This window comes from Pipra filicauda, unplaced genomic scaffold (assembly GCF_003945595.2).
Source record: "Pipra filicauda isolate LSUMZ 115617 unplaced genomic scaffold, ASM394559v2 scaffold24_size8852520_pilon, whole genome shotgun sequence".
Taxonomy (NCBI): Eukaryota; Metazoa; Chordata; class Aves; order Passeriformes; family Pipridae; genus Pipra; species Pipra filicauda.
Genome location: NW_024104365.1, coordinates 3614993 through 3759171, shown reverse-complemented (window position 1 = coordinate 3759171; position 144179 = coordinate 3614993). Strand labels below are relative to the sequence as shown.

Sequence of the window (144179 nt, the reverse complement as noted above, 5' to 3'; positions counted from 1 at the left end):
ATGCATTTTTATCTTTAAGCATATACTTGAGTCCTAAATTTAAGCGTTGTCCTAAGTAGCATCTTATTGTTTTTTCCATCCACGGGAATAAACATGTCCTGCATATCCACAACAAATACAAAGGCAGTGCAACTCCCCCCCCAACCAGTGTGAGCTTGTCAAGCAAACCCACTGAATACCAAAAGAAAGAAAGACCTTCCTTCTAGTGCAGTAAGACTCTGGGTTAAGGACAACATTAGAAATTAAGATTTTGGGTCTTGAACTGAGAGACTTTTTATTTTTCAATGAATTGAGTAAAAAACAGCAGCAGCCACCAGAAACAGTCTTGGCTCTAACTGAAGTGAAATTTGAATGTAAATGGTCCTCCTCCAGAACCAAAGGGGTTGAATCCTTGCCACGTGTTCCAGTTCCTGTGGAAAGGGTTGCTGCCACCCTGCTGACTCTCTGCATCCAGTGGGTCCTCTCCTGCATCAAACTTCCGTCTCATTTCTGGAGGAAAGAAAGCCAAGATGGAATTATGGCACAGTAATAACAGGGTTTCCCTGGAATACTTCAGGTGCTGTTATAATGTAAATGCAATTTGCAATAGCACTCGAGGCAGGAGACTCCCGTATCCTTGAAGTAAGCATATCCAGAGTTACTCGACCCTAGAAATCTCTGCAAGATGATATCCCAAAAAGAGATCTTTGAAATAATAATTTTTGACTTTTAACAAAAATCACTGAAACACTGAAATAAATAATTCCAGGTTTACATCTGACTTCATATGACATACTGGATGCAAGTATTAGTGCACTACTTTCTCAAGAGAGATAAGGGGAGAAAGGGAAAAAGAGGGAAGCTGTAATGCCTGTTATGACTTACACTTGCTGTGTTTTTAACTTACTGTAAAAAAGTAATTAAAAAATGAAGTCACTGCATCATTACCTGGGTCAGTGAGGACTTCTTTAGCAGCTGCTATATCAATAAATTTTTTCTCTGCTTTCTTCTTTTCTTCCTCACTCTGGAAGTTATCAGGATGCCACTGGGATGCCAGCTTTCTGTAAGCTTTTATGATTTCTTGCTTTCGAGCATTTCTGGATGGATAAAATTATAACTAACTTAATTCTCTAAATCACATGTCACACTAGTGAATCTACAGGTTAATTTTAAACACTGAGACAGTAATTAAGGGCATTAGGAAAATTATGAGTTAGTTAACCTTCTGCAAATGGCACTGAAGATTCTTTATGCAAAACGAAGCAGGTTTCAACTTCAAACAAAGATTACTCACTCTTTTACTTCACCACCCATTAACTTTCCTTGGAAATATGCTACTGCCAGATACTATGCAGAACAGAGTTCCCAGTCTGAAGAATTTGCAATCATAACAAAAAGCAAAAAAAGCAGAGATCAAATTAGTTCACGACTGGAAGGATGACCAATACTAGTTCAGAACTGGACATTTGTTTGCTCCTCATTAGAAAGGAAGTTGTTGGTTTCTCAAGGTTAATGGCAGAAGTATTTTTGATACCTTTCAGTTAGTCCTTCCAAACTCTTCCAATCTATCACACTATCTGCCACAATTTTATTTTTTGTCGCTTTCAGTAATTCTTGCCAGTCCTCATTTCTTTCCCAATTCATTCATCTACTAAGAATTTCCTACTGAATTATTTATTTTCCCTCTCACCAATGCTGTTTTTCCATTCCTTCTACAGGAATTGTAAATAGGTGCTACTTACAAGTTGAACACTACTAAATTAGTACAACAGAAAAGTGAAGGTAGCAAGATAAAGGAACAGCAGAACAAATTCAAGTGATCAGTCCCATCTGCGCTGGTTTAAACAACCAACTTTCACATCATCATCTCTGGAATTAATATCTCACCTTTTTACTCCCAGGATTTTATAGTAATCCCTCTTCTGTGATTGCTTCAGCATTCTCTGGGCACGTTCTAGCCCCTCCCGAATCTGCTGGTCATTCTCACTGTTGGCTTGAGCAGTCTCATAGTCTTTAATAGCTTTTATAAAAAAAGCAAATGAAAGAAGATTACACAACTCTACAAACTTCAATTTAAAAAACTCAACCACTCCACAAAATTGAAGCTTTGCTATTACCATATACAAACAGCAAAACTTTCATTTCAACTTGACATGTTTGAGTTTTTCTCCCTAAATTAGAAAACCTTGGAGTAGAGGAAATTCACTTTCACATATAAATTAGGTAATTTTCTTTCTTTAGGTTCAATTACACTGGTGGGAAATGAGGGAGAAGGGAGGTTACCAGACACCAGACTCCGGTCACAACACTCTTGATGTTGCAACAGGAATAACATAACAAGTATCTAGGCCTGGGAGGAGGAAAAAGAGACCAAGAAGTAAGATTCAGCAACTAGTATGTGAAGAGCCCACTGCACGATGTTAGTCCCACATTGCTGTTCAGCTGAAGGATGCACTACCCAGAGTCTTTAAGTTAATATTCATTCTTCTCCCCCAGTCTGCACTCTATCAACACGACAGAAAGTCTCTTCTCTTTAATGACAGTAAAGACAAATTTCAGACTACCAATAAGTTCATACTGTTAGTGAAAGGCAAATATTGGCTTTTTACACCTCTGCATACATAGTACGCAGACAGTTATATTTTAAGGGTTTTTTTTTCCAAAGGCATACTCTCACTCTATTTCAAGAGTTGCATTTCTCAGGAACGAAAGCAAGAGAGATGCTGTAATGTAATTTGTAAAACATTCAAGGTCTACACTATTTTTTTTAAGTAAACTCTATTATTATTGTAAGTGGTAACTGAATGCTTAAGACACAAAGTTTATATATTCTTTGATATCAAAATTTATCAAGGGAAGTAACTATCTAAGTCTTTAATGAGACTGCTCTTCTTTCGCTGTTATAATCCTCAAGGTCTCATTTGCAGATCCCAATCTCCTAGGTTTCTCAAGTTAGATAAAGTACTTGCATCAGATTATTTCCAAGCAGATGCTATTTCTCAGCAGGTGTTACATTTGTTTTTCACTGTTTCTGAGCAAGACAGCAGGAAGTGCTAATGAATTTGTACTACCCAGACATCTGATACTACTGTAATCTTGTCTTAGTTATTGGAAAAAAAAAATTCCAAAAGGTATTGCCAGTGCCCCAACAATTTCATAGGCTATTACAAGCCAAACAAAATTTCTATTCATTTTCTCATCACTGGACACTCATTTTCTGCTTGAACAAAGCATTTTGGCTTCTGCTGATATTTTTAATAATTTGTCCAGTCATTAAAAAACCAGAACAAAAACCCCAAGAGTGTGAACTAATGTGTGCGCCCAATATATGCTGTTGAAAGCAATAAAAATAATGAAAATGCAGGGATTTCATTATGCTGCTTTACTGCTCCAATAATTTTAAGCACCAGTGTACTTAATCTGCTTCATATGGTACTGTGGAAGGTCCCACCACAACGTCCTGCCAAATGCAGATCAGACTGCTCAGCTTCACTGAGCGCCACATCACCGACAGCACGCGCCACTGTGGGAAAACAATCTGCTCCAGGGATCAACTATTTGCCATGACAGTATTAAATTTCTCTTCTTTTTTTTAAATCGACTTCCTTATTTAAAGACTGCGAGCATTAAGCACATGGGAAGGTAGGTTTTTCAGTGCTGCACACTGCAGAGTGAAAGTGCCCAGCAAGTACATTTTACACTTTCACACTCCAGTGCAGGAATTTTCCTCTTTCAGAGAGCTAATTGCTCTTCTCACTTGAGCGGTGAGGGTTGGAAGCAGGTGGAGCAGGATGGCAGCTTCCTGATGACAAGAAGTTCGATATGAAACTAGCAGACTTATTACTAATTCACGGTATGTCAAGTGAGATATATTAATCAATTCTTTTGAGCCACTATTTCTAAAAGCACTAGTACCTCCAAACCAACAGAAGAGTCACTGCTGCTGCTTACTGGCCTGCTATTCCAGAAAGCATCCTTTCTTCTTTTCATCCTGTTCCGCGACATAAAAGGAACAACTAGTTTCCAGTGTCACTTTCAATTTAAATACTTCAGTCAAATCTAACTCTCCTTCTTTCAATACAAGACTCTTCACAACCTCTCAAAAGGTAATCACACCGTAACTCTAGACAACTTTGCTGGCTTTGGAATCTTGCCTGCATTTTTAAAAGAGATCGAGATCAATTCTGCATGTGCATTAATGGCCAAGTTATCAAACATGAGTAACTGCAGACAACCTACACCCATGCCAAGACTGTTAGAGAAATAAAAGAACCAGTTACACTCTTACTGAAACCTCTAAAGTAGTAGTGGGGGGGAAATAAAAAAATAAATTAAAAAATTAAAAATTAAAAAAAAAAAAAGAAAAAAATTAGTATATCTTGATCAATTTTGAAACAGCAAGGCAGCTTTTTTCCTTCAACAAAACTTGTGCTTTAGACAGATAGACTTCTGTACTTATGAGGTATGCCAGAAAGGGAGTCATTACACATCTGTTGCTGTAGACAAACCCTGGATCTCATGTGATTATAAAGTAATTAAAACCATTTGATTAACTCAGCTATACATACCAAAGTGCATCTTGAACATTTAGCAATAATCGCCTTCAAAGTTCTGAATTACAAGTACTTTGAAATTTCCTATCTTTAACATGAAAATAGCTGCCTCTAGCTTGAAAATTTTTTGAGGGAAGAATAAGAATCAGTATGCCCCTTTAAATATGAGATTACAATTTTAATTGCTCTACTGTTCTCTCTAGCAAAGAGGAATCAGTGATCATTTTACAGCAGTTAAAACTGAAGGATAAATGAAGACACCTTCAGGCAGACTAACGTTAATGGGCTGTAATACTGTTGATGGAGGCTCTGCTGGAAGGCAGAGCGGAACTACAACCACCTCACTACTGTCAAGGGCAGGAGGAAGGCATGGGACATGCTAAAGAACAGGGATCTGACAAAGCACAGTTCCACTCTAGCATGGTGGTTCACTTGGAATGAGGCTAGGCCAAGCTCAGCAGGCACCAGCTCTCCCAGATCCCAGGTATGTCCTCTCTCTGTTTCCTTATATCCTAAAATATGGAGGCATTTGCTACAGCACAAGACCAAACTGGCTCCCTGCATTTATGCAGAACCTATAAAACTTTTCTTTCCTCTAATTTGCAAGAGTTGAGTCAGCACCCCTGGAGGTTTTTAAAAGACATGTATATGTGGCACTAGGAAACATGGTGCAGTGGTGGACTTGGCAGTGCTGGGTTACTGGACTTGATAATCCTAGAAGTTGTTTCTATGACTCTGTGTAATAGTATGCATTTTACAAAAAGTCTGTATGGAAAATGCAGCCTCAGGAATAGAGTCAGTTTACTGCTTTCAGCAGCACTACAGAGATCTGCAGAGGTGAAGCAATGGCCATTAACTTCCTCTGCCCACAACACATGCCAGGGAATAGAACAGTATTATTTTCATGCTGCCATCTCAAGACGTTAAAATTGTGGTCCTAAAAAGGATTTACATCAACCGAACTATAATTACCTTTTACCTCTAAACACATTTGTCTGACATTGCTGATTATATAAAACATGTTTAAGTAGATTAAGCTGTACAGTCTCACAGAACATCCTGAACATGGTCCATTATTGTAAAGACAACTATGCCATAGATAATACAAGTGCATTCCACTTACACTAATCAAGACAAAATTACCACCAGATATTTTTGTAAATCTGCAACTACCAGTGCTAATTAAAGATGACAACATAGTGTAGAATCAAAGTGCATGTTAAAAAAAAAACCTTTAAAACACTGAGTGCATTTTAAACGTCCACAAAAAAGTATGTGTCAACTGCATACAACTGTACCTTCTTCATACAGGTCTTCCAGCAAATAAGCTTCTGCTCTGTCTTTCAGAGCATTCACGTTGGTTGGTTCCAGTTGCAGAACTTCTGTACAAAGTTTTATGGCTTCTGTAGACTGTTGATTCTAGAAGAAAGTAAAACAAAACTCACATAGTTGTGGGGGGTTTGTTTGCTGTTTGTTTGTCTTAAAGAAATTTACAGAGGGAGAATAATCAGAATTACCTTTGATAAGCAGTGACAGATTCTTTCTTTGGCACGAGTAGCATAAACTGGGACTTCTGGCTCAGTTTTCATTACAGATTCGTATTTACTGATAGCATCTTCATATCTGTTTAAATCATAAAGCAAAATATCATGAAATGTGATCACTATCTCAGGGTGTTGCAATTTATTTACAAATCTTGAAATTCACAGATTTTCACATCCTCCTAGCAATGTACCTTAACTTTAATAGCCTTAAAGATGAGGTGTAAGACAATAGTATGAAGAAAATTTGCAGCCATTTCAAGAATTACATCCCCATTCCCTTTTCTGTGCTATGAGACAGAAGAGCTGGCACCAGCCCTGGCAGGCTTTTGCAGAAGACAGTAACTACCATCCCTCACCACGCACAGACAACAGTCTCTAGATGTGCCTCCTGTCCAACAAGCCACTCTACACCTAAAAATAAGCATCTCCCTCTCCAATATCTGAGATGGACCAAGTCTGGAGTCTTACTGCAAGCACTGTACTACCTGCACACTACAAAAGGTACCACCTATTCCATAGCTACAAAAAAGCTCTTTATGCCAGCTTGAATTAGGCAGTTGTTTTCTCCTTTTCTTCTTCACAAGTCACACAGTAAAATGGTTTTTTGCTGCAAAGGTCTCAAAGATGCTAAAAGTTGCATGGTTTGAGCAAGAAATGGATTAGAACATTTACCTAAAAAGGCAAGAGAGCGATTGAACCCATGGGTTGCTATACAAGCTAGAGAAATTCAAGCTCTCAGAAGATTCCCTGAAACAGGACTGATACTGGATTAAGTGAAGAGAGTCCAAACAGACTGACAGCTTAATCAAATTGGCCTCAGTTGTGCTTATTCACGTTCCTGATGTATTTCATTTTAAAACACCACCTTGACAATGTCTAATGATTTGTGAGAGCTCCTTACAGTTGGATGTCATGCGCTTGAGAACATGAAAAACTGAAGTAAAGCAAGAAGTAGAAGAATACAGAAGCATGAAAAAAAAAAAAGCCCATCAGTCAGATCCATTTTTGCTATCAAGGCACTGCAGAGTTATTAGGGAGTTTTAGTCTAGAGATGTGGTCCTTTAATCACAGAATAGCTGAGATTGGAAGGGACTTCTGGAAGTCATCTGGTCCAACCCCACTGCTCACGCAGGGCCACCTACAGCAGGCTGCCCAGGATGTCCAAACAGCTTTTTAATAACTCCAAAACGGGGAGACTCTACAATCTCCCTGGGCAACCTGCACGACTGCAAATGAGGGGGTAGTAGAAAGCATTTCACTATGTTAAAAGGGAATTTCTTGTTTCAGTTTGCACCCATTGGCCTGATTCTGATACAGGGCATCACTGATCAGAGCCTGGCTCTGCCCTCTTTGCACCCTCCCTTCAGGTATTTTGATGAGATGACCCTGTAGCAGAAAAGGCTCAAACAGTCCCAGTCATCTCAGCCTTTCCTTGCAGTCCCTCCATCATTTTAGTGGGATTTTGTTGGACTTTCTCAGTAGTTTCATCTCTCTGGCACTCCAGGTGTGGCCCCATCAGTTCTGAGTAATAATATATGAGAGCTGAAAACTATTATCCCTATCTTGGTCTTACTACCTGCTGCAGAAAGAAGTTCAGTATGCAAAGAGAAGACAGTGGCATCGGAAGGAATCAGAACAGGATTGTCGCTATGCGAGTCAATATTTATTTTAATTGTAATTTGAGAGCTGTGCTCAGTTATCCACTTCAACTGACAGATGCAAAAAGCATCACTTAATCAGCTCCTCAATCAATAAGTTCGTGCCTCCATAGTAATTTTTTTTCCTTTTTTTTTTTTTTAAATATAGGAGTGAATACTTACCTGCCTTCTCTGATGAATTCCTCTGCTGACTCAATCTGCTTATTGAGTTTCTTTACTTGCTTATAGAGAGAGAAACACTGCTTATGATCTTGGTCCAGTTTCAGACACTCCCGGACTTCACTTTTCACAGGGAGGTAAAGAGAAGGTAAAAAAAAAATAAAATACGTCACCACATACTATGAAATTTTAACTAGAGACACAATGCAACATATACAAGCTGTCCACGACAACAGCTGACTTCTTTACACAATCTCTCTCCTCATCCAAAAAATTACTTTAAAGTGAAACATCAACGAAAAGTCTTCCAGAACATAGAGGGTTATTTGTCTGGTTTGGGTTTTAATTATTCTCTGTTGCCAAATATGCAAAAGATTAAGTGTTACATGTGATACATGGAATCCCAGCCAAGCCTGAGCCTGACTTTTCATTGTGAAGACTGCTCTTTAATAAGATTCTGATTAGGGCAGATACCTCTCCAAATTGTCAAATGTTTAAAAAAAAGTACAGTCATCACCGAACAACCACAGTGTTATTTTCAGAAAGAGATCACAAAATCTGATTTTGTTCCTAAGGACACACACAAAAAAATCTCAGTATTTGAAAATCACTAGGCCTGTAAAGGTAAGAAAAAGAAACCCAGAGAAGGCCAAGGACAAAAGTAAGCATCCAGCGAGTCCAAGAGCTACTGAACTCTTAGTATATCTTATGATGCAAAAAAAATAAAATAAAGGTATTAGATAAGAATGAAGGAACTCTTCATTATTATCCCTTCAATTCTGTTTCCATTACATTCTTCAACAGTGCTCTTAACTGTACTTTTAAAAATCAAAAATCTATTCTTGAAATCACTATGCAAAGTGATGTCCAGCTACCAAAACTCACCACAGAAGTGACCTATGAGCTCCCAAGACTAAGTATACTCTAGAAAGGGGATGTGTAATGCAAATCAATTGCCCAGCTATAAAATGAATTTTTGCCATTACAATCCATCACATGCAGTTTCCATCAATTAGCCAAGAAAAGAAAATCAGGCTTTTTCAGTTCTCTTCATCTCTTATTGAAGACATTCTGTGGCAGAAACCATACTGGAAGGAGTCTGGAGATGAAGGTAGCGCATCTGAGATTATGATTGCCACAGAAACCACTCCTGGGCAAACAGGAGGATTACACCATCTGTCCAGCCAGGCACAGAGTAAAAACCCAACAGTTCAGATTGGGCAAGGGCAGTTATCTGCCAGATTGACAAGGGACATATGGGAGTAAGACCTTAAACATAACTCAATATGAATAAAAGAGTAGGACATTATCAAAAAGTCATCCAAAATGCTGGACACTGTCTGCAGGAATGAAAGATCAACAGCTCAGGACCCCTGGCTCTTCATAGCTGGGTGCTCCTGGATTTTTTATTTATTCTTAAGTCTGTAACCTTAATGCATACATTTTGGTTTGCATTGTAAACTTCACTTGAATAGAGGTTCAAGGTTAAAAAAAAGGCTCCACCAAGGCAAGTTTAGAGTAGCACTTCCATCTAGGACGGAGAAATACAATGAAGACAGTACTTGCAAGCAACTCCGATGGACATGCACTCTGGCTTCTACTTTAGCAAAGAAGATGCCTGGAACCATCGATGGCTGGTCTGCCAAGCATAAACATGGTGTCTTCACTGCCTGTTCTTAGCTTCTAGAAAGGAGCTTCCTTTGTCAGATCCAGACCACAGCTGCTACTACATCCAAAACTCACACAATACAGATATTTCATGGTTTATCATGACCTATATAATTACATTTTCTGACAATTGTAATTATTACAGCGAACAGTAAAATTACCTGAGTGATAATTCATGGTCCCCCAGCTGATAATATATTCTGCTGATTTTGTAGAAGGCTTCAGTATTATCATTCTTTAATTTGGCAGCAGCTTTCAAGTCACTAATAGCTTTGCTTGGTTCCCCTTCCTTTATATAACACTCTGCTCGAAGTTCCCGTAGCTCTGCATCCCAAACACAAACCTTAAGAAATCAAAATTAAAGTTTGGTTTTGGTCCATAACACTTCACTTCTTTTCCTCCCCAAAACAAAAATCCCATTTAATTTCACTTTGCCAACTGCAATAGCATAAGGTTCAAGCTGCATGCAGAGATCAAGAAATTAGCATCTCTGCTTCCTGGTGGATGCTGTGATGCACCTGCCCAAATAGAAAACAAAGGCCTGCAAATTTTGTAAATGATTCAATGAGCTCATGCAGGGAGATGAATTAAATCTACTGGCACCACTTAAACTAGGACAGTCTGTTGAGCCTCCAGGAAAGGATATCGGAATCATAAATTATTATATCTTCCCAAAAGAAAAGAGGTAATGAACAGCAAGGACCAAGCTGTCAGTTGTCCTCTAGGAAGAAGCCCATGGGTAAGATGCAGATCCACAAAATTTGACCTTAGTGTTCGGATTTTAAAAATACAGAAAGGTAATAATGTAACAGTAGGGAAAAAATAATTACTCAAAAGGAACTGCCCACCAAAATTTGGTTTAGAGAACTAATTCTGTGTCTTATCAGTTGTTTGTAAACTATCATTTCAGGAGGAGGCTTTTCTGCTTTTCCCCATTCCCCACCCATAGACAAATTCCCACACTTTAGCAGTTTCTTCACCAAAAGCTCCAATGTTTGAAATTCCAAGTTAACAATGCTAATTTGTATGTGAAAAGTCATAGCAGTTAACTGTTTTTTAATGTATATTTCTATATGACACACAAAATGCCCACACCACTGAGTTATTTACACATACACTATCAGACTACTTATACTAATACATTCAACAAATAGAGATACCTAAGGAACAAAACTGAGCTAGCTATAAACATTTTTAACTTTGTGGGGGTTTTTTAGATCTTTTGTTACTTTATTTTCTCAAGACAAAAACTGTCAGAATATTGGCAATGAAAATCAAGATGAAAAAACCTACACCTCCTGTATTTGGCAAAACTTCATTGATTTCAGAACAAATTTTTTCCCAGCTTCCCCAAACACCAAACTGTGGGAAAACAGGAAAGTATAACCAATAAAGCTATCTATAACAGAAGTTTGGCTGAAGTTGCATCTTTAACCCAAACTACAAAACTATTATTTTGACTTTTTTTGCAGCTAGCGCTCAGCCTTCTCCACTCCCTAACTTCCTTATGGAGCCACAGTGCTCAGCAAAACTAAACCAGTTACACCAAGTGTTTTCACATCAGTGAAGAAGCTATTAAACAAAAACACACAGATGTCAGAGAGAAGCTCTTACTTTCCTTTCTCAGGACAATTTTACTTAACACTTACTGCCAAGATTTCATCAAGAAGAGAAATAGCAGCTTCATAATCCTCTTGCTGGTAAGCAGATAGTGCTTGTGAATGCAGGCGCTGCAGCTCATCAGATTTTGTCAGCTGAGTCTGGGCTTCTTTTTCCTCATTATTGCTAGGATTGGATTTGAGCTGCAAACGTTAACAAAGAGAGAGACTGAAACGCTTGTTCAAGGATCTCTTTGTCCCATTAACAGTCATATCATGGAGAACTGACTAAAGCTGCAAATAAAGCAAAATTAGTTTCAAAATTCCACTGGAAGTGTTCCTACCTCTAAACTTGAGAAAAAAGGAAGACATTCTGAGCTCCAATACAAGATGTCAGAAGTTAAAGAAATCCAGTTCCTCTCCCTCACCACGTTTGATCATTTACCACTGGACACACCACACGCAACAGTCGCTGCCCCTTCATCACCCACTGAAGTTGAGGACCTCTCGAATGTAGCCTAATTCACCTCTCTGCAGACAGTTATTAAACACTGGATTCCTCAGCGTCAGCAGACAGTATAATCACATGGCATAAACTGCATCTCTCACTTTAAGCACAAAACATATTTATAAATTCATGACAGAAACAAATGAAACATGTCTCAGATAATATTACTGTAAAGCTATGTTTCTTGACATTTTCCCCCCAAAGAGTGGCTACAACAGCAAGTTAAGAGGCTACAGCTGGGAGAAAGCCTCAGCTGGGATCAGCTGAGTGTTTATGCACCTTTCTTCTAGCTTTAAACAAGTCTAAAATTTTGTCTACAAGGACTCTCAATTCTCAAACCCCTCTCTCTGAGCAAGCAGAAGGGGTTATGTGGTATTTGTCTTCATTTGTTTAAACAGTTTTAAATTTTCAAAGAAAAAAAAAAACAATCTCACAGGCAACTTTGGTGTCACCCAGGAAGATAAATATGGGCCAGAAGGAATCTCAGCCATTCTTTTTGCAAAGCCAGGAAGTAATTTGTAGGATTAGTGTAGCTTGAACAAAGCACTGCTTCATACTTATTGCTGATCAGAACGACTTCCAAAGTTTTAAAAGGGACAGATCAGCATGACTTCATTTTTTTGTTGTTTGTTTTAAACTCAAAACTTGCACTATCTTGCATTCTATACACAGAATGTTGTCTAAAGTGACTGAGTCCTCAAAGACATCCACTACTTTTTTTCTTTCCTCATTTATCTCAAAGTGGCCTCTTCCCTTTTTTTCACCAGTAAGTTCTTGAAACACTCATATTTTGTGCTTATGTCTCTAATGTAATTCAACTTCAGCCCTCAGAAGTCCTTTAACATAACTTCCCCTGGTTCTAACATTTAAGTATATGAAAGGAAAGAGCCTAAATGCAACATCAAAAGCATGCACAGCTCACACACTTTGTCTTCAATTCTTCATTTTAAGTCTTTTTGAACCTTAGGTAGTTGATTTTTGCCAGGTAAAATGAAACAAGTTGTACTTAGACCCAAAAGTTCTCCTTTATTCCCTACACTGTCCTTCAGCAAGAGAAGATGAATTTGATCAAAGAGTTTTCTTCTTTGTAAGCTGATTCCTAATACAAGTCTCAAAGAGGCTTTTCTTCTGGTTAGAACTCTGCTTTTAAACCCTTGATGCTATGCATCCACTTTCACCCCAAAATCTAGAGGTTGTAGTAGAGGCAAATTTCTGCACCTGTAATTTTAAAAGTACCAAGTCTACAAAATTCTCTGAAGTTGTGAGCTCTTCAGTTCCAGCTGACTTGTTTGATTTCTCCCTCAATTTCTCAGCATTTTCTTCTTAAAAATTAAGAGCTTTTGCTATGGATGAGCTTTACACTTCCATTTAAACTTATCTCACAATACCATTGCACATCTTAGACACACAGTATGTTTCATGTAACTTATTTGGAGAAAAGGTCAGTGGAATATGAAAAGCAATGTTACAATCATGCAGACAAGTCCAATAGTAATAAAGACCATTTGAGTGAAACATCCTAGATAATTCTAGGTAGTACAAAATGTCCAGTTAACAAAGAAAGGAAAATTTTTCAGGCTATCATTCAAACTAAAGCCAACAAGCATTCGTGTCTTTCTGCACTATGATCACAGGACTGTCACATCACTACCAATAATGAATCACATTTCAATCTCCTTTTTCTGTGAAATAGTAAGTTTGGGGGTAACAAATCAGAACAACTGCTTGCACTAAGTGTGCTAGATGCCCAAGAAAGGAGCTAAGTATTGAGAAAACTCTTCAGATGAATTTAATACAGGTCTAAGGCAAACCTAACACTCCTCTGCATGCTTCACCAGCAGCCTGAAAGCACAAAGCCAGTGGCTGTGCTCTGCTCAGCTCTGCAGGACAAGCACACTGCTACCACTGAGCTGTTCTCAGCACAGTATCCTTTGCTCTCTTCGAGGTTTACTACATTTAGGTTACAACACTAAAGTAGCTGCAGTTTAACTTGCAGCAACAAGAACTAGCCGTGTGTTAACATCAGCTTTCCTTCACTCTACTCCCCCCCGCCAACCCTGTGCCTAATTCCTTTACAGAAAACAAAGAACACAGGAACGGCTTTGTTACTGTAAGTAATTGTCTATCACAGATTTACTGCTATATGTGCTGCTTTATTTTATAGCCTTACCTCAGTACAGGGGAGAAACAAACCCTAGCGTAAGCAAAACCCCACTTTCCCCCCTCCAAGTAAGCAAGACTGAAGGTAAGAAAATCATCATTCTCACTCAATTTATCAAGTTGAGTGTTAACAGCATTTGCATGTGTTTTTCTCTGTTACTCTCAGTGATGAAATTAGCTTCTTCCAGAATTTTCCCTCAAGTATTGACTCAAAACTTTGCAACATTACCTTGCTGCACCCAGGACAGTAGGAAAAGGTATTAGAAGTTCAGTTCATGAAACCCAGTATTTAATTTTTTTTTTTTTTGCAAGATCATTATCCTTTTGCAAGATCCTCTCTAAGGATCATTTCTACTCCAAGTAGACAGTCTTGCACTTGCAGTTAAATATCAAGATTTAAAAGTTTTCTGATGGGAAAAGCATTTTAACAAGCTAAACAATTCACGCTGGTTGGTTTTCAAGAAGCAACATAACACCCCCACCACACCAAACCTGTCATCCCTTATTGTATTTCCCAAGTCCATCAATGACCTTTCTAACCACACAGAGGTTGCACCAGCACACACAAGGCAACATAAAAATACAACGCAGCACTACTTCAGAAAAATGTTGTTAATAGAAGGACATTGACATAGCCAAACCAGTATATCAGCAGTGACAAAACACTGAAGCAAGACCAATGCTAAACTACCCAGGATCCATCTGCACTTTGTGTGTTGGATGCTGCTATCCTGAAGATGCCATATGCCTGTTTGAATTAATTAGCATATCACAATGTGTTGCACATACATATATCTTACCATTATGCTTTCTGGATCAGCAATATGCTTTTAATTTAACAAGGCTTTACAGCACTGTCTGTTAGCATGCTAAAAAAAGGATCCCCAAACACAGAACACTTAAACTGGAAATCACTTGGAACAAGTAACTGCTGCTTATGAAGTTTGCTAAGAACCCTTTGCTTCAGGATGTTTTTTTCAGAAGCATAGGGAAAAGTTACAAAACATGGCTAAGCAAATTCAGTGGTTTACCATAACCTCTCCTGCTTTCCAGCTACATAGTCCTACAACTTCCTTTGCAATGGCCCATTAACGATACAGGGAAAAGCTGGGGACTTTGTACAAGAACTCTAACGAAGAAGAGTTACAGCCACTTTGAGGGGAAAAAAACCAAAACCATAACCTCAAAAACCATACTCTCAAAGAGCACAGATTAAAGATATACAGGCAGTTCATCTTATAAACAGAAACTGTCAACTCAAAAAACTTCAACACTGTTGTTTGAAAAAAAAATTATTTTTACAACTCCCAAATGTTACAGACACTCTGTTCCTATACCTTGCTTACAGTGGTCCAGTGCCACTAACACAGACATATCTCTACACTTCTAAAGCTGTTTTATGTTCTTGCTTTTCAAACCTAAATACACAGACCATGAAATCAAATAATCTTGTGAAAAACATTGAGGGGAACTGAAGGAACCTCCATGGTTTGTATCTAAGATCAAGACATCACACACTCATAGTGCACAAAGGAAAGCCCTGCACTAATACCATATTAAGTAACACAGCTATAATGATAGACAGAAGGAAAAAAATGCAAGGATAACTTAAATACCTTTTATTCTTTAACCAGGAAGCTACAGATAATCACAGTACCACAGAGGGATATATTTGGGAACATCTAATGTTTCTCTAACCACTTTGACATGGTTAAGAGAGCTGCGAATACCCAACCCAAATTTGCCTAGCAACTTAAATCAGGTTACCTTACAGTGCCCTAGGATGGTCTCTCCCACCTACATCCAAAACAGTATTATTACACATACCAACCAACTATGGAAAACAATTGTCCAGTGTATTTTGCCAGAGTCAAGGGCTTCTCTAGACTAGAATGCAATTTGCAGATGTACCGAGCTCAGTCACTTGGTCTTGGCTGACATCTAGTGGAGCTGGAAGAAGTGCCTTCAGTTTCCAGCTCTGAAGTGACTGTTCTTCTAAGGCAGATAGAATTGCTTATTTAGGACACCTCAATATACAGTATTTATTGCAACAAACTGCAACTACGAATGTTACAGTCAGTCTTAACAAAGACTAGAATTTAAAAGAGATAGTCCTTTCCACACTTTCCAATAGACTAGACAGAAGTTCTATTCTACTTTTGTTCATTCTACAGAATTCAGCAACTCAAAGGTTTGTCATTTTCTCTAGAACACAAGCAGTCACAGACAACACATAGGGTTGCCAGGATTTGCATCGCTTTTGTCACCTTTCCAGAAGGCCTTCCATCAATCAAAGCACGCCAATATTCCTTTTATTTTCAGTAAAAATCACATTTTTACAGATAAACTAAACATTCCAGGGCTTTAATTGCTTGACATGACTGCTGATGTGCCCACAGATCTGTCCTATTGACTTCTATTACTCAGAAACTACTAACTGAACCAGAAAGAACTTGATATTAAACCATATGAACACTCAACAAAGTTACAGTAGAGAAACAAACACTATTCATACAGCATGAGCACAGCTTTCTAAAAATCACTGAAGGAGTTCTACTTAATCCTTTTTTCAAGTGTAAAATGTGGTCTGTGTAAAGAATTCCATCAGCTTGGTGCATTTGTTCGGCAAAAGGAGAGGTTTCTAGAAATGCAGTACTGCTTAATATGAGAAGGCATGTCTGAATCTCACCCTCTATCCAAACCTCATGATTAAACTCAGCCAACAGGAAGGACAGAGTAGGGGATAAAAAAGACAATCTAAAAATAACGCATGAAGGCTGGAGTCTCAAGCGGCTCTGCTCCCAAAAAGGAATACTGCATCTTTTCCAGTCAGGCATTCCCACTGCCTGCTCTCACACTGGCACTGCATCACAAGACAGCCAGTACTGACACAACATAGAGGGCAGGAGTATACAGAGAAACCACTCTGCTTAGCAATCATTTAAGTTTAAAGAAGTTTAGGGTGCTCACCATGAAACTTTTTCCATATACTATGAAACTTTATAGAAACCATTTGAGGATATGATTTTTTTTCTTTTCACTAGGATAGTTTTACTATTACACGTAAAGAATAGTTTTGATGATTTTTTTAAGCTCTACACAAAACCACTGGTCCTACAAGCTGAGAAAGTTTACCTGTCATCCTCCCCTCCATTTAGATGGGCTGAATGTTTCTTGCTTTTTCTCTCCCTCAAAAATAACTGCATCTCCTAAACTGCTGAGATCCCTTTTAAGGAGTGTAACTCAAAGAGAAGGGATAGGAATTAAAAAAAGCTTTTCAGTGTCTCCACTGGGATTCGAAAGATTTCTGGAATATGCTAGGAGAAAACAGCATTTTAAGGATGGTTCATTATATCAGTCACCTTGCAATTTTGGTAGGTACAGAAAGCAACACTGGGACACTTACTCTTAATGCAAGCATCCTACAGGGAACTACAAACCATATCACTCCTACACGTCTGTCCTTGAGTAGTCCAAGTAAAATTAGTCTTCTTAGATTCCACACTCTGACCCGGTTTCTCCAGTTCAAGAGTGGGGAATATTTTAAAATCTGATCTACTTTTCCCTTTAAGTCAACACCTGATCCAAACAATCTCTTGTGTGAAATCATGTAAGAGATAACAGATCCACTGTTATTCAAGGGTATACAATCTACTTCAAAGGTGGATGGCATTACCAGGAGAAAGCCCATCCCATCTACACAACTACTGCCTCAGGAAAGAAAAATTACAACTGAAGGTAAAAACTCTCACATTTAACACCTTGCAGTTCTTTTCTGTGAGCATATGACATTCTCAGGATCACCTATTCTGGGTGACATCCTGAAACTCTACACATTACAGAAAGTAGGTTGTTTTCCTTCAAATTAAGCCTTTCCTTTCAGTGAGGAGGATGGATAGAGTAAAAGATTGTTTCAGTTTTTAAATACAGCATTTCCACCCAATCTTTCCATGACACTCATCTTCTGCAAACTCAAACATATGACCAGGCTGCTGCATTCCTACTGAGTTACACTTGACTGCAGATTTAGACCCCATGCACTACTAATGTGGGATGGCCCAAGTACATCTCCAATTTACCTCCAGATTTGGACACCAAAGTTTGCTGATGAGCTACATGCTCACCCAGAATGAGAGCATTCTAATTAGCTGATAACCAGCCAACAAAGTGAGAGGCTAGAGGGCTGTTGAGATCCTGACCTACATTTACTCAGTTAAGAAGCAGAATCATACACTGCATGCTCTGTTCACATGTAAAACACACTATTTTAGGTGGCCAAGTCTACAACTAAACTCTAGCTTGAGATCCCACTGGCATTTTTTTGCATCATATCTTTTAGTAGCAGATGGAACTTTCATTTCAAGGTACAACTTACTCCTTTCAGCTTTTGACCACTGACTTAAAATAAGACCCCTATTGCTCTTGGTAGAAAAGAGAGGGTCTGGATTCAAGTCTTGAAATCATTTAGAAAGCTATTCAATACCTAACACCTTCTTCCTTCTCTCTTCCCCTCTCATTTACAAAAAACAAAACCCAAAGGACCACAGAATATTGATACACTTCACAGCATTGTGACTAATTTCCTCTCCTCTTGAGATTAAATGCAATTTCATATTTCTATGGAAACATACTGACAGTATACCACATATTTTAGAGATGCAGAGAACTGATAGAATAAGCAGTCTGACTATCTGAAAAATTTAGAAGAAAACAAGGGAAACCTTTCAAAGAAATAGGTATTCTTCTTAAAAGATTCAAGGTATGTAGTGTAATCTCATCTCCTCCTCATATGAATAAATTAAACTATTACAAATGATTACTTTAATATTGGCTCATTTTTCTTGAATATACTGTACTTAACTGAGAATTGTGCTCTTCAAAAGAGACCACTTGCCAGTTCTCTAAGTACACGGGCAATACTGTTCACAGAACAAAGGAAGCTGGAAGTAAGATTTAGAACCAATATGGTGTCTTCTTAAGCCAGCTTCTGAGAAGAAACTCTGTTCCACTTCAGATTTAAAGCCTGAGGACTGAAATTATTTGACTGACCAAAGGCAGCAATCTAAATTTTTGCAGCTAGTTTGGCAAAAGGGAAAGATACTTGGCAGTTGACTGAAGAAACAATTCCACACTCAGCATTAAGCAATATTTCACAGAACAGGAACTGCAAAGAGATACACACACACACACACAAATTCACAATTGCTACTGCGGCAACTGTGTCCTCAGTTACTCAGAGCTGAACGACACTCTCCCACATTTGCAATCAGCAGGGCTGCACTGCTATCAGACCACACACTCCTAAGAAACTCACAGGGGAAGCAGCAGCAGCCGGAGGAGCCATTGCTACATAAATTTCAGAATAAGCTACTGCAGCTCTGCTACAAACACAGACTGCCTCCTGCAAGAGCCACTCCTCCCAACTGTCCTGTAGAGTATATGGGATAACCACTCCGGTTTGTCATCCACGCTCACTAATAGGATTTCCATTAAACATCTGCAATCTGCAACACACAACTACTCTCTCCACCACACTCTTCAAGGAAAGTTAACATGATGGCACTAGTTACACCTGCAAATTCTATTTATTTTGGCATAAGAGACAGCTGTTCAAACTAGAAACTCTTGAAGAATAAGCAAGAATAAGAATGAATCTTATTTATACTCATATTTACATGAATTTTATGCAATAGAGAGGAAATCAAGCTTCACATTCTCTAAGGACCTTTCTTCTGGGGTTAGATCAGTTTACTTTTGCAGTGTAGGGCTAAAAAACATCCATCGAAACAATAAACAGCCCAAGTGAGTTTTAGGTGGATAATATCCAACTGTGTATATGAAAACTTTGGGCACTTCCTGATCATGGAGAGTAAGTATTGTCAACACATTCATGAAAGATGGAGAACTCATCTGCAGATTAGAAGCCAGACAGAAGCATGCCACTGAAATTCACTGATTTAACAGCTCAGTGACTAAATTAAAAGCCCACAATTCTTCTGCAATGAGTGAAAAGAGATAGGAACCTTTAAAGGTTGATCCATGTGATTTCCCTAGTGATTTCCCAGGGAGATGACAATATAGTGATGTAAACCGGAGTTCAATTACATACTTCAAGTCCCATATCACTTATTTCTTTATGAATGAAGATTGCTCCCTAGTACAGCTGTCATCAAGCAGAGATCACGAAGAGTCAAGTACACACAAAGATGACTTTTCAAAGTGCTACATTGTTTCAGGCAACACTCGATTTCATCCTCATCACTATACTGCAACTTTACTGGTCATTTATTCATACCAGGTAGCTTAGCTACCGCTTTAAAGAGCAGGAAAGACAAATCCAGGCATGCATACCATATATACCATAGAGCATCAGAGCTGAGATATGACCTTGGCTCAGAACCCAACCTCGAAAGCAGTGATGTAGTTCAACTTAGGTTTCCAGCTTACCACGTTTTTAAAGTCATCCTCTGCTTCATCAAATTTTCCTTGCTTAAGCAGTAAGTGTCCTCTCTGTAATCTTGCCTGAAATGAAACATCAGATAATTTCTTTTGATTTACAAACAGGAATTCAGCAAAGTATGAACACAAGTTTGAAAGTTGTGAAACTTCAGTTTCCTTCAGCAGGAAAAAAGAAGTTTGATTTTAGTACAGCTAACAAGCTGAAATAGAGATCACAACACCCATTCTTTGTCTTCTACGTTTAACAATATTCTTATAAGGCCTCTTTAATGGTAAAGTATTGTTCTGCACCAGAGCAATACTCTGGTTTTGAGGGACAAAAAGCAGTCACAGTTTTTATGAGCACCTGCAACCCACGGAAAGAACTCATTTGAAGAGTTGCACAAACAACAGTGAATGTTGACTTTACATCACTTTCCTGATTATAACTGCTTACAGATTAAGAAAATAGCATAAATAATAAACAATAAATAATTACCACATTTAATTCTTCCACTAAATTCAGAATAATAGAAACAATGTGAAAAGACAAGTTATTTATTTATAAGGCTTTGATTTATGATAGAATCTTTTCTTACAACAATGAATTTAACATTTGCTTCTTCATTGTAAACTATACAGGACATGCCACTGCCCATGGAAAAGGCAGATGATAGAATCAGATGGAGAGGACTCCAGCATCACTCTCCAAGTAGTGAGGCAGCCTCCATACACAGTATGCACAAGTGAGAAAGGGGTAAGGTAATCAGAACCTGCAACAATCCCATGGGAAGGCAGTGAGATTAGGACAGTTCCTGTGGAGAAGAGATCTCTCAAATCAAATGCTGATTAAGACAGAGAAAAAAGAGAAATATGTGTGCTCTCTTCTCCCTGCCCCAGATGGCACAGCCTTGGTGACAAAAAGAAGAATAACCACAAGTTAGAAAAGGGAAGAGTTTAGCAAAAATCCATGAAGAACATGTACTTAATAAAACTACTAGTTGTTCAAATAACTGGCTAGACTGTACTCAGCATAGCTGCAAATTAAAGCACATACATCACTATTATTTTATCCTACTTAAAGCTTTCAGAGTGTATTCTCTATTCCTGTTGAGCAAAATCTGACAAAAACCCCAACCTTCTTTGAAGCAGTTTTTTTTTTTACACTTGATTCATCTTCAATTCCAGTAATACTTACTGATGTGAAATCCTGCTTTAATTCAACCACTTTACTTAAATCACGAATTGCAGCTTTAGATTTGCCCATGGCTAAGTACACAGTGGCTCTTCTGTAATAAGCAATGTAGTTATCAGAGTCTCCTTCTGCAAATGAACAAACAATAATCAGAATACTATCTTAAAGCAACTGAAACCTCATGTACAGCGAAATTGTAATAACTAAAAATATATTAACTTACTTTTAAGCCACTGGAAACAAAGGTATTCATTAAGACACAGCATTTGTAACATTATCTAAGCAGTATTTTCTATGCAGTTTGATAATGTAACAATAAAGATTACAGAAACACAGTAAATGCCACATAACTGAGAGCACTGGAGGTTAAATATGTACATGTTTCTTTAGTTTTGCACAGAACAGCCACTACATACTAACCCTTCACCTCCAGCTGTAGGCCTACATGTGAAAGCATGTTAATTCATCATTTTCCAGCCCAGTCCTTGATCACCAAATAGGATGCAAGAAAATAATCCTAAAATGACGAGTACGTTAGTCCAATGCCATCACAGACACAAACTCTTTATATCATCCACTGAAATAGCAGCAACTTCTTTCTCGAATAATAAAATGGGCACCAACACCCCCTCTCATCAGCAGACAAATGCATGTGTTATCAAAGCCTAAAGGCTAACTGCAGGGCCCATACACTCTGTGTTGTCTTCTGGCCAAAATTCCAAGATCCAGCAATTTTAACTCTCTCTAGGGTAGCACATACACATATACCTGTACAGGAGGCAAACCTCAGTCTCTGAAACCAAGAACAATTTTCTTAACATTCTTCTGTATGCAAGTATTTCAAACAAACAGGTAACAGTTACTGTAGGCTCTCAAGGAAAAGTAACTTAAACCACCCAACCAACCATATGCAGTAAAAGACAGGAAACTTTTTACTGTACTATTAAAAACATAATAATCAATCCAGAATTTGTGGACAAGAACATCCATATGAAGCATTTTTCTTCCTCCCTTCATCTGAGGTTAAGTTGAATTTTCAAATAAATGAAAGAAATAGCATTGCCAAAAATCGTATGGTTAGCAACCGAGTTTCATAGCTGGCCATCTCCATTACCAAACCACTAGTTCAGTTCTCACTGGAAAAGATATCTGCACTCTTGCTCTACAATGTCTTGGCTGTGGAAATGCTAATCTCCAGGGTTCAAGTTTAATAACTCCCACACTGCATGCCACCTTGCCAGGATTATGGGCATCAAACAAATTCACATACATCTCTGTAGGCTACAACTACAAATCAACAATTGAAATTAAGGAACTTTATTAATACACAAAGATGAAAGATAGGAAAAAGCTAACAGAGAAAAGCACCAGATAGTCAGATAGTTTTGCCTCAGTACCCCAGAAACAGCAATGAACAGCAACTGACACCCAGAGAAAAGTTATAAGCCATCAATTTGATGGGATTAAAGAAAGAGTTGCAAATTCAACTGAAGAGAGATAATATGGACAGTAGCTTTCTTCTATTTTAGAAGTTTGCAAAAAACAAAAACAGGCTGGCTGAGGCAAGACAAAGAGATCTATTTACCTCACAGCCTGCAATCCCGTAGTACAGATAAAAAAGAATTCATGCCTCCTCTACAAGCACAGTTGGCAAATCATGCTTACAATCTTTTCAAAGAGGCAAAACACAAAGAAGTAGTAGTCTGATGAAAATTAGGCAATCAGGCTCAAATTAGCATCCAACTAAGAATCCCATCAAGGTCACAACTGAAGTGGTTACACCATAGTTCTACAAGCTGCTCAAGCACAGTTGGCAAAGCAGAGGGTTTCACCTGCAGGCACCTCACTGTTCATCCCACCTCATACCACTGCTGCCTCTGTACCACCACCAGCAACTGCACGGCCACAGCCTCAACTGGACTTCTCACCAAATCCAAGTTAAATCTTCCCAACCAATAGTAAAGGAGTAAGTAAACCACGCTGTAATGCAGATCTCACAGAAATCCTTTGGCAGCAACACACAAACAAAAGGAGTAATAGAATGCCTCTTGGTGGAATGGGGAGCTTCCACAACACAGAAAAAAAGGAAGTTGTCCCCTCCACTCCCTTATATAAAGGAAGTTGATCTTGGAGAACGCAAAGAAATTACTTCTGATATTTCATTTACATCTCACTACTGGACCAAGGCATAAATAGAAAAGTATCAACAGTATGACCCATCAATGTATAACATCTTAGCAACGTTCTTTTCATGGAGGAAACTATGCACTTGTACACATTATAACAAAGTCCAATAACTTTAAAAAAAACCACCATGCAATTAAGAAATTGTGGTGTTAATGGACTCAGCTCTTTACTGGTGCTGTCTCTGTGCTTCAATTAAAGGATTTTAATCAGCAAAGTTGTGTTAAAATTCTTAAAACCAAACATTTAACTCCTCAATTTGTTGAAAAGGCAGAACACCAAACAAGAACTAACTCAACTAGTTAAGTACAATGGAGGGACAATTTTGCTCTATACTAGACATTCAGTATCTCAAACTTGTAGCACCAGTTTCACTGAGGTATCACACACTTCAAGATTTAATTAAGAAAAAATAAAAAGGGAGAAAGACTATTCTAAACATCAATTTTTTTACAGCCTTGGATAGAAGTCAGCCTTTCAAAGACATACTTTGAAAAATGTCATAAATATAAAACCTCATCTTGATGGCATTAGATACACAGGGAATACCTCATTAAAAGATATCAGAATCAATTATAATTCCTTTCATACAGCTCACTTGCAGAACAGCAGTGACTTCGTGTTTATGTATGATGTAGTTAATTTTTCTTTTATCAAAACCAAATATTCTACTGCATCTCTGTTGGCTCCTGTCCAAACTGCTGCATAAGGGTGCCCCAATTTCTATGACTCATGGAATGCAATTTGTAAGAAAGCAGGATACTTAATGAAGCAAAAAAACCCACCCAAAGGTATTTCAGTGCAAGAGTCATTCCCTGAGATACATACCTATAGCTGCATGAAAGTGAGATAAAGCATCTGCTAGCTGTCCTGCAGCCAATAATTTCTTTCCCATTTCAAGTTGTTTTTCTACTTCTGCGTTTATTCCACACTCAGCTCCTTAAAGAAAAACAAAAAGATCAAGGTTTGGAATGACCAGTTTGATTATACCAAACAAATACAGTGATAAAACATCTAACAACATGTTATTGAAATAGAGGCAGAAGTCATATCTTCCTGTACTTTTGATTATCTGAGAGGTCTTTTCCAAACTAATTGATTGTGTGGTTCTGTAAAGCAACCTGCAGCCTAATAAGCTCATAGCATGTCCAAACAAGGATGTGTCAAACTAGATAAAACATCATAAAGCACCACATTGTGACAAGTCACCAAATATGCATTTCTACTCCTGTCTATATATTCAGTAATACACTTTTGCACATCAAGATTTTTACATCAACTACAAATACAGTTTGACCAACTGCATTTCTGTGTTGGCTTTCAACCTCAGAGGAACCTGGAAAAGTACTCATAACACACAGAGAACAAATATACAAAGGCTAAGTTAAATTTCATGACCGTGATGTTAAATCAGTACTTAACCGAGAACTGTTAGCTACTTAAGAGACCGGCTTCTCACCTATTGCACTTTTGTCTCATCTTCATAGCTCGCACTTCCAGAGCGAAGTTTTGACAAAAATAATTAAAAATTCTCACTCCTTTTTCATTTAACCAGTAGCACGAAAATCATACTAAGGTGGTAATTCTTTGAAGTGCCAGTTTCAGTTTAAACCTAATAAATTGCTGCTGCTCAATCAACAGCAAGAGACTACTGTTGAGAGGAAATGAGCAGCTGAGTGCAGGTCCATACTGTACATACATCAATTCAGCAACAGCTTTTTCATTGGTCCTGCTTCCAGCAGTCTTCAGATGAGGGCAGAATTTCACTACAAATTACCTACCAGTTTGTGACTATTAAAACTTTTACACTACGAGTAGTTTCCTTTTCCTAATGCCTAAATTTAAGCAAGGGAATACACTGGAATCCTGAATAAGCATATTACATTAAAAACCAGCGATTTATAATTTATTTCACTCAGGTTTTGTATTGAGCTAATTCAGATAGGCATTTGAATTAATTTTAAATATGAAAATGCAGTCACACTTGGAAGCTGTTTCTCACAGGTTGAATAAAAGCATTATACTACACTGATATCCAAATTTCTCACACTGAAAGGTAATTAAACAACAAAGTATTTGTAATGAAAAAACAGTAATTTCTGATCACCAAGTCATCAAGATTTTAGACCCAGAGTTCACAACACCTGGGATCTTAATTTAGTTTTCTTTCCCACTCCTTAATACAGTTTCATAATTCCTTTAATTCCATAAGAAAATCATGGAGCTGTCTATACTAAAGTGAATAAAATACCCCACATATCCACTAGACAAAGCTTTGTCTGCTAAGAGATTGATAATAATTCAGCAAACTGGACTCAAGGGCTTCAGATAAATTATTTGTTTTAGAACAATAACAGCAAACAAATTCCTTTTTTTAATTAATGGAAACTACTTTATGAAATAAGCCCCAAATTTCCAGTGAATACTTTTTTGTTTAAGTAGATGACATTAAAATAACAATTATTTGTCATATAGACAATTTGAGGATCTTATTAAATGACATATTTTAAAATAAATTCTAGGTATGTATAGCTCTGAATACAATACAAATAGCTCCACTGATAATGGACAGTAATTTTTTTTTCACACACAGTATCTATTTCCAGGAAGTTTTTATATAAACATCCAATTTTTAGAAGAAAAGGACATTCTTCCTTGCCCATTTTGCTGCTTCTCTAGGTTTGATCAGCAAGTAGTCCAGTGTCCTCTAAAATGATAAAAGCAAGCATTGGAGAAAAAAATCAACACAACAAAAAAACTCAAAACAGTTTCAAGCATCTGAAGGAGTGTCCTTGTTTCCCATTTAGTCACACCAGGATAGCTCCAAGAATATATTTTTCCACAATCAGCTGCACCTACACAATTTGGTGTCTTTCAAACACATTATGTTCAGTACAGTTAGACAGTTACATAATCCTTTAGGCAGGAGAGATGTCTTTTTCTGTGAGAATACCGAGGACAATTAATAAAAGAAATGGGATGGGTGACCACAGTGGCAAACAAGTAAACAATAAAAGCAGGAGCAACATAAATAAAGAAGGCAAATTGTGAAGGACTGTAGGTTCCCTGCAGAACAAGACTAATTATACTTGACATACATTAAACCTTGGCACTGCAAATAGCTGAACATCATAAACTGATGTGTGAATCTCCAGAAGCAACCTGTACCATCAGCCTAATCATGATGTGTGATATGTACTGTAACTACTCAGGAACACTGTACGCTGACCTGATAGTTGGGCTGCTTATTCACAGAAATCTATTGCTTATTCGTTGTCTGGCTGTAGGCAAACAACTGCTCTAACTAAACCAGCCCACAACAGACATCTGAAAACTGATAACATAAGCACAGGAGTCCAAGGACTCAGATTCTGTGCAACTATTTGGGTACCTATTCACTGTGTGGTCTAGGAATGAGCCTAAAAACTACAGTTCAGTCAGAGCAAAAAAACCAAACCCACCCCACAGAGCTTTTTCCAACAGATACACAGTCATTGGTGAGCTGGATACCAAGGGCCCAGCTGAAGAAGCTCTGTATGCTCCAGCAAGAAACTAAATTTACACAACAGATATGCAAGCATAATATTTATTTTTAAAACTTCCAAATATTTTAATTTGTATATGATTTCTAAAGCCTGACTAATTGTTATCTATTCACCAAGGGCCTCAGATGACCACACACAGGAGCCCCAGCTGTCAAATCAAGTCAGATATTCTGGATAAATTCAGGGTCTGTAGTCCTGGTACTGATGCAAGAGTGAAAGAGTCAAAAAAAAAAACCAAAAAACCACAAGCACCAAAACACCCAATCAAACACAACCCCCCAAACTATTCCCAGATAATTGGTACCAGCCCTGACAATTCATGGGACAACAGTTAGAAGGCACAGGGAACATAAGCAGGTGCAGGTAATCTGCTTTTCCAGATAAATGCACTCACTTCAAACAAATTGTAACTTCCTGGTAGGATTTCTGTTTTATTAGAATAATTGGTGCTAATATGTAGGTACCTAAGTATACAAACTTCAACCATATCCTCATATAATCGGTCACATCCGCAGTGTAAAAAACTCAAGGAAGCCCTAAAACCCGAGAAGAGTTTCAAGATGCTACATTTATCTACACACTCCTCTTTTCCCTCGTCCATAAAATTTCTGCCTTTTTTTTTAAATCTCGTTCCTAAGCTGAGTAACAAGACTATGAAAATAAATAGAATTAATTCCTACTCTGTAACAGAAAGAGTTGTTTCAAAGGCAAAGAAGAAGCGCATACGTCACTAATCTTAACTACACTCATCTAAAACTTTTTTTCTTACATAGAGGAGCTTAATGATTGTCTCATCTTGTCTTTTGCAAAGTTTTTTGATCAGAATGACCCTGTGTTTAGCACAACTGGTCTTAAGTTCGCTGTTATTTTTAAACAGGTTTAGGCTTTAATTTATGTATGTCTGCAAGCATAGCTTTCAAGCACAACACTGAACAAAGTAAGATATGGACAAGCAACCACAGTTTCAGAAGCAATACTTCTGAGGTTCACAGAGTCTCAGAGTATCCAGTTGAGCCACTGTAACTTCCATCCATAAAGTTTTTATTCCTTCTGTTTGCAAAGCAAGTCGGTAAATATAGCTGAGAGTGGCAAACAAAAAGCCCCGCCCCCAAGTAGCCTTTGCTATTTGGAGCGAGTTAAAAAAAAAAGCTCCCAAACTCAGGGCTGAAACACACAGTGGGGGAGGAAAAGAAACACTTGATGCTTGTGGTCCAACAGTAAGGAACTGAGCTCTATATACTCAGAGCCCATTTATTCTTCCCCATATTACGTTTCCTTTCGTCTACTGCCAGGAAGGAGAGGGCGAAAATGAACAACACTCCTCTGTCCTCCTTAGCAGCCTCTTTTTGTTGTGATTAGTGTGGACAAACAGCCTCAAAGAATGGATCTTCCCAAGAGAGGATCTGCTTCAAATCCAGCACAAGTCCGGGTATTTGAACAGGTGGAACTCAGGGAGTACAACAGCGACCAAGTATTCAAAAACACAATCGCAAGTACACAATCACCAAGTATTCAAAAACCTTTTTGGTGCATTTTCCAGCCAGATATAAATAGACATAATTGTAAGATACAAAGTTAATACAGAATGATTCTACCACAGATTCATGACTCAGATGACACAAGGCAGACTTCTATTATAAAGACATTAAGATACAAATTCAGATGTGAATATGAACTCATCTTTGAGATCGAAGATGAGTAATATTGGGGGGGGGGAATCTAGATACTTAAATAATGTAAGCCCCCCTCCCCTAAGTTCTCTAACTACACATTCTGGAAAAATGAACTCATGAACTAAGAGGGTAGTTTAGTAAATAAGATCCAGAATCACCACTTCTCATTCTGTTACTGAAGTCTACATCTTTATTAACTGAAGTTAAGAAAATGTCCCCCAAATTAGGCAATGTGACTTTATAAGTCCAAATAGCCATTAAATCACATACTTGAAATAGGCTGGCAACTCTAAACAAAAGAATCCTAGCAGGAGCACCACTGTCAAAATCTCAGGGGGAAAAGAAAAGTATACTTTGACAAAAGTTATTGCTTGTCTTCTAACACCACTAGAATGCATATTAAAAAAAAGGCAATTTGACACCACAGTATGTAGTCTTATAAGACAGAGTATCTGCCACAGTATGTTCCTGTTGCCACCCAGTCAGCTGAACTGTTCTTTAATTTGGTGTATCAACTGAATTTTTAATGTTAGCCTTCAGCCCACAGACTTATTCTGACTATTGACACCTTCACTTCCACTTCATCTGCCACTGGCAGTTAAAGAACGTCCCTCAGGTGAAACTCTGACAACAAACACTATTGTATAACCGAGTTAGAAATTTAACAGAAACCTGTGAAAAAATTCTGGCTACACAGGTGTTGCTGACAGTGTACTCTGAAAGTAAACAACCCGCACAAAGTGCAGATAAGCTGAACCTCAAATACTAATGGTGAGAGGGGGAAAAAAAAATAAAGGAACAACAGAAACCATAACAACAAAACACAATCAGGAACAAATGCAACACAACTGTCAGAAGCTTCAGCGAATCTGTATGTGTGGCACTAATACCGGCTGTGGCCGAGGAGGGCCACTGGAAAAACCTCTGAACTTGGGAACTACACGAAATCCATACCGGAGTGAGACATTCACGGACAGCACGGAACGGCCGATGCTGTCCCTCAGCTACACCCGAAGACACCACGGCATCCCGAGGACTCACAGTGGCTGTCGGTAGCCTCACCCCATCCATGAGCAATCCCGGGAAAGCGAAGCGAACACACACACCGAGCCACGTCAAGCCGCACCACCAGGAACTCCGATTAACCCCAGCAGCTCGCCGGCAGCGGTGCTGCCCTCATTACGCACCCTCCGCCACCGCGGACTGATGAGGTGGCAGCACTGTACCTCCCTCCTCACACCCTTTCTCTAAACACTTCCCCCGTCCCACGGCCGGAGGGGTGTGTGTGCCCCGCCGCCATGGCGGACACCGCACGGCCCGACTGACAGCCTGGCAGGAGGAGCGGAGGCAGGACGAGCAGCCCCCAGCTGGCACAGCCGCGGGCCGAGCCGCGGCCTGTCCCAGGCCCGGCGGGCCGCGGGCGGAGGGGCGGCACAGCCCCCGGAGCCACACGGCCCCCGGGCTAGGCCGGGCCGGGGCTCCCTCCGCTGCCCCCTCAGTGACTCCCGCCCGGTGCTCACCCTGGTACTGCAGGTCGAGGAGCACGAGCAGGAAGGGCAGCGCGGAGCCCAGCCGCCCGGCGGAGGCGCCGGGGGACACCATCTCTTCCCGCTCGGCTGCCGCCCGGTCCCGACAGTGGCGGCTCCGGGCCCGGCCCGACCGACCGCCGGCTGCGCCTCCAGCGGGGAGGGTCGTGGGCGACGCTGATTGGCCGCGCCGCGCGTGCCCGCCCCTGCCTTGGGCCCGCCGCCGGACGTGATGGAGCTGCGCGAGCGCGCCCGGCCCCGCCGCGCCGGCCCCGCCCGGGCGCCGTGCCCGGTGCAGAGATGGCGGTGCCCGCCGTAGAGATGGCGGCTTCGGCGCCGCCCACGGCGACGTGCCCTGAGCAGAGATGGTGGCGGCGCCGCCCCAGGCCGCCCGCAGAGAGAGACACCCGGTCACATTGTGCCTATCTGCCTCTGCATTTCATCTCCTGTCTCTTTGCCCACCCGCGCCCTGCCGACGCTGACATCTCGAGAGTCGGAACAGTTAACAATTTGCTCGGAGAGTTATGGTGAATGAGAACGGGATTACGAAACAATCTTTCCTTATCACAGAATTTCCTGAGTTGAAAGGGACTCACAAGGACTACAGAGTCCAACTTCTGCCCCACACAGGACCATCCCCAAGAATCACACCACGTGCCCGAGAGTATTGTCCGAATGCTTCGTGAACTCTGTCAGGCTTGGTGCTGGGACCACTTCCCTGGGGAGCCTGTTCCAGTGCCCAACCACCCTCTGAGTGAAGAATCTTTTCCTAATATCCAACCTAAACCCTCCCCTGACACAACTTCAGGCCATTCCCTTAGGTCCTGTCACTGGTCACTTCAGAGAAGAGATCAGTGCCTGCTCCTCCTCTTCCCCTCACAAGGAAGTTGTAACTGCAATGAGCTCTCCCCTCAATCTCCTCTAGGCTGAACAGGTCAAGTAACCTCAGCCACTCCTCATACAGCTTCTCCTCAAGGCCCTTCACCATCTTCGTTGCCCTCCTTTGGACACTCCCTAATAGCTTAATACCTTTCTTACATTGTGGTGCCCAAAACTGCACACAATATTCAAGGTGAGGCCGCACCAGTGCAGAGCAGAGTGGGACAAGCTGGCGATGCTTTGCCTGATGCAAAGGCACCTCCCTGGACCAGCTGGCGATGCTTTGCCTGATGCAAAGGCGCCACAGGTCCACGTGCTGGCGTCTTGAGTCCAGCAGTGGGAGATTGCAATCACCCGACTCAAGAAACTCAAAACATGAGAAAGATTGAGCATGTGGACTAATTAGCATGAGAACTGAGAGAATCATTTAACTAATAGAAAGTAGAATGCTAATTAATAAGAAAACTAATAAGAAAACTAGGTAACTTGTAGCCAATGAACTGTGATTTCTTTGTTTACTAAAACATATATACAGTGTAAAATTTTGAGAACTGGTGTGCTTGCTTTGTGGAAGACTTCCACCTTGCACCCTGCACAGAATAAACAATGTCTCCTTTCTAAACTAGTCTCTGTGTCTGTGTTTAGAGAGTCCCTAAACTGGCAACACTAACTCAGCCAGGCTTCTCTGGCACCAAGGAGGGTTTTATTCCAGGTCCATCCGAGTGTGCTCTGCAGATGCTGGCAGGCCTGCAGAAGGACATGGGCTACTTGCCCCTGGTCCTCCCACGAGTAGAATGGCTGCAGGCAGGTTAGTGAAACAAATTTAACACTGTCAGTATCAAGGGCCACCTTTTGGGGTATTATGGTTGCTGTCACTCTTCATTCTTCAAAGACAGTATGTCTGGACTACTCAAATTGTAGAAAAATTGGGCAGAGGCCAGAAGTAAATTCCTCCTGGTTCTTTTTTGCTGTGACTGACACAGCCATAGAGCAGAGAAAGGCAAGTGTGACCTCAAACTGAACTTGATTGCTCCTGGGATGCAATGCCATTTTCCACTGACAGCAAAGCCAAGATAGCCAGCATGGCCCTAGATGTAAACTGACCTCCAGGCATGCCAAAAAAGCAATAAGGAACTTACCAGACTCCAGAAAAACTGGTGTTAGACTTAACAGAGCACGATATTTTCATGCTGAAAGTTTTGGTTGGAATTGGGATTGCTCAGGCTGGAAAAGAGAAGGCCTCAAGGTGATTTACTTGCAAGCTTGCCATACCTGAAGGGAGCCTACAAGAAAGATGAAAAGGGACAAGGGCATTTAAGTGACAGGACAAGGGAGAGCGCCTTTAAACTAAAATACAATAGGTTTAGATTAGATATTAAGAAGAAACACTTTACTGTGAGGGTGGTGAGGCACTGGAACAGGTTTCCCAGAGAAGTTGTGGATGCCCCATCTCGGGAAGTGTTCAAGACCAATTGGATGGAACTTTGAGCAACCTGGTCTAGGAGGAGGTGTCCCTGCCCACAGCAGGGGGGTTGAACCTAGATAGTCTTTAAGTTCCCTTCCAACCCTAATCTTTCTATGACTCTGTGATTCTGCAAACTGAAAGCAAAGCCTGTGTAAGATAGCATGCAATCTAATGCATATTTTTGGAGATCTCTCATCCTTTTTCTTTTTCATAAGGAAAATACAGTATTCTTAGCTACCACAGAAAATCTAATCCTGTATGTGCCTAGTTGTTCATTGTTTCAAACTATATCAAATGGTTTCAAATTTTTTTTGGATAAACAATTCATATTAGGGACATATTCTATGTTATACCCCACAAACGTTAAAAGAGACCCCAAACCAACAACCATGTTCTCAGGGGAAATCTACCAAGAAAGTAAAAAACTTGAGGCTTGAATTCTGCTTTGGCAACCACAGAAATTTCTTCTTTCATTCTGCAGGTATGGTCACATTACCTTTCTCATCCTAGGTGATGTAATTTACAAGTTTTCCTTGAAAGATCAGACTGAAAAAAAAAGAAAAATACCCATCTTGAGCATTTCATTTGGAACAGGATGCTTCAAAGGTATCACCAACAAATTTTACCTTCAGAAGACATTCAGAAATAAGAACTTGAAATAACATAAGAAATTATAGATGTGAAATTAATAATTGATGACATTCTAAATATGCCAGTATGAGGAAGAACATGACAACTCTATAGCACTATGGATAAGACAAAATACGAGAGCCTAAAACAGAACTGAGCAGACAATCACTGTTACAGTAAATTAATTTCTTTGATTTACCTGAAGAAAAAGTTATTAGACCAAAGCCAGATAAAATGAGTATGAAAGGGGAATTTACACCTTCAACCCTGTAAGATAACTGAAAATAATACCAGGGATAATGATACACTTAATAGACCCCTAAAAACAAGATTAGGAGAAAACAAGCTTCAGAAAACTCAGTATTTCATACTGAAACACCAAGCATAAAGGTTTAAGTATCAAATTCCTTAAAGCAAGATGAAAGAAAGTAGTATGATTAAAGCATCAGGTATCATTTTTCCTAGATGCTTGACAACCTCCTGGTCCTTGGCATTGGCCCTGAAATACTGAGCCAAGGTCAGTATTTCAGGCTGACACAGTAATGTAAAGAACAGTGTGTAATGCCAACACTACAAAATAATCTGCTCAAAGAGAAAGCATTTATCTTTGTCACTCTGTTCTAGAACCAGGTGCACAGAATTACACAGTAATTCTTGAATGAGACCATAAGCCATGAAAGATATTATTTAGATATTATGTATAAACATGGGAGGAAAAGTTCTTTGACACATCAACCATCCCTTGTGCAATTTCAGAAACAGAGAAGGAGAAAGACTAGAAGGAACAAATGCCAACATTATGATCAGTGACAGGACCAGAGGGAATGGCATGAAGGTGTGTCAGGGGAGGTTTAGGCTGGATATTAGAAAAAGCTTCTTCACCCAGAGAGTGGTTGGGCACTGGAACAAGTTCCCCAGGGAAGTGGTCACAGGACCAAGCCTGACAGAGTTCAAGAAGAATTTGGACAATGCTCTCAGGCACATGGTGTGACTCTTGGAGTTGTCCTGTGCAAGGCTGGGAGTTGGACTTCAATGATTCTTGTGAGTCCCTTCCAACTCAGGATATTTTATGAATCTATGATTCTCTATTTTTGAATTCAAAAAATAGCGAAGCAATACAGCTGTAATGCAAAAAGTCTTTCAAAGGTATTCATAAAATTTAGACTGGTTTTAGAAAGAAGTTTTTTCATCAGTCTTCAGTTTTGAAGTGAAAGGGTGGATGACAAAGACTACACTAATGTTCAAAGTGCTCAAAAGACAGAAACCCAAGAATTTCCTCTGAGTTGCTGCTGATGATATATAGCAACATCAGAGGGCGGCAGTTAGCAAGGAATGACTCTTGAAGCTGCTCTGCTTCAAATAGAGACGGTGAACTGAATGAGGCGACGTATGGTGCAGATAGTTGGGTCTGTAGTTTCTATTTATTAACTGAGAAGCTTCAGATATAATAGTAAGGCATCTGGATTAGGTGTGACAACACACAGGGTCCCAGAAGGACCCTGGTATGCTTGGCAATACAATTTCATTAATAATCTCAATTCCAAAACCACGCAAACAAAAAGAAGATACAGGAAAAGAAGCAGTATAGCAGACTTCTGCATTGCATTCACAACCTAGTATGAAAACGAAGGAGGAGGCAAGAGAGAATGATAATACAGAGATACTATCCTCTATTCTCAGAACTTCTTCTTGTAACAGGTCATTCAGTCCTTACACCTTGTTTTTATTCTCACCTATGTACATCCCTGTCAGAAACGTAGCTGCAATGGAGCTAAATGAAATAGTAATGTACATCTGGTTAACATGGGATTCTTGTTTATGTAGCCATGTCTTTTGGGAATTTCACATTTGCATTGGTGTTCATAGAAGAGGACTTTGGGGAAATTCCTTTTTCTGGGTTCCTTTGCAATAAGTGGAAGCAGAAAGGCTCCTAAATTCAGCACAAGAACTTAATCTACATGCTCTGAACTTGCACTTGAAAAAGCTGATCTTTGTCCATGGGCTTGAAAGGGAGTGTGAAGTCATGCCTAGAGCAAGGGAGCAAAGTATTTCATTTATTATGAAAACACGTCCCTTTTAAAACATGTATCTTATTTTTTTAGGGTATAGAACATTTTTCAATTAAAATGTTACTCTGAAAGTCAAAAAGCTTTGCTTCAAACACTAGGTTATGTTATTTTTCTGAAACAAAGCATTTTGTTTTGAAAATATATGGAAAATGTTAACATTAATGAACTATCCTCATTTCTTGACTGAAGCAATTTCTGAAATTCAGCATATTTTCACAACTACTTTTGATTTCCCTGAAACTGGTTTTGGCTTACCTATCATTAATTACATCTATTTTTCTCAGCTCCACTCTGAGTTTCAAACCTATGTGGTAACTGCAAGCTGTTTGTTTCTCCTGGACATCTCTTTGATTTTAAAGACTCTGAAAAATATCATTGTCAAAGTACTGTGCCATCACTGAAAGTGTTCATTCCTATTTTATGTGTGTCAAAACACCAAGTCAGCAAAGCTCACACTTGAGAATTTAGACTAGAATTCAGAGTGTGTCTGTGTGCAACTTTACCTCTGCCTGCTCTAGCAGACACCTCCATACTGTTCCTTCCTAAGTGGATGTTTCCTGCATCTCTCAAGCCATTGTTCTCTCAAGCCACTGACAACAGAATACCCCTCATGCACAGTTTCACAAGCACGTAAGCCATTGTCATGTGATGCCATCTAGCATCCTCTTTTACACACACAACACAGGATCAAAAGACACAAAGTCCCAAGGCATATACTTAAATTTTGAGTATCGGAATTGACAACATTTGGGAAAAAAAAAAAAAAGAAGGGTGAAGCATTGCCCTTGTATGCTTTGTGACTGCGGTTCTGAGAGATGGTGGTTTGTTTTCCTTTCTCATACAGTTTATTTCTTGCCCACAAAAATTATTATAGCCCAGCCAGGGGAAAAAGTGCAATGCAGTTGTTAGAAAAGAACAAATATCTAATGTATGCCATTAAAAATTAACAGAGAGGTAGCTAAGTGTTAAAAACCAAGTCCTTGGTTCTGTGACCTTTCTATTGCTCCAATTGTATCAGTGGTTTCAGTGTCTTTGCATACATTTCTTTATAGTTACGCTGAATTTCCTCCATGTTTGGAAGAAAGGAAGATAAATGAACTGCATGGCTGTCTCAGTAAAATCCAGCAAGACTTGTTATGTGAAGACAAATCTTTAAAAGAAACTGTTTTATTTGAAGAAAAGAAGGTTTAATTGTAAAAGAGTCTGAGGTACCCAAACTTGAAAATAAGATTTGTTAAACTATATGGAGCAGCATCTCTTCAAACTGCTTAATCACAGCTGGTAGCATTTGTTGGAAAGAAGAAGACACAGAGGGGACAAGACAGTAGCTCATTCTACCTTTCTTTTAAATGTTTTATTTTCCTGTGATAAAAATACGTAAATTATTTCCTCAAGTAAACTAAGAGATGGAAAGATTGAACAAATGGAAGTATTATAGGCATTTGTCATGGTTTAACCCCAGCCAGCAACTAAGCACCACAAAGGCGCTCGCTTGAAAATTGAAAAATGTGCCATGGCAGGAGCTGGCAGGAAGGAAAAGATTCAATAAACTTAGAATCTGGCTGGACTCATTATTATACCTGCACCATTAGCTAGTTGAAGTCAAATTTCCTCCAGAGTTAATGATTACTTGTATGCATCACTCTGAGAGTGCTGTAGGAGAGAGATTACTGAAGAGTCTATTTCTCAGTTCCCAGGACAGTTTTCCCACTGTCCTCTCAAATTAAAACACCTTGCAGAACATGTATGGTATCCTCCTCCATACCACAAAACATGCAGATAATTTTTCCATTTAACAGTTCCCACCAGTGCCCCGAGGGCACCGCCAGGCCTGGCTGCCCCTGCCCAGCCTCCCCCGACCTGTCCAGGGCCCAGGACACCATGTCAGCCCCCCAGAGCTGTCAGCCCCTGCCCCAGCGACACTGCAGAAAGGCCAGTCTCCAGCCCTCCACAGCCCTGCCCTGCCCAGCCATGGGCCTCACCGAGCCTCAGCCCATCCCTGCCCACAGGGAGGTGCCCGATGTCTGGGGCTGGGGCTCACCCTGGTGCTCCCCCACCTCAGCTGCTCTGCTCTTGGCTGGATGGTGGGATGGGCCCTGGATGACACCCCTGTTACCCCGGACACTTCCCAAATAGCCATGGCCAACGTGTCATTGTATTTCACCCCACAATCAAAATACTCTCTCATTTTTGTGTTCTCCAGTTGCAGGTACCCTCTATAAGCCTCACAAATACGTTGCAAATGGTCTTGGTCTCCTCTTAGTAAATCCATATATGTTTTAGGAGAGCACTTTTGTCACCAAGCTTTATAAGGGAAGAACTTGGCACTAATGTGGGTTAAAGAATACCCACTCCTGCCAAGTGAGGCTGTACCACTCATAGGTAGTAATTAAAGATTAATCAAGCTCTGGAACAAAGTAAGAGTGAAAGAATGACAGGGTGATGGCCCTCCCTTTACAGCATAGAAATCTCGGTTATAGCTCTCATTCCAAGGCCTACTTGTGTATTTTATATTAAACAGATACTAGAGTAAGCAACTAAGATCCACATATTTCTGCACATTTCATATACCCCTCCCCTCATCAACTGAAGAGAAGCTCCAAGACTTTCTTACACAGTTAGCATTTGGTTTGATATAAAATCAACCTTTGCAGCAAGAGATCCTTGGAAGGTATGCTGAACAGACTATGAAGTTGTCATTAGGGCATTTTAAGAGGGGTATGGGGTATGAAACTTCTTGGGCGTAGAAGGGACTGCACTTGAGCATCTTGCTCTCTAAGTGAGTGCTCCAACCATTCACATAACGTGCTCATCAACTGGTACTGCATATTTGCCACTAGGCCTGACTCATGGAAGCTGTGACTGTCAGACAAGTGTTCAAAGTCCTCTCTTAATTAAGCTTTACCACACTAAAGCCTTGATAAAGCATCTTCCTCTGGCAATGCCTGCTTTAGTAGACCAACAGCAGCAGATCTGCTGAAGCAAAAATCACTAGTACTGAGGACCGGACATCCACATTTCACATATGTTCAGATTTTCCTTCAGAGTAGCTCTAGCCTGTACCTATGGATCGAATGCCCATTACTGACTGGAGCATGCCGAAGTACTCTTAGGACACAAAAAGCTGAAGCACCCAAACGATTACTTCTTTTCTTAAAGCTGAAAGCTGGTGTTTGCAGCGTATGTGCCCACATCAACACTGGCGCAACAGAATTTCATGGTTCAGGAAGGAAAGTTGGTGTCTCAGTAAATCTGTGTACTTTGGAAAACACAGTGGTGTCTCCCTGGCCGAATGGAACTACTCAATGAAGATGAGGTGTTGTAAATGTGCAGTGATTACCTCCTCTGCTGAATTTCCCAACATAATTTATATTAAATACAAACTGTTCGAAATTTTTCCTGTGGCTACAAAGGCTGCACACCATTTATCATGGAAAAATACAATTCAAAACCCTTACAGGAATAAAATTAGTAGGATCTGATGTAACCTGTAGGTGTTGGAATGATTCTACCTGCACGATACAATACATATATACACTGAAAATTACAACTTTACCTGACGTTACTTTGGTTAAGCATACTCTCGGCCTTACCCTGGCACTGGAACATGGTGTCCTCCTGCACACAGTCAGGAAAACACTGATGGAAGACCCACACCTTCTCCCGTTGCAGTTAGCCCTATGCTCTCAGTCCCTAAGGCGCCCCGTCTGGCTCGGCAGAAAGGCGGGATCCTGCAACCCTCCAGCTCCCCGTCCGGCTCGGCGGGCAGGCGGGATCCTCCCGGCCCATCGCTGCCCTGCCGCGCCGCCGGGGGACTCCCCATCCCGCTGAGGAGTTCGCTGCTCCACAGGTTTAAACGTGTCGTCCTGGGTGACTGCGTGCCTTTAATTTCTAAAGGCAGCCTTTCCAAAGCCTGTAGTAACTCCCCTTGTATTTTACAAAAAGGAAGAAGAAAGGCTGCTTCTTGGTCGGAGAGGCTCGGGACGGGACCGAGACAAAGGACATCCCTCCCGGACACCAACATCTGCCGGGCAGGCTTCAAGGAGCAAGAGTCGGCGAGCAGCGGGGGAGCGCTCGCCTGCCTCGGCCGCCGGTCCCTCCGCAGCCGCCGCCCGCGGCCGCGGTGCAGCGGGAGCGGCGCGGGACGGGCTCGGCGGGGCGCAGCCCTCTCCCGCCGCGGCACCACCGGTAACGGCCGGGGCGGGGAGCGGCCGCAGCCCCGCCGGCTCCGAGCCCCGCACCGGGGCGCCGAGCCCCGCGGAGCAGCAGCCCGAGGTGAGCGGAGGGGTCTCCCCTTCTCCCCCCATCCCGGACGCTGTAGGGTGACGGGAGGGCAGCGCCCGGCGGGGCCTCTCCCCGGGGGCAGGAGGGAGGGGGCGGGGAGGCGGCCGCGCTGCGGAGCGGAGCGGGAGGTTTTGGCAGGAGGCTGGAGCCCGGCTCAGGGCCTCCCGCAGGCCCGGCCTGCTCGGCCGCCTCTCAAAGCACCAGGCCCAGGCCTGGCCCGCGGGCACCGCCGGGGGAAGGCGCTGCTTCACCTCGGTGCCGCCCGCCCCGGCGGAGAGGGGTGGCCGGGGGAGCGGTGCCACCCCTGATCGAGGGGACCCCGCATGGGCACAGCTCCGAGGATGGAGTAAATCCGGCAGAAAGAAAGGGAAAAATGAAATCGAAAAGGGCTGTGTGAGTCCGTACGTACTCTTTCTACCTCCGTGGAGATACCTGGGCGGCCTGTGCCTTTCGTGATGCGCCGCTGCGAGGTCACGTTCAGTTAAAGCAGGTTTAGTTGGAGCAGCATGGAACTCTGTGTGGATATTCCTCACTAAATACATTGGTCGAGGAAAATAAGCGTATCCACAGGCTTGGTTTACTTTGCTGGCTTTAAATAGTGTTTTGGGTGTTTGGGTTTGGTTTGGTTTGTTTTTTTTTTCTTATTAAATCCATGCATCTGTCAATTAAAGGCCCTTATTGCATGTGTGCTTATTCAGGCTCCTTCTGCTTGACAGACAAATTTGGTAGTTTGCAAAATTCACATTTTCTATGTAAAGAAATTTCTCCTATGTCAAATAGGTGGAGCATATGTTAGGCTCAGATCTTTAGGAGTTAGATTTCATTACGTGCAACTTAACAGTTCCCTTGACTAGAAAAAAATATTCAAACACATATTTTCAAAGTGTTTTAATGAATTTGAGGCATGCACATTTTGGACTGTAGTCAGTATTTGAACTTTTTTTTAATGTAGCTGCTTAGAAACAGAAATGTATTTCTACAGTAAATGGAAGTATGTGGTATATTAGGAATAGTTCTGAAGAAGATTAACAGTGTATATTTTTACTTAAGGACTTAGAGCAGTGCGAAGTTCAAATCCATATTTGATACATATAAAAAATGTTAAATAGATTTCTTTGAAGGTAGAAATTTGCTGGAGACCCTTTTCATGGAAAAGGAGGTGACAAAAATGTCATCCTTGCAGGAGAAGACTTAATGTTGCAAACATCACACAATATCTTTCTAAATTTAAAACAATGAATGGAACTGGACTTCAGGTATTGCAGTAAAGTATGGCCAGTAGCCTTAAGGTTAAAGGTCCAAAAACAAGTTGTAGTGCCACAGTATTTTGGAGCATTACCTTCCAGGGTGGCTTGAGCCAACAAGCAGGACGGTTTGCTGTCCTGAGTTCATGTTATTAACTTCTCTGTTCATATTTCTGATACATTGAAATTCATTTTGTAAATTAATGTAACCTTGTGCTGGGCCTAGATGTATTATTGGAAAGGTTGATTTCAAACTTTTTATAAAAGTGGGGAAAATGGAAGGGTGTAACTTTTCAATATGCAAATATAACAGAAGAGAGGTCTTTGTGGTTCTCTGTGGATATGGAAAGAAAGGAATCTCCTCCATATTTTCTTTTGTGTGGGGAGTGGATGTGGGTGTGAAGAATGGGGGAGACTGATAAAAGTTGGACCCTGAGTGTCGGACTCTCCCTGAGACTGATCTGAGTCTTTTGGTACTGGCTGGGGTAGGGTTTTGGTAGCTGAGCGCTGAAGGAAATGCTTGTGTCTGTACTGTGAACCAGGTGTGTCCTGTGGTTGTGGTTTTGGATTGCACACTGGGTGTGCTGACTGCAAGGAAGACACTTCTGCTGCATGTGTTCAGTAACAGAGCCCCATTCCTCCCTGTCAGAGCATGAGTCTGCTATGTGGCAGTTTCCTTCAGGAGGAATAGGTATGCACGGCCTCCTCACCTCTTGACACCGAGCCAGAATGTAGTCAGTGTGTATAGAGAGGGACCACCACAGTCCCAGGGGTTGCCCTGACCGTGTTGCGTGCATCCAACAGAGCATAACCAGACAGTCAAAAGAGGTGATTATCACTCTATTTTTAGCATTAGTGCAGCCTCAGGTGGAGTGCTGTGTGCACTAGGCCCCACCATTTAGAAGGATGTGAGGTCCTTGACAGGGACAGGTCCTGTCCAGGACAGGGCAGCAAAGCTGGTTTAAGGGCTGGAAGCCAGTCCTGTGAGGAGTGGCTTGTCCAGTTTTGAGAAAAGGAGGCTGAGGAGTGACCTCATTGCTCTTTACAGCTTCCTTTGGTGGGGAGTGAAGAGCGATCAATTCTCCCTGGGATCCAGTGATAGGATGTGCAGGAATGGTTCAGAGATGTGCTGGGGAGGTTGAGAATGGACACTAGGGCCCAGGAGATGTTGAGGGTTCGTGGCATGCCCATCCCCCCCCTCTGCCAATCTTGAAAGGTGGGAAAAAATATTGGGGGTTCGTGGCATGGCCCATGACACTATTCCATGGAAAACTCCCTGCCCCAGGGGAGGTGCAAAAGCGTTCTGGAAGTATATATCAACTGGTAACTTCTTTGGGGGTTTGGCTTTTTTCTTCTCCCCCACCGCCAGCAAATCAAGACCGTCACTTTTAGGACTATCAAGTTCCATTGCTGGATCCAGTGGGCGGTGACTATATACATTTTTCCACTCTCATCTTTTCTTTTTTCTTACTCTCCTTTACCCTTATCCTGTCTTTCTCTTTCTCACCTTTATGCATTTTCACCAAAGGTTACCTTTATGCCATATTACTATAGGTGATAGATATAGATGAAAACACCCAAAATGCTAACATACCTGTTTATCTTTGAAACAAAATTGTTCTAAAATAAACCCTACATATATATGTTTTCAAACACCGATTATTCAGTGTCGTTTCACTCTAATCCACCCCAAGGGATTTATTAATAAGAACCTGGGTTATCCCCCCCTTTTCTGGGGCGGGTCGTAACAAATGCCCTTGAAGAACATGCTTTAACTTTTGGTCTGCCCTGAAGTGTCAGGCAGTTGGACTAGAGGATGATCATAGGTCTCTTCCAACTGAAATAACTTTTCCTTTTCCTTTTTCTTTTCCTGTTGTTTGTCTGCTACGATGGGGGAATTAAATGAGGCCAGGTGTATTTTGTTGCATCAATTCATATATGTGGGAAAAGCTTTTTGGCACAAAAACCAACATAAAAACCTACATAAAACTAAGAGCTGGTAAGTTGTGAGGGTCCTTGTATTAGTACCTATAACAACACTGTTTTTGTCAGGAGAGCACAGCCATGCAACAGGTTGTCTGGAAAGATCATAGACTGTTTGTTCATCTTAAATGCCACAGGTGATGTGAACTAGTGTCCGGCAGAAATTTGGACTGGATGATGATCACTAGAGGTCCCTTGAGAACATCTCTGTGAGTCTATGATGCATGATGTAGAGGAACCTATGGCATGATGGTATGATCAGATATATATTGTGTGAATGTTCTTTGAGAGGTATTTATCTAGGAATGACCAGGAGGATGAGAAACTAAAGTGTGTGTGGAAGGGACTGAAAAGTTAGGGAGGTATAAACATGGAACATGGTGGTAAGGCAGAGGTAGGATAGGTGACTGAAATATTAAGAAATGGTAACAGAAAGAGCAGGCTTTTGGAGACGAGTGGTGAGGATGAGTGAAGGGACAGGGTAATTTTGTATAATAGAGAAGAAGGATGGTTCTGCTTGGGAACACTATTTGAAGCAACTAAGCAGGAGCGATGGGAATGCTGAACTGGGGAGTACTGGGAATTGTGGTGGGACAGGGATATAATTAGTAGTTGTTGGTTGCCTTGAAGGAAAGTATTTGGGCGTAAATGGTGAAGTAGGTGATGTATGCAAGCCATGAGGTGCTTCATGGGGCTGAAGTGTTTGGAATCAGTAGAGTGAGGCAGGAATGGCAGGCTGTAGGGTTATATGGTTTTAAGAGATGGTCTGGTATGTGGTGATACCAGGCAGAGAGAGGCATGTTGGTGTGATGAGTGAGGAGAGCATGTGGAAGTGGCATGCAAAGGGGGTGTGACTGTGTTAGGTGAGGAAGGTGTTTGAAAGAACTTGGCAGGAGGTTGGTGTGTGGGCATTGGGAGGGGTATGGAGTTGCACTGGAGAGATTGCATGGAGCTACCAGCTGAGGCCTGTGAGGGTGCAGCAACATGAAGCAGATGAATAGAGAAATGGTATATGTACGTATGCTGATGGTGCAGAAGCGATGGGTATCATCCCATCTGGGAGACAGAGGAGTAGACAAGGCTGGAGAAGGGCATAGGACAGCAGAGGGATAGGGGACTGTAATGTTATGGTGGAGTGAGAAAGGTTTGAGTCAGGAACAGCATGGAGGAGGCACAGGGTGTTGGGTGGGGAGGCACCTTGATGCAATGAAATGTGTCTGTAGGGTGATATGTATAGATTTCACAGAAGTGAAGGGAATGTGGAGAGAGAAAGCATACGCTGTGTAGCTGTGTTAAGGGTGCACATGGGTAACAGCGTAGCCGAGGATGTTTGTTGGTGCGAGTAGCGTGTGAAGATGGTCAAGGATGCACTGGTGCGAGCGTACGGTGCGCGGTGCAGGACGAGCACTGGGACCCGCGGGAGAGAGGAGGTGGCTGCTGAGCGGGGGCACTGCCAGGAGGCTGGGGAGGGGCCGGGGGAGGAGGATGCCGGGAGGGGGAAGGGGACGGGATTTGTGCGGAGCACGGAGCCGAAGGGCCGGGGGGGAGGGAGCGGCGGTACATCCCGGCGTCACTGCAGCCTCTCCCGCAGGCCAGGGCTGCCATAGCGACAGGGAGGACGCCGGCGCCGAGCGGAGCCCGAGGGACGGAGCGCGGACATGGTGAGCGCCGGGGCGGGCGGCGGGGCGGGGGTGCCGGCCCGGGCTGATCCGTGTCTCTCTCCGCAGCCCTTCTCCCAGCGCACATACCACCCTCCGGCCGCGGGGGCCGGCGCGGCGCCGGCGGCGTTCCCCGCGTTCCAGTTCCGCGCGCGGCACGAGGCCCCGGACTGGCGGCGGCTCAGCGCCGTGGACGTGGAGCGGGTGTCGCGGGAGGGGGACGTGGCGGCCCTGCAGGTGCACCTGGAGCACGTCACCTTCTGCAGCGCCGAGCGGGAGCGCTGCCCGCACTGCCAGGGCCCCGCCGACCCGCTGCTACTGAAACTGCTGCGCCTGGCGCAGCTCTGCACCGAGTACCTGCTGCACTCCCAGGAATACCTCAGCGCCCAGCTCGGCAGCCTGGAAGAGGCCCTGCGAGAGGCACAAGCCCAGCGCGACCAGCTGGGCAAGGAAGTGGCCCAGCGCTTGCAGGAGATCCAGGGGCTCAAGGAGGAGTGCCGGCGGAGGAAGAAGATGATCAGCACCCAGCAGATGATGCTGGAGGCCCGAGCCAACTACCACCAGGTGAGAGGAGGGGTCCTGGTGGCCCAGTCACCCCCACCTTGCCAACTCTGAGCCTGCTGGGACGAGTGGCAAAGTGGTCCTGCTCTGCTGGGGTGCAGTCACTTGCTGGGTGAAAGACTGGAGCTTCCAGGACCAGTGACCTTACAAAAGGAAATAAGTGGCTTGCACTTGTTTCTCATCCACGTTTCACAGGTGTTTGGCTGGTATCACAGACATTTGCAATAGATCATCTTTAACAAATCCTCTTTTTACTAAGAAGTGCTCTTTATTCTTGGATTCACTTTTGGTGCATCTCAAGCATCAGATACACACACACATGCAAAACCTGTGATAAACGTGTTACTGACATCTCTTGCTGTTTTGCCTTGTCTGTCAGCTGCATAGCCAGAAAACACACAGGGCAAGTACATCAGAACTGATGCTAAGCAGTAACGTACTGTCTGTGAGCAGTCACTTTCTTGCACTGATGTTCTCCAGGCACAAAGTTTCTGCTTGTGTGTGACTCAGAGGTGACTTAGGCACGATGGTAAAGAGCTCCAGTGACGTAGCTCATCCCTGATTCCACAACAATCTGTGTTGTAGACAACAATCTGTTCCTTAAGTGTCTCCCCTAAGAGCCTTAGTACGTTGCTGTTCTGTCAGTGTCGTGGCTCTTTGTTTTTTTGGGAGGGATTTTTGTCTTGTGGGTGTAATAGTTCGGTTTAAATATTTTTCAGCTTTAGCATTTTCCAGCAGATTTCAGGAAAGCAAATTACAGCTTCAAATGTAGTCTGAAGTCTAAAGAGTACACTGGACACAGACTTGACATGATTTCAGGCTAGCTCTTTGTGTCTGTGTGTTTAAAGTTATAGGCAAAGTTTAATTTTGTAAGACATCAGCTAAGTTGGATCAAGTGTTTCTCTAAGGGAAAAGATACCTTATGCCCCAAGAGAACTATGAATATGGCAAGGTTCATGGGAACCTTGTCTCCACGCATTTGAGTGTTAGTCTTAAGGACAAGCTGCTGATGTGGTATTATTTTAAAAAACCTTTATGCAACTTACAGAGCAGTTTGTCCTGTGTTACAAAACAAAACTGATTACATGCATCATTTTATATGTAAACTGAAATAATTCCCATACTGTGATTGGCAAATATCATCAAGTGTTCCTGAAATATTTGTAGTATGTCTCTGTGGAAGCTGAAAAACATGGTAGTGAACTTGTCTCATCACTTATCTTCTGTTCAGTGAGTTTGCAGTAAAGCAGAGATGGAAACCCATTTAATTTAATTTAATTTCATATAAAGTAAACTTCTGCCCCGCTCTACCCCCCACACACTTTCTTTCCCCTCTGTTAGTAATTTCTTGTCTCTAGAACTTATTTAGGTTCACTTAGGAAAAGTGAGTTTAGGGAGTGATTGAATACTTGAAGTTCCTACAGTGTTTTCAGGATTCTGAGTGTGAATGCCAGACCTAAACTAAATTCTTCCTGGTGTTCGTAAATGCAGGGTAACGGTGTGATCAGTAAACAATAGTTGTGTAATATTTATCTGCACCTTGATCTTGGCCGATCTGCAGTGCCAGTTAATAGGGATTTTACTGGTGTTCCTGAGAGGATAGTTCAGATTCCATCCCCTCAAAGTCTTGGATGTTTTGCAAATAAGCCTGTAAATAGTTACTGTCCTTTTTTAGTGGAGGTGCACTTTATAGCTAATGTAACTGTGCTTTGGAATTCAGATGTAATGCCTTTAATCTACCACCAATATAAGTTTAACCATGAAATACTACTATAAAATGGTACCAGTACCTACAAGTCATAAATTTAAGACTTGTTGGTCAATACCTTGATCTGAGTAATACAAATTTAATTTTAAATAACATTTTTCACTTTTTTGATATTTTGCTAAGAAATCTTCTATTCACATGTACAACATAGGCATAAAGTGCACGTTGTGGCTAACACTGTAAAAAGTAGTTACAAGAAAAGTGTTGCATTATTCAAAACTTAAATATTCCCTGGGTTAATCCTGATTCCTGCAGTAAAAGCTTTCTTTCACTCCCAACAAGTCAAACTGACATAAGTTTTTGGTTGAATGGATAACATTATTTCACAGTCAATTTCATTCCATAAATCATGTGCATTCTGTTACACTGTAAGCTCCCTCTTGGTTGGCAGTAAGGCTGCCATACTATATCACTTCTCTTGGGTTTTACATTAGGACTTGTTTGCATTTGTCCAACAAAATTTGTCTTAATTATTCATGGCTTTAGTGTTTGCTGAAGGATGTATTTTATAGGATACCTGATTACCAGTAGAAGCAATTTAAATATTATGTGAAATCTGAGAATTTCACAGAACCACAAAATCGCTTAGTTTGGAAAAGACCTCTGAGATCCTCAAGTCCAATCTTTGTCCGATCAACACTTGTCAACTAGACTATAGCACAAAGTGTGATGTCCACTCATTTCTTGAACACCTACAGGGATGATGGCTCCACCACCTCCCTGGGCAGTCCATTCCAATATTTAACAACCCTTTTCATGAAGAAATTCCTCCTAATGTCCAACCTAAACCTCTCCTGGCACAGCCTGAGTATAAATCCTCTCTTGTCCTGTCTCTAGTTGCCTGGGAGAAGAGGTCGACCCCCACCTGGCTACAACCTCCTTTCAGGTAGTTGTGTAGAATGGTAAGGTCTCCCCTGGGCTTTTTTTTCTCCAGGCTAAACAACACCAGCTCCCTCAGCTGCTTCTCATAGGACTTATCCCTCAGACCCTTCACCAGCTCCATTGCCCTTCTCTAGACTCGCTCCAACACCTCAATGTGTTTCTTGTAGTGAGGGACCCAGAACTGAACACAGGATTCAAAGTGTGGCCTCACCAGTGCCAAGTACAAGGGGATAATCGCTGCCCTGCTCCTGCTGGCTACACTGTTTCTGATACAAGCCAGGATGCCATTGGCCTTCTTGGCCACCTGGGCACACTGCTGGCTCATGTTCAGCAGCTGTCAACCAGCACTTCCAGGTCATTCTCCACTGAGCAGTTTTCCAGCCACTCTTCCCGCAGCCTGTAGCGCTGTGTGAGGTTGTTGTGACCCAAGTGCAGGACCCAGCACTTGGTCTTGTTGAACCTCATGCAGTTGGCCTCGGCTCATTGATCTGTCCTATCCAGATGCCTCTGCAGGGATCCTACCCTCCATCAGATCAACATTCTCTCCAAATTTGGTTTTGTCTGTGAATTTACTGAGAGTGCACTCGATCCCCTCATCCACATCAATAGTAAAGATAATAAACAGGACTGGCCCCAATACTGAGCACTGGGGAACACCAGTAGTGACCGGATGCCATCCTGGTCATAAAAGGAGACCAGGTTGGTCAGGCAGGGCCTGCCTTTCCTAAACCCATGCTGTGTGGGCCTGATCCCTTGGTCATTTATGTCGTGTGATTGTACTCAGGATGATCTGTGCCATAACCTTGCCAGGCACTGAGGTCAGACTAACAGGCTTATGGTTCCCTGGATCCTTCTTCCAGCATTGAAAAAAAGCTGCTAGTTGGCTGATGTCTGCATGTTTTGCTGAATAGTGTCTTACTTTTTCCTTATAGTTTATAGGGTTTATATCTGAATTTGAACTTGCTTGGCCAGAGTCTTTTTTTGTTCAGAGTTTGTACAGTGCCTAGCACAATGAGATTCTTGCTCATGACCATCACTATAAGACTTCAGATAGCACTTAATACACTGATAACTTTACAGAAATTGGGCACCATGGGAGTTTTAGTCCTTGTTCTTATGATATGGAATTTATTAAAGTTACCTTCTTTTGACGTATGGACAATGTAATGATGTGTTAGAAACCTTAACCACTATATTTTACTATGTTACTAATATGTTTTTAACGCCTTTTTTTTTAGTGTCAGTTTTGTGAAAAGGCTTTTATGACCTACTCCTTTTTACAAAGTCACATTCAAAGGCGTCATCCGGGAGAGTCTGAGATAGGTATGTACTTTAATGTTGCCAAAAAAATTAAGAGAAGTAGTTCAGAAAAGTATAAATATAGTGAGGATGTGCAGTCCATGATTTTTTGTAACTTGGAATAATAATTTTCAGTTTTCATTTTTAGGTGGCAGCTCACAGTTTGTATGAATGCAAACAACATTGATGGACAAATTGTACTGGGCAACATGTTTCAGTCTCTGGAAAATAATTTAATTTGAAAACAATGCTCTCAAAGTTTCATTCATCTCTAAATTCTTTAGGCTGCATGCTTGTGATTTATTGCTAAGGACTAACAATGGCAGTGATTAGAAATCAACTAGGAAGCATTTGGGAGGAGAAAAAGTGTGAAGAACCTAAAGAGGTCTGAAGTGTAGCTTGTCAGGCAAATAAAACAGCAGCAACAGGAGAGGGGTCTGAGTAAGCACCTGAGGAAGCGCGAATATATTGGAAGAAGAAAGCAGCTCTTGTGCACCTTACACTTGATAAAAACAACAGTGGAAAATGCTGCAGAAACAGCTGAAGTAATTGTCATATAAAAGGATTAGCCTTGAAATGGCTCTATGAGGGAAATATCCAATGCAGTTATTTCTGAAATAATATTCTGCATTGGGCTCAGATTCCCAGATGATGGGCTAGTAAATCCTTGGTAAATTGATAAGATTGAAGATTGTTATGATTTTTGCATATTTTAACATTTTTTGTTACAGTGATATTCCCCCAACTCTTTCCACATAAATAATTAGTTGTATTCCAAGTGGGCTCCTTACAAAAGTTATTTAGAATAAATCCAACCTAGCAGAATTGAATTACTGAGATTCACTTTGTCCTTCGTACATCCTTTTTGTTGAGCCTGTGTTGCTTAGATTCCTTTTAAATTAGATTATAGAATACTTTTTCATGTCAATATTTCATAAACTATTTCACATGTCAGTAGTACAAGTATTTGAGGATAAGTTAGCAGTCCAGAGAACATAAGTAGTTAAAAACATCTTTGGAGAATGATGCTAGTGGGAGGGAAAATGGTCCAGTGAAGTTACACATCATGAAGATATTACTGAAACACTAGAAATATATTTGCAGTAATTATCACAGTTCCAGAAATGGCAACAAAGCTTTTTAAAATCTGTGTTTCTTTCAAACAGAACAGAAGAGGAAAGCAAACACTGAAAAATTGCAGGATGAGATTGAAAAACTGAAGGAGCAGCTGAAGCTCACCAAGTCCCAGTTAGAATCTGAACAACAGGCTGATATTGTCAGGTTGTCTAAGGTAATGTGTACTAACGTATGTGAATGTCGCAAAAGAATTAGTATGTTGGACTATGTTCGCTCATTTTGTAACTGGACTGGAACAAAAATGTATCTTGCCTGTCAAGCAGTGATGATGTTTGGGCATTGAACTATTGCCCTCCCTTGCCTCCCACAATTTTGACCATTGAATTCCTCCTTACTTTTGTTTTAAACATATTTTAAATTAATACTTTAGACAGCACTTCCATTAGCACTTGCCAGTTCAAAACATGTGTGGCCTGTTATTGAAGCAGATAAAATTGCCTTACTATGGTGAAATATAAGCTGGTTTTTTGACATGATGATATTTTGTGATTATTACATGTTTCTTAGAAATTACTGTGATTTTACATGTGACTTTATAAACTGAGTAGAATTTAAAGAACTTTACTGTCCAACAAAGATGTAAAGCAGCTCAAGGAAGAGAGACTCAGAAAAAACAAAGCAATCTAGAACTTGCATGTTGGTCTTTAAATCCTTAGGATTTGGCTGACCAGAAAGCAAAAGCAGAAAGTAGTCTTAGCTTTCTTAGCTATAGTAGTCTTGCTATTGTGAATAAAACAATGATTTGAAAGCAGTAATTGGCTGTTTGTTGTCACGTACAACACTTTGTTTTGGATGGTACTGAATCTTGTGGGTATGCTTACTGGCTCCTAAAGAGAAAAAAATAAACAGGTAACTTAAAGATTCTTTTAAAGCTTGATAATTTCAGATCATTTCACAGTTTTCATTTCTCTTTAAGTAAACACAATCAGATAATTTGCTATAGAAATAGCTAACAGTGAAATTTATTTGAGAAAGGGGCTTTGTGCTTCAGTTTGAGAAGAAAGTTCTTATCATAAGAGACAAGATACATCTCATGATTGAGTTAAATGCTCATCTTTGCATTTCAGTTTACCCTCTATCATGTTCAAAAACAGTGTTTTGTGGTTGTTAGCATAACCTGTGAGAACCTCAAAATTTCTGAATAGCTTTTCTAATGGAATTTGAGGACCTTCAAGCATGAAACCAACCATTACATTTTGAAAGAAACAATCAGAGGGCTGGAGCACCTCTCATATGAAGGCAGGCTGAGAGACTTGGGGTTGTTTATCCTGGAGAATAGGAGAGACCTTAAAGCAGCCTTCCAGTACCTAAAGGAGGTCTGTACAGGAAAGCTGGAAAGGGACTTTTCGTCAGGATGTGTAGTGATAGGACAAGGGGAAATGTCTTTAAACTGGGAGTAGGTTTAGATTAGATATTAGGAAGAAATTCTTTACTATGAGGGTGGTGAGACAGTGGAACACACTGCCTAGAAAAGTTGTAGATGCGACGTCCCTGGAAATGTTCCAAGGCCAGGTTGGATGGGGTCTTGAGCAACCTGGTCTTGTGAAAGGTGTCCCTGCCCAGTGAGGGTTGGAACTAAATGATCTTTAAGGTCGCTTTCAACCCAAACCATTCTATGATTCTGAATTAAAACGGAATAAACAAAACAGGGCTGTCATTACATTATGAAACCTATGTTCGGTTTTGGTCCCCGCTATACAAAAAAAGATGTGGACAGACTGGAAAGATGCAGAGAATGGCCACAGAGGTGATCAGAGGACTGGAAAGCTGGTCGTGTGGAGAAAGGCTGAAAGAACTGGATGTGTTTAGCCTTCAGAAAGGAAGGTTTAACGGAGATGTTATTACCACTTTCCAGTATTTGAACAATGGCTACAAGGGAGATGGAGACTCCTATTTCAAGGAGTCCCATGGAAAGATGAGTGGTAATGGGTACAAGTTACTCCTGTGGAGATTCTGATTTGACATGAGTGCAATTTTTTCCCAGTGAGAACAATCAGCCATTGGAATAATCTCCCCAGAGAAGTGCTGGATTTCCCAACATTAAACACTTTTCAAGTTTCAGCTGCACAGGGTGCTGAGCCATCTTGTCTAGACTGTGTTGTTGCCAAAAAAGGCTGGACCGGATAATCCTTGAGGTCCCTTTCAACCTAGTATTCTATGATTGATGATTGTTTTCTTCCTTGTTTTCATAGGAAACCCTGATCTTCTGTAAAACATGCAGTGTTTCTTTGCCTGAACATAGCTTCAGATTCTTCTTTCTTCAGTTCTCCTGTTCCCCCTTTCTTGGGACTGTTCAGCTTCCTTTTTTGAGTGGTTTTTTTCCATTTTCAAAAGTACTGAAGGAACAAATCAAAAGCTGGTAGAATGTCACTTCCGAGCACAAGTACTGTTAGATTAATGGGCCATGGCCCTATGTGGACATGGGCAAGGTACTCTACTCATTCATTCTGTGCCTAACTTTTGAGAAGTACATCCATAACATATTTCTACTGCCCCTGAAGCATTGTTTTGTTTATGAGAGGGAACTTGGAGTATTCATAACAGTGCATTGTAGATTTTTTGGTGCCTTAGGGGCCCGTTTCGAAGTCAGTTGTCTTAGCCGAGACTCCTAACTGCAAAAGGACTACGTGAAATGTCCTGAAGCTACAGTCTGCACTGTTACACAACAAGAAGCTTTCAAAACTTCTCTGTTTTTCTAGGATGTCAGGGAAGATAGAAATGTGAGGTGTGACTGGTTACAGTTTGTCTGCCATGACTGACATCCACTGTCAATTCAGGTGTCATGTTACTGTCTTTTGATTAAAAGAGCAGAAAGTCTTTCTCATGTGGGTTTCTTTAGGACAACTAGTACTGGAGGGGAATTTGTATAAAAATTGCCATGCTTCTTATTTTTGGTTCCTTCTACTCCTTTGAGGTGAAAGGATACAGAAGATCCCATTCAGTGATTGCATATTATAGTTGGAGAACAAATTCAGAGTGAATACTGTGATGGAGAGATGTAGGTGTTTCCTAAAAACTGTGTATATCCTGGGCAGTGAAATGCAGGACTTTAAACAAGTTGAGAACTATATAAAAATGTGTCACTAGATAAATGGAATGTTGAAGTAATTTGACAGATAAAGTGGGGTCAATGTGCTTGGGAAAAAAATAATTCTAACTTCATCTACAAAATGATGGGTTGTGATACACAGTCCTGTGGAAATGTTAGCCCAGCAGTTAGTAGCAGCCAACAAAGAAAATCAAATATTACCAATTATTCTGGAAAATCACTGTGCAAGCCACAGCCTAAAATACAGTGTGCGAGTCTAGTCCCTTCATCTCAAAAAAGGATAGGATAGAACTATAGAAGTTATGGAGATGGGCTACGAAGAAGATCATTCAGTAATTAAAATGACTGAGCATGCTGAGAGTTGTCAGTCTGAAAAAGAGACAGCAGCTTGATGAAGATGGAGGGTGAGATACTGATACCTCTGTGTCATGAGTTACATGGGGTGAATAACAGTCCATCATTCACTCTGTTTTCCAGTTCAGGACTTAATCAAATGAACCTAGCAGAAGCCAGATTCAAACAACAACATGAAAAGTACTTGGCTCTTCATGCAGCTTGTGGAGCTCATTGGCAAAAGATGTTGCAGTTGCTAAAAGCTGATACAGCCACAAGGGAGGACTGCGAAAGTTTATGAGAGAAATGTATTGAAGGTTACTAAGTTATTGAAGTTTACAAAACTGTATCAGGCTGAATAAGTCCTCTGAGCTGAAAACAGTTGGCAGCTCGGAGACTATGAAGGAGATCGTACATGTTTGCTTGCCCCAATATTAACCTTTCCTATCTATGCACTTAAGGCCTCTGTGAGAAACAGGATGCTGAACAAGGTGGATCTTTGATATGACCAAGTAAGGCCATTTGTGTATTATTCAGTGGAAAATAAACTACCAAAACTTTCTTGAAGCATACTTGTTTTGCTAGCAAAACGCATAGTTTGCAACCTTAGAATTCTTCAGAAACTGGGGTTTTTTATGTTTTTTGATGTCACAGTATTGGCCATCGAAAGTGACTGCTTCCCACACGTAGTTTGGGTGCTTGAATTCATGTTGCATGTGAGGAAAAATAACAAATAATGTTTTTAAAAAAATTTCAGGAATGTGAACAGCAAAAATCAAAAGAAGAAGAAATTCTACAGTCATTTCATAAATGGAAAGAGGAGGAAAGAGAGAGATTGGCTCATGAAATAGAAAAAATGAAAGAGATGTTTATGAAAGAGCTTAAGGAGCTATATTCAAAAAATTCAACCTTAGAAAATGTAAGCGATTTAAATTTTTTGACATTTTAACCTTACAATAGATGGCAGTGAACTTCACAGATTTGAAATGCGATGTGGTCATTGTAAAGTTCTTCTACAAAACTCTAAAATAATGATTGATTGATAGCCATAATTGTATCTTTGTATACTGGTACTTTATTAACGTAATTTCAGTTCTTTTTTTTTTTTAATAGCTTAGTTATGACAAGTGAATGATGCCTTCAGCAACTAAGGCAGTTTTTCTTTACTCCTCAACCTTTGACTGCCTCTTTATAGATTAGTAGATATTGTTATGATTGCTGTCTGTTAGGTATCTTTATGTTAAGGTTCTTATAATTGGCATAGAGGAGACTAACCTCTGCATTATAGTCCCAACAGTAGAATTCATGTGTTTTCAATATATGCTTAGGAAATGCTCACTAGAAAGAGAATCATGAAAGTATGGGTGAGTCAGAAAACAAATACACAGGGCATTACCAGAGCAGCTTATATTTTGTAGCTCTTGGATCCAGTGTACTTTTACAAGTCATATTTATCTGAGATGTAGATATTAATAATTACATGAAATTTGGTAAATGCTGAACTCATGAGAAATGGGAAAAGTATCCGATGCAATCTCTGTTTAAAGTAAATTTTGTATTCTTCCGCCCTCCTTTTAGCAACTGTTAGAATTACAAAAGTCCAATATGCAACAAAAATCCAATTTAGGAACTCTGAAAGACAGCCATGATTTTGCAGAGGAGAAACCTCAGAGTCCCCAGGATCATCACAAAGTGGTTAAACTTCTGGATGAACAGGTAACATTGTAACTTAATGTGCTTTTGACAGACTACTTGTGTTCTTTTTATTTTTTGTACATCTGTTGAGTAGGATTTGAAATCCATAAGTAAAATTTTCATTCTTCTCAGTGGCAAAAATAGCTGGTTCTAAAGATGTAATACTATTTAATATTATAATGTCAATCAAGGATTTATTTTCCTTATCCTTTATAAATAAAGTAATTGTTATTTATTTATTTATTGATATTCTCTTATTCTTTATGATTATCTATATCTAGCTTTGCCAAGTATGGTTGCACTTCAGTTCCAGAAGGCTTTAATAAAGCATTTATATCTGCTGGTCTGTGAGGCCTCTTACTGAAAAATAGGAATATTCCATTTCCCAAGATGGAAAAAAAGTTAAGAAACTTTCTGACAGGATTTGTCAACCTAGGGGTTTTTTGTTTTTGGGGTTTTTTTTGACACATGCATTTTATATCTCATGGCTTCTGGGATGTGAAGGTCTTTGAGTACAGCTGGTATCATCCGTAAGTTTAATCACTTCTGCTCAAAGATGTGGAAAACTTAGTTTTACTTTTTTTTTTTTTTCCTCAGAGAAGATTTGTTTCACTCTAAAACTCATATATTATTGTTACTGTGTTTCAAACCACCACAGTTACACAAAATACGTTGTTAGAGTGCTTGAAATGACATTATTTGGGGGGGGAAGTCCCCCTCTTACTGTTAATACACTTAACTCTTAATACTCTTAATACACAGAGTTGTATCAAAATGCTTGTGTGTTTCTCACTCACGGTGACTGCATATAAAAATCAATCAGAAAATACATAGTTTTTAAAGTTCTTGGTAAGAAAACCACACTCAGATGTATAAAACCTGCTGATGACTGTTCCAGGCCTTAAATACTAGACTACTCAAATTTCAGATCATCAGTAATAATTTTTTTGGTATTTATGCTTTATTTAGGAGAAAAGCTGCATATATTGAACTAAATGGTAATGTGTTATTAACAAGAAATAAAGCTGCATACATCAAGCAAAATGTTAATATGTTCTTAATAGGAATTAATATTGATTTCCTCTGTGCAGGAAAGAAAGTGGACGTCTAGAATGCAAGCCCTTCATCATGACCACGAGACAGAAAAATCCCTGGTAAGAGACACAGCAAACCACTTACACTAAAAGGAGATATTTTTCTTATTTTCTTACCCTTTCAGTAGTTCTTGATATACTATAGTACATCTGTTAGATATCAAGAGTTCATAAGAGGGTATTTATTATCTCTGTGTTTCTGTTATGGTAGGATCTTGATCTTTCAGTTAAGGCCAGGGTTGAAATGGAATTTATCATTTTGGAATCTGACAGAAATCTGAAACTGTATCTCTCTTTTGAAGAGCTTACAGCTGTGAGCGCTGTATTATACAGTGTTTTCAGTGTTAAGTGGATAGGCAGGATAGTTGGCATATGACTTGCCAACACGTAGCTTTCATCCACCCTGTACCTGCTGCTACCACAGACCTATGGCATATGTCTCAGTCTTTTTTTTCTTGTTTCTGTCACTTCTCTAATGCTTTTTCTGTTGGAGCTTTCTAACACAGAATCTGTTCAGCTTTTCCAGGAAAAAACACCATGGCATTTTATTTTGCTTCGGTTTATATATTTGACTATACAAGCCTTTATTCCTCAGATTTTTTTTAATGTCTGCATTTATTTTTAATCTCTTTGCTGCTTTATTTCTCTTGCTTCTCTTCCTTTCATTTTCCTTTCATCTACGTGACCATATAAGAACTGAGCAGATCATAGTAGTCTGGCCAATGCTTCTCCTCCTCTGGCAAGAAAACAGTGGGGAGGAACCATGGAACATTCCCCAAAAAGGATGTAGTTAATGATACACCCACATACAATGCAAGAATAGAATAAGGGAGAAGTAATGTAAGTATTACTTTTGGGATGGTGCACCTACATACTGATTCCGTTCTTTCACATTCAGAGTTAATATATTAGGTTTATTATGCCCATTCACATCTCAGCTCCTTAAAATATCACTATTTGACACGATTTACAACTAAAACATTTTTATAGAATTGTGTGCTTTTTCCTGCAATCTTACTTTGAAGCAATCTCAGCTATGTGTTTGTATGTCCTTTTCTTTGTATTGAGATTTAGATAGTCTTCCTTGTGTAAATAAAAAGTGATCCAGACAACTCTTTTGTAATACGTGCAAGTCCCAGTTGAAGTCACAGGAGACATTAAGTTTTTGCTGAAAAAAATGTTAAAAATATCTAAGCATGACACTTTCTTGTTTAAACTTCATAGCATTAAAATATTTTCTGTAATATTAAGAGGAACTCACTTTTGTTCTGATTGCTTTCTAGCTACTGTCACAGATTGAGACACTACTTCATAGCATTAAAATATTTTCTGTAATATTAAGAGGAACTCACTTTTGTTCTGATTGCTTTCTAGCTACTGTCACAGATTGAGACACTTAAATCATCAGCGAGAGAAGACCTGAATAAAAATAACACCTTTTACAAGAGGAAGATAGAAGAATTGGAGCAGAGGCTTCAGCAGCAGAATGATCTGGTTATTACTCAGAAGAAGCAGGTCTGTTTTGTGAAGCACTCTATTTTTCAGAGAGCTCAGGATACAGAGAAACATTTTACTATCGTTTGGTCTTTGATGTGTCTCTGGTTGCATATTTAATATTCACAGTTTGTAATAGTTCTGCTGTAGTGTTTTGGAAATTATGTTGATAAATTTTGGAAGTGTATTGTTGATAAATAAGAATAGATCTGGAAAAGGGACACAGGAATGTAAACCAGGAGTTAAAACACGTTTAATAAACCAAATAGAGAAGGCTGAGAGGTGACCTCATCACAGTACAGTTTCCTCAAGGGGGGCAGTGGAGAGGCAGGTGCTGTTCTCTCTGGTGACTGGTGATAGGATATGAGGAAGTGGAATGAAGCTGCGTCCAGGGAAGTTCAGACTGGCCCTTAGGAAAAGGTTCTTCACCAGTAGGGTCATTGGTCACTGTAACAGGCTCCCCAAGGAAGTGATCACAGCACTAAGCCTATCAGAGTTCAAGGAGCATCTGGGTGATGCTATTAGGCATATTGTCTAAGTTTTAGGTAGTCCTGGAAGGAGCAGGGAATTGGACTTGTTCCTTATGGGTCCCATCCAGCCTGAGATAGTCTATGATTTTATGTTTGGAAATGAATTATTTTTTCTTCAAATAAGCTCTTGTTGAAACATAACTATAGATTTTTTGGGGTGATTGATGGGTGAAGATCTGGATGGTCTGGAGTGTAGACTTTGGCATGATTATGTGGCCTTTACAACCTATTCTTCTGTTAGATGGTGCATTCTTTACAGATCAACATCTGATTTTACACCTTTTTCTTGAGTTTAATGTTAAACCTATATGTAAGTGCTTAAGGGATGGAAAAACAAATAAAGCTTTTACATCTCCACCTTAACAAATTTGATACCTGGAGCAACAGAGGACTTAATCCTGGATGAATTTCTTGAAGTAAAGTGACTTTTTAAAAGATAGCAGTATGACCACAAATGTATAATGGGTTGAGAGGGGTCCAGGTTCAGTGTTTGTGAAGTAAAGCTGTGAAAGCCTACATTTTAATTCCTGGAAACTGGATGGGCTTGAGAATTAGCTAATGCTTTTGTAGAATCCAAACTGAATGTGCAATGAATTGAGGCACTACTGGCTATAACCAAATTGATAAAGAGAAGAGGACCGGGGTCCAGTATCTTGTGCCAGCTCTAGCTGATATTGACTATGTGTGTGTATGGTTTGGGTTTTGCTTCTGTTTGGGGAATTGGAGTGCAGATTATTGTTTTAATGATGCAGGATTCACAAGTTTACTGAATTCCGTAGATGGAATTACAGCCAGCATGTTTCCCCTGTGCTCTCAGTTCAGTGCTTGTCTTGGGGTGTCAAATAGACAAAACTGTAGAGCAGAAAGGAGAACTGTTCATGCATTTAAAATCAATGTGTAATTAAACACTCCATTCATTAAGCACAAGTGAAATACATGTTGGGCAGTAGAAGAGAGTTCCACGGAAGTAGTATTTCTCTCCCCGAATCATAACCAATAATTTCTGTTATGGAATAGTACTCAAACTAGGTATTTTATCCTACATGTTCATTCTAGGTGTTGATCCTTGACATTTATAGCTATTTGTGTATCTGTGTTTTCTCTTTTAGATAAAAGAATTGTCCACAAGGTCAGGTCCAAGCATTAAAACATACGATGGTAAGTACATACTGTAAGAAAAAACAAAGTTTGTTTCTGATTTTTGCAACTTGGCTGAAACAAATGTCACAATTCATTAAAAAATAGAGACATCAACACTGTTTTACAGGGTACCTACCTGTTTCCATGCCATGACTTACAAAGATCATGTTTTCTAGCTATAAGGGCTTCTGATGTACAAAGTTGATCGCTTGAGTAGTGAAGAAATGTAAAGTAGGGCAACTTTATTTTTATTGTGTAAAAACTTTCGACTTTGCATTATGAAGTGTAATTTTAATTGTGTTTTTTTTCCATGCTTGACTGTCCTTAGGTTGCAGAACTCAGAAAAGGGAAAATACTGAAAGACTAGACAAAACTGAATAACTTGTCAGTTAAGACACAGATGTTCCAAGAATGTTAAGAGCTGATATTTTTGTCTGTGCAATGGTTTAACATCTGAAGTCCACTACAAATAGCTAAACCTGATAATAGTGTTTTAGGATGTTGTCCTGCACCACAAACAGCTGTATAGTTGCTGCTGCAGTTGCAGTGACTTAAGTAAGTTTATTGCAATAGATAATGGCAGCTGAATTAATTCTAATCCCAGTTTGGAAACCGTCTTGCTGTATTAGCAAGGCATTGACTTGAACTGAGTCACACAGCAGGGAGTAGTTTTAGTTTGAGGAGAGCATAGTAATGGTATGGCCGTGTGGCTTTTCCTCTGGACCTGGTTGTATTCAGCCACGCTGAAGAACAGATGAGTATAAATCCATGGCACACAAGTGAATTTGCTCCTAGGCCCAAAGCTGATCTGAAGAATGTAGGATTGAAGTGATCATTCACTACAAGGCTACACTCTGTACATGATATAGGTAGAGTTTGCATTTACTGATGTGAAGTGTGGATTCCACAGATCCTCTCTGGGAAATACAAGCCTCAGTCAGGCTTGTCTTGACTAAGTAGGTTTGGGCCAAGGCTTCTTCCCTGTGATGCAAAGACAGCATATGGATGTGACCAAAGAGATGATCACGTTCTAGTTCAGTGATGATTTAGTTACTAGTTTCTTTTCCTGATTCTAGAAGTGTTAAAAATGTTAAGCATATATAGAGATGTACTTAAATGTTGTGAAGGACTGGTTTTTACTTGTAAATTATTTAGGTTTTTTTTTTCCCCATTAAAGCCAAAAATTATCTAATTTATAAATATGATTGAATATTGCTACATTTAAGAATCTATATTTGTCTGTTACTGTTTCCAATAATAGAAACCCATTATTTTTTACTATTATACTATTTTAGTGAACACTACTGTAGAGCGTCTTGAAGAACCTAAACCAAGTCTACCAGTTAACATGCATGGTAAGTTTTTTTGATAGGTCCAGATCCAGTACTTTCAAATCTAACACTCTCTTCTCAGGTGTGTTGCTTGTCAAATCATAGCTCTAACGGTAGTTATATTGAAAGAAAATAATTTGAATTGCTTTGCAGTATGTCCGTGTTGAGAATTCCTATGAAGTAATTAAAAGGATGCACTATTGAAAAGAATAAATGAAAAACAAATGAAAATAATTTGAGAATATTTCCTAGCATGCATGTAATATTGAAGCATATTAAGGTATATGAAACTTACTGCCAAAAAATATATGTTTTCTTATGGAAAATATGCTTATCTGATATATACATATACTGGATAGGTATATGCATCTACTGGAATTTGCATAGGGAAATGTGGAGACGTTTGTTTAGAAGTCTTGAAATACTGTGTTTTCCATGTAATTTCAAATGGCAAGGAGTAAAAATACAGAAGAAATAACCAAAACAGACAGTTATCCTGTCCAAGTTCTTCCAGAGTATATCTGTGCTTACATGTAGGTCATTATTTATGTATTTTGTCATGCTTGTTATACTTGTGACACTGTAGTATCATTTAGAAGGGGGAGAAGGGATTTACTTTTACATTGTTTTGTACTTTGTGAAAATAGTTTTCTTTTTTTAATCAGCATGCAAAGAAATGGAGAGTATTGTTAGTATACCAATATTCTGCAATCAGTTAATTCTTTATTTTCATTTTAAGTAGAAAAGTAATGAAGAATCTTGGGCAAATAAAATGTTTAAAAACAGTTCATTAATTTGAATTATAATTAAATAACAGGTTTTTCTTATTATTTTTCTTAGTTTTAAAACCAATGTCAAAGGGAGACTAAATGAAATTTGTCTATGAAAAATGTAGAGAATTTTTCGTTTTCGACAAAAACAAAAAGTTCTGAAAAGGCATATGGGGAGAAGGGGCAGTATACATCAAGCTTTCAATAACTTGATGAGGAATGAAAAACTGATGTAGTGGTGATTTCAAAATACTTGTTGTGACAAGAATTACTAAGCAAAGGAAAATAGATTATATTATTGCTAATAATTATAATGGTAACATTATTTGAATAATACAGAGATTCCTTTTTAAGCTATGCAAGGTTAGTAGTTCATTGCTTGAAGCTTTTTAAGTTAAACTATATGGATGAAATGTTGTGTGGAGAAAAGTAATGATATATTAAGTATAGAGAATTAGTAAAAGCATTTTAAACAATCTAATTCTTTGTCATTCAAACCAGCCTCATTGCACCAACATAGTAGTGCTGATTCTCTTTAAGAGATCTCACAGCAAGTAGCTTAGTTATTGCCCTGAACTTAAGAAACAAGTTTTATGAAGATGGTTACTGCTGAGAACTTACCCACCAAGCTTATCGAGCATTACTTTCTTAGTGCATTTACTTTCATTTGTACTGAGGATGAAAACAGTCCTGTGAACATTAATATTTTCTGTACTCTGACAATTTAAATCAGCTTATTCAAATCTTTCATGATTTCTTGCTGCTCCAAATATGAAGTTTGTGACATCTTGTGAAACTTCTCAAGACAGAAAATGCTGTTCCTGCCATTGATATGCAAAAGATTCAATATCAGTTTATTATGAAACCTCAAAGAAGGTGTTCCTTTCAGATTCCTTTGCTGATTATTATTTTATTTATCTCTGCAGGTTTCTCTCTCTGTCCCTTTTCTCCCCTTCTGGATTTTCCTTAAACTTGCCTTACCTAATTTCTGGATGTAAAGGTTAGCAGAAGTTATAGTGTCTTTCCCAAAATTTTCAGGGCACCTCAAGGAGTTGAGATTGACTTACATACTGAATTAAGATTGCTGCATTTCATGCTCTCATGAAAATGAAACCATTTCCTGGCAACTTCTATAGATAAATTTCTTTAGCACAGGTCATCTTGGAAATCACAAGAGCTGTACTTTTCCTACCAAACAATTGCCTTCATATGGAATATCTTCCCTCTTTTTTTTTCTGTTTGAAAGAAAATAAATTCTGGAAAAGGCTCTGTGATGAACTTCAGTACACTTATCAAAGCTGCTCCAAAGCTTTTTGCATGCTAATATTTGTTCTGCACATCTTCAATCTGTGGTATGAAAAGATACCCAGATGAGATATCTTAGGTGTAAAGTAGTAGAATAGCTGTGCTAGCCTGGTGTTTTTGTGTTAACGTTCCTGATTTCTTGTGAGAGCTAGTAGAGTGCCTTGAATGCCATCCTGGCAGACCATTCTTCTGTCCATTTCTGAGCTAGTTGTAGGTTTTGTGCAAATGTAACTTAGGTCTTATTTTCAAAGATTACTTCGGTCTCACAAAAAGTCAACAGATTAATAATGATTAATTTTTTAAAATAATATTTTTAAATTAGGCTTTGGCTCCTATATTACTCTTGAAATGTTGGTACTTGTTCAACATTTAATCTTTGTTAGGTCAATATTAGGTGGAATTGAAGACAGTAGTTAAAAAAGCAAAGCTACTAATGAGATTGTCCACTAAAACCTATGTCTTAGTCTTCAAACATGGTGTGGACCAAGGCCTAGCTATCACCAGGGACATAGCTGAAGCATCTGAGGAAAATTTAGTCAAAGTACTTACTCTTCCTAGACAGTAAACAGAGAAAAGGAGCACCTTCAGAGTTTGGTTCAGCTGAACTAGTATCTGAATTGCTCTTTGAAGTTGCCTGTGTCTCTTCGATGTCTGTAGAAGGAGTCTGAGATGACTAGGCTTCTAACTTAGAGGCCTCAGGTAAGTGTAAGAAATTTATTGTATTTCAGAATATTGATTTAAAATTAATATTTATGCTGCTTTTATGCAGTATATGGTTTCCCATTGATTAGTTAGGAGAAAAATACATGAAGTGCACTAATTAAAAATGACGGTCCAAATTACAGGTCTCACAGATTAAGTCTGGCGGCTCTTTGGATGTGAGATTTGAGTATAAATTAAAGGAGTATACAGTGAGTATAGCCACGGCTTACATTCCTTACATCTTTAAAAAGAGAAGTAATTTGTAACAAATTTTACATTATATCCAGGGATTTCATATTGCAAGTGCAAAGTGCTTACTGTAGATGACACTACACCATAGATAATTGTAATACTGCTGTTGAGACTAAAAGTTCTTCAGCATTTCATTTGTCAGCATAAATAGACGGGATTTCTCCTTTAAGTGTTGGCCAGAAGACTGCTTTTCCAATAGTAGTGCCAGAATATTGTTTTTTTTTTAAACAAATAGACAAGAACAGACACATAATGTATGATATGCATGAAATATACACAACCTGAATTCTTCATTATTGTTAAATATATTTTCCTATTCCACATGCATAGAAATCATCTTCAAATATTCTTTAAAACAGCTATTTAATTATTTTTCAAGGTACGTTGGGCACACAATTTTTCAGTAGTGCAGTTAGCCACTGAAGAAATTAAGGCATCCTATTGTTTTGATACATCTCATCTATGTCTCCACACATATGCTGGCAGAATAGATAGTCTGGGAGATGTGGGATGACAGACACATCATTGTGGAGTTCATCTTAAGGCTGCTGGCCTTAAGGCCAGTGTGGCTTCAGGCCAGTGAGATGAGTGTGGCCAGCCGGCACTAAGAATGGTGTTGGAAGCTGGCTTTGAGTTAGGTTCAAGCCAGAGGCTGACAGGAATTGTTCTTCTGAGGATAAAGGTAGGGTTTGATTTGGGACTGAGTCTGGCTGATGACATACAGAGAGGATGTGTTTAGAGTTTGCCACTGAGCCAGGTATAGGGTTTAGCAGTAATGGTCTTTGGTTAGGGTCAGGTGTGGGACTGTTGAGGAGGACCAGATGAATTAGGTTTGCAGTTAAGGTGGTCGATCCCAGCAGAATAAGTTTATTTATGTCAGGATCTGCAAAGGAGTTTTATCACTTAGAGATATCTGGTTGTTGCTGAACCAAGTTTTTGCCACTGAGCTTGGGTTAGGGTTAGCATTAGTCTTAGACAGACATGGTCAAGTTAAGAAGGATCAATTAAGCCAGATAGCAGTGGCAGAGCCTGACAGAATAGGTTTTAAGTATAAAGTTGAAATTTATTTTATAGCCAAGAAAGGGCTGGAGATGAGAGACAGGATTCAAATTGTGTCAGTGAACAAAGTATAAATAAGGTTGCATTTGAACTACAAGACTGATGTAATCCCCAGTTCTACCAGTAGCTCTGTAGTCCAAACCAGGTAACATGCCTCCTGCCTGGCTTCAGCCTCCTGGGATCCACTTCCAGTAAGGCAAGGACAGTTTGAGTGTTCAGCTGGAGTGAGGAATTGAGAAGGGACTAGGAGAAAGTAATTTATTTCTAGGTGTGAGTCCAAAAGGAAGTTAAGCAGTCTAGGTTCAACACAGGCTTGGATGAAAGCCAGGAGTTAGATCCTGGCCAGTGAGGTCTGACATTGAGGTTGTTGATGTAGAGTAAATGGTAGGGTCAGGTGAACTAGGTTTAGGGCTGATAATTGATAGGAAGGCAACAGGCTCTGCTTAAATCAGAAGCTGTAGTGATTACTTGGTTAGGGCTAACATTGGATTGGGGCTTGGTGAGATGTTGGGCAAAAAAGTCAGATGAACTAGAGGAGGTTACAATAATTCAGAGTATTTGGGACTGTAGTCTGCATCAGCAGTGTTTCAGTTTGAAGTTTGCAAAAACAGCTTTGTACAGATTTGAAGTCTAGTTGGGTAGTCAGACTTGTGATTCCTAAAAATAAGCTTGGTAATATTTGGATGCTGCTGATTTCAAGGATGTGCACTAAGAGCTGACAGGTCTGATCAGATGGCTAGAAGAAGCACATCTCTAGTAAAATAAGGAGAGGGCTCCTTAGGGTGGTCATCTCCACACCTGTCTATAAACCAGAGTAACGGTGAACCAAGATGCTTTTTCTCACATTTGATTCCAACATGATGTTTAATAAATATCTTAGTAAACAGAAAGAAAAGGCCTGCTTATGTCAGGGAAGTTGATGTTTTCAGACATTGCACTCCCTCGTGTCTTAGCCTTTGATCTCCTCTGTTATCATGCAATGAACAACAATACACGTAACAGTAATGTATTTTGGGTTTGTTCTTGTAACTGTTCTTTTACTGATTTTTAATTTCTTTTTTTTCTGATACACTGAGAAAGAAAAGTGTGTACCTTTATGCCAGATCAGCAGACTCTTTTCAGGTCTGAGTTCCGGGCACTGGGCTTTTCCTGGTACATTAAGTTACTTGGCAAGGCCTCGTGTGGAGATGAGTCAGCCCCTTTAAGCAGATTTCATTTGAGTAAAGTAAAGGTAAAACAATTACAGATTAAATCTGATTACACAGCAACTGTCTTACTGACTGGTAGGTCCAGCCAAGAAACTCAGAGGCCTTGGTGCCCATGCAGCTAAATTAAATCCCCCCAGAACATTTCATCTGTACTTCAAGCTTTGTCCTCCAAAACAGATGCACTTAAAGCTCTTGGGAATGATCCAAAACTATGTCTGAATGTTGTTTTGGAGAACCTTAGTTGGTGCAGGGCAGCAGTGCCAGGAGCAGTAGTGTGGAAGATCATGTTCCAGTGCCCAGGAATGTTCTGGTCACTGGTAGATTTTACAGCCTTAGAGGCTGAAAGACCCCCAAAGCCTATTTGTCTCTCTGAGTTTTGCTTTTAAGTGTTTCCCTAAGATGTATTGGTATTTGCATCTTGTTAACATCTTGTGATGATATAAGAGGCATTTTCTTAGAACTTCTTGTTTAGTTTAAGTTCTGTGGGAGTGAACTTCTGTGGGAGTTTGATAACTGGCTTGGAAAAGCAGGTGAGAGGCTGAATATCACCACAGGTATGGAAAGCGTGGAGAGAGCGGTTACCATACCCAAGAATTTATACCACCAGTTTTAGTCGCCTTTACGTGGCAAACATTGGAGATGTGGCAGTGAGTGTCACTTAGCTCCAAGTGCTCGCCGTTTCATTGTGATTACCCACTGCAGTACATCCATGTTTGTACCTGATTGTACAAGAAGTGCTGAAGAGCGTCTTCACTGCAGCATCACTTCCTCCCTCCCCTTCTACCCATACAGCATAACTACGATTTATAGTGCAAGAGGCTTCTTGTGAAAGATGGGGCAAATGCATGTTGGCTCAAAATATTGAATAATAAATTGTTTTCTCCTATAATGTCTGTAGCTGAATGCTGAAAGTACAGTTTGCATATCTGTTTTTATTGTAAACCCTAGAAGACATTCAAGTTCTAGTTTCCATTGATATGAATTAATTTCTAGAAAGTGAATATTAACATTTTAAAAGCCCGAATATTTATTGGTCTACATATAATAATTTTCAAATGTCTTATATCTGAAGTTTATAAAGTTGTAAATAAACTGTAATAAACTTCATTTTTGTAAAGCAAATTTTACCTGACAGCCCATAGAATGATAATTTCAGTGTGTTTAGGAAACTGTTTTCAGCAGAGGACATTTCAAGATTTCTTTAAAGCATGTAATACTACTGAATCTTACTAAATCGGAGTAATTGAAGATTTTTTAAATTGGTTTTATTGCAAATCATCATATATATATTTTAAAATAATCTCTGTGTTGCACGTATGGACTCAGTACTTTATATTTCTCTGGAATAACGAGCTAATATATTTTTCCATATATTTTTGAGGATTTCTATGTCTATTTCACTGATCTTTTTTAAACTTCTAGTATCAAATTACATGCAATATTTTAAAATAAATTAAAAAAAAATCGTTCTTATGAGAAATGAACAACAATATTGATTTATGTAATCCTGGGTGGCCCTGTCACTGTAGATGTCTAAAAATACCCCACCTGACCTCTGGGTGCCATTCCAGACAGGTATGGGGTTTTCTATGGTTTTGTGATATATCAGTCACTGCAATGATGGTGTAAAGCTCTGATACATCTGATGACACAATACACCTGTGTTTGGACAACTACTGTATTAGGGTCTCCTCTGCAAAAATGTACCCCCAAGGCAGCGAAGACTCACGTTGCATTGGGTTTGTGATTGTTAAGCAGGTTGTCAGCAATCAAGAAAGTTTTTGCCTGACTTTCCCACTCCAGACCTTGACCTTCTTCTGTCGTTTTTGTCTGGTGTTCCTGTTCTTCCTTGTTATTAGAGCAGGCACACTTGGTGCATATGCTGGAACCCATAGAGGAGCTTTCAGAAGAGGAAAAAGGTAATGATTGATTCAGCTCAAAATATAGTGGCATGTGTTTCTTGAAATAAAAAATATCATTTGATATCTACAGTATTTTTCATTGTATTTCAATATGTTTGTGTGGTTTGGGTGGGAACATTTTTTGTGTCAGTCTCCTGTTTGCTGTTGGTGCTTGTAAATATTACAGTCCTTATCCAAGTTCAATGTTTTTATGAAAATCTGGCTAACTTCTTTAGAGCAGGCACATTCCATATGTCTAAAGGCACTTGAACTAAGCAGAGCAAAAATGTTTGATGGGGAATAGCCTCTCACTGGGAAATTTTTGGTGATAACACTATTGCCATGTGCTCACTTCCTTTTTAAACTCGGCATAAGAGGATAAAGAGCTCAGGTAAAAGGAAGTTGGTGGTGGAGGTTGAAGCTGCCAGCTTCCATAAATGTACCACAGATACTTTTCCAAGTAATCTAAGTTGCACCTGCTCATAAGCAGCCACAGCTTCAGCCAGGGTTGTGATGAAATTACATAGCCCAGCACTCACAGCTGTTCTTCCTCATCTGAGGAGAACTTGAAGAAGACCACATTTACAATGACAGAACAGAAAGCACTGGTTCATCCTGCATGGTATTCTTTTGAAGGCAGCTAACAGTACTTTAGGTGAAACACCAAATAGCTGAATAACATAAAAACCTATTCTGTGTGCAAAAATCAAAATCAATCTTGAACCTTACAGCCAGTGAGCTTAAATTTTGAAGGAACAATGCTGTTTTGAAAACAAGATTGTTGTTTGAATAGATCTGTGCATAGAGAGGTTTCCCCAGGGAAAATCCAGTGACTCTGAACAACCTGAAATAAAGACTACTTACATTTTTGCCGTTCTTTCTGCTATTTCTCTTGCTTGCCATCTTCTCTCTTGATGGATTGTCTTTGATTCTTCTGCTGTGCCTAAAGGCATGGCCTGCAGTGCAGGAAAGAGAAAGAAAGAATGCAGTCTGAAAAGACAGACCAGGATTTTTTTGGTTTTGATGACAGTCATTTGTAAGGGGGAGTGTGAAAACTCTTGACTCAGAACATTATTTTCTAGGATTATGTAGGAGCTGAGACATAGACCAGACTTAAGGTCCCTTGTCTTCAAAGTTGTTGAATCTAGTATTTAGGTGTTCAAAAACGAATAAGAAAACAGTTCCTTAAGTAATTTCTCTGGCAAAGAAGATTTGGCTTGAGTTAATTAGCAAGAATTAATATTGTCATTAATTAGGATAATGCTGGATAGTCTTGTTACCCATATTAGTATGTAGTAACTAGGAATTTAAAAATTATTTTAAATGTATCTATTTTATTTTAAGGATTAACATCTGAAAGGGACAGGATTTTCAAAAGGCTCCTGGGAGCCTTCCAGTTTAAAATGTCTCATGTATGGCTTTCTGGGAGGATTTTGTACTGCATAATGCGTCTTGTCCTGACTGGGGATAGTCTGATAGCCCTGTGTTTCCTCAAGACCAGTGGTTAGCCTCTTCTGGGACTCAGCTCTCCAGACAAATCACTTTTAATCCCATCTCTATCAGGGACTGCGTTGTCCACACAGTTCCCAACCAGATGAGATTTCAGCCTGATTATGTCCTCTTGGACACAGATCTATTAGTATGGTAGCTGGCCTCTCTTTTCGTAACGTACAGTTCTTTCCAGGGTCCATCAGAAGCCAGTTCCTCAAAACTGCCTAAATATCATTTGTGTATCTTGAGGCTTTTTTGTGTCTTCTTCAGGGTGCTTATCTTTCCCTTAAAAAAAAAAAAAAAAAAGAAAAGTAAATGGAACTGCTTTTTAAGCTGTCATTGTTTAAAAATAGGAAAAGTGGCACATTTTTTCTGAAATAAAACATTTGAAAGTCACAATATGGAATTATTCCTTCATTTATGTCCTTGTCTGTTGGCTGGCAGATCACTCTGCTACCCTGTAAGGTAAAGAGGCTGGAAAGAGACAAACTCCTGTCCAAGATTTACCCTTTATTTCAGGGGAATTGGGAGTGTGGTTTACGGCACGCTTTCGTGGGATGTTTATACCCTTTGCCAGACAGCAGCAGCCATCATGGTTCCACAGATGATTGTTTCATTTATTTAAGTGGCATTCAGTAAAATTTTGTTTTGCCAGAGACACTTTTATAGACAGGTTTCAAATGGGTGTGTTTTGCTTCTTTACTCCCCTGTGTGACCCTATAATACTTTGGCCTAAATTAAATGTCAGTCTTTAATTTAGGTGGAAGAATCTGTCTATATGATTCTTTATTTGTTGCATAAGAGCTCATGTCATTATTGACACTTAAAGCAAGGGGAAGAGAGAGAAACTTTGTCTGCTTTTAAGTATGTATGATGTCAGAGACTTGCGTGGAAGAAAACACGACACTGAACTTGGTCCTCGATTATTATCCATCATGTATTTTCTGTGAAAAGGTCTGCCCCAGACTAAGGTTTTGTCTTTACCAAGAGTTTTAAAAGTGTTACAACCTTAAAAATACTTGATTTCAGTAGGTGATTTTTATCAGAGAACATAATGTGGCTCGAAGCTTTTCTTGAGAGAAAGTTTGTTGTATTCCTGTTCTTATTCCTGCTAGCTTTTATTTGAAATACCACTTTTAGAGAACTTAATTACTGGATGACAGTCTTTATCAGAAGTTTTCAAGTACAGTGCTAAAAGTAAAGATCTTTGTTGCTAAATATTCAGGTATATATCTTTACAATGATTCTGTAAGAAGAACAATAAAAGATACTGGTAATGGTGAGAACAAGGTGCTGAGGTATAGATGGTGAGTGAGCTGACTTTTGGAAGCTAGCCCAAGATATTAAAAATAATACAACTCCATGAAGATAAAAAGTGCACATATGGTGTTTCTAAAGAGTGCATGCTTCAGTGCAATTTTTAATTGTGTCATGTACTGTGGATTTTTCAAACGTCTCTTAAATGTCTCTTCCATTCTTGTTTCAGAAACTGAGAAAAGTGATTGTAAACCAAGAAGAAGTAACTACTATTTGATAAATGCTCTGAAGACTGATCCTTCTTTAACTAAAGAATTACGAGTTGTTTTGGAGCAAGCCCTGGAGGAGAAGCTGGAATCCTTGGGAATTAAAGCAGTAAGATCATTTTGAATTATTTAAAAGAAGGGTAATCTTTGTCCCACTTTTTTTTCCTATTCTCTTTGACTCTTGTATCACAGTCCTCAGCCTATAAAATCCAAAGCTAAATTTCCATGTTTTACATAAGTGTAATTCCTTAACCACTAACCTGAGAGGATGGCCATCAAATTACAACTGCGGAGGATATGGCTGCACTTGTGAGCAGCGTTAACAGCTTCTGTGATTTCTCTACAAGCTTTGTCATATCTGAAGTGTAACAGAGCGTATATGGTTGTAGAATATAAATCCCAGAAATAATAGCCCCTGTGTTTACAGTACGGTTTGTTTCCTTAGGGTGTTCGCGGCATACCAAATGATCGCTTAAATAAAGTGTTGCGTGCTATTGAATATGCTAGAGAATGCAAAGAGAAGCAACAGCCTGCCATGCACCGAATTCGAGAGCATCTCGAGCGTCAAGTTAGCTTTAGGGTTGAAGAGAAATCATCATCTTCTAATAGACCTGTTTCGTGTCTTCAGTCTCCTTGGGAAGGTTACAATGTTTTTTGGGTTTTATTCATTATCTTACATTTTAGAACTGCTATTTAAGCTTTTATTTAGCAACATTTGTGTATAGCTGTTTTCCTGGTTTTTTCATATAAATATTCTATATAGTTATGACCAACTAAACTGTTTTCTTTAAAGGGTTCTTGACATTGTGTTTAACTGCAAATACCTTAGCTCCTGTGTTGGCAGGATAGATGGTGGTGTGTTAAGAGTGTAGCAATTTGGCAGAAAATAAGCCCCCTTGATTTCCAGCTGGTCCTCAGAGATCAGAAGGACTGGGTATGTCTGGGCTTAATTTCTGATTATAGCCAATTCAGCACTTTAGGTCTGGCCGCGTTCCCAGATGCACCAATAGTGTGGTGTACTGTAAGTCACACACTGTAAGTCTAGTCTCATTTTGCAATCACAGATTCCCCAGCTGTGACACCTTAGCATCAATCCCTCTGCCACCTGGCTGATTGCAGCACTAAGGGTCGTCCAGCTCGGCACACCATCATGTCCACGGTAATCCCTTAGCCACATATCTCATGGCATATCTCATGCAAGTCCCTTCATCACATATCTCATGGCTGTAGGGCTCATTCCTACATTATCCACCGGTTGACTACACTCACGCCTTCAATTTGGTGCCCCTGTCACACCTGTATATAATTGATTTTTGGGGTGTCTCTGTAGGGCAATTGCTTGTACCTCTCCCCCCACACCTTTCATTACACCACACCCAGACCTTAGGTGTTTCAGATGGATATTAGCCAGATTTTTACATACATGAATATTGTTAAAGCAAAACATATTAGAGTCAGTATTAATAACAAAAGGATGAAGTAGCCTATTGAAAATTCCTGTAGCGGTGCATGACCATCTGAAAAGGGGGTCTCCCCACTGGTGCTATTAATCTTCACACATTCCAAGACACTATGTATTTCTTCTGCATTATGATGGGTAGAGATCAGTCTTTCAGCTGTTTTCTCAGGTTCATGTTAACAGTCATTGTAAATCATGTCGTAACGATCTCTTCACTAAGGTAATGTTCGTTCCAATAGGTACAGGCAACAAATCTTAAATTAGTGTGTAGTTTGGTTGTAACAGTTGGTAAGACATTACAGGAGCTGAATAATTAAAGTCAAATCCTGTAATTCTAACAGAATTGCAAAGACAAATATTTGAACAATTACATGCATCTACAGTAATGTTATCTACAAATACACAATCACAAAGCATTCTTATACATATCCTCTTCCAGTATATACAACTATTGTCTTGGAAATATCATTGGTATGTATCTCAAAATGACATTCTGCTCTGTGTCAAGACAATGTCTTGGGCTTTGATGGTGTTGCTTTCACAAGTAAGTCCTTGTTATTTCCATACAACTCACGCATCGACATCAGTGGTTTGCCATTTATTTCTGATCTCTCAGGCCCCTACTCTATGTTCCGATGCATAGACTACAGTGCTGTTGTGATTTAATCCTAATACAATGATTTCATATATAGTATATACTGAAGCATCATCTAGTAATAATAGTAAGTAATGGCCAGTCTTCGCGAGCGAAGATTTGGGAAAGGTCATTAACCCTTCCAGCCTGCGCAGTGGATTTTTAGGTGAGACACAGCGTGCGCTGAACTGCGCCCACCCTTTAGTCCTGAGGTTCATCTGCCGGGGCCGAGCAAAGCTTGGACAGTGGCAGTGAGGTCCCCAGGATGTAGGTTTGTTTAGAGTGACCTTCTCTTAGGTGGATTGCCTTCCACGGCTGACGAGCTCCACCTGCCCAGCATCATCTATTGTTAAGACAAAAGCTGTGGCTGTCTTCTTAACGAGATCATAAGTAAAATTGATTAGATGCCACTAGAATTGAAATTCCCTTTCAAATTCAGTGACTTTATTTCAGGTTACCTTTCTCATTTCAGTGGGCAAAGTGCCCTCATCTCCTTCCCTTATATTTGCTGCCACAATAAATTTCACAAGTTAGAAGCATGTGTGGTGCAGAATATACTATAGTTACCATATTGATTAGCATAGATAAAAGAAGTGAGGGTCTCCACCCTGCAGGTCAAGCTTGCTGATGTGTGAACCAGATTTGGTTCATGATGGTAATAATTGCTCCTACAAGAAGGATAAGCAGTCCTTAGATGTGATGTTCAGTGAAGGTGTGCTGACATCATTCCTGGTATCATTCCTGGAAAGGGAAAACAATACAAGTCTCATCGTGGTTTGTCCGGACGTGTTACCCATTAGTGACTCGACTTATTTAACTGCTTGAACTAATAAGTCCATTTTCAAACTCAGAATATCTCTCTTCTGTCTCTTTAAATGTAGTCAAGCTGAATCTCTTCGGTTCATCAGGGCCAGTTTGAAACAGGTTGCAGTAAGTACCGTGTTCTCAACAGAACCCTATTCTGCTATAGTAGGGTCACTGGGGTGTGTAGGACTGAGCTGTTGGAACAGCCTCGTGTGTTGCTCAGTCCACTCCCAATTTGCTCCCTTTTTGAGCAAATTGTATAAGGGATGGGCAATAATAGAAAAAACAGGGATATGTTTGCACCAATATCCTAAAGTTCCCATTAACTACTGTAATTCTTTCACACTAGACAGATTCTGCCCATGGTCTATTTTTGTTCCAGAGTGTCAGAAGCAGTTCCTTTAACTCACCAGACTCTGAGGAACTTAACCTCCTTCAGGCCATTGACATTTGGATATAGGAATGTTTAAGCCTAAGGCTATTAACCCATTCCTCACATTTTCTGGTGCATACATAACCTCTGTGGGATCTTCAGCACCTGTTACTGCATCATCTTGTTGCAAAAGCGTAACTATAGGCCCGAGGCTGAGTGCAGGAACAATCTGTTAAGTATAGGTCTGGTCACATTCAAAAGAGCCATTTGAGTTCACGAACAGAACAGTTTATTATATGCAACATATGCAGTTCCTTTGGATGGCCAGTGATATATATACGTTAACTGCAGAGTTGCTGTTTATAGCACTGACAATACACTTGCAGTCACAAACTTAATTTCCTGGGTCAAAACACCTGGTGCACGTGATTCTTACCAAGAGGCATCTGATCTCCGAGGACCAGCTGGAAAGCAAGGGGGTTTATTTTCTGCCAAATTGCTGCACTCTTTAACTCAGCACATGGTAGCTCAGGACTGCTTTGAAGAAAAGAATTACTTTTTTTCTTTTTATTTTTGTAAAACTAGTCTGCAGCAGACATCTTTAATTGTAGAAATTAAATATAAAAGGTACTGGACGTTGTTTCTAAGAATGAGATAGATAATTTTCATTGTAGATAAACAGAAATTCAGTCAATTGGGAACTTCCTCACCTGCCACACCACAAAAAACAGTAAAACGGTCTTCACCAGCTGTCCGCACACCTGGACAAAGAACGGTCATCACTGACTACACGTCTACACCAAAGTAAGAGATACCATTCTAAGAGTACTCAGGTCCTGTTACCTTAGGTAACAGTCCTATAGGTTTGGGGTTTTGTGGCTGGTGTGAACATTTCCCCAGCGACAAGAATTGGGCAAAGAGTTCAGATAACTTCTGTATAAACTTTATGCTTGCTTAGTTGACTGTCAGTCTTGAAATAACTTGTCTTGTTACTTTTAGATCCAGGAAGATTCTTGGAAGTGGAGTTTCCACAAAGACACCTAGCATCACGTATGTTTTGTTCCCTTGTTTTTTTGAAGAAGACTTTTTTGGTGACTGAATATTCACATTTGCCACACAGAAGTTAATATTAAGCTAAAATCATGAACACTTTCTGGGCTGCATATTTCATATTTTGGTTTAAAGTATTACTCCATTTGAGTGTTTTATTATAATCCCTGAAAGGTAGCATGTTTTCCTTTCAGCAGCTGTGGTCTTTGTTGTGATCCAGAGAAAGAGACACTCAGTAAGATCAATAAAAACTTCCTTTGGTTTCTTTCTTAGTTGCTTTTTCGACCCACTTAAAGGCATTTAGAGGCTTTGTTAACCTAATTTTTTCAGTTTATTGATGTTTTCATACTACAACCAAAATTAAACACAATATTCCATATTCCTTTCACATCGGATACATTACTTTGCAATTTCCTGCACTGAAAAATTCCTATATTATTTTCATCTAACTGATGTCAGAACAGACTTTCTGTGGTGCAGGTTCCTTGACCCTGAAATTTGCTTTACCTGCTGATCCGTGAAGGCCTATTTGTGTTTGCCTGGCAAGATTTGTTATATATACTGGTCTCTTGTTTTGTAAAGATGGTTGCATAAATGAAAAGAGTCATGTCTGTATAAGAGATGGTTTTGTGATAACTTCCTGAATTTACTTAGCAGTGTGATTTCTTTTAAATAGGGTGGGGTTTTTTATAGTTAGAATTTAGGGGAGATTCTTGGTTTTTTCGCATTAAAAATAATGCACATGTTATTGGAAAGGAAAATACAAGGAAGGTAAATACATATGTAGTGGTGCAGTCACTGAAACCTAGTAAGTCCTCATGTTGCATGTGTTTTTGCTTAGAACACCACCATTCAGTTCAGAGGAAGAAGCCGATGAAGATGACATTAAACAGTCTTACGTATCACCAAAAACGTTGCAAAAGCAGTCCAAGCCAACAAGCAGCAAAGCCCATGCTTTTCAGAAGGTTTCTGGCAAAAATGATATGGATGGGATGGAGAAAAATGAAACTGAAGAAACTGGAACGCCTTCCAAAACTTTAAAAGGTTTTTCACTACTTTTGTGTATGGATATTGTAACAGCTGTGCATGATTTTGCATTTCATGATAATATTTCTGTATTAGAAAACATAATGAAGGCAGACTATCTAGTCTTGAGTGTATGTATATATAGGTGTACACTTCATGTTTTTGCTAATGCGTTTCTATTAATGTAGGACTTAGAGATGTGTATTATGCTCTCCTATATAAATGCAGAAAAAGAGACAATCCCTGTCTCAGAGTGACTTCTTTTGCTTATTTTTACTTTGTGGAAGATTTCTAGAGGGTGTACAGTAAAGTCCTTTCCTTGTGAATGGAAACCATCTATATAATTTTTTCTGAACTTTAGAAACAGTTATCCAAAAACTGACCAAACAAGTTGGAGAGAGTCTTTCTAACCATGGAAATAAGAACAAACCAGCTGGAGGAATTAATGTTGCACAGGCATTTATTAAGAAAGAAGAAGTGAAAGAACCAAAGGTATCACTTTTAATATTAATTATTATTACATTAAGTAATTGAACTATGTATGTATATGTTACTCTTTTTTTTCATGCTGAAATCATCTTGATGCAGCAAAGAACTTAATTCTCAAAGACAGTTTTGGAATTACAGCTAAGTAGTCTTTTTGAGTACATCCGCACTGGTATATAGGAAAGTGCTAGCAAGGGATCTGTGGCAAGTGACTTCATCCACACTACTTATTTAGCTTATACCATGACTGGTTTGGATTACTACAACTAGCCTAAAGTTTGGGTGCAATTGGTATCACTCTTATCTTCTATTCTAACAGCACAGAGAGACCTTCTTTACTTGCTTTCCTAGTATGTTGTTTTGATGGATGTTACATTTTTTAAAGATCTGTCAACAGTGGCCAACTGTGTTAAGGAATTTGGGCTTCAAGAGCAAAATAAGCCTTAAAATCTATGTTTTAAAGATGATGTAGTTTTCCTTTATAAGCTCTCTTCCCACATCTATCAATCCCCTGAATCTCAAGGTAAGGACTCCGGGAACGAAGTCCCTCCCATTGTGATAGAAAATAGGTTTGAGACCACCAGAGGAGACTGAACTTATATAAATCCATGGGACCTGATGAGATGCTTCCCAGGGTCCTAAGGAAATTGGCTGATGTAGTCACCAGGCCACTCTCTATGATAATTGAAAAGTCATGGCAGTTGGGTGAAGTCCCTGACAGAAAAAAAGGAAAATGTCAGACCCATTTTTAAAAAGAGCAAAAAGGAGGACCCTGGGAACTGTTGACCAGTCAGATTCATTTCTGTGCTCAGAAAGATCACAGAACAGATCCTCCTGGACAGAAAATTACACTGTAATGAAAAAAAAGGTAAGTTTAGATTAGGTATTAGGAAGAAATTCTTTACTGTGAGGGTGATGAAACACTGGAACAAGTTCCCCAGAGAAGCTGTGGATGCCCCATCCCTGGAAATGTTCAAGAGCAGGTTGGATGGGGCTTTGAGCAACCTGGTCTAGTGGAAGGTGTCCCTGCCCATCATTCGACTTGGTGATCTTTGAGGTCCCTTCCAACCCAAATCATTCCATGATTTTATGAAAAATATTTTTGCTGTAATACATTTAAAATACATTGTGCCCCTGATGTATTAACGCAGTGGTGTGTTTTCCTGTATGGACATGATGAGTTCAAAATGAGCTCATGGACCTAGGGCAGGCATTGCTACTTCTTTTCTGGAATCTTTACAGAAGAACACACCATCTTGTATTCTTTGGTAATTATATATGAACGGGGATATATTCATGTCCATATTGATATGTTTAAATGTAATGTATAGTTCAAGTCAATTCTTTAAATCTTAGCTGGGGTTTTCAGAGAGACATAAGCACAAGAAGCCATTGGAATGATGTTCTCTCTGAAAATCCAGAATGCTTTATTAGCTTCGGTACTAATAGCTCAAATGCTTACAGCTGCTAATGGTCATTCTCAAAACCCACAGTACAATAAAACCTTTGTATGGCATCCCATTATCTTATGTTTTATAAAGGTCATGTTTCACAGAAGTTACTTCAGAAACATTGTAGAGAAAATTAATTTTGTGCTTACACGAAGCTGTATTACCTGAGTTCACCTGTACCAGACATCATATGGATTATGGTATTTCTATGGAATAATTCCTTGAGTTAATAAAACTGCTTAGCAGTTTTGATTGGTGCTGTATTTACACTCAATCAAAACTGAATTCTGTTTGAAATTGACATTTTTCTCTGGGTTTTGTACTTTGTGAATGTTTGAGGAAACTTTGTTCAGCTTTTTTCAATATGTGTGACTCTGACTTTCCCATTACCACACCCTCCAAATGCAGATTATTTGAAATAGCACAGTGTTGAATCCTGGTATGTTAATAATACAGCACACTGAACAGATCTGTCAGTTTTTGAAAAACAGTTTGCAATGTTAAAATGGATATATGTTGCAAGATAAAGCATTGCTGCAGTCTCTTCCCTTCTTTCGAGACATACGACACGTTCATATTTGTTGATTTTTCTCTAGCATGTACATACCTTACATTGTTTTCTAATAGCATCTGAACCTTCCTTCTGTGCAATAGAAGCACCTTCTGTATCCTTTCTATAACAGTGGGAGATTCCAGTGAACTAGTTTTAGCTTTGTGAGAAACCATTATTCACTTTCCACAGTTAAACTCTCTAATAATGGCTCAAATCCATTGAACTACATCTGATTGACAGATAGGGAAATGCTGTAGCTCTTCTTTCTAAATCTGAATGAAGATACTTAGTTCTCAGGCATATGAGGTAAGAAGGACCATGGACTCAATGCCTTCAAGTTCATCTGTTTGACTGACTCTCATTTTGTGAACTCATTATGCAAATCCACCACTTAATTAAAATATGCTTGTACATGCTGACAGTGAGTCTTCAGAGGAATGTATATTTTACATTTGAGGATTGTGTGGTTTTTTAATTTTCATTATTTAATTTTCTCTTTAAATAAATTGGTTTCAAATTGAAACAGCCTTTTTTGCAATATTTTTTCCTGGTGTGACTACACAATGCTTATAAAATGCCACCTTGCATGGTAACATGTCATATCTTTATTATCCTATAAGTAATATACATTCTAATGCTTAAAGGACTTTCATCCCATTGGAATAGCTAATATTCCAGAAAAGATAATCCTTTTTCAAGTTACGCATGTAATACCTGAAAACAGAGGTTTCTGCCAGCTATAAAACTGGAAGAACTTTTAATGTTGCAGTTCCTGACTTCAAAAAAAACAAACCAGTTTCAACTTTGGAACTGTAACAGTGAATTAGTATCATTTAGGCAATTGAATCAATGTGGATTTTAAAACTGTTGTGATAGATGTCATAAAGGCCATGTGCCAGTACATTTTTTTGGCATTTTCACCTTGTTGAGTTTACGGAAGATCTCAGGACAAGTTGAACAGACAGAGGAAAAAGGCATGTTTTTTCTTTTTCCTGTTAGTTCACAGAAGCTGATGAAGATGATTGGGATATATCATCGATAGAGGAAGACATTTTATTGATGAAAGATGATAGAGGTCAGAAGGCACTGACAGTTCAGAAAAATGAGTCCAGTGCTGCATCAGTGGTACATGCATGGGGTCTTCCGAAGAAAAGTGTACCAAAGGAGGAAGGTAACATATTCATACTAAGCCTTAAGTGACCGACACACCTAGAGGAGAATTTAAGTACAGTGTATTACACGTTGTAATTCAGTAGATGGTGTTTTGTAAGAAATGAACAAGTAAGAAAAACTGTGTGCTTGGTTTTATGACATCTAAATGTCATATATTTATGATACTTAGTTATATGTAAACCACACACATGAATATACAGAGATGCCAAGAAATTTGAGATTTTAAAGCATATAGTATTATCAGACTTCAACCTTATATTAAAAAGTAATAATCCAGGATTTTTTTGTTCTTCACAAATTTAAGGGAGGAGGGCAACTTTCTTATTTTGTCTTGAGAATAATAATAACAAAATTTCAGGTTTGTTCAAGGTGTCTAAGTGACCTACCAGGCTGAGATTAATATTTGAACTACTGCTATAGTAAAAGCCTGAATCTTACAAAGAACTTATATAGTAGTTTCTAACTCTAACATTTCAATATATGTAAAGCTGTGTCAGTTACATAAAGAGGCTCAGGGTTATTTTTGAAGGGAAAGTAATGTTGACACTACCTGCTTTTACTGTGCATTGTATTCTTTGACCGAAACAGCCTTCATTTTATCAACATTTGTCATTTCCTCACTGGTTGAAATTTGGGACTTCCTGAAGTCCATGGGTGTTTGCTCACATAGCATGTCATTTTATCTCTCAGATAAATACAAAGCAAAAATACCCCAAAAGAGTATTAATAATTATTAATTTTTAAAATTAACAATTGTTAATTTTTTTATCTGTTTGTTTTAACAGGCCTTCATGAAGCTGATAATACAAGCACGTTAAAAAGCAGCTTAGTGACTGTAACAGACTGGAGTGATTCTTCAGATATATAAGTGTTCCATTCCTGATGGGAGGCCCTACTTTTGGGTTCTGCTGGGGTTGAAAATGCAGTTGAAAACATCAAGTGTTTCCTATTAATTTCTCTCATGGGTCATGTAATAACAAGGAATACTGTTTACAGAGCTCTCCCGTCTTTCAGTCTGAATCTGAAAAAGAATACTGAAATATACTGGCCATGTCTATTTGGAAATTGAGAGTAATTCTTCTTTCTCACTGTGGTGGTTCAACCCCAGCCAGCGGCCAAGCTCCAGCAGCCACTCGCTCGCTCTCCCACCAGTGGCACCAGGGAGAGAGCTGGAAGAGTAAAATTGAGAGAACTCATGGGCTGAGATAAAGACAGTTTAACAGGAAAAGCAAAAGCTATGCACACAAGCAAAGCAAAACAAGGAATTAATTCACGTCTTCCCACGGACAGGCACGTGTTCAGCCATCTCTAGGAGGGCAGGGCCCCATCACACATAGTGGTGACTTGGGAACACAAACGCCATCACTCCAAATGTCCTCCCTCTTCCTCCTCCTTCCCCCCACTTTATATACTGAGTGTGATGTCATATGGTATGGAATATTCCTTTGGTCAGTTGGGGTCACCTGTCCCAACCATGTTTCCTCCCAACCTCCCATGCACCCCCAACTTCCTTTCCAGCGTGGCAGTATGAGAAACAGAAAAGGCCTTGGTTCTGTGTGAGCTCTGCTTGGCAATAACAAAAACATCTCTGTATTATCAACACTGTGTCCAGCACAAATCCAAGACAAAGTCCTATACTAGCCACGGTAAGGAAAATTAACTCTACCCAAGCCAAAACCAGCACACTCATGAATTCAGTGGTGGAAGTCTCTTTCATTTCACTGAGGTGAAGATTTTGCCTCTAATGTTTACATTAAAGATTGAAACTTGTCTTGCTAGAAAGCCTGTTAGCCAATGAACAGAATATACTGCAGAATATTACTTTATACAATTTTTAATGCATATTTTCATGTATTTTATCATAAACTTTATATAAAATTGTGAACATTTTAAAGAAAATGTGTCCATGTATTAAACATTTAAGTTTCTACCATGGTTTACAATAAACACCAAATGAAAAGAAAAAAACCTCAGCTATAAAGCTAATTATTATTAAATGCCTTCTATTTGGGAAGTTGGTTTACTTGGGGTTTTTTGTATTGAAGTTGAGTCTTTGTGAACATAAAAGCACAGAAATTGGAAAAAAAATTAAAATGTCAAGTTGCAGTGAGAAAATCACTGACCTGCCATTGCAGAAGTACTTTGGTATTTCTGTTTTGTCCATACTGGCTGCCTTCTTAAAAAAACACAGTAGTGTTTCAACTTAAACAAAGTACAAAAATAAAGTAAAAAGAACCTTGAATGACTTTGCGGTTCTGGTGTAATTTAGATGGTGTCTAAAAAAATACAAAACCTTTTCTGTCATAGTGTCATTATTAATTAGGACTGTTCATTTTTTTATATTTACACTGTTGTCCCAAAATAACCAATTTTTATTGAAACTCCAAAGGTCCATCTGTTCAAACCTCATAGCAAACCTGAGTTTGTGTCTGATTTTAGGGATTGAGTCTAGAAAGCATTGTGTGGTTAATCTCTCTTTTCATTTATTGACTTGTGCAAATATTCCTTCGAAAGTCATCACATTTCTGTGGTCAGACAAAAAAAATACTACCTGAATTTTTGAACTGTTGTAACTCAGTCGGGATTATCTAAAATTGTGCTGTTTAGTATTGCCTGCTTTTATTTGGTCATGCCTTCAGGCATGCCACTGGCAGAGCAGACAGCTGGCATTGCTTGGGGTTTTCCTTCTCTTTTGTAACCCAGTGGCTTCAAGCCATTCTAGAGCCAAAGGTGTCAAGCAGGAGGGAATGAAGACAACCCCCTGGAAGTGTCTTGTCACGAGCAGGGCTGAGTGCTGAAGCAGGGCAGGAGCCCAGTGGTACAAAGCAAATGCAGAACAAAGGAGCTGTCTCTGAGCCTTGCTGTGCCCTCCTCCCCGCCCCCCTCCACTCCCGCAGGCTGCAGCCTCACCCAACCTCTGCTCTCCTGCCATGTGCACAGAAGGCTGGTGGTCACACGTGGGCAAGTTCTGTATAGGCCGGGCAAGACCCTCACCAGCAATGGGTTTTGTTAACAACTGGCCCAGACTACTATCAGTACCTACTCCGGCTTACCCAAATCCCACACTTGTTTGCAACCCATTCCTTCTTATTCCTGTGGCCAAGCTGCACGCTCTTCCACCCTGTGAATACAGAGACGAACTTTCCCACTCCCACCTGTCTCGGTGCTGCAGTTACAATGCACTCTGCAATTCTGTCACCACTAAGTGGTGAAATATTCTGCCTATTAACCAGTACAGATGTACAGATTAGGGTTGTTTTGTCCAGCACTGAACCCAAGTCAGAGATTATTGCAATATCTCAATATGATATGTGTGATGCCATCCCCACAGGCAATTGACATGACAAACTGAATTAGTAAATACCTCATTTATTTTTTTTCAAGAATGCAACATCAGGTCGTGATTTCCAGGTATAAACTTTACAATACCAACATCAATCTGAAAATATTACATAATAAAATTTACATCAGTATGTAAAAAGCTGCAAGTTAATATTTTTAAAAGTCATTGTCTTAGTGGTAAGTACATTGAAGTTGGGAATGGGGGGGAATCACTCTGAATGAAACGTACAAAATCATTTTTAAAATGCTTTGAGTCTTCCAACAGTGCAACTAAACATAAGCGTTCTTGTCAAAGTGCTTTGGTGGGGTTTTGTCTGGGACACTGTTGTGGACCTTTGTACGAGAAGATATCACAGATGTGGCTCCATTATACGCATATCCTCTCCTGAAAAGAAAATACAAGTATTTACAGCTCATCCCACAGACAGGTAAGGTCTTTGCATCCAGGCATTATAGTAATAAAGCTAGAAGAAATGCAGAGGAAACTACCAACAAATTTCAGGGGAGGGGGCACATTCCTTCTCTGTGTGGTTCCATTCTAGTTTGACATTGCAATTCACTTTTATATAAACACATATCCCTTGTTTGCAGCTACGTAAATTAGGGCAGAATCGTGAAATACTTGGGCTGTGGCAGATCCTAGGTGAACAGTTCCTCCCTCCAGCTGTGCCTCTTCATTATTACTCCTTTTCTGCTGCTGGAGGTCCCACTGCCACCACTGCTGTCCTTCACCTCTTTCGCTTTTGATCTGATGATTTGGGATTAAAGAAACTTGTCTATTCACACCTGTAAAGTGACCGAACCACTTTTCCTACATCAGTGAATGCACTGTTTTCCAGTGGTAGTAAATTTATGCAGAATATATAACATGAGTATTTGCTCTGAGTCAATAGCTTTTCTTAATTAAATTATCCTTCAATCCCCTTATTTTCTTTTATCCACACAATCTCTTTCTGAATCTCACTATAAAATGTTTTGGAACAGTAATCAAACCACATACATACAGGGGGTACAAATGCACTGGTATTGATTTCTTTCAGTATGTACAACTTGTGTTTTACCTTGGAGAATTACTGTTTTCAGCTATTGAGAAGCAGAATATACTGCCACCAATTATGCAGAGTGAAGCTCCAGCCCATCCAATGAACAAAGCTGCTCCTAATTCATACCTACAGGAAGTCAATAAATGTGTTTAACAAAAGAGAGCATGGATTTAACAGATTTTTTTCAGGATAACTGAATTTTATATTTTTCTTCAATAACTTTCTATTGACACATACATTATTCATCACAAAATCAGCAGCTCTGCCATTCCCCCACGTTCTTTTCATTATTTCCCTCTGACACGGGAGGCAAACTCTGTCCCTGCAGTACACTTGAGCAATGCTTATCTCCCTGTACAGCCAGCTGGGGAGCCTGGCCTTTCTGCATCTCCTCCTGGATCGCTTTGCTGTGGAGTTTCATCATTCTTTGGCCTGTTTAGAGCAGCTCCTGTCCCCTTGGAGCATTTGGTTCCTGTTGGGTCCCAAACTGGCTTCTGCTGAGTCAGAGACTAGAACTTCTGCCTACAACTCTCCCTAAGTTTCCCCTCTGTCTCTCAGGATCTCTCTGTCTCCCTCCCTATCCCTCCTGCTTAAAACACGAAGGGGGTTGTACATATATATTATATGCATATGCAATTACATCTACATATCTGCAAAATATGCATATACGTATGCAGATGTAAGCATATGATAACATGAGCATATGCATACGTGGGTGCGTGTTCCAGAAACCTTCTGCGTCTCTCATCACTGTGGCTGGATTCTGTCTGGAAGACACTGCTTCCCCCCAAACCCATGGACAGAGCTCCAGGTGACCAGCAATGGTCCCCTCTGCTGCCCGGGCCAGCCACAACCTGTTTGCGGCCAGAAACTGCTTAGTTTGACTCCAAAAGGAGATGGTGGTGCTTTAGGAGTCCACGTTTCTAAAACAACAGTAGTAAATGAAGGAAAAGAAGGACATGGGGATAAGATTCTTGTCTTCCCCCTCAGCCCTGGAGCTTCAAGACGAGCAGCAACCCATGGCTGCCACCTCGTCTTCTCCATTCTCCAGTTCTTTGCCTGAGGTACCACTCTTTAAAACACTTTTAGGATGACCTGCATTAGGCTGCAGGCCCAACAGTCTTCAGAGTCTCCTATTCCTCACTATTAGAACAGACTGTGTGTCTCTTGCTCCCTCTCTGCTCCCGTTGCCCCTTGAGGAGACCTTTATCTCCTCCTGATTCCTGGGATCCCGCACTGAAAACACAGGCCCCTGTTCCCCATCGAGCCGTGGTTATTGGCCAGGTGCTTGTGCTGTTCAGGCCTTTGTTACTAAATTTTTTTTATTTATTGAGCTGTGGTGAGGCAGCCGAATAAAAGCTTCTGCTTGACAGTCTACTGTACATCTGAAAGACTTGTGTAGTTGCACTTTTCAGCTAGTTCTGAACTAGTGCACAGACCCTAATTTTACATTACTGGAATATTTAACTGAAAATACCTGTCAGTTGTCCTACAAAACTTCTATCTTTACAAAGATGGCACTGCAGAAACACTCAAAAATTGCCTGTGAGAAACAAAAAAATCACTTTTTGGTGTTTTCTCAAGAGTCTAACCAGAGGTAAAGCACACAGTTTTTTAACAACAACAACAACAAAATGCACAAGGACAAAAAGCTACACTTAGGATATCTGTGCTAGATGCCCTGGATACCCAGGTTTGAGTAACTTCTGATTCAGGAGCTTAGTGCCAAAAAGCAATAGAGACTCTAGAGCTCAGACATAGAACACTTCATGAGGGCTTGCACCCTTCATGGCCCCACTAGTGCTTTAGCTTTTAGGCTCCTTTTTCATTTTCTGTTTACATCATCAAAGCAGAGCTTTATCATCCTTTGTTAAAAAAAGTATCAGATTCCCCCAAATGTTCTCCATACCCAATGTTGGGGATTAAATTAAGTTTAATTTATAAAATATTAGAAATAACTTGTGCAGGTTTAAGTTTAATTGTAATTTGTGTACAGCTTAGCATAAGTGGGCCCTGCTCAAAACTTAATATAGATGAATTTTAAATGAACTCTGTTTGTTAGCAGGAAAGGCCAAGCAGGGGAGTAAACAGAGAACACCTGGTTATCTTCAGATAAGGCTTAAGACCCTGGAAGGCCCCAAGGCTGGCCCAAGCTGGAAGAACAATTAATGGCCTGCCCACATGGACAGGGAGAAAGAATCCAATGAGGTGTTAGAAGACTTCAGACCATAAATTGCCATTGGACCATGAGGTGTATGCAGGGCACGTGAAGAGTAAGTGAAATCAGGTGCATAGACTGTGAGGGGATTACTTTGTCTGGGGTCCCTCTCTGGAGACACCCAGCTCAAGGTGCAATAAACCAACTCTGCCTCAGAACCCAGGGTCAGAAACTTTCCTTAACACCAGTGTGGGGCTTAGGCACCCAACCCCCAAATTAAGCTGCTGGAAACCATAGCTCAGCTGACTTTCACCCTGGAAAACTCTGCACCTAGTCCTGTTTGACTTCAAAGTCTGCCAAACCTGCAAAGATTTAATTCTATCTATGCTCACATTTTCAACCACGTGCTAAGTTTTTCACATGACTCAAGGAGATTTCTGTCTGTTCAAGGACTGGGGATTCTCTTATTAGAAGCAGAGATCTACATTAGAGCTTATCACCTAGGATCCCATTATAATTAACATGCAAGAAATACATACAAAGTACAGTTCTAAAACACCCTCAAGGCACCTCTTTTATCAAGCTGTAATGGCAGATCGAAGGGACTAACTTGGATGTGAGGTAAGCCCCATCCTGGGGATCCTTCCATCCCTGTTAGTATTGCCAGACCACACCTAAAGTATGTGGATCAGGATTACGCTCCTCACAGAAGTTGGTGCAGACCACGGCGGTGCTGGAGAACACCACTGGACCAAGGTCAAGGAAGGCTGTTGCAGTAGGAACTTACTTGTCAAGACCATTTGCCTAGAAAGTGGGAAACACAAGTTCGTTTCCACATTTTTATCTCACAACATTAAATGGTTGGCCAGAGGTTGATATGAGGAAGTTAAGGAGACAAATCGCCATCTCGCCTCCTGAAGCTCTTCAGTTGTACAGAAAAATAACCAAGACTATATTGGATTTAATTGAGTAGAAAAGGGTTACCTGACTGTTGCCTACTAGTTGGTAAAGAAGACATGGGGTTTGGCCTTTGTTCTTGGGATTTTTTGTACTTTTTAAGCAACATTTGTTACTATACCATATATAAACAGGTTGCGTATATGGCCCCTTCTTGGATGACTGCCACACCACTAGGTTGCATAGCTGACCTAATTGGTCTTTCCTCCACATCCTTAAACAGATAAAGCAATCTTTCTGATTTATACTGGTACATATGAGGAAAACTTCAAATTTTCAATTGCATATAAAACTTCTGTATGGCTCCCTGGATATTATCCAATCTGCCTTTTAGCTCCCATTCAAAATGACAACGCCACAAGTGCAGCCCGCCAGGGATCAATATTGGGCCCAATGCTGTTCAACATCTTTATAAGAGATCTGGGTGATGGGATCAAGTGTACCCTGACTGAGTTTGCCAATGATACCACACTGAGTGGGGAAGTGGGCACTTCAGAAGGGAGAGCCACCCTGCAGAAAGACCTGGATAGGCTGGAAGAGTGAGCGAACAAGAACCTTATGAAGTTCAAAAAGGACATGAGTAAGGTCTTGCACCTGAGAAAACATAGTCAAGGAACACAGCACAGGCTGGGATCTGCACGTCTGGGAAGCAGCTCTGTGGAAAGGGACCTGAAGGCCCTGGTGGACAGCAAGCTCAATATTGAGAGGATAGTGTGCTGCTGCTGCAGCAAAGAAAGCCAACGGGATACTGCACTGTATCAACAAGGGTATCATCACCAGAGATCAAGAAGCCATTATCCCACTGTACTCAGTGCTTGTCAGGCCACTCTTGGAATACTGTGCTCAGCTTTGGTCCCTGCTATGCAAGAAAAGATGTGGACAAGATGGAAAGGGTCCAGAGAGGGGCCACAAAGACGATCAGCGGACTGGGAAGCTTGTCACATGGGGAATGGTTGAGAGAACTGGGTTTGTTCAACCTTGAGAAAGGAATGCTTAAGGAAGACCTTATCACCACATTCCAGTATTTGAACGGTTGCTACAAAAAAGATGGAGACTCCCTTTTTACAAGTAGTCACATGGAAAAGATGTGGGATAAGTGGGTACAAATAACCCCTGGAGATTTCAATTGGACCTGAGGACAATTTTTCACAGTAAGAACAATTAGCCATTGAAATAATCACTCCATGGAAGTGGTGGATTCCCCAACATCAGACTTTTTTAAGATTTGCCTGTACAGGGTGCTGGGCCATCTTGTCTAGACCACGCTGTTTCTGAGAAAGACTGGACCAGATGCTCCTTGAGATCTCTTCCAACCTGGCATTCTATAATTCTATGGTATTTGTAGCACTTAAGAAGCTAACCCTAACATCCCATCAAAATCCAGTATTTAAAAAAACCTTACCATGTGAAAAAAACCTTACAAACACTGGTACTGCCAGACAAAGAAAAAAAGGAGATAGGCTTTTTTAGAATAAATTTCTGCACTTGCTGTTTTCCCCTTCCCTCTTTATTATTAAAATCTTTGCAGGAAACGCACTCCTCTATTCTTAATATTCTATGTTTCGAGAACCAAAGTAGTCACTCTCTGAAGTCTGTGGCTGCATATCCATGAATCACGGATCACTAACAATGAAATCAATCTGATTAGAGATCACTGGCAGCTCAGGGGGGAGGGCGTGAAATTGATGAAGAGGTTTAGATGTGGTGACTGCTGAGGACCATGAGAAAAGGGTTTTTTTCAGTAATCCAGGGAGGTAGAATTCAGTGAAAGAACCAAAGTACAATATCAGTACAGAAGAAAAATATTCTAGTTGTTATATACATTAAGAACACAAAGTAAACTTCAAGCCAAACAAGTGGAAGCTTCATTAGCTGCCAGGAAGGTGGTATAAGTAAATGGCATACCTACCTACCGAATCAGTACAATCACCCAAGAGAAATACACACCATGAATGTCTAATTCTTACGATTCTTGGAAAATTATTCAAATCTATGACAAGGGGGACTTTGTGAACTATGCACAATCCATTCAGAGACAAGAAAGCTGAAGTGAAATAGTTCTCTATATGAGAGAATGGGAAGTTAGTCACATAATTTGGCAAAGGACAAAAAGGATAAAGGGTATAAGAGTTATGGGGGTTTTTTTAATTCAAAGTAGTAAAGTGACAAAATAGTTTTCTAAGAGAATCTGTGGGAGCAACACCAGCAAGACAGCAAAACAAAAGCACAGATTTTTCCCAATTAGAGGTGTTTGAAGAAAAATTAAATACATCTTGGCTGCAAGCACAAAGGCATCCCATACTATCCCCAAGACTCTAGGCATGTCATTATGAAGGATCAAGCAATTCCTTTGGAGCCATTTTAAATTGGCAATGAAAACTACCATATCGGGACATAAAGTCCAGCCAAAGGTTTCTTTCTAAGTAAGGTGAGGTTTGGAGTGTCCCTGTGGTGCCTGTCCTACATGAGTTAGGTACATAATTCAAACCCAAAATCTCTCAGGAATCAGCCTTAGGCAGGTCTTTGATTCCTCCTGCACCCATACATAGTCAGGGTGCCTTTTCCAAATGCAGAAGGTTGGAAGGAAATTCTGCCAGCTGACATGAATATCTTGTGTCACTTGTTTTCCACTAACAGTATCTCAAGCCTGTCTTTGACACTGCCAGAATAACTTCAGGAGAGAAATGTGCAGTAAAAGGCAAAAGGCTGAAACTCTCTCTCAGTGAAGAGCCAACGCCAAATTTCCACAATATACCAGCAGGGCATATTAAATGCTTCTGCAATGCTTATTAAAGTAGGAGTGCACAGACAGCAACAAAATGCATTATTACAACACATTTTACACTGGTTGAGAGAGAAAAGAGCTGAATGCCACCATTAGCTTCATCTGACACAAGGTTGCTGCATGAGCTACATGCACCAAGAGGAACTCAAATTACAACTTCTGGCTTTCCTTTCTGCCTTTATCTTTGCAGTTGTCATTATGTGTGCCCTGTTGTTCAGGAAAAAGGTAATTTCTGCAGAGAACATTTTACTATCTTTACTTTAATACTTAAACTGGATTTCTCATTCCTTCACAGTAGAACTCCACCGTGAGGTCTGCCTGCTCTTTTGCAGCAGAGAAGCATAGGAATACAGTGTAGGAAAGGCACTTCTGGCAACAACCATGGTATTGTTCACCAGGAACAGTAAGCCCGATGAATAATTAACTTCTGTCTATATAGCCAGGCTCCATTTTCTTCACAGAACCTCACATCCTTCTTTCTTTTGGAGGCCTTTCAATCCTGTCTTCACTGTACCAAATAAGCAGAAACTAGAGTGGCATTATGGAGAAAACTAATACGAACCTGTTTTCGAGATAGGAGAAGCAGTGTCGACCCTACAGCAAACATGGACCCACTTAGTGTTATTTATTCAGACTATTTTTTTTCTGTCAAAGAGAAACATAAAGGCTCAGGGTTCCTTACTAAGCCCTTACTTGGGTCTCAAGGAAATCTTTGCCTTTAAAGAAAAGTTTGCATCATATATGAAGTCAAAACAGGAAAGTCTGTGATGCTGTAATTTACAGCCAGTGCGGTAGTTAAGATGTCAATCCAAAATCCAAGCACAAGGGTTTGTGAATTGCTGCTTTTGTAGGTCCTGAGAACTTGCTCAGCTTTAAAGGCAGTCTTTAGGGATGTTCATTATTTCCGGTACGGATCCTGCAGTTCTATGAACACTCACTCCCTTAAATTTAATTACTAGTATAGTCAAAGCATTATGTTAGTGCTTCTAAGACTGTGGGTTCTGATACGGTTTATGAGTCAAACTTCAGCCATCTGGACTTGAAAATATGCCTGAAAAGAGTCCAGAGAGCCCGCAAAAACCTCTTCTCAAGAGGAATCAAGATTGTACAGTGCTTGACACCTTCACGGAAAGCACCTTCTATCAAAACCTGAAGGTGCTTTCCTTCCCTATGGAATGATGCCCCTAATGAGCACCTCTGTCTTGTGCAATCCTTTTGCTGCATCTCTGGAATAAAGGCAGGCTTCACTCACTCCCAATTAACCCCACCTGCTCTACGGAAGCAGGGCAGAACTCTGCCAGGCCACAATAAGCCTGGGCACACATATTACAGAGCAATCATTGCACAGGAAAGTGTTTGTTCATTCAATTTCAGCACATGATTACTCTGGTTAGGAAAAGTGATTAAATAAAACTGCAGTTCACTCTCCTCTTCTGCCCCAGAGAAGCACCTTCTCTATATCTAAATAGGCTCTGATGCACAGTAAGAAACTTAAGGTTTACTTGTTCGAAAGATTTATGGATATAGGAAAGTACTTACTTTTGTGCAACAAAAGAAGGATCAAAGAACTCAGACGTAATCCTGTTTGCATACAGGGAACAACTAGTCATAGAGCACAACCCTGAAAAGCATAAGACAAACTATTCAGTGGAGCCAGCAGAAGAGCTTTGGGCCTGACCCTGAAGTCAACAAAGTCATGGAGAATTGTGCAAGGGTTTCTGTGGAAAAGAAACAGCTCTGGTATGACTTCAAATACACAAACTGAGAGAAATAAAGTATATTTACCAGAAAGTATGAAAATCAGTCCAGCTAAACAAGCTATTTTTGCTTTAGTTTGATCAGAGCCTCCGACTTTCGTACACTTCATCCCAACCAGTCCAAAAACGGCACCGAAGAAACCCAGGCAGACAGCGGAGATCATGAGTCCTCTGCAGGCTTGGATGTAACCTGTTGGGAGAAAGATAAAGGCTAATGTGAGAACTGGGACCACAATGGGTTTCACTATAGTTCCTCTGTGCAGCATTAGGCATTCACTATTGCAAATGGAATCAGACCTTAGCTGGAGTAATGTCACCTTCCCACTGAGTGTATTCTTTTGAGTGATGCCCTTCACAGGGCATCATCACCTCAGCCCAGCTTCTAAGGAACATACTGTGGCACTCAAGGCTCCAAAAAATAATCCCATGGCACTGTGTACAGTATCTCCAAGAGGTTGTACCCATGAAGCTTTGAAGAGCAACTTCACGTGGCCTTCTCAGGGGCTGTCACAGGTTGCAGGGCCACTCTATGCACACAAAGCCAGTTTCACGGGTCAGTCTTGTGCGTGCGTGTTGCAGATGCAATTGACTGTCAGTGGGTTGGCAGCAGGGACCCTGGCTGGGGTCCTGCCTGGACTTGCCACAGATTTGATTTGGATCCACCAAGGCAGCCTTCATTCCCCAAGGAAGTCGAACATGCTCAGCTCTATGGACACCAGTAGTTCTTCAGGATAAAGCAAATCACTGCCATATTTAAAACTGGACAAATGGCCTGTGGCTGGCTTCAGACACAAACAATTCTGCCTTGCTGCCTGAGGCTGCTCCGAGTGGGACCTCCCAGGGGAGGGCCCTTCAGCAGGACAATGGGTTGCTTGGCCTCTTCTCCCTTCCGAGAATATCTTGTAATTGAAAGACTGTGATAATTTCATATCACTGCTTACAGGGTGGAACGCTGCAATCTTACACAGCTGAATAACCATCACAAGATGTTTTTCTTCATAACCTGTTACATCTCATTTAAAACGAATATGAACTCCCACGATTAGGGTATTCATTCCTTTTGCTTTGATCTCCAGTGGGTGGAAATGTTGAGAGCTAAACCACATTGTCATTGCCTATTACACCAAATTTTACATAATAACAAATAAACAACCCCCCCCCCCAAACTCCAAGCCCTGCATAAAAGTCTTTAATAAGAAAATAATATATTAAAACAGAAACTAAAGGACATCTAATGTAAACAGAAGGCAGCAGATTCAAAACAAGAAGTGTGCTTTTTTGTATAAGGAAGCTGTGGAACTCCTTTCTACAGGATATCTGGATGCCAAAGATTTACAGAGATTCAAAAAGAGACTGGATACATTCACCACAGAGAAACCTGTGTCTGGCTGGCAGGTCCTTGAGATGCAGATGGCTACCACAGACACTTGGCTGCCCTCTGCTATCCTTACTGCTGCCCCCTTTAGCCACTGCTGGAGGCACATCAATTCCAGGATATCAACTCCGTGCTTGAACAACATTTAAAACCTCGCACTGATTCACAGATTTGTGCACAAAGCAATTTGTTGCACTTAACAACCCGTTTTATCAGGCCTACCGAACTTGGGAGCTGTGCTGTCCACCTACTGGCATTTATCTACACCTGCTGGCACACAGATGGACTTCCTCCATTTGTCACACGACTCACATGTCGGAATGTAAGAGAGAAAGAGTCAGTCATTTGTGCAAGAGCCAAGTTTGAAGAAAGCAGCCTTGCTTTGTTAATTTTTGCTATCGGCATGGACAAGTTGGCTTTTACTACAGTAGGTGGTGTTTAATATACTTCTTGTAGCAGACAGGTAAAGCACGAGACGAAGACTGGGAAGGAAGCTATTATTTTTGACAGGTCCAATTTATTGACACTGTTTGTAGCTAATTGACACATTAAAGTGCTGAACCATGAACATATTTACCCGGAGGTCCTCTAAACTTTTATTTATGTCTGAACCTCCTAAGAAAATCAGTAAATATTCACCCCAATCAAAATATACAGCATTTGCTAGTAACCACAGGGCTGAAAATCAGTTTTTCCTGAAGGTCAATACACAGTTTTAGAATAGGTAGAGGGTAGTGAGACAGCAAGAAATAATTAACTCACTCACTCAGAAATCATTTTCAATTATAAACAGCATGAGCTGAAGGACTGCTCAGTTCTGCTGAATGAATAACCTTCCTCACTAAATAATTCACCCAAGTGGGCAGGCCAGCCACAGTAGGGCTTGTTTCATTTCACCACAGCAATCAGCCAACTGGCACACATTTTTAAAACATGATATATATTAAAAAAATAATCACAATTTACACCAGTAATGTGGAAGAGCAGAAGGCTCTGTTAGTCCCACTAGGCTGACCGGAGCATCAGGAAGCATAAAAGGCTGAAATCAACTTTTTCACCAAATCCAGCCTCCTATTGCTCAGACCCTAGGTTCAAACTACGTATAGCATTTGGCTGTAAGAGGAACTAAACCTCTTTTTTGCTTCCAAGAAAGCAAGAAGATTATATTGCTCACTTAGACTTTTAAGCTTGTTCAGCCTGGAGAAGAGAAGGATCCAGGGAGACCTTATAGCAGCATTCCAGTACCAAAAGGGGGCCTACAGGAAAGCTGGAGAGGGACTTTGTACAAGAGCATGAAGTGACAGGACAAGGGGAAATGGGTTTAGACTGAAAGAGGGCAGGTTTAGATTAGATGTCAAGAAGAAATTATTTATTGTGAGGGTGGTGAGGCACTGGATCAGGTTGCCCAGAGAAACTGCAGATGCCCCATCCCTGGAGGTGCTGAAGATTGGATGTGGCTTTGAGCAACCTCTTCTAGTAGGAGGTGTCCCTGCCTGCGGCAGGGGGGTTGGAACTAGATGGTCTTTAATGTCCCTTTCAACTCAAACTATTCTGTGATTCTATAGTAATGCAGAAGAGTGTAAAAGGAAGCTGCCTATTTCTTCACACTCCTCCACTCAAGACCAAACCTGTCCCTTTTCCAAATGTTTATTGTCTGTATTTGCACCAGCTCCTGTAGGAAACTACAAACCACCCAAATGAAGCTTCAAGTGACAAAAAGCCATGCATTTTAAACAGACAAGCAGACAAACATGCATTACTCATAAAGTCATGTTTAGCAGCATTCCAAGAGAAACCTATTTCAAGGTGGTTTTTGTTAGGGGTTTTTTTGTTGTTTTTGCTGGTGGGTTTGTTGGGTTTTTTGTCTTAAACAAATGTGTTTTGTCTTGCATTCAAATTAATCTTGTTAGAGCTTCATCTTTCCTGCCTCACTGCTCTCATACTTGCCTCTCAGGCTTACAAAGAGTTAGGAGGCATTCACATATTCATATCATATGACACTATGGAAAAAAATATATGCAAAGTTCTGGGGACTGCCACTTTCACAACAAATGCCTCTGGTGGCATTTTGCAGTCTGCATCACGTGAAGGGTAAGAGGTTGCCTTACAGATACAGCATAGATTCCTTCCAAAAGCACACACCCACTGCTTTTGTCTGTCATTCTAAGCTCTAATACCCTCTTTTAGCTCATAAGTAAATTTTTGTTTAGCTCTGTTTTGCAAAAGGTCATCAGATCCACTGTTGGAAACATGGAAACTGATATGTCCTCTTTTGGGGAGGTGGTTTCATCAGTAAATTTCCACCTATGACCAGTGGCACAAAGAAGTAAACCCAAAATTACTGTAAGTCCCACAGAGAGGAACAATATTTTTGCTTGTACACAGAATGTGGGGCTGTGTAATTAATGAAGGCTGGTCAAATTGCATAAAGGTGGAAGGGAATCACATACAATTTTCTCTGGAAGCCGGTTGTGTGGAGTGAGGGCCTGAAAGCCATCAGGGCAGCCCTGCTGCTGTGCTATCCTACAGCAATCTGGGGAGCACAGTCCAAGCCCATTCCATGATGCAAAACAAAACAAGGATAAAGGGGAACCATCTCCTGAGCACTCCTGACCCGAACTATGACATTGCTTCTGAAGAAGAAAGGACCTCTGCTGTATTGCACAGGAGAACTCCAGCAATTGGCATAGAATAATAGAATCACAGAATGGCTTGGGTTGGAAGGGACCTTAAAGATCTAGTTCTTACCCCCGCCACCATAGGCAGGCACACCTCCTACCAGACCAGGTTGCTCAAAAGCATAGTGATATCCCAATTTTTTTCCCTCCTCGTTTTACCTCTAATCCCCTGGCAGATCTGAGCAGTCTCTCCAGACAAGAAGTACAGCAACACTCAGAGGTTTCTGATTTGACCAAAAAAACATTTCTGTAGAAGAGGAACTGCTCTGAGGCAAATCCTTTCCATTTGTGTGAGGAAGGAGTGGAGAAAAACCACATTTTCCTGGGACAACAAAAATATTACTAGTAATTTCCAGTCATGCCCTACCATTTTGAGGAGACCAACACTTTGTTGCTACATTTATCTTTATAGGGTTATTGTTTCTGCTCACAAACACTTCAATGAATACAGAAAACCAGATCTGCCCTTTTGTGTCTTCTGAGTCCCCCACCTGAGGATGGAGCCAGGAAGTTATCACATTCCCAATCACAGGGAATGGGATCCATCTTGGACATGTAAGTCTGTGCAAAGAGAAGAGGAGAGAAGGGAGAGGCTACTCAAGGGCTGAGGCAGATTCAGCTTTACGCTGACACACGAATTCTTTAAGCCATGAGTGACGCACTGCAAGCCTGAAGTACGTTCCTGCATGGGGGAAAGGTTAGGGTGAAGAGGGGACCTACACACCCATGGTCAGGTGCTAAAGGGTTCCCAGCAGAGCCTGTAAGCACAAGGAGGGGAATTTGGGCCAGGCTACTTGTGGAAAGCATCTCTGCCTGCGTGTAGCTGCCTCTCTGACCTGACCCAGCTTGCCCGGTCTGTGCTAGGGGGGTACATTCCTCTCTCTCCAGCCTGTCTTCCACTTGCATTGTGCCTGGGTACCAGGATCTGGCTCCATAGCATTCAGAGATGCTATTGAGAAACAACTGAAAGCCAAGAACTTTCTACTACTGATAAACAGTCTGGCCGGGAGGATGGCATAGGGCCCTTTCAATGTGCATCTAGAATTCACTTCTGTCCAAAATGAACTAATGACTCTCTCACAGTGCAGAAGGTGCCTCAGAAACTCATTCCTTGGCCAAGTGGAACATGCTACTCAACACACAATGTTTCAATGTACAAGCATTTGGAGGAAGGGGGGGGGTAAGGACTTTGCTATCAAGAGTATTTTTCTTTTTGAAATTTTAAATGTTCCCAATTCTGCTGACTTTGTAACTATGCTTTTCTTACCTTGAAGACAGATTAACCCAGACCTAGAAGAACAGCTAAGCAATAGATTTGGTGGATCCAAAAGGTTACGCACCAGCAATCACTCTGTGCCCACCTGCACACAGAACACAGCTCCTTGCCCAAGCCTGGAAACCACATTCTCAGCTGCTACACTTGGCCATAGAGTGACTGATGTCAATGGAGGCCAGCCAGCAATCCCACCCCTTCAGAGGAACTGGCAAATCCCTCTGCTACCTGAGGCTGGGTGTAAAGAAGATCTGAGGAACAGTACTTCTCCATCCAAGGGAAGCATCCTGCAACAGTGATGTTTAAGGATTGCCTGTGTTACCTTTTTCCAGTATCTTGACCTGTTTTAGGCCTTTCTACATACAGAGGTTAAAGGTTTTCTGATACTGGTATTAATTTCATGATCACATTAAACCCTGTTACAATAATAAGTTAGCGATTAAAAGGAAAAGAAGGACTGTTAATCTAAACAAAACTTTCACACCAAAATTCACGCTCAGATTCTAGTGCAAAGGGAGTGTCTGGCCAGACCATGAATCTGATCTTTTGTGAGTATGAAAGCCACTGGGACACTCTATATTGTATTCATTTATAACTATAGAAACTTGGAAAAGAAACCTTTCCTCCCTCTCTTTATAGTCACTCCTGAGGCTATAAACGGATGCCATCCACACATCTCCTTTTTCTACCAGCCATAATCAGTGTGGATTTATCAACTAAAAGTTTAGTTGCAAAGATTTTCCACAGTGAACCAATTTCCCAGTACAGCTTCTTTAAAGGGCAAAAATGTTCCCCCTTAAACAGAGAAGAAATGTAGCACCAACTCAAGTCTTTGGTTCCAAGCCCTATAGCAAAACTCAGATTTGCTTCAAAATAACACTGCCCTAAAACTGAGGCAAGCTATGCATCCCTTCTGCATACCTTTGCATCCCTGACTGCCCCGAGCTTTTACACTGTCATTTATCAATGAAGCAATTACATCCAAGTTAATAACCGCTTAGCATAACCAGCAAAAGAACATTAATTAAAACAAAACGACGCCAAGGCTTGTTCTTCTCCACTGACCGTTGCATGGCTGGCAAAACCATAAAAAAGAAGAATGTCATGACAGTCAGAAAATAAATCGGCAAGAAAAATTTGCCTGCATTTTTCTTGTGTCAAATCCACACGCACACTCTTGTGATGGAAGGAGGGGGAAAAAAGCAGGTAGGGACAGCAAAAGAGGCCAAAGCCGCCACTTAGGCACCAAACATACTTTCAATCAGGGGGTTTTGGGGGAAAAAAACCCCACTTGCACAGGTGTGCTCAAGCAGCACGCTGCCACCTGCCAGGGCACGCGAGGGCACTTGCCCACGAGCCCGCGTGGGAGCCGCTCCCGCCGGGGTTCCGCCGCCCCCGGCCCCGCTCGGCGCCCCGACCCCGCGCTGTCCGCCCGCCCCGCCGGCTCCGGGACCGGCCCGGGAGGATCCGCGGGGCCCCCAGCTCCCGCAGAGCAGCACAGGGGAAGGTGGGGAGGTGTCAGGGTGGGGGGCAGCGGGAGCCTGACCGTCCAGCGCCAGCATGGATGGGAAGTCCTTGCAGTTGGAGACGCCGGTGGAGTCGGTCACGCAGGTCTTCCAGAGGTTGGCCCAAAAGGTGGCGGTGGTGATGACCGTGCCGTCGATGGTGGACACCTTCCAATAGTCGGTGGGCAGCGTGGAGGAGACGAGCACCCAGCCCGAGATGGTCAGCAGGAACGCGATGATCTCCGCCGACGTGCTCGCCATGGGCCCGGCAGAAGCGGCGGGCAAGGGCCGGCGGGCAAGGGCGGCGCGGGGCCGCGACGGCAGCGGCGGAGTCCCGGCGGCGGCGGGCGGAGCGGAGCCAGCGGAGCCGGGGGGGGCGGGGGCGGCGGCCGCGGCCGCCCCGGGCCGCGCAGCCCAATCAGCACAGGGAGCTCCCGGCGCCCCCGGGGCCGCCCCCGCCCTGCCCGAGCCCCGGCAGCGCCCCGGGGTCCCTCCGTTGGAGCCCAGAGCGCTGCCCCTCGGGCGGACCCCGGCGGGGCGCGGGGCACTCCTCGGGGTGGCGATATAAACCAGACCCGAAAACAAACAAACAGCAACGCGACCTGTAATTTGGGTTTAGTTTCCCCGTCCCCTGCAGGTGCGCGTGCAGGGGACGGGACGGGACGGGACGGGACGGGGTGGCAGCAATGGGAGAGGTGCGGCCTCAGCGTCTCCTCAGTAGCTGCAGGTTTGCATCTCTTTCCGCATGCAGACGCCCCCCTGCCCCCCCCCCAAAAAAAACCAGCTCTGCCTGGGAAATGGTTTTGAGGAATTCTTGTACAGTACAGGTGTGCTGAACGGATAGAGTCCTCCGTACAAGGAGGTAAGCTTTTGAAACGCATAGCGAGGTATTTTAATCCTCCGAATTTAAGCTGGCCCTCTGTTATTACCCGGCTACAGACGATACAGCGTTTAATACCTGTTTTTGTAATTTGAGGTGATGAACTTGGGATTTTCTGCCTGAGTTTTAATGCACTGGCATTCGAGCCTAAATCTCACAGGTGTAGAGTTATCCACAGCGGTTTCACCTCCTGTTTGAAGCTGTTTACTTTCCACATCAGTAGTATATTTGCTATTGATGTGGAAAGTACACTGCCGGTCTTTACTTTCCTCCTATTTATTTCAAAACTATTGTTACATTTTCTAAACCTTTTTGCCAGATGGGCAATCATTGGAGGATAAGAAGCCACATTTGCATCATTATTCTTCTGATGAATGCTCTTTGGTTCTGCCGTACGGGCACAAACCCGGATGTAATCACTTACAGACATATATTTAAAAAAAAAAAATTAAAAAAGGAAAAAAACCCAGAGTTAGGTGTACCCTTGGGTGTGTGTCAGAACTCAATGGGAACAGGGTGTTTGTTGATCTGTTAATGCCCCAGCAGGATAAAAGGGGGTCCACAGACGCATTTACTGACGTAGTGGCTCTGCCTGCTCTCTGCCTCCTTGGTACCCTCCAACTTGCAGGTGACGCACAGAGGCATTGGCAGAGATGAGGGAGAGGGGAAAGCAGGCAGTAGGCTTGTTTGCACAGCAGCATTGGGTATGCAATATGCTACAGCTCTGTTCAACCTCTGTGCCAAGGTGCCTTCTCTCCTCAGGAGGGAAAAGAAAGAGAAAGGGTCATGAGGTGGGTGAGCCACTCTTTTTTGTGGTGTCAGAAGTAGCCAGAGCTCACTTTGGGACACAGGGAAGTGCTTCTGAGTTCAGCGAACAGGGACATGACTATAGATCCAAGTCACATCTCTCTGATATTACGATCTACTTATCATAGGGAATGGCAGCGATAAGAAAAAAGAAAAGAAAAAGATTTTTGAATATTTTCCTCCATCATGGCACTTTGAGATCTTGCAGACTGGAATTTTGGTGGTGGCGGTGGTAAACTAGGCCAATCCAAGCTATCAGCTGGGGTCTAATTGAGTCTGCGGTAGGAGTCTTGAGTCCAAGCCTGGGTCGTCATGCTTTCTTGACATGGGGAGCTCACCTGTTCTTTTATTGATAACACTGCTTTGGTTGGTGAATATAGGGTGTGGTGTCTGGGCAAATTTTGGTCAGGGCCCATCAGAAGTTTTTGGTGTGCTGCCGCACCACAACCAGAAGGCTGGAGTCAGTGTTGAAGGATAGAAAAACAGCCAGGATTCTTCTAGGCCTGAGTCTGAGCCCCAGGGAGGAAGAGGAGGAGGAAGAGGAGCTTCCTGACAAGCATAGGTATCCCTTCCCAGAGGGGCTATGGAAGCAGCAGGCTGGTGAGTAACCCTGCTAAAGGTGGGTAGCCCTGCTGAAGCTGCTGTAGACTCTGGCTGAGATGTCCAACAACCAGTTCTGCTGTCCCAGACCATGCTGCTTTCAACAGAGCTGGACTAGCTGCAACGTGCAGTATGGATCCATGGGTCTCTGATGGCCACCTATCTGCTGCCAGGGACTTCAAGGGGAGCCCCTGCAGGTGGCTTACGACAGATGAAGTTAATTCCACCTCAGACCCAGTCTCTGCCTGTCAGCAAGGACCTTTCAAGCGGGGCTAATTTATATGTTCATTCCCTTGTAAACCCTGTTTTATCCAGAATGATGTAAAGTGGCCTCAGCGTACATGAGAATCAGACTTGCTTCACGGAAAGGCTCCTCCTTTTTACTCTTGACACTTGCTTTTGAGGGTGTTTTATGTTACTAGTCCAGTTGTTACCATCTTTCTCATCTAAAATCAAAGCAAGATAAAACCAAAGCTTCTGATCTTATTTGTGGTGATGTAAACCCAAAATGACATAGTGCAGGGCTGAGCATTTGCCCCAGGTTGAAAAGTAGGGGAAGTTGCAAGAGATACTCTTCCCTGGTGGCATTTTGTTCGTGCTGGCTGGATCTGCAGAGGTTAGACATTGCAAAATATTCTTCTGTGAGGCTGTGTTTCTCCCCTTATCATGTGTTCAGCTTCTTTCTCTTATACAACTGCAAGTCCCTCTGTTGTGAACTTAACTCATACGTTTTTCAGGGAACAATGGGCCCTTTTCTCCCTGTTGTTGTGGTAGGAACTTAACATACCTATGAAGACATGCCTATATCTCCCTTCAACCTCTGTCTTCCTGCCATCATAGCTCTGGCTTTGGATTTGCTTACTTGGCTTTCTTAGCTATTTATATCTAATGTATTAGAATGAAAGACTTGGACTTTGCTTTTTTTTTTTTTTTTTTTTTTTTTTTTTTTTTTTTTTTTTTTTTTTTTTTTTTTTTTTTTTTTTTTTGTTGTTGTTTTTGTTTTGTTGTTTTGTTTTTTTTTTTTATTGTTCCTGTGTTTTGGGACAAGGTATGACTTGGGATTTTTTTTTTTAAGTTCCCCAGACCACTGTGGGACTGATTTCTGTTCTTTTCTGTACATAAGTTAATCATGTCATTGCAATAGCACAGGTTTGTGCTGGGTCATTTGAGTTTTATTCCCTTAGACCAGGTGAGAAAAGTGCTCATGTCTTTTTGTAAGAAAACCAACCCTTGTGGTTCATTTTTTGTGACAAGTTTCATTGACTCTTGGTCATAGAAACAGCATTTTGGGGGGAAATATTAGTGAGTGTTTACAATAGACTATTTCAGTTGGAAGGGACTTAGGTTGATCATCCAGTCCAACTGCCTGAGCAGTTCAGAGCTGACCAAAAGTTAAAGCACATTATTAAGGGTATATCCAAATGCCTCTTAAACACTGACAGGTTTGGGACATCAATCACCTCTCTTGGAAGCTTGTTCCAGGGTTTGACCACTCTCTCAGTAAAGAAGTGTTTCCTAATGTCCAGTCTAAACCTCACCTGGTGCAGCTTTGAACCATTCCCAGGGAGAAGAGACCAGCATATCCCTCTGCACTTCCCCTCCAAAAGAAGCTGCAAAGAGCAATGGGGTTGCCCCTCAGCCTCCTTTCCTCCAAACGACAAGCCCAGAGTCCTCAACCACTCCTCATAAGACATTCCTTCCGCCTTTTCACCAGCTGTTGCCTTCCTCTGGACACATTCAAGGACCTCAACACCTTCTGAAATTGTGGGGCCCAGCGCTGCTCACAGCACTCCGGGTGAGGCCACACCAATGCTAAAACAGTGGGATAATCACCTCTTTTCACTTGCTGCTTACACTGTGATGCACTCCAGGATGGGATTTGCCCTCCTGGCTGCCAGGACACACAGCTGACTCAGATTGATCCTGCTGCCAACCAGCACCACCAGATCCCTTTCTGCAGGGCTGCTCTGCAGCCACTGCTCTCTTGATTTGTACTTGTTCCCAGCATTACTCTATCCCAGGTGCAGAATCCAACATATGGGCTTGTTAAATTTCATCCCATTAATCATAGCTCAGTGCTTCAGTTTATCCAGATTACTCTGCAAGACCTTTTGTCCCACGAGAGTGTCAACAGCAATTCTCATTTTGGTATCATCAGCAAACTTGCTGATGGTGTGTTCAGGTCCTGCGTCCAAATGGTCGATAAATACATTGAACAGGTCTGGCCCCCAGGACTGAGCCCCCAGGAGCACTGCCAGTGACTGATCACCAGCCAGAAGTAGCCCCACTCACTACAAGCCTTTGAGCTCTGCCCCTCCGCCAGTTCTTCACCCAGCACACCATCAACCCATTCATCCCACTGCTGGATGAGTTGTGCAGAAGGGTGCTGTGATGGACAGTATGAAAAACTGACTGAAATACAGAAAAACTACATCCACCACCTTCCCTTCATCCACTGGGTGGGTGGCCTTATCATAGAAGGATATGAAATTAGTTAAACAGTACCTTCCTTTTGTGAGCCTGATAATTGCATTGTTCTTTAAATACCTTTCAATAGTATCCAGTGTGATCTTCTCTGTAACTTTTCCAGGAATTTAAGTTAAAGTTAGAATAACAGGTCTGTAGTTCCCTGGGTCTTCCCTCACAGCCTTCTTGTAGATTAGAGTAACACTGGGAGCTTTCAATCAGCAGAGTCCTCCCCAGACTCACCAGATTTTTTAACTACACACCTTTTACAAATCAGAATGGAATATTAATAAATAATTGGGTTTTTATAATGTACAAAAGTTTATTGTATTGTCATGTACAGAAGAGCCTTTCAGAAAGGGTTTTGCTTGCAATCTGAAATACAGGATATTATTTTAGCTCTTGCAGGATCAAAATCACAAAGCAATTGTTATTGCCTCATAAGTTAAACACCGGATGACAACAGCATTTGTTCTGCAGCCAGGTTAAGCAGGCTAGGGTCGTTATGCCTTTGTCCCAGAGTAATTTTTCTTGTAATTTTACTATGCATAGGTTGGGCAACTTGAGACTCTTTCCTGGCTCTGCCATGTTATGATTTCCAGGGTGCCTAGAGCACTTGTGCAAAAGGAAAAAAACCCAACTTTGTTTTTCTAAGGCTAAAGGACAACTTCCTTGTTTGCTAAGGTTTCCCTGAGAATCTGAATATTGAAAAGGTAAGGCAGATGTGGGGAACACAGGCTTGTAAGTGTGTCATATCTGGGCAAAGTCAAGTCTGCTGTCAGCCACAGATCTGGGGAATACACCTCAAATTGGTGTGTGCATTAGAGGAGATTAGCACAACTGTAAATGAGGAACTTGCGCAGTGTTCTGCATTGTGCAGAAAAAAGTGTTGCCTAAAAATTGAGCAACTAGATCCTCTTCCCCAAAGGAGAGTAAACAAAGGAATGTTTCACCTAAAAAAAAAAAAAATCCCTCAGAGTGGGAACATCAGTTAATAATCACCAGTCCTTGCTGGGGTTGCCGCTTTGTTTTTCTTAAGCAGTGAGAAATGGAATTAAATTAAGTTACTGCATGTCTCATGTAAACTGCCAGGACAAGAATGATTTTAAGCTATGTGGTTCATATATTACATAACAAAAAGTAAAAACTTAATAGGAACTGACAATCTAGAGCATTTTAAAGGAGTGAAAAATTGCATTCCATGAGCCAATAAACTTTCCCCTCTCTCATTCTGTTCAGTGCCCTCAGACATTACAGACTTTGTTTCTTGACACTGACATTAATGCATTGTTTCTTTCTTTTTTTTTTCAGCTCGCCTTAATTCTGTTGAGAAAAGCCTATGTTGTTCCCTGAAAGTTTGTAATACAATGCTTTTAAAAATAGATATAACCTGTTTAACAAACTCAGCAGGAAATGTGAAGAAGTGCATCTCCTACTTTACTGGAGGTGCATTCCACCTGGCCAACAGCACAGGTGCAGCTCTCATCCTTCAGAAGTGGCCTCCACATCAAATTAAGTTTTGCTAAACACAGGCAGGTCACAGTGTAAAGGAAGGAAACCTCTGGACAGATTTTTAGGACTTGTGGCCATATGAAGTGCAATTTAGAAAGTGTTTGCAAAATAAAAGTATACTGTAGCTAATGGAATTTAAAAGGATTTAATTGCGGTGGGAGGCAGATAAGCAAAACTCTTTCTAAAGCAGCTAGTGTTCAGAAGCAATCCTTGCCAATGAGCCATAAAGAGAAAGAAGTTGAGTCCTGACCAGTGTCTAAATGGCAGGAAAATGTTCAGATCTTGGTGTTCTTGGAGCGGGAGCACTTTCCCACTGAGTGTGTCCTCTGTCCTCGTGTGCCACAGCTGGTCTTTGCTGTTTCCTAAGCACCTGGTGGTTCTGGGCACGAGGAGTCTGTTGTCTTCTATGGGAACCAGAATGGCTCCCAGCTGGAGAATTCATAGAAGCAGGAGCCAACCCTCTGAGGGGAGCACAGCGAGGGCAAGGGGCACAAGTTGGAAGGTGGGAAATTCCCACTAGATATTAGAAAAAAATTCTTACTGGAAGGATGGTCATGCACTGGAGCAGGCTGCCCAGACAGGCTGTGGGATCTCCCTCCTTGGAGGTGCTCAAGACTTAACTGGACACGGCCCTGAACAAGCCCATCTGATTAGACATGTTTTGGACTAGATGACCTCTGGAGGTCCCTCCCAACCTGACTTATTCTATTACCCTGTGATTTTGTTACCTCACTGGAGCAAATAGAGTAGCACTGGGATTCATTTGGCTTATTATAGCTCTAAGTGGCACCCTGGTGCACTAATGATTACAGATTATATGTTATGCTCAGAACATAATTCCATGCGGTCCCTTCTACCCTGTTATTTAGCCCACATGCTGATATCTTCTTTTCACAGATATGTGTATTTCAGATCATAACAGCAGTACATTTAACTACTTTTTCAGCTAATTACACATAGGGAAATTTTTCCGTGGCTATCCTATTTTTATTTTTTTTAGGATGCCTCTGGATATGCTAAAGAAAACCCGAAGCAGGGAACATGACACAGAGACCTTTAGCTCTGCTGGTGTAATATCCTTCCCAAGACAGCAGAGCAGGGATGAGAAGAAGAGAAGCTTCTGGAAAAGAGGGACTCATTTCCCAAGTGGATGCAGGAGCAAAGCTGCTAAGTGTGTGCTTCAGCTAATAGGGGGTGGCAGCAACCGGAGACAGCAGCCAAGGAAATGTGAGATTACTGGCAAAGGTCCTGGAGGAGGCAGAAATAAGGTGCAGAAGAGCATGAATGAAGGGTGATAACTTACCATGCTCTTTCTACTTAGCCCTGCTTAGGTGCAGCCTAGCCCTCAACGCAAATTTGTCCCAGTTTCCAATTTGGAGGAAGGGAAGACAGGTGAAGGTGACCATCTGCTTATACCTTGCCACCGGTATCTCTGTCTGCAAGGAAGCTTTTCCATATGCCCTGCTCTGGTTCCTCTCCCCAGTTCCTACAGCAGCTCCTTATTCATTCAGGGAAGGGCTGTGCCATGAAGAGGGCATTGTGGTTTACTGTCCCAGGCCCCACTGTTTATCAGGCACCAATTGTCCCAGCTGGTGGCATAGAAAGATTTAATTTAACTGAGAGCATGAAAACCACAACCTGGAGCAAAGCAGCTTCTGTTGTGTGACCTAATTTGAGAGCAAATGGACTGGGATCAAAAAAGGTCATGGTGACAAAGTGGAGTTAAAAGCTGACTTAGATCAACATTCTCAAGCAATTGAGAAACAAAGGGAATAAGGAAATAACATGTGACAGATTCAGAAATCAATAAACAGGTTGCGGTTAATGTGCATTTGATCTGTCATCAATACTGCTTCTTTTGATCCTACTGGTTTGATTTGGTCTCTGAAAGGGTGTGTGTATTTGAAAGAGAAGTGATAGCCAGACTGGCTTGACAGAAGTAGGTAAAACCCTCCAGCAAAAAGGGGAATTGCCTCCAGGTGAAGAGGCTCTTGGATAAAATCAAAATTAAATCTGCTGAGCTTAAGGAATCACAACTGAAAATGGCAGTAATGAGATCTGAGGAGAAAATGAACACCTTAAAAACATAGCTGTCAATGTCAGCATTGTGCTGAGGAATATGATTGAGTTCTCCTTGTCTTCCATCCACCGAGAGCACAGCCTAGTCAAAAATCGGATGGATCAAATGTACTTGGAAGTTTTTTTAGTGTACCAAGCAGCACTTCAGCTCATTTTTGTGTGAATTTTGTGTGCAGCACAGGGTTTTTCTTTTCCTTCAGTGCAATGTTGTGCGTCCACACCGAATCTTGAGAAAACAGTCCACCAGTCCACCAGTGTCTACTGAGTGCAGTAAATGAAGCAGTATATTACCTAGGAGAAAATTCATTTGGACTGCTTATTTTTGCTGGGTCACAGTCCGGAGTAGCCAACCACACATTTGCCAAGGGCAGGACATAATGTGCTTTGTCTGTTATGTTAATGCTTTCATGGTCCTATACAGAAAGTATTTTTCTTTGATTGCATTGCAGTAGCTCTACCTTGCCATTGCCTTTGCAAAGAAATAAAGCCTTCTCCACTGATATAGAGATCCAGGTATGCACTGTGGTTTTTTTCTGTTTTCCTCATTGTTCAAGTGTCTTTTCTCAGCTGACTATTTCAGGGGCTCATTTAGATGTTCATTTTAGCTTTTTAATTCAGTTGAGCTGCAAGCCATGTGAAGAAGCGCAGAATCACTTTTGAGACTTTAGCATTAAAACTATGTAAAATCTCCTTTTTCATATCAGAAATGCATTTCAACTTTTAGAAAAGGAGAAAAACAATTTTAACCTAAGTCCGGTTTGTAAGGAACGTTTGCAGCACTGGATGGTGCCTCATGCACATGGTCAGTATTTCTGATTTTGGTGGTAAGGCTTTATGTGGATTTAAATATTGCACTGCACTGTTTTGGGTTTTTTTTTCCCCAAAAAAGCTGTACAGTTGGAGAAAATGGGATAATGCAGCAATCTCTTTACTTGGTGGGAAAATTCAGTTTCCTTTTCTTTCCCAGTTTCTGGTGTAGTTATTTTATGTAGACAGGAATCAGAAAATCTTCCAACAGCAAATATATATATTTCAGAAGTCTCCAGGTGACAAAGTGGTGAATTTTGATTGTGAATTGCTTGATAGATATCAGCAAAATAAAAATGCCAGCAGATGCCAAACAGTGAGATTGGAGATACCAGTGTATTTGGTTTTTTTAGTGACTGCTCTTTGTTTTTCTACAGGTGCACTATTGACAAAAATTACTTTCAATGATATCTGAGGATTAAGGGTTTATTTGGAAAGATGGCCCAGAGCATTTTATTTATGTGGTATTCTGGGAAGTGTTAACTTTTCTATGTACATACGGGAAAAACCTGATTTGGTAAGAGAGGGTTAGGACGTGGCATGCAAAAGCTACAGGTTTGCTGCATTCAGTAAAAGACTTGACACAAATGTTAAAATTTAGCTGGAGGAAGTGTTTGTGTTATCGCTGGATATACTGTTAATGTGAAGTTCTGTGCTTTAGTATGAAATGCAAAACATAATAAAGTAGGAAATTCAATTGCCATTCATAAATCCCACCCTACCCCCTCCAGTCCCATTAAACACAGGGCATCTCTGGAAAGTGTGTATATTTATGGGATGAATTTTCCTGCCTGTAAAGGAAACCTAGAGCCGTTGGCTCTAGGCATAGGCATTAGCTTACTGATGCCTCTGTGCATGGGCTGGTCAGTGGTGGAGCGCACTAGAGCCATGTGGAGCTGCGGTTCTGTGCCAGCCATTGTCCTCACCAGGCACCTTCCAGGGAGACGTCACATGCTCTGAGCTGTGAAAATATTGATTTTGGGATCACATGCCTCAACAAGTTTCAATTTTTCTCCCATCCCAAACAGGATCTAAGTTCAAGCTGGGATCCTCGTCAAGCAGGTGTATGCCCTGGAGGTTGCTACAAGCCCTTTGGCTGCTTGTACTTTGCAGGAGGTTTTACCCACCTCTGCCACAACTGTTCTCCAGCTCTGGCAGCACAACCCCAGTGCCAGACACTTCCGCAGGCTGAGGTTTGCTTAAGCATGACCCAAGGCACAAGTCCCTCTTTCCCATCTGCAGCCTCTCTCTATTTCAAGCCACTGTTTCTAGAGAGACGCTGGCCAAAGGTTTCCAACCCTAGGCAGGTGTTACTCTCCAGCTCTACACAGGGTGAGCAGAGAAATGAAAGACATGATGGGTTTTGAGGATTGAGTTTAAAGTATAGAAATGAAAAGCCGCAGTTAAACCACAGGGAAAGTGTAATCCTCTTCCATGTTCAACAAAAGTTAATTTTCTTCTTTTTCTAGCAAACCTCATACCTGTAGCACTAACTGAGCAGCCTCTGGTCACCCACTCCACCAGCCCAATATCATCCCGGTCTCTTCTAGGTTTCCCACTTGACTCTACACATTGGCTGCCTGCTCTTATCCTAGTGAGTCATGGCACGCGTGGTTCAGGAGACAGGCATCCTTGATTCTTGAGCCCTCATCCCTCTGCCTCTCTCATGTCTCCAGCAGCGACTCCTTCAGCAAGTGTCTCGGGCAAGCAGAAACAGCCCAGTTGCCCTGTGAACCTCACAGATGCAGTTGTGTTTCGTGGCTTTTGGCAGGGAGCAGCGGCATCCTTGGATGCATGCCTGGCAGCTGACAGACTCTTTGCCCAGATGCATTTCAGTGATTAACCTGCTGTCTCCATCTGTCATCTTAGGGGCTTCTATGCCACACCAAAAAAGACAGGAAAGTTAAAGATTAGCTTGAACTCCCTTGGACTGATATGATGCCCCAAGGGTGGGCATCCCTATGGATATTCAGCTAGATATCTACCATGTGGCTGGAGCAATACAGAGAGCTGTAAATAACGCCCATAACAGCTTGCGTTGTAGATTTGCTCTCCAAACAAGGCTTAGAGAAGCCAAGGGGCTGTGTTTTCCAAAACAGAATTGTAAGAGGTCACTCTCCTGTTTGTGCTGCCCCTGAACCCAGCCTCTCTTCTGCAAGACATTTTTCGGCACGCTGGTGGTCTGTTGGCTTGTGAGAATGGCCTCTGCCAAATTCTTCAGGCACAGATAGGTCATTCCCTTCTCTTTTGTAAAGCATTTTGGTTAATATCTAATGAGAAGTGCCTTTGAACTGCTGAACTTTAAACTTGGTGGAAGAAGCCCTCCCTCGAGTACATCAAAGCCCACAGCTGTGCTTAGGGGAAAGATTCATGCCACATACTCATCAAGCCGAGAAATTATCCCAAGTCCTTTATGTGGCACAGGCATCATTGAATATATTAATATGCACAAGTAAATAAAATAAAGCCATTAGACTAGGATCACAGAATCACAGAATATTCTGAGTAGGAAGGGACCCACAAGGATCATTGAGTCCAACTCCTGGCCCTGCACAGGATCATCCCCAAGAGTCACACCACATGCCTGAGAGTATTGTCCAAACACTTCTTGAACTCTGTCAGGCTTGGTGCTGGGACCACTTCCCCTGGGATCCTGTTCCAGTGCCCAACCACCCTCTGAGTGAAGAACCTCTTTCTAATGTCCAACCTAAACCTCCCCTGACACAACTTCAGGCCGTTTGCTTGGGTCCTGTCACTGGTCACCTCAGAGAAGAGATCAGTGCCTGCCCCTCCTCTTCCCCTCACGAGGGAGTTGTGGACTGATACACATCCCTGAGAGCAGAATTTCCTCTGCAGGTTTTCAGGCTGATATACCAACCACTGATCTTTCACAATGAAAATCTCTCGTGTCTCAGAACAAAGCAAAGTACACTCACAGATATATAAATATATATAAAACAAATGTGTTACAAATACTTTTATATATCCCTGCCTTACATTATGTATCAGAAGAGATCAGGCTCTTATCAAAACTTGATATAGGAGAAAAATTATTAGGCAACAACCCCACCAACCACAGTTTCATGTTTTCTTATTATTAAACATGTACTCTTCTCAATAAGTAAGTGTTACCACCATAAACTGATGAAGCCAATACATAAAATAGCAAGAATGAAATAAAGGTTTAGGATAAGTAGAAGCCCTGATCACAGGGCTTCTCTTTGTCCACAGAATTTCTTCTGCATTAGATATTTCTACATACTACTGCCCACTACCTGTATATCCCTGGGATATTTCATTACTAGAAGTGAGATGGGTGTGTAATAATTACAGCAATTCATTAGCCTTATCAGGAATTATCTAGATTTACTTGCAAAACAGAGAAGTCACTTCTTTTGTAGCTTTGCTTTTCTGGCCTAAAGATGCCTGCCAGGACAATAACTTCATTAGGATTTTACTTTTCATTTCTTTTTTTTTTTTCTTTTCCTTCTACACTGTTTGTGTTTAGAACTAGCTGTAGTGTGTAATCCATTATAGAAGATTTCCCAAATGAGCTGGTTGTGAATTGCAGGTCACTATCTTTAATCAGCTCCACTCAAACAGCCATTTACGACAAAGTATGACATTCTGGCTTGGTTTGTTTGTGCAACAGCTGAGATTTTTGCAATGGGGAAGTAAGGTACTTGAGTCATGTCCATTTGTTTTTGATAGGGCTGCAGTAGCCTTGAACAGTGAGGTGTTTCTGAAGTTCTTTTCCTGATGATTTCCAGCATTTGATGCTGATTTCACTTTATTTCTTTTATGGCAGCAGTCATTCGTGGCTCGATAAGCCATCTCAAGCCCTTCCCTATACTCAGGTGGGCAATAAGGACAGTGTTTAGCATTTCTATGGGCATGTTCTACTGTTGCAACACAGTGTTTTTCACTTTAGCATTCCATCACCTTCAGTAACTTAGCTCTACAGTCCCAATATGTTTGCAGTTTTGGCCACCACAGATGGTGGCCCTGTATAATTACTCTCTTGTGCATGTAATTTTGGAGTAATTTGTACTCATTGGTAGAGCTTGCCACTTCTATTAAAAGGATGAAGTTTCCAGCTCATGTGAATGAGCTGTAGTTCTGCTCTGTCTACTGTCTCCCTTCAGAACAGCCAGAGACTCGCTTGCACAATTATTTCTGCACTTACAGTCTTATTTAAATGATGTCTGCTCATGACCAACAGCCTAAGTAGTTCACATCCAAAACTAACTGCCAGTGGTTCTTCTTCATTATGAGCCCAGTTCTGGTGGGTTTTATTATTATTCCGGAAGCAGTGAAGGATCAACACCAGAAGAGGCAAGTCAGTGAGGGATTTACTTTGTTAATATTGGAGTATATTAATGAAAGTGTGAAGTAGCTGTGAACGCTGTTTCTCCAGCTCCCAAACCATTTTCTGATGCCCATATCAGGAAGGATCTTTAAATGCTGATGGTAAGGTTTGACTTTGCCTTATGTTTATGAATTTTTTTTAGACTCGGTTTTGTTGCTTCTTAAATTAAGACAATACTACTACATAATTATTAGCTATCCCTGCCTGCTGGTAGCAAGGGTGAGGCTAAAATGCCTTTGTGCCTGGGAAGCAATCTTCAGATCGGAGACCCCAGAGAAATGCAAAATTTTCCCCACCTTTGTAGACTGAGACAACGGGAGGGCACACCATGTAACATCCCCATTTGGCTGAACTATGGCTAGAAATGCAACGCTGGCTTTGCACCTTATTTGCCTTAACAGAAGTGGTTTTGTGTGATGACTGCTGCATATATGCTTAAGGGGTAGGGTTACGTCTTAGAGCTGAAAGCAACTCTTTGTGAGTACATAAATCACGGACTGTGTTTGAAGATTGTATCATATCCAGTGGAGGTGATACAATCTCCACAAGCATGTACATCTCTGAAGTGAGTCATTATTTTGAATAATGATCCATGCTTGTTCGATTTCATGTGAGTAGTTATGAGGAAAGCTTAGCAGGAAGGGTTTACTTCAAGCTTTCAAACCCCTCCTCAAGATCCACCAGTCTGTGAAGTTTAAAGAGCACTAAGGCCATGTGAAATGGTAACGGGGATTGATGACACTTGAATAAACAGAGCTATCGATCTGTGTGACAGCTGGCATAAGTAACAATGTGGTCCAACCACAGTGACGCCTCTCTTCCTCTCCCTTCCCTTGACAAGCATGACTTCTTTAACACCTCTACAAAGAGACCCTTTATCCTGCTCTCTACTGCAGCATTGATAGCAGCCCCACAAACAAAGTAATCAGAACTTCCCTTAAGTTGATTTAAATTTGAGGTAAATATGAGTAATATGACAAGTGGTGGTTGGCAATAAGCACAGTACAGGTAGCCATGTCCCACACTGTCACTGTAGAGCATTTCCTGGCAAATGCAAGAGGTGGGATTCTGTCTAACTTGGATGTCCAAAGTGCAGATGTCCACATCTGGGCTAGTCATCGGAGCTCCAGGCACCATAGTCAAAGGAATCGGGAGAGATACCAACTGACAAATACAGGGTGAGATGAGAACTATGTTCCTGTTTCACTTTACTGACTGTAAAAGGAAGCAAGATGGATGGACAGATTCTTTGTAATCATCTGTATTATAAGTGTCACGGGACAGGATTTTTTACTGTGTTTAATGTTGAATCCCATATTTACAAATGGAGATAGAAACAGTCTGAAAAGGTTTTGGCATTCACAAATACAGGCTGGCAGAAACATAGTGCTTTTTTATTTCTGGAGATAAGTTTTGTACCCTCTTCTGGAAAGAGTGTTTGGTACATATAAAATATGAAAAAAAAGTCTGTACAGTGAAGTCCTCTCCTCGCTGTCATAGAGCAGAGTTTTTATAGGCTGACTAATCCTTCATTTCTGATCACTTACAAGTACCAGTGCATATGGCTCCTGATTTTTGAATTTATCTGCTGCCAAAGTTAATAACCAGACTGTGGCCTCTTGTGAAATATGATTTCTAAATGAATATACTGAAGCTCATGGAAAACAAATATTTTTAGGGGTTTTTTCCTAGTTTCTATTGGTACCTGTTCACCTGGAAAATCCAGAGCAGAAAACAACCCGGAAAGTCTGAATATAAGCTTAATTATGGCAGTTTTATATTGACATCAACATCGCTTAATTAGTGACTACACTGTTAAGATTTATGCAGCTCTGAGTTTATAATCAGATCCTATGTCCAGTCACAGGAAAGCAAACAGCAATTATTATTTCCCTGGAAAGAAGAAAAAGGACTTTTCAGGGATACATCACACTCTTTATCTCCCTGAACAAGCAAATGTGGCAGACGGATAATGCAAGCAAAAGGAACGGTTGGACCTGGGGAGTTTGACCTTGGAAGAATGGTAATTTCAGCTATCAAAAATGAGAGAGCTGCCAGTTTGCCCACTTATGTGAAAGGTTCATTGTCTGAAACTTGAAATGTGTGAAAAGGGGCATGAAAAGAGTATTGACAGCTATCCAGGTGGGATCTGCTCATTCCTGTCTCTGAGTGGTTTCATCCAATTGAGCTGATTGACACCTCACCCAAACTTCTCATTTAAGCAGGACAAACTAAAATGGAGAAGGCAGTTACCAGAGACTGGTATAAAAAGTCTGTATGCTCTCAGCAGAAGTGTTTGCAGGGTATCTGCTATCCACTGATACTACCTGGTCACGTGTTGGAGATGTATGATCACTCAGAACCTCGCTGGATGCTGGCTAGGTATCAGCAAGTGAATAGCAAATAACTACTTACATCATCAGATGGATCTACTGTGTTAAAATTGCAGAGTTCACAAACTACTCCTTGCACTTCTGACAGACCAATAATGGGTATTAACCCTTGTCATAACATCTTTGACACTCTTAGCCAATGGTGTGACAAGGATCACCAGAATAATCAGTTCCCTCCATGCCTTTCGAGTTTCAGAAAGAAAAGATGCTTTGCCAGGAATAAAAAATAAGATCTATTTTGTGAAATGAGCTGTGCTTCAGGCCCATTCTCTTCTCCAGCTTGGATAAGGCAGGATCAAGTCAGACATGGTACTGACTCTTAGCCTTTCTTTGCTGAGTTGTTAGGTGTTAGCTTTGCTAACTATCCTTGAAAATGGAAGATCAATGGGCAGCAAACAGATGTCAACCCACAACTTCTTCTGGAGGAAAGGACTAACAGTGGAATATATAAAAAAATTTTGTGCCCAATCCTTTTGCCATTCCACAAAAAGCAGGCTGAGTCTAAATCTGCTCTTACCCACAACTGCACAAAAATGGCTGTAGATATGCCCATATTTTACATCAGGAATCCTACCATGCAGCTTCTGCTCAGTCCTGGGCATTGCAGCATCCACCAGCATTCCCTGTCTGACAGGCTGAGTCACGCAGGGTTAGCAGAGCCCCAGTGGCCCCCACAATCTCCAGAAGCATCATTTGATCTCCTGAAATGGAGACCTTGCAGATCTGGCCACACTCTATGCCCAGGGAGCCTTGACTGCTCCCCATTCCCAGGCATGCCTGTGCAAATTGGCAGTGGCTCCTATCTCCTGCCAACCTGAATGGCAGGGCGGCTTCCTGCACTCCAGCTGATCTTGGAACTGAACATATTTTGCTACCAGGACCTCACAGCAACAGGGTACCTAAGTTTTGTAAGGATGGAAAAAGTCTGTTCTTTGGGAACTTGTGGTGGGGAAAATAGTGTTTTTTCCCCCTGGAGTTAAAAAAATGGTAACCGCCGAGGGGGTGGTGTCTCTCTTGGTGTTGACCCAATCAGCACCCCTGCAAAATTTAAACATATCACACCAGACCGGAAAAGAAGGATGATGTAGCTGAAGAAGAAGTGGCCATGTTCTGAAGCCACGAGGAGAAGGGGCAGGAGCCCCGCTGGGGAGCCTAGGCCCCCCCAGCCCCCGGCTGGGGGACTGCAGGAACTTGGAACAGTGTTAAACTGGGCCAGGTACTGTAGCTAAGAGCTGGGAGAAGTTTCTCCACTGTGAGCAGCAGCAGGAGATACTGAAAGTGGTGGCGGAGCAGCAGTGAACGGAGAGACTATGGCAGAAAGCCAAGAGATAAGAAGAAGCAGCAAAGGCAGCTTGCAGCCAAGCAGGAAGACACAAAGATGTCTAATGGATGAAGAGAGAGCGGACAAAGCTCAACAAAGACATTTTGGGGGTAAGAACTGAATCAAACCCCCAAAACCCTTGTGAGACCCCTCCTAGGAGGAGGTGGTGGACCCCTACTTGAAGGGAGTCTTGGAATGCAGCAGTACCAGAGAGAGGAGCTGAGAAGCTCAAGACGTCCTGGAAGCTGGACCGGGATGGCCAGACAGAATGCGGAGGGGGTGACCTTGCCCCGCCGCTGCTGCTGCCAGGCTGGCAGCCTGAGACAGAGCACAGGAGGTCTGGTAGAACTCTTGAGGCAAAGACTTTCAACTGAAAGCTGCCCGAGACGTTCTGACTCAGGGGTAACCCCCCTGAGGAAAGGGACCGTCACGAAGACCTTTGCACTTCATGATATGACGTGGTGAAGTGAGCCTTTGTCCCAGTTAACGCAGTCCATGGGAGAGAGAGACCTTCGCTTGGAGTTGAAGGGCTGAGAAGGGGTGAGAGGAGACCTCCCCTTGTGTGTAATGGAAGGAGATCCAGCTACAACTTCAGCTATGACTGCTGCATGGAAGAAAAGAGACACGGCTGTCCTGAACGTGGAAAGGATCTTTCCTTCTTCCCTTCTGAACTTTTATTGGAGGGAGAAGAGATTTGATCCATTGTAAATACTGCTTTATCATAGGAGAGATAGTTAAGATTGTGTATATAATGTATTATAATATTTATTTGTGTCATAATTGTAATATAATTCCCTTCCCCCCATATTGAGTCTTGTGTTGTGTCTGGAAAACCCCTCTCACATGGGGTTGAGTTGTGGAAGGGGGGCTTGGACTCGGAAATTGGATTTTGAGGGTCTCAAACTACAACAGAACTGAATTTCCTGTGAGTTCCCAAGCTCTGCACAGTGACAGAGGAATAGGTCTGTTGACACTTTACACTCTGCAAGCAACATGGAAGCACAAGGATTCACAGGCTGCAATGAGAGTGGAAGGTGAGAAAAAGTGAGAAACCAGAAGAGAGAAACAAACCTGTCTCAAACAAACCTAAAAGAAAGAAACCTGTCTCCTCTAGACCCAGGAGACATGGAAGTGTTAGAATATGTTGCTTGCCTGTGGGCAGGCAAAACACAAGCCCTGAGGAAGAACCTCTCAGCACTTAGGAGTGTTTTGGTATGAAGGTGGGAAGGCACAGAAAAATGAGATATACGGTCATTTTATAAGAAGACTTACTCTCCAGGAACAGGGCTATGGATACAGAGGACTCCATGAGGAATTTGTTATACAAACATGGGTCTCACCTATGAGCCACCCATGTTTGGGTGAGCCTGATCTTCCTACTCATTTGGATGGGATCTGTCTCTCTTAACTTAGCTGTTTGAAATTTAGGATTTAGTCTAAGTCATTGGCTCTAAGCTCTGAGTCTGGTGGAAGGACACTTCCAGAGTGTAGCCCATAGACCTCATACCCATTGCCTCTGGGGATGCCTGCCTCTTTTCACTTATTGCGGAAGGAGTTTAGGATAATTACCTTAGACATCCTCTTTAGACTGCTGAAGTTAGTGAGGTGAGCCCCACCTCCTAAACACTGCTCAGCTTAAGAGGTAGTGCTGTTGAAATGAGTGATGTGCACCTCTGGAAAAACAACTTTCTGAACCAGTGATGAACAGTAGCCACAACCTGGCACCTGTCTGCATCATCTCTTGTCTGTGGACAGCCCCACTGGTCACAACTGAGAGGGATTTCTCTCCTCTTAGATGATGCCCGTTTCACCTGTGGTTGGCTATTGACTAATAAGACACAACTAAAAAAATTGCTTTCAGCATAACAAGTGGGTTGGCTTTTCACACGTGTGGTGGGATATGGCCTCAAATTATGGTGAAATCGAGTTTCTGTACTGTAGACAGCTAGAACACAGTGAAAAGGTCACATCAGGAAAGGGGAAGGCATACACCTTTGTTCATTGTCTTCCCAGGTATTTATGCACTCTGTGTTCCCTTGGCAACTAGAGTGCCTGGCTTTTGAAGCATCTTTCTTTACCCAGGCAGGCAGCAGGTGGGATCACTGGATAACATGGTCATCCTAGCAGCAGGAATCCTTCTGATCTGCCTTTCAGGGCTAAGGAGCAGAGATGATACATTTCCTCCATGTCTGCTCTTCAGGGAAAAGGTGTCTGACCAGTACCTTGGGAAATACAACTTCACATTTACTGTGTTATTTATGATAGGGTGAAATTTCACACTGTGTTGCAAGTCATCTGGAATGTGTTTGCCTTGGCATGTCCTCTTACTGCCCTCAGCTGCATTACGGCTGTCTCTTCAGATATCTATTCAGGCAGATTTTGTTCATTGAGTCATTTACTACCCCTGGGAGGATGACCTGGTGGGATGCTGCTGCTCCAGTCTGTGGTACTCGGTTGTTCTGATACTCAGGAGATGGTGAGGGAGGGAGCTAAGCAAGGACTTTACCACTCAGCACTTGCAGAACTGGGAGCTGATTAACATATACCTCTAAGGTGCCCACTGGGAGTAGATCTGAATCTGTTCTTGTTACAAGACTGCTGCATTTTTTTGTGTGGACTGAGAGGAGTTAATGGCAATTTTTCGAGACAAATGTATTCTGTCCAAAGTGATCTGTATGGAAATGTCTGTTCACTTCCGTTCTTTGGCATTCAGTGAGGCAGTAGGGAAGCTCCAAAGTGAATGGTTTTGTCCTAGGTAAGGTCTATTGCTTTCCCCAGGTAAGGTCTACTGCAAATTTGCAGTGAGAGTAGGCCTGAGCATTTGTTGGTCAAACCATTATGATGCTCTTCAGCTAAGTTATGTGATGGGTTTTCACACGTATTTGTTTGGACTTCATGGCACCTCTGTATGGGAGGGGGTGGATTTTCACCTGCTTCATTTCCTGAACTCCTTTGCTACATTTTACTCTTCTGTCATCACTTTTGTTTTTCCTTTTTACACACTGAAGTAAAAAATATGGATCATTCTTCCCTCTGTACTGACTCATTCAACTCTACTCTGCCTAGTTACTCTTTAATTTTTCTCTTTCAGATGTCTCAGCTATCTCTGTGTTGTGTTGAAAAGTTTCAGATGTTGGAGGGGAAATGATATGTCCCCTTTGATAGTGCACTTTATATTTCAAGGAACTGTTTCAAGGAACTGTTTAAGGGAACGGTACTTTCTTGAGGCTTCATATGTCTTAACTGCACCACAATTGTAAATGACTGCAACAGGTTTTTGCATATGGAGATTCATTCTCATTTTGATAAGAGAGAGGAACACAGGAACAAACATGCTGGTAACAGCATAAAGTGGCCATCTGCCTCCCTCTTACAAGGTCCCATAAAGCTGTTCCTCACCCACACTTCTAAGGCAAGTTTCATTCACAGTGACAGTCAGTAGTCTTTGCTTCCCAGGCAGGGAGCATACCTTCACTCTTGCAGGTGAGAGACCTGTGTACGTGGGAGATGTTCTGCCACTTTCCCCCTGCCATTATAGAAAAATGAACTGACATGGTTTTGATTTGTTACACCTGCTCATTTTCCCCTATATATTTGTTTGATCCCCTTGATGGTATGTTGTAAACTCTACTTGTATTATCTGGAATTGTTGAATGAGTCTACTTGACCTTCCCAGCCTCCAGGTATTATTAAATTTCAGCCTTTCAGGAGATTTAAATGTAAATCACAGTAAGTGACCTGTGTCTTCTCTGTCATATTTTCCAGGACTGTGGAAAGTTTCAGATACTTTAAGGACTTTTAAGATGGCCTCTGTTTAACACCTCAATTGTTCCCTTCTCTCTAAGTTAGATGAACCTTCCTTTCAGGCCCTCATTCATCTAGTTTGATTCAATAGTGTAACTTCCTGTGCTCCCTCTGCAGAGAGGACTGAAGAGATGTACTCCATTCATACAAAATTTGATCCCCTCCCCTCCAGAGCTGCCTATACAGTGCTGAAACTGTGCATAAATGCTGGTGGACAGTCATTATTACTCAGATTACAAGTATATTTAGAGGTTATCCTATTTCTCACTGTCTGCCCAAATAACAAACAGGTATATTTTAAATGCCTCTTTTTTTTTTTTCCCTTTAGCCAAGCAGGCAAAATGACCAATTTTTTAGCATGCCGCTCCAGCTTGGGATTCTCTTTATCCATTGAGTTCAGTGGAAGTCTAACACCTCAATTAAAGGTCTCAGTTTCATAGCTGAGCCTCTCAGCTGAAGGAGCAATTCACCTTTTGAGACAAGATACAGTCTGCCCAAGTTCTACTACACCAGAAAGTTCCTTACCTGGGATCACACAAAACTGCAGCAATACTACAGCTATGCCTGAGAGGTTGAGTGCCTCAGTGTGTCTGAAGAGAATCACTTACTCCTCTGAGCATGTGGTTGGGAGCAAGGACGGCCACATCACAATTTCTGCCTGGGACAAACCAGTTAGCTTTTGTGGTTCACTTTTCTGTTCAATAAGGTACTACAAAGGCATGTATGCTTAAGACTCAGTTTTAGATAAATTTTATCATGAAAACCTCTGCTTGCTGATATAAATCTCTGCATTTATTTAAGCATTATTTCTTTTAATTGGTCTTACAACAAGAAGCAACCCTTAAAGTATTTGTTCCTCTCCTTCATAGAGCTCAAACATCTCTCCAGATAAGAAATACATCCGAGAATTGATTTCACGTTAAGACTTGATTGACATTCAGGATAATACAATAATTCACTGAATGGCCTTTAGAGGGAAGCAGATCCAAAGAATCCATGGAGAGATCAAGAGGCAAGCTTTTTGCAAGAACAGGCTGCTAGGTGTTGTTAAACAGAACCCAAAGCTGAGACACTTGGCTTATTCTCTATGTCCCTGTGTAGTACTGGGTGAAATTTGAACACCCCTCACATTATTGCAATCTGAAGGCTCTCGGGGAATGAAGGACACCAGGTATGATCTTAATCTGCTCATGTCAGGAGACCTTGCTGCTTTGTTATATGGGGAGTCTTCCTTTAGCCTTCAAAAGCTTCCTTGAGAGTAGGATTTGGGGATGATAAAGAACAATGGGAGCATCCAGGGCACTATGCAAGTGGTGCTCATCATGTTTGGAAAGAGGGACCTTCCTGTCTGACATTATAAGGTACGATTTGAAGTAAATATGTGACCCAAAGCTTCCTGACTTCTGTCTGCCCTCTTGTGAGGGATCAGGCAAAAATGTTCTCTGAAAAATACATACATAGAGCCAAAATCTTAAAGGGTAGTTTCTAAATACTACAAGTTTGAAGGGCTGTGATATGTGTGACCTTGTAATTCTACCTGTTTGAAGCATTCTTTTTACATTAAAAAGTGTTTTAAAGACAGAATATTGTTTTAAAGACCTTTAAAGATCAGAAGTGGCAGCAAAATCTCTATGGGTAAAGTTCTCTGCCCTTGCTACCTGCTCTTTATGTTTTAGGGCATGTTGATGGGGCAGGAATTACACAGAGGGCAACCTGCCAAGGCAGCTTGCCTGTGTGCTGCCCTTCTGGCAGACCAGAGTTATCATTTTATGAGGAGAAGGCAGATGTGCTATATATAGCCTGGAATGAGATAATGAGTTTGAAGCGGCCTTAAAGAAGTTAATGCAATTTTCAGTACATGCATACTTCTCTATAAAGAAGGTCTAAGCAATGAGCTCTGGCACTGGACCTTGGTTGCCAGTTGTAAAACTTTATGGCTCAGCTTGGGCCCCACCAACTGTCTCTCCCCAGGATATACCTGTTCTGGAGCGTGTCCTGAGCAATCCTGATCACCAGTCTGCCCTGTTCTCTTTCATGCCACAGATGGAGCCTCCACAGGCATGCGGAGGATTTTTAAATGGCAGAAGCACAGAAAAGGCCAAACAGGGCCAAACTTTAAAAAAAACCAAAACCAAAAAACCAAAAAAACCAAAACAATATGCAGCAGAAATGCCATGGAATTAGAAATTCATACACCAAGCATCAATTATTGGATTTTTTTTAACAGGTAGTGAATTGAACTACTTGTAAGTACCTATAAAACAATAAAGACATCTGTACCAGCTAGTACAGATTAGCCATGTCAAATCAATCTAATGACTTTCCTGATAGAGTAGAAGGCCCTCTGAGTAGGAAGGTGCACTTAAACGTTGTATAACTTGAGTTTTCACGTTCAATAAAACCAATATGAGGTTTGTTGAAATCACCCTAAAGCAGGATACCAAACACTTGCTGAATGATCAGTAGTTTCCCTGCCACGATGCCCTCAGAAGGGGTCTGCAAGGATCTGTGCCGAACCTGCTGATTTTCGGTCCTTCGTTAGCACATCTAGCAAATAAGAACCCTGTTATTGCTGGCAGAACTACAGCATGAGCTATTGAAACCATGTGCATGTAAATTAAAGTATTCCAAATTCCATCACATTATTCATAAGATTATTTTTAGGCTTGCACCTAGTGCCTTGGCAGTCCCTGTCTGCCTTCTCTGAGAGCAGATGCTGCCCCAGATGACATGGGTCATGGTGCTCCCAGCTAAGGCTCCTCTACAGTTCCCAGGCTTACGGCAGAAGATGCAGCTCCCAGACTTACATAAACCCAGGTTAATGACATCAGGTTTTGTGTATACCTTTTCACTGATATTGCTGCAGGAAGCTATAAGCAGATTAACAAGTGCTGAGTGTAAGTTTAAAGTTCAATCACATACGTTAACATCCAAGGGTTATGCAAGACAGAATTTCAAATGAAACATGTAAAGAACACCTGATAATATTTTACATTACATTACATTATTTTACAAACCTTACCGGGTTTTTATACTTCTTCCTTGAATTAGTCATAGTTGGACTGAACATCCTAACAAAACGATTTTAGGATTTTACCAATGAACTTTTGAATCTCTAGAAATAGGAATTAAATCCATAGAAAAAAACCCACAGATAAACAACAAGGTTCACATTCTCGGGCATTTCAAGGACAAAAAGGATTATCCACTGTAAAACCTCTTCTCTTTCCAAGTAAAGTCCAGTTGATCATGCCAGCATAAACAGAGAGAGGAACAGGAGAAAGAAGAAACACCTGTGCCTGGGTAAAGTGACACTTCCCTCTCCTTTTTGTTCACAGGTGAGAAAGATTTGGTTTTTTGTGTGGACAGTAATTTGTGGCTCCCCAAATCAAATGTCTAGAGATGTTTATCCCAGATGATTACATCAACATTTCAGCTTGAAGCCACTGCTCTTTGTCCTATCCCTGCATGCCCTTGTAAAAAGTCCATCTCCAGCTTTCCCATAGGCCCCCTTTAGGTACTGGAAGGTTGCTGTAAGGTCCCTTGGAGCCTTTTCTTCCCCAGGCTGAACAACCACAACTCTCTCAGCCTGTCTTCATAGGATAGGTGCTCCAGGTGCTGATCAAATTAGTGGCCCTCCTCTGGACTCACTACAATACATCAACAAGTCCTGCAGGCACTGGAGAGCGGGTGGGTCTACTGAATCCTCAGTTGCTGCCATTGCGAATGTGATTTCTTGTCCTGTGGTCAGGCTGCGACAAGGAGTTCTGGCTTCTGTCTTGTTCCTAGATGCAGTCTGACTGAACATTTTCATCTTTTTCTTCAAGATGCCAAAGAACAATAAGCTATAAAACATTTCAAGAGGAGAGCCAGGGCATTGTACCATCTCAATTTTGACAGAAATTATTCCAAGCCGAGAAACACAGCAGTGGCTGGTGGAAGGGATATTAAGCAAGTTTGCAGATGACACAAAACTGGGAGGAGCTGTTGACTCCCTTGAAGGCAGGGAGGCCCTGCAGAGAGACCTCAATGAATTAGAGGACTGGGCAATCACTAACCATATGAAGTTCAACAAGGGAAAGTGACGGGTTCTGCACCTGGGATGGGGCAACCCTGGATGTTTGTACAGACTGGGGAATGAGATGCTGGAAAGCAGTGCTTCAGAAAGGGATCTGGGGGTCATGATCAATGGCAAGTTGAATATGAGTCAGCAGTGCCCTGGCAGCCAGGAGGGCCAACCGTGTCCTGGGGGGCATCAGGCAAAGCATCGCCAGCCAGACAAGGGAGGGGATTGTCCCACTCTGCTCTGCACTGGTGTGGCCTCACCTTGAATATTATGTGCAGTTTCGGGCACTGCAATGCCCAAAGAAAGACATTAAGCTGTTAGAGAGTTTTCAAAGATGGGCAATGAAGATGGTGAAGGGAGAGAGTAGAAGTCGTATGAGGAGTGGCTGAGGTCACTTGATCTGTTTGGCCTGGAGGAGACTGAGGGGAGACCTCATTGCAGTTACAGTTTCCTTGTGAGGGGAAGAAGAGGGGCAGGCACTGATCTCTTCTCTGAGGTGACCAGTGACAGGACCCAAGCGAATGGCCTGAAGTTGTGTCAGGGGAGGTTTAGGTTGGATATTAGAAAGAGGTTCTTCACTCAGAGGGTGGTTGGGTGCTGGAAGAGGCTCCCCAGGGAAGTGGTTTCAGCACCAAGCCTGACAGAGTTCAAGAAGCATTTGGATGATATTTTCAGGCACATGGTGTGACTCTTGGGGATGATCCTGTGCAGGGCCAGGAGTTGGACTTGATGATCCTTGTGAGTCCCTTCCAACTTGGCATATTCTGTGATTCTGTGAGTAACTCCCAGTGCTCTGGAGGAACAGCCTTACGAAGACCCTATGAACCCCATCAATCCAAAAGATTTTTTTCTTTTGCCTTTTGTGAAGCAGCATGATCAAAAATGCCTGATCTTCCACCTCCTTCTTCCTCCTCCTTTATGGCATAAACCTACCCACTTCCTTTGAAGTTTGCTCCCTGATTATAAATACTCTGGGATACAGGTGCTTTGTGTTCTGTGTTTGCACAGTGCCAATTACAAAACGTACTCCTAGAAGCCAATTATAGGTAATAAGCTTTTGTTCAGGTTTTGGTGGTTCCTGATAAGTGCAAACAGAGCACAGTGCCTGTGTTTGGTTCCTTTGTGGAGCATTGCATGAGAGAGATGTATTCTCCCAAATACATGAATATATCTGGCCATCAGCAAAGCAATGAAAATATCTCAGGAAGCAGAATCAGATCCACAAATGACCTAAGCACCCTATGGGGCTATATTTTCCTTCTAGTCCTTGTTAGTTCTAAAATTTGTGTGGTTTATGGTGCTAATGAAAGTGGCACAGGCTTTCCAATGCAAATACAATTTTATCCTTCAAGAGAAAGAACACAGCATTCTTGCTAGAATTAGCACATAGATATAGAATTCAATAGTATAGAAATAACTGTAAAAGAGAAGTAAGTCAAACTTTAGAACTACTATTGGCCACATTGACAAATCTCAACAAGGCTCCTACACTTCCGTGAAGAAATGTGAAATTTCTCTGCTTTGAGGATATTCCATCAAAGATTATACCTCTGAAGCTTGTTTCCTAGTCTCTTTTCAGTGGAATTTGGTGAGTTTGCATAGGAGTGATGGCCTGTCCTTTCTCATTTACACTTGTTGGATACAACATTAGTGGATAAATGTGACAAAGGCTGTTAATTTTAGGATATGTTCTACTGAGGGATTTGGTGAGTGAAGAGTGTTTTTAGCTTTTGCGAGTGGTATCTCATGGAAACAAGTGCTCAGTAATGGAAAGGAGTGGAAATCCTACCTCTGAGAGACTTCTCTGTACTGCTTCTGTTAGGCATCCCATTATCAACCTGAGCTGAAATGGATTAATTGCTTCAGTATTTGGGTACAAGTCATGCCTACTCTAGCCATTCCTTTCCTTGCAGGTCTCCTTCCTGAAGGACATGATCATCAGCTGCCCTTTGCCTGGGGAGGATTGGAATCGAACAGAGGTGGCCACAGCTATGCAGGAGGCAAGTGCCAGCACTGGCTCAGGGAAGCATAGGATGGAAGGACAGTGGGAGACTCATGTCAAAGCTGCAATACTAAGTGTATCTACTGCCCCTGAGCCCTTCCAGGCTTGATTTTAGAGGCTCAGGCAACCAAAGCCCATGAGAACTGCACCCTCTATGCACAAGGCCAGTTAATCCGCTTACTTATCTGACAGTAGGCACCCAAAGTGTAATATTTTGGGCTGAGATAGAAGCTATTAGGAAACAAAGACTAACTAGATAAGAAAAGCTTCCTCACAGCATTTTTAACTTCCTCAATCCAATCAGAAGCAGTGCTTCTTCCCTCCTACAAGCTGCTGCCTGGTTGCACTGCTTGTTTTTCACATGCTCTGCTTCTTCCCTTCCAGAACTTGGGTCCTTTGCCAGATTACCAGGCATGCCAAAGAGTGGTGTAAGGACACTGGTAAAAGAAGTAGGTTTTTAAAAATATTTTATATGACAATAATGATTAATATATGAGCTAAACATAGGGATAACTAGACTAATTGTAAGAATATCACTGTTATTATTTTGTCTGTATTTTAGGACAAGAAAAATTTAAAAGAGTTCAGACTGATTGTGTATTTTAGACCTAGTAAGGTAGACTACTTAAGGAAACACATTTGGGATAAGGCACTCATGTTGCCTTATCCCTACTGATGTTCCCATACGTTGCACATCCCCCAAATTTGGTTGTTGTACCTGTAGAATGTGATTTCTATAAACTTTTTCTGACATTTTCTTTTTCAAATATTTAACAATCCATTTTTAAAAGGAATAAGTTCTGTTGTCCTGATGGAGTCTGAATCTGATGTAACTCCACCAAAATCTGTGGAGTTTCCCTGGCATCAAAATTGCAGTAATTTAGGAATTACTCAGGCTTTGAAATACTTGGATTTTGCCAGTAGGAACTTGGAAACAGCAACTCAAAAATTACTTTTAATTGCATCCGGAGATCCCCGTTTACTTTCAAAGATACAATCTTCATACTCACATACTCTGGATCAGCATACTTGCATTCATGTTTAGAAGTATAATTATGCATCAATTACATGGGGGAATTTTCAATAAGATTTGCTGTTCCTTTTGTTTCATGGATTTGACTAAAACATTGTGTTTATTTTGGTATCACTCTCACAGCTGGCATGACTGATTTATCTGATGACTAATTTATTTGACTGCAGCCAGAGATATATTGCCAACATCTCAACAAAGGGCTCCTTTGGAAAGGGTTTATATAGTCTCGGTGAACTCTAACTATTAAACACTTCATGAAAATGTCCATTGATTCCTAAAAGCTGCCTGGTAATGACAAAGCCTTAAACAACTGAGCTGAAACAGCCCTTCCCCTTGATTAGCCTTTTTGCCCACTGTAACTATCCACCAGTCTGGGCTTAGTGGAGCGTCTTTCAAGAAATGAAGCATCTTTCACAAGGAAAATGAGGAACAGTTTGACTTTGTGCGGACATGTGTGCACATAGAGTCTGTTTTATGTAAGAACTTGATCAAAGGAATATATACAGGCTGGTTTTGAAATAGTTGGTGTTACCTGTTGTGCAAGATCCCAGCTCTCAGCAAATGCCTATCAGAGACTTGTTTTCATGCCCATCACCACTCTATGGCTAAAGAAGAAGATGGCTTTCATTGGGGCACCTAGGCTGTGTGGAGAGAGATGGGGACAAGGCTTTGCACATCAGGGACAGTGTGAGTCCTGGTCAGATAAAGGTCTAATCAATGAAGACTGAATGATGTGGCATGGAGAGGGGCTCCTCAATCTGCAGTGACATTTTAAAGGCTGCAGTGTTTTGTCCCCTGCAACAGCTTTTGGTGAAAGTGTTGCTCTCTTCTGGCACAGACTGGGAGAGAGGAGAGGTGTGAAATACAGGAAAATTAGTTGCAGAATGTGCTGGGCTCTAACTAGGACACAGAAGGAGAGAAGGAAATTACTTACCATGTGCAAAAAGCACAAACTCTTGTTTGGATTGAAAGTTCTAGACATGAATTACATCCAACTTATCTGAGGTAGGGTAGGATCCACCCACAGGTATCTGCTGAGTCAGACTAGGATTCAGTTGAATCCTGCCTAGTATGTCCATACCTTCACTAATTATCCATCTGCTTTACTGTCAATTGGCATGTCTAGACTGCTCCTCTGACCTGATACGGGTATTTCCAAGGGATAAGATGGAACTTGTCCTAAAAGGGGACAGGATTCCCTGTTCCTGTTGACTGTAAGGTGATTGCAGGGTGATTCACATACACACAGCATTTTACGCCACTGATGTCTAAAGTGGTCTGAGGTAAATCCTGAACCTCTGCTTAAGATCCAGTGAAGCAATTTTAGCACCTCATCTGTATCCATCTTCAGGTACCTGATGAGGCAGGACAGCATTTCCTAGGTAGGAAGAAAGAAGAACTATGGGACCCACACCTTCCGAAATGTTTATGTAATAGAAGGAAGGTTGAATACTTCAAGGATTTTGGCCTATATTGTCTGCCCCCCACCCACTCCCTAACCCCTTCCATTTTGGGCTGATTCAGATATGTTAGGAGAATATTGTTTGACAGTAAAAATAGCACAGAGAAGTGAAATAAGACGAATGTGAGTATGCTGCCTTTGCTTAGGGCTGTAGATCTCTCAGCAATATCTAGGCAAAATCCTGGGCATCCAGTGTGTTGCACAGAGCTCAGCGCTCAGCAATCACAGAGAAAAACGCCCACTCCAAATTCAGACAAGAAGTAGGAAATATGTATTAAAAAACACAAGAGGATTTAATACCAACTGACCTTTGCAGACCAAAAATCCACTAAAAGACCTTTGTAGACCAAAGGCTACATACTTCATAAATTATATTTTCTCAGTTATGGCTTTCCACCTAAACAGGCTGCAAGGGGAAGTCCTGGAGACAGAAGAGGTGAGGACATCAGAGGGCACATTTCACTTCTGGCATCCAGAACTGACCACGGAGTATAAGGCTGAGCTGATTCAGGTAACCACAGAGTAAAACAACTGCAGAGTAACGAAAGTGAGCTAAGAGTCAGAGGTAAGCTACCCACAGACAGACAAAAAAGGGCAGTTGCTTTTAGGGTAGAATGCTAAAACTGCTTTGTGGTCCTCCAGGCTCACCACTTTCTGTGGTATTACCCGTGGACATAGGGAACTGATTATGCTCTTCCTGTTTGCAGCCACTTATTACGTACTCGGAGGCTATTTTTGTACCTGCAGTTAGTCTACTCTTCTTTAGACTAAACAATCTTAACTCTTCCAGTCTTTCCTCATAGGTCATGTTTCGTAAATTTGAGGGATTCTAGTTGCTTTTATCTGTGTGCTCTTTCCAAGTGTTCTGCATCTTGCTTCAAGTGTAGTACCCAAACCGAACACAGTACTGCAGCAGAGGCTTTGCTTGGGCCGAGCAGAAGCTGCCTCATACCTTACAGACAAACGATTTTTTACAAACATGTTGTTTGGGGTTTTTTTATTATTTTGCAACATAGTACAATCTATATGTGATGCACTGTCTAATTCCAACTGAGAGGATCCTGGATATTGGATTGATCTCTGCTGGTCCATCTACACAGCCCCCATAGCTGACCAGAAGCTTGAGGGAATTTTTTTTTCTGTTGAGTTTCCAGTAAGTTATTTAGAAAGGAGAAGGTAGATATTTTGAGGCAAGGGAGAGGATAGCTTATAAAAACTTAACATTACCAGAGCAACTACCAGGTCAGACATAGCACTGACCTAATTTATGATCCCGTCTCTGCTACTGGCATGAAGGAGACAGTAAGGCTGCAAAGATATTGAGAGAAAAGGAAAATAAAAAGAAATAAATACATTTATAAAAGATTGCTGTTGGTAGAATGGAGTGAAAGCAGATGTAACCCAGTGAACTTCAGACCATGAAGTAATGTTATCTCTTTTACTTACTGAGAAAAGTGAGCAATGCCAGTGAAAAAATCTCTGGCTCCAAAAATCACTTTTTTATGATTCATGCATAAGAGAAAGAAGTCTTCTTTGGGAACAGACTTTTTCTCATCATTCCTTCTTCTTTTAAAGAGCTACTCAGGAGCCTTGCCTATCTAAAATACATTTCTTTGCTTCCTAGTTCCTGTCCCTTGTTCAGCAGTGCTTTCCCTTCAGTATTAAGAACTATAACTATCTGCTGTGAGGCTGTGTAAGCAAGCAGGCACAACATGAAGCACAACACAGATTTTTATTTGAGATTATCCAGAGTGGTAAAATTGTACAGAATGGGTGGTTGAAATCACTCAGAGTCCTTAGATAAGAGCTCCCACTCATTCTTTTGATTAAAATCCTGGAAGTTTTTGGAAATTATCTAATTTCTCCCAGCTGAGCAGTTAGCCTTTGCTGAGATTGAGGAGAACTTGGGTCCGGTCCCCCTTGTACAGACAGCGTGGCCAAATTGTCACCATCAGGTCAAGGCAGAGCCTTGCACCTCTCAAGATCATTTTCTGCTTTCCTAATGATCTTATGTATTTTGAATGGCTTCAGTCTCCTATATTTTTTCAGGTCTCTTCCTCCCCCTTGACCCAGCTGTTGTACACCAGACTCGCTTTCCTCTCTGCAGGTGTTTTATCTCCTTCCAAACTGTTCCCAGGAAAGAGGAGTGCAGGAGAAAATCATTCCTATCTCCCTGACTCTCCTTTCACTGGGTTATATCTGAGTCTCGCACACATAGATCTTGCTGACCAAGTGAAAATCTTATCAGCTGGCCCTGACAACGTGTCATGTCCTACTCTGCCCTGGGCTTGCCCTTAGGTCTCTGCAGTAACCAGAGCAATCGCCACCTTGCAGCACAACTAGTGAGTGACCTTAGGAAGCACTTGAACATTTGCATATTACTGCATACATAAAAATAATAATAAAAATCAGTGGGATGTGGGGTGGTGTGGAGTACCTCTTATCAACAGGCTTCACAAAAGCTCCTTCATTTGTTTATAAGGAACTGCAGACCAGAGATGCCTGGATTTGCAGACAGGAAGGGTGAGGGGGGAAAACACCTCCACTTGTTTTCTCCTTTGAGAAACAACATTTCTCTTAACCTTAACCAAAGAAGGTAGTGAAGCCACTTGGCAAAGAGACTTGTGTTAAGTACCTTGGCTGGAAATGTTTATGCTTGTTCCTGTTAACACACAGAGTATTCTGTTCCATGCATGCCGAGGGGAGAGAGGGGAAGAACTCACCACCCTGTGCAGCCATTCCCCTCACTGCACTCCTAAGACATGTCTGGACAGGAGTTTGCCCACAGACAGTAACTGCTGCCTGCAGGGAGGATGCTGGCTTCAGCTACCCATCTGTCCTCCTGCCTTTCTACCTAGTCTGCCAAACACAGCCCCTTGAGAGGGACCACCACCATCAGCCAGGGCAGGGGAACTTTACTGCTCAGAAGGAAATTATCTGAGCCATGGGATGGGGATGTCTGCAGCCCCAGTGAAGCCCAGGCCAAAGTATGGCCATGGCAGTATAGTGTCCTAGCCACGGAGACCCAACAGAGATCCTCTGAGAGTGAGCCCTGGACCACAGGCTCACAGACACACATGCCCAAGACACACAGAACCGAAGAAGCACAAGCTTTTTGTTCCTGCTGAAGAAGCACAATCTCTGTATTTCCTGCTGTAACCCTGCACTGAACCTCATCTGCTTTAGGGGAAGGTGGCTTTACTGTATGGGGCCTCCTATTTCCAACTAGAGATTATTTCTTTGCTTTTGATTATCCTACCTTCTGCCCCAGCTCAGCTCCCTGTGCCTCCTGGAAGGATGCACCCATCTCAAACACCTACACAGAGGCAGCAGTAATGTGATGGTCCCTCTGCAGCTCTGCTCTCAGACTCTGGTGTCAGCCAGAAACACAAGCAGAGCCCTGTGGTGGTCTCAGCTGGAGATGCCCTCGGCAGAAAAGGGCTGATGGAGAAAAGCAAAAGAAGATGAAGGCCGTGGGGTTGGTAGGGGATCTGTAGGATCACCATGCCATGTTCAGAGTGCTGCAGGCAGTGACCTTCTTAGCAGAGCTCAGTGAGCAGTGACAGCCTGTGGTGCTTCTCAGCTTCTGGGACTGTGGGATGAGAAGCCCTGGCTGCCACCAACTGTGTGGGATGGCAGGGAGTCTTTCTGACTTAGCAGGAATTGACACAAAATCCTGGCAGGAAGGAAAACAAATACCACCCCTGGGTACATCCAATGTGGGGAGTTTGTATCCTAGCAAGATGACACACAGCTCATCAGGGAAGTTGAAGAACCTTTGGCTTCTGCACTGAAAGGTCGTCTTTGCAAGGAGCTGTGATCTGAACAGGGTGCACTCATGAAGGTTGAAATCCCTGTTGGGTGCCAGCCCTGCACCAAGCCAGGCAAATGGATCTGCTCAAAGGAAGCCTGAACTTTGAGGTACAAGAGTCACTGACACTTGAAAATGCTGAACTTCTGTGAAGAACTGAGTTTCTAGGGACAATATTAAGTAAATATGATATTGGAGGTTTTGTAGTAGCCACTGACTAAAGCAAAACTACATGTGGCATGAAGATGTTGAAAGGTGGTGTAAATTAAAGTAAAATTGTCTGTTGCATTAGTTTTGCTTGAATATAATTGTATCATCTGTTTTGTAAGGTGGAATATTTCTATCAGAGATATGCTATGGAAAAGCCAGATGCCATTAATGATGGTTACTTACTTAAAGTACCTCTGTTCCCAATTTGTGAGATAACTACTTCTGTTATTAACAAAAGGTGGCTGACTCAGCACCCAGTATGCGGTGTGATGTTTGCTGGGATGGGATGCCAGCCTGGGGCAGCAGCTTGGGTGCATGGTAAACTTGCAGTGGAGAAGCTGTTTGTACCTGCAGAGAGTCCTCTTCTCCTGGTCACCCAATAAACACTGTACTGAGATATGGTTAGCGAGTCACTTTCACTGTTTCTTCCTGGCTAGGGTTTGGTTTCTGCTTTTGTGGCTTACAGGATGAAATATCAATAGAAAGGCTTTTATGTGACAATCTGTGTTATTGTTTAGAAATTCATTTGTGAAGAAGGAAAAGGCAGTCTCCAAATAACAGAAGATTTTGGCAGATTTCCATCTGCAGTGGAAATTTAGAACTTCTGAGCTCTTGTTTCCTTTGGAAATATGAATCAGCATGCATTGCCCTGAATATAAGCCCTAGACACATCTTTATGTCTGACTGGTATCTGCAGAAGAGTAGCCTCACATCTTAGCTGGATACAAAAATAACAGCAACTATAAAAATTGGTAGAGTGGACCTGGCAGAAAATCAGTATGTATTATTATGAAAGCAAATTCATGAGAATCTTCAAGTACACAGTTTTGCTTCTCATTTTGACTGTCAGGTTATGCAACTGTATTCTTTCAAATACCAATAGAGTCTTTTGGGGGGCTAGAATAAAATAAGATTGAAGACATATTCAGTTGATGGTGTATGGTTTTAAAATCTAAAATGGAAGTCTTGATTTATGGAAAGCTGTTCAAAAGTACAACATAAATCTTAGCTCAGATGTGGAGTTTAAAAATTCTATCTTTAAGCAGGTTAATCCTCAGGAGGTATTTTACTAGAGCTTGGTTAATTACCTCCAGACTAACACACGATTTTTTTTGAAAAGTTAACATAACTATACAAAAAAGAAACATAACTATTAAATGAACACATCAGTAGACTGTTGGGCATGGTCTTTAGAAGTCTTCAGTGCCTCTGTTTTTTTAACTGTTTCAGGTCCTTTTTGGGAAATGTAAATGGCACATGTCTGGGTGACCAGCATAAGGTATTTAAAGGGCCAGATGAATGATATGTTCTTAAGATATTTTGCATGTACCTGAATTTCAGCATGTACTTTGCCTAATTGAAAATATAAATGTTTTCAATTCAGCAGCTGAAAAGTGCTCTGGTACTTAACAATGTCCTGCTGTAAGGCACAGCCATCTGAGGTGATGTGCTCTCTCCTGTTTTAGGAAATGAATCCCTGAAGAGGAAAGCCATACAGAAGACCCAGGCTTCAATGTCATCTGTAGAGAGAAGACTGAGTGTATTGCAGGTATCAGCTGGGCACAGCCAGAGGTCCCTCACAGTACTGGCATCCGGACTGAGTCAAATAATAAGTACCCTGAAAAAGTTGGGATCTGAAGTCCCGAGTTACCCCTGGTAACACCTCTGCTCCAGGCATTTTATTTAATTTGAGTCAATGAAACACCAAAGAGTATACATTGACCAGTCTCTAAAACACCAAAGAGTCCCATGGCACCTACTCCAGAGAAGGCTTATAAGGATAATCAGATACTGTAGGACTTGTGGGATATGGAGAGGAATCCCATGTGCACAGCTTTAATAAAATGGCTGCGCTCATCTGGCATCTTGCTTTACATTGCAAAACTATGTGTAAGTATTTTGAGAGATAGAATAACAAGGGATTAACAGGGATTTAATATCCCTGTTGACTGTGTAGTGATTTGTTTTCTCTACCAGTGGGCCTGTGACTCATACTTGCCTAACCAACTCCATGTGGTATCCACAGGAGAGATTTTTATGTACCTATATTTTTTCTCTACATTCCCCTATACTCACTCCCAAGGTATTTGCTGCTCAGCCTCTCTCCTCCCCCTTGCCTCACTCCATGATGGAAAACTAAAGATTTAAAATCTTAAATCTCAGCAGTGCGACTTTCAAAATCATCAGCTTTAATGATTCACAAATTCAGTACTTCGGTCTCCTTCTCTTACCCATCCACCTATCATGGCTGGTTGTGCCAGGTCTCCTTTCCCCTCCTTCCACAGGGACTTGTGCAAATGAAGTGGATTGTATCTTTGAATGAAGCTCTGGTTGTAGCATGACTGCTAAAAATATTAGAAGAGGTACGTTGGCTGTCAGCTGCTCAAGGTATGCCAGAGGAAAGCTCCCCACACCCACCTCAGTGCTCACAAAGCAGACCAGGGTACAAAACCTGTTTGAACAGAGGTATTTTAAGACATTGGCTGCATACCAGTTATTGCTGAGTCCTATTCATTTTGCAGTACACTCTCTGCTGCTATGTAGTAGTAATCAAAGAAAGCTAAAAGCAAAGCATAGATAACAATCTATCCTGGCGTGAGTATTAGAAGATGAAAGAGCTTTGTTATTCATGCCTCAATAACAAGCTTTGCATTCCTGTCCTTGCACCGGCTGCATAGGAACCACACTAGCAAATAGCAGCACTTTCCACCTTTCAGGTTTCCTCAGTGATTTTCTTCAAATGAAGGCAAGTCTGAGTGGAGAAAATCTATAAGGACGACTGAAGGGAAACACAAGCCACACTACTCTTGTCCAAGTCTAGACAAAAGTGAAAAAAATCTCAGCACTGTAACCTCTGTCCTTGTGCGGTGAGAAGGCAGAAGGCTCATAGCACAAAAAGAGGATTGCAGAGATGCTGTCAAATTGCCAGGTGTGAATGTGCTAAAAAGGAGGACTGTTCTGTAAGATCTTGTGTTTTCCTGTAACCCTGAAGATTTTAAAACAAGGCCAGAGTTTGTCCTTTGCCATCAATTTCTCCAGAAGTGGCAGTGGTTCTGTGAAAGCCTCCACCCTCAGCATTTTCCATCGGGCCCTGTGCAGTCTGGTCCTGCAGTTCTTGGACTCCCTCTGTGTATCTTTCTGGCTGCAGATCTCCCAGTAGGCACATCTCTTTCCAGTCTGCCCACAGCTCTGGACTATTCTGATTTAAGTAATTGGCCAGAGCCAGACAGTCTTCTTAGTAAACAGGAATAGTGATTCATTGTGGTTTAGATTAATGGATTTTCAGAGGATGTAGATAAAATCTTGGAATCAAAGAATTCAAAGAGAAAACAAAATTTGGCAGCAGGAACCCTTAGAACCACTTCAAAATCTTTAATCTATATGTCAGTGATGAGATGCAAGAGTTATCCTGCCTCTTGGGGGGTTCCAGGGCTCTGGAACTGACCAACGCATGGAAGCCCTGGATTTTGCTCTGTATCTACTGCAAAGCTGCTGCTGGAGCTCCCTGGGGGAAAAAATCTCTTGAATACATGGGAATTAGTCCCCTCCTTCAGTTCATATCTGTTCTGCCAGGGGCTGCTAAGTCAAACATGTCTCTCTTCCTCTGTGAATGACTCTGCTGCTTGTGAATCAATTCCTTTTCTTACTTGAAACCAGTCTAATAATAAGACATGTTATTTCTCTGACTAACTACTGCCTAGGCTGACTGTTAAATTTACTTTATTCCTTCATTTTTAGGGGTGAGGGGGAGAAGAGAGTGGGCAATGATATGCAATATAACAGATTTCAAAAATATTTGCTGTATATAGTCATGACTTTTCATGACCTCTAGTGCATTACCAACCTCCTCTGGGAACCAAACATGTATCAGGCTATCTTGTTTGAGCAGAGTGCAGACTCAGTCATCTGATGCCAAAACAGAGGCCATGAGCTTGGAAAGAACCTTGCTACAATGGAGAGGCAAACTGTGAGAGTGAAGAAACTTTCATTACCAAGATTTGACATCCTATACATATACACATGCATATACAAAAGACCCTATGCTGAAATCAGCATTTCAATCAGTCCAAAAGGTGACCTTTCTGCTTGCTGAGAAATGGAGAATACGTTGGAATTAAGCCATTAAAAAAAAAAATCTAAGAGGAATTCTCTCTGTGTTTCATGGTTACCTTTCCCAAATATGAGCTATTGATTCTAGTGTATTGATTTCCTTTTGCCAATGCTGTGTTGACTTTGGTTTTCTAAATTGCCAAACAGATGCTGTACTCATTGGAAGGTACTTACTGGAGGGGTGGCTCAGCCTGATGGACACAAATCAATCATACCTCTGTTCAGTTAGCACTTTTCCTAGAAGGATTTGCTTGCTGTAGGGAAGTTCTTTGATATGGTTATCCTCTAACCTTAATATTGGATCCCCATGTCCTGGTTTTGGCTGGGATAGAGTTAATTTTCCTCCTAGTAGCTGCTACAGTGCTGTGTTTTGGATTCAGTGTGAGAATAATGTTGATAACACACTGATGTTTTGGTTGTGGCTAAATAGTGCTTGTCCTAAGTCAAGGACTTTTCAGTTTCCCAAGCTCTGCAAGTCAGGAGGTGTACAAGGAGCTGGGAGGAAGTGCAGCTCATCCAAAATATCCAAAGGGATGTTCCATACCACAGAACATCATGTTCAATATATAAACTGTGGGGTGCCGGCTGGAAGGGACTGATCGCTGCTCAGGTATGAGCTGGGCATTGGTCAGTCATTGGGTGGTGAGCAATTATACTGCACATCACCTGTATTCCTCTCTCTCTCTTTTCTATTATCGTTGTTGTTACTGCTATTACTATTGTTATTGTTACATTTTATTTTTTTAAAATTATTAAATTGTTCTTATCTCAACCTACGGATTTTACCTTTTCCTGATTCTCCTTGCTATCCCACGGAGGGGCGTTTGGAGTGAGTGAGCAGCTGTGTGTTTACCAGCTGGGGTTAAACTACGAGACTCTGTGACTCTGTCCCTGTGACTACCTGGAGCATCCCTCGGCAGAGTCCTCTGCGGTTGGCCATCAGCCAGAAGAAAGCCTCCCGGGTGGATTTCTCCCTCCCTGATGATAGCCGCAGCCACTCAGCCCTTTCTGACGGCCCAGCCCTCTCCCCTTGTGACTTCCCAAAAGCGCACACAGTTCCTGCTTTGCCTTGGCTCTGCTCCTCTCCTGTGGCTTCTCACCCAGGGGAAGCCGGGACCGAGGCACGCCGCCTTTCCAGGGAGATGGGGAAGGGAGCTGCTTGTCCCCACCCGGGCGGGGCTGCACCACCCCTGGGCACGGTCGGCGCTTCCCCGGGGCCGCTGATGCAGCACCATGGAGAGAGGAGCGCGCCCGCCGGCACCAGCGGAGGGCAGGGAGTGGGGAGCAGGGGGGCGAGCGGGCAGGAAGCAACGGGCATGGGATTCTGTCAAGCAACGAGGAGCAGCAGCACAACCCTCACGCAGCCTGACCCCCTGCAACCTGATTTAGGATGTGCATAAAGCCGTGGTGTTGGCCGCTGCGGGATCTAGCACCAAGTGCTCACCCCTTAGGCTCAGGAGAAGCCTGGGCTTGGCTGCCGTGCGTATATCTGGCTCGTCGACTGGTAGCAATAAAACAGATAGTGTGTTTTCCCTGGCCGCAAGTTTCTGTATGGTAAGGGACACTCCCATGTCAGTCCTTTCCTGCTCTAGGTTGAGTTCTCTGGGAAAGCTGCTAGTGTCACCCTGAAGCACGACTGGAATTGCTCTCCCCACCCTGATGAACACAAACGATGTTTGATTACAGAAGGCTGTTCTGGGTACAGGTGCTGCAATAGCAGTTGTCTTGTTTCAGCTTCCTTCCACTGTTTAGGTTCATTGCAGCACCAGCATCAGGAAAAGGCTCTCTGAATCTGCTTGCCAATGTGACCCAGAACACCTGGGCATTGTCCTTTCTGTGTTGGCTACCATCGTGGGCTCAGTTCAGCGCACACTCTGTCTCACCTAAAAAATCCACTGCGCAGGCTCGAAAGGTAATGACCTTTCCCAAATCTTCATTCGCGAAGACTGGCCATACACACACACACACACACACACACACACATACACACACCATCAGAGTAGCACTACTTGACCCATGAGGCTCCATCAAAAGAGGCACTGACAAGATGTCAGCAGAAGATCTGAGGCTCAAAAAAGCAAAGGTTCAAGGAAGCACATTTCTTCTGCTTTCTTGTACACCTCCCTGAACTCATGGCATGGAAAACCAGAATGCGCATGAAACAGTGCCACAGGCAAAGCATATCAAATGCCAAACTAATTGTTTGAAGAAGCCTATTAGCTGCCCTGACAGACTGAGGAAGTGTCATAGGAAAGGGATGTGGACACAACTCGGTTTGCTAGTTACAATTCTGTATTTTATGTGAATGAAACAGCTCTCTGTAGCATCATCAAAATCAAAATAACTGAAGTGTCTAAGCAGTGCTAGACAGCTAAAAGATAGTTCTTGTCAAATCTGGTTAATTCTGTGATTGTAAGAATTCAGAATTATACACACTGAGAGGAATGAGAAGAGAGGTTAACTACTGTCTGTGGAGTACGGAGGTGTTAGCAGGAGGCAGGGTGGGTGGCAACTCTGGCATAAAAATTCAGTATCTTTTTGGAGTCCACAAATCCAGAGCTTTAGTTCCCAGCCTCACTCCCTGAAGGGTCTTTGTGGACCTCTCTTACTGATAAGGACTGAGCAGTGAATCAAAAGTTACTGGTTTTCTTAAACAATATTGTCTCACTGCTAGTTTTAATTTGTGGTATTTATTGACTGTGTGAGTTTATGTCTGTGAGTCCCTTGGTTTTGATCATATAATTTCCATGAGTGTTTCTGATGCACTGATAATCATAACCAACTTAACTGAAGAGACAATGTTCCCAGATAATATTTAGCTTGAAGCTTGTTGTATTTGTGTCAGATTTGATGAATGACTTTGTTACATATTTCTCCCAAAGCAGTTGATTTAATAAAAGATATTGCTTCTTCCCACGAACACTACCTTAAATGAATGTAACTACAAAGCTATTACTATTCAGGATCTCCCTCCAGGATCTTTCACTGGAATGTTTCAGTCACTGCAGCAGAGCACACTGTGGCTGTACCATGTGAATGTGCATGTACATTTGGCAACAGCCCAGATAGCTTTGGACACTGTGCTAACATAGATTTTCAGAAACACGAACCCCTCGAGATCTGTATGTGAGCTCGGTTGCAGAAGCTGAGCTCTTATTGCCTTGGCTGTTCTCCTATCAGCACAACTAGTCTTTAGCAGAAAGTCAGTTCTGGTAAATACCTACATACTGCCTGTGACCATGGGGTAACAATGCTCAAAGAAAGACCTCTGGAGCCTGTTTGTTTGCTTGATGTGAAAAACAAGAAAAAAAATATCTTAAATGCAGAAACCTCTCCTGCAAAATCCTCACAAAATTTCAATCAAACCTTTAATGAGTGAATGAATCTGCTTTGGAGAAGAAGTGACTTATGATATAACATATATATCATAATATAATACTAATGTTACTGTTACTGCTAATACTTTCTGTAGGGTAACCTGATAGATAGGAATGGAATGAGGAACTTGTGTAAGTTATCTTTGGCTATAGGAAAGATTGCAAATAGATTCCATAAAAAGATGAACACACAGAAGAAAAAGTTATATTGCCAGCCCTTCCTGGTGTCAGTATGTCAATTACACTGAAGCTCTGAGGACAGAGATTAGAGTTCATTACTTCTTTCATATGAGCATTTTATTGTTTTACAACATAGGACAGAGTGAGAGTGCAAAGAGTTCACTGTGGAACTCTTGTTTTCCTCGGATTATCAGGAGTTTATGTTTAGCAGGTTTTCCAAACTAAATACCTCACTCCTTCCCAGTAGTGTTTATGCTACATGTAACATTACCCTTTCCTGATGCCTGCACTGGCAAGTTAAAATTAGACTTTCTAAATGTCATTACAGCAGCTTTTTACTCTCTTACTTTAACAAGAGTATGCTAGTTTTATTTATTGTGAATTTCTTGTCTGTGTTACTCTCAACAACAAATAAGCAAAATCTTACTCAGATGCTTAATATATATTTAAAGGATGCACACATAACATGCATATTTTGTTTATTCAAGTTTCAATCAACAAGTGATCAAAATAATAGCAGCAATACAAAGTGGCAAATAGATTACTGATAGCTGATTATTCTGGAAGTAGCTTTTGTACTACTAATAATAGCAATAATGGTAGTTTCAGTTACTTTACATTGCTGTAAACAATGCCTGAGAAGAAGAGCTGGGGTTTTTTTTCTTTAAATCTTGGAGGAAATAATCCATAAATGGTTATTTGCAAGGATACAATATTCACTTTTAAAAAGTATGTGTGAGTTTCTATGCCTTTTAAGTAATTTTTGATAAATGGCATTCTTTAAAAGAAGTAAAACTCTTCTTATCCATTCACATCCCTCGTGTGATTCGTGATGGTTTGAAGTAAAAAGTGTATAAAATGAGGTCGAGGCCGAGTTTTATCTCAATATCGTCTGTATGCGTAAGAGTAGATCTGTATGTTCCAGCATGTAGTCTGATGTGTCAGGGGCATGAGAGGCAAAAAAAGGTAAGGATCTGTAATAACTCCAGGTTTCTATGTTTCCATATGTATGCAAGTCTATGACCCTGTCTTTGTAATATGGTAACAACCATGCAACAGTACATTTTATATCTCGTTCAACCACTGGCTGTTAATATCTTAGAATTGTGCTTGCTTCTGGTCTCACAAAAGCTTTGGAGGACTGCTTCTGTCTAGACTGGATTTCTTTTCTGGCTCCCTGAAATACCAGTGTCTTAATGCATTTTTCTCTACTCTAGTCTGACTCCATCTTGCTAGTGTGCTGCCCACATCCAGGAAAGACGAGTCCCTCTGCCCATGCCGTCATGAGTGCTTATACAGTTTCACTGAAAAAAACATCTTGCCTAGTGTCTTAAGCCAAATAGAAAACAAAACTCTCAATTTACTGCTTTATATACAGAGCAAAACACATTGCATAGTACACTTTTAGTTAGTCCCTGTCTCTGAGAAAAGCTGTTTTTGACATAAGGCAAGAAGTCCCCATTTGTTTTTACACTCTAATAGATGGCTGACAAATCCAACACTTTCCATTAAAACGGACATTCTGGAACAGCACACCTTTTATCTTTAAAGTTAAATTAGTAGCCTGTGATACAGCAGGTATATACACACACACTTAATTCCCAGCATATGAATATTTGCATAGTATTCACGGCTGCGGTTATGTGCTATTTAATTTGTGCGGATACTAAAAAGTGCATCAATATCTGCCACAAACCTTGCTATCTTTCTCCCTCATGCTATCCAGCAAGCAGGATGCTTATTTTTGCACGGAAATTAGAGCTGCAAGATAGTTCAGTCCATTTCTCTGCTAACAGTGGTTTGATACTGATAGTGTATTCCTGAAACTATGTCCAGTGTACTTATCGCATATTACCAACCGCAGAGGAGAGCTTACTGTCTTTCTTGGAATACATATCATTCCTAAAAAGTTGTTTCTGATTTTCTGCCTACAAGATCCTTTATTTATATTCATCACAATGCTTTAAACATAATCTCTTGCACAAGCCAAAATAATCTTTTTCTCCTCAGGCTCACATCTTGCAATACACATGGCTTTCCATATGTTCCAGTTAAATTATGCTTACTTACCTTCTACTTTGAAGATAGTAAGGTGAGGTCTGCAGTGAAAAGCACCCAGCGCATTGCCAGCACAGTTCATCCAAAGACCCTGGAAAACCCAGGTTGCAGTGATAACAGATGATGCTCGACTAGTGACTTTCCACTCATTCGATGCAGTAGCAGCAATAGCAGCTCCCAGCCCACAGAAACAAAATATGAAAGCTATAATCTGTATTCCTAGCATGTTTCTCTGTAACTCAGGGACTTAGTAATGCCACTGTGTGGAGAGAAAAGTACTGTAGTCATGTGAGTAAGCAAAAAGGCATAACATAAGCAAATTATACTTGAACAAGTTCAGTACCACTTGCTGCAGAAAGTTAATGTGGCTGAAAGAAATTGTCACGCTTCACTGATTTAAGAAAGGCCCTAGGCATTACAAATGTTTAGAAAGAGAGTCATAGTACAACTTTATCGGAGCTAATTACTAGTACTTGCTTGCTAATTTCTAATTGTAAAAATTAGTTGTTTTCATATTTTTTTCCAATTAAGGTATTCCAGTTAATGCTTAATTTTTAGTTAATTGGAAACTTACAACCGTTGCAACTAGCAAAATAGGTTCAGAGTCCAAACTGTACAATGCTATTTAACGGATTACCATAACATTTTAGAAGGATCACACAACACTTGAAAAATAACTCATTGAAATGTGAAATTAATTCAGGCATAACAAGTCACCATGCAAGCAGCTCTAAAACAGTAGCCTGTTGGAGGTACTGTCTGTGGGTGTATTTGTAGAATAGCAAATCTAGAGCAACAACAGAAAGAGCAAGCGGTCCCTGAGTGGTGATTCAGCTGCAGCAGTCAGTAGAATGAGTCTCAGCCCCCACTGAGACTTTTCCTTTAGTCAGTGTAGAAAACTTACTGCTTCTTACGCTCTGCATGAAGTACGTAGCACAGCAACATCTGTCATACCACTGACTGAACTTCTGCAAACTCATGCCATGAAGAATTCTCAAAGAATGTAACTGATTAAAAAAAAATGTAATCTTTGTAGTAGGCACCACCACAGTGAAACAGCTATTCTACTTCCAGTTCCTGAGTATACTATCCAATACTGGTGTGGGACCTACATACAGTTTTGCAACATGTGTGGCCTTCACTCTTTTAAGATGACAACTTCTAGCTGTACTTAAACCTCTCCTCATTGTCTGGTCCTTTTGTCCTCCTCTTTGAAGAAGAACATGTCTTTTCTCTTTGGTGCTATTATATGCCATTTGGTGACATGAGATCACCCTGCATATTGAGCATACCCCATCACTTTTGACAGTAAGAGTAGTCTATTTTTTTTTACCTTTGGGTTCTTCTAGTGTTGACTGTCCCTGTTACGGCTGTGATAAACGTCACACTGAACTTTGGCATTGAAGTTTTTCTGTGGACTTTTCACAGCTCAAGGAAGGGTTAATCAAGGATGCTAAAAAATCATTGACATTCCACATAAACAGCAAGAGGAATTTCACCGAGACTATCCTGTTGAACCACCACCTGATACTTCTACTTTAACGAGCCTTTGGCTCAGCACTGAGAAGAAGGACCCAAAAGGATGACTGTACAGACCAGAGAATTACACTACAGGAATGAATTTCTTTTCAGAGTAATTGGTATGTTCACATCCCACACATCTAGAGTGAACAGAAATTTTTTTATTAACACAGCCATCTTGAAAGACATGAAAAGTGGTTTTGCTACAGAGCAACATTATAATATAGCAGGTTGTTTTAATGTTGAGGATGATAATACATAGGCAGGAAGCAATTTTGCATTGCTGTCAAATAATCCTGTCACAT

The 144179-nt window shown here is 41.2% G+C and overlaps 3 protein-coding genes and 1 long non-coding RNA gene across 8 annotated transcripts in view; 2 read left to right on the top strand and 2 right to left on the bottom strand.

The window, feature by feature from the left end:
- DNAJC3 (DnaJ heat shock protein family (Hsp40) member C3) overlaps positions 1–30559 on the bottom strand; it is a 33794-nt gene extending 3235 nt beyond the window's left edge. The window contains exons 1-12 of the mRNA XM_027712833.2: positions 30383–30559; positions 24473–24583; positions 21464–21588; positions 20275–20349; positions 11211–11363; positions 9723–9904; positions 7897–8016; positions 6050–6155; positions 5831–5951; positions 1867–1999; positions 928–1076; positions 1–489 (exon numbers count right to left, since the gene is read on the bottom strand). The exon at positions 1–489 is cut by the window's left edge and continues 3235 nt beyond it. Coding sequence (XP_027568634.1) covers positions 332–489; positions 928–1076; positions 1867–1999; positions 5831–5951; positions 6050–6155; positions 7897–8016; positions 9723–9904; positions 11211–11363; positions 20275–20349; positions 21464–21588; positions 24473–24583; positions 30383–30464 — 1515 coding nt within the window. The 5' untranslated portion in view covers positions 30465–30559 and the 3' untranslated portion in view covers positions 1–331. The remainder of the gene's footprint in view (positions 490–927; positions 1077–1866; positions 2000–5830; positions 5952–6049; positions 6156–7896; positions 8017–9722; positions 9905–11210; positions 11364–20274; positions 20350–21463; positions 21589–24472; positions 24584–30382) is intronic.
- An 8633-nt stretch (positions 30560–39192) lies between these two features.
- On the top strand, positions 39193–81198 carry DZIP1 (DAZ interacting zinc finger protein 1). Of its 3 annotated transcripts, XM_039381993.1 has the most exons (22): positions 39198–39281; positions 39377–39706; positions 43080–43151; positions 44534–44603; positions 44670–45164; positions 49050–49134; positions 50277–50401; positions 54387–54548; positions 55208–55345; positions 56416–56478; positions 57793–57933; positions 59552–59600; positions 60878–60937; positions 68069–68128; positions 71088–71233; positions 71570–71765; positions 75069–75198; positions 75394–75444; positions 76286–76488; positions 76832–76962; positions 79960–80131; positions 80919–81198. In XM_039381993.1, exons 4-22 carry the CDS (start codon positions 44601–44603, stop codon positions 80999–81001), a joined length of 2493 nt encoding a protein of 830 aa, XP_039237927.1. In that variant the 5' UTR covers positions 39198–39281; positions 39377–39706; positions 43080–43151; positions 44534–44600; the 3' UTR covers positions 81002–81198. The 3 variants fall into 3 exon arrangements, with proteins under 3 accessions (XP_039237929.1, XP_039237927.1, XP_039237928.1); XM_039381995.1 differs by lacking the exon at positions 68069–68128 and having other exon boundaries at positions 39193–39281; XM_039381994.1 differs by lacking the exons at positions 39198–39281; positions 39377–39706; positions 43080–43151 and adding an exon at positions 43170–43194.
- Positions 81199–83486: 2288 nt separating this feature from the next.
- Positions 83487–142581, bottom strand: CLDN10 (claudin 10). 3 transcript variants are annotated; one of them, XM_027712839.2, is made up of 5 exons: positions 142366–142581; positions 92204–92365; positions 91958–92039; positions 84537–84644; positions 83487–83860 (listed from the first exon to the last, which is right to left on the bottom strand). In XM_027712839.2, the coding sequence occupies exons 1-5, from the start codon at positions 142577–142579 to the stop codon at positions 83746–83748; spliced, it is 681 nt and encodes a 226-aa protein (XP_027568640.1). In that variant the 5' UTR covers positions 142580–142581; the 3' UTR covers positions 83487–83745. The 3 variants fall into 3 exon arrangements, with proteins under 3 accessions (XP_027568640.1, XP_027568639.1, XP_027568641.1); XM_027712838.2 differs by lacking the exon at positions 142366–142581 and adding an exon at positions 99048–99277; XM_027712840.2 differs by lacking the exons at positions 84537–84644; positions 142366–142581 and adding an exon at positions 99048–99277.
- On the top strand, positions 83690–84676 carry LOC120323383. The gene is made up of 2 exons (XR_005563765.1): positions 83690–83903; positions 84559–84676. It is a non-coding gene; the product is annotated as an uncharacterized LOC120323383 (long non-coding RNA).
- Positions 142582–144179: the final 1598 nt, after the last annotated feature.

What these genes read in the sequence shown, in the direction of transcription:
- CLDN10 (XM_027712838.2), bottom strand. Translation starts at nt 99,267, where the DNA reads ATGGCGAGCACGTCGGCGGAGATCATCGCGTTCCTGCTGACCATCTCG. An exon ending in ATCCATGCTGGCGCTGGACG is followed by an intron (nt 92,366 to 99,047) that starts GTCAGGCTCCCG and finishes TTCTCCCAACAG; the next exon opens with GTTACATCCAAGCCTGCAGA. An exon ending in ACTGATTTTCATACTTTCTG is followed by an intron (nt 92,040 to 92,203) that starts GTAAATATACTT and finishes TATGCTTTTCAG; the next exon opens with GGTTGTGCTCTATGACTAGT.
- DZIP1 (XM_039381993.1), top strand. An exon ending in TCCGGGAGAGTCTGAGATAG is followed by an intron (nt 49,135 to 50,276) that starts GTATGTACTTTA and finishes TCTTTCAAACAG; the next exon opens with AACAGAAGAGGAAAGCAAAC. An exon ending in AAGAAGTGAAAGAACCAAAG is followed by an intron (nt 76,963 to 79,959) that starts GTATCACTTTTA and finishes TTTTCCTGTTAG; the next exon opens with TTCACAGAAGCTGATGAAGA.